Raw genomic sequence first — 134,450 nt, 5'->3', positions numbered from 1 at the left:
CAAGGAGACGAGTGAGAGAGGCCACAAGGTAAAGGTGCATCTAAATACTGTCTTAGAGATGGTGAATATTTATGCAGTCACTTATTTCCCTTTTTATAGGCACTCTGCCTATAAAGTCAAATGATGTTAAATTTTTTCTAAAATTAGCATGACTTCCTTGTAATGGTCAAGTCTACCTCAGTACCTAATAACTTGCATAGCAATTACACAAGCAGAAAAAATGCAGAGATAGTGAGTGACATTAAGTTTATGTAGCACTGTTTATTATAACTAGGACTTACTGTAAACTACCGGTATTTAAAAAGATGATATAGCTTACTTCAAAGTGTTAACAAAACTAGAGATATGCAGAGAAACTCCAGAAAATTGTGTGCAATTTAGCAGTTTATTAGGCAGTTGTGTATACAAATGATTTCAACACTGTCCATTCAGATTTACACTGGTCAATCTTGTAGGGTCCCTTTACACACCAAACAAAAATAGAGTAATATTTCTTTAAAGCAGTTCAGACAGACTGACTCACAGTCCACTAGGACAGTACTAGACAGTACTCCATAAGCTGTCAAAAAGGTCACGGTTCACACATTCATCTTTACTACAAAACCCATCATGTAACCCATGAAAAGTTATGTAAACAGTACTTGCAACTGCCCTTTAAAACTAAAAGTATTTAGTTTTAACGCCATCTTTCCATGACCATAGCATGTTGTACTATGATCACTAGAATTCAAAAGCTCTAGATTATGTCAGTCCAAATCCTGCCAAGAAAAACTAGGTGATCACAAATATTGTCACTCTGTTGTGTTGTATTTTATCTCTGAAACGTAAAATTTTTTATACAAGATATTTTTAAAGCTGTAGAGAGCTAAACACTGGAAACCGAGACCTCAGCAACTGCAACCTTAAACTAAAATGAATTAGTTTCTCCGAGAACAAGAACAAGCGACACTCCTTTAAACCTGGCTGCAATGACCGTTGATGACTGAAAACAAGAACCCTACGTTTTTTTGTTTATTTCTATTACCTTGGTTAAAAGACGATAGCAGTTGCTGAGGTCGAAAATTTTGGCAAAATATAATCTTCAAACTTTGCAATCTTATTTTAATGCCAACACTTTAAATAATGTTCGAATTCCTCACAAATTAGAATTAGGAATATGCAACACTGACAAAACAATGTGAGCTTTCAACCCTAAAATTGCAAAAGGTCCCAATAACTGACCAGAACTGAACCAAAAATTTAACGGACATTAAAACTGATTAACAGTACTGAATGATAAGGCAGCCAAACAACAGACACCACTTAAAACTTTAAGACTGGACACTAAACAGAGGGAGACGCATCATACGTGACTGAAGACAGACTTGGTGAGCTTAAAAGCATCAGATTCTTTTGGACTACTTTAAAAAAAAAAAATCAAATAAACCAGCACCACATTTATAATCTTAACACATGTATTTTGTTTTTCTCTTATTTTTCAGAATAGTGATTTTCCACTGTTTCGAGCTCACAAGTCTGCACAGCTTTTAAAGGATAACCTTTAAGGGAATGTGTGTCTTAAGATAAAAGTATAACGTTTTGGATGCATTCACCTGCCAAGTGACATTGTCCATGCACTGGATGTGATTGCTGCTACTTATTTTTGAATCAGGCCCTGTGAGGCCTTTACACTTGTGATGAATTGGCATTTACAAATTGAAAAGTAGGCATAAGGCATTTCACTCAGATATCACACTCAAATCCTAATTATTTACCTAAAATTAACAAGAGATTGAGAAAAGCAACAAAATAAGTCAAAATCAACTCATCGTTTTAATATGTGACACTGAAAATGATATATCTAGATTTTGACTGTCGTGGCAAAAATACCTCTTAAATGGTAAAAGCAGGTTATATTTATCTGGAAAGACAATCAAGTATCAGAGTAGTTGTGATTGAAGGAGAAAAAAATAACAGTGATATTGATTTAAAAACCAGACAGTAAAAATGGAAAATATATATACCATCCAGCAATAGATCGTAATGCAACAAAGAAAACAAACAATTCCATTTCCAAGAGAACCAACACTGCGTCCACTTAACGCACTGATAAATATATTCACGTCTTTATATATAAAAATGTAGGGGACAAACAAATTTTTACAAGGACATGAAAATTTAGTCTGACGACTCAGATTCACAACAAAATGAAAACAAAAATCTGATGAAGCATTCTTTTGTCCCTGACACAAGACAGAAACAACAAGGGTCATTGCACTTCTTTCAGAGTCAAATGAATGTTATGGGTATGAAAACCCTAGAGGGTGCAGTGCTCTGATACATCTGCACCACTTCTCTGATCCCCACTGAGAGAAATACAAGGGCAGCAGGAAATTAAAGATACCTGTGCAAAAGTGCTTCCTGCATCCTATGCGACTGCCATCCCTCAACTAACCCTCGGCATGTGGCTGCCCTCTCTGCAGGCAGAAACTTGATCTTGTTCTGGAAAGCAGAGCTCATTGGCTACAGTACAGGAAATTCAGTGTAATCACTTGTGGTTATATTATGTATAGTTGGGATGTGGACTCTTCTTTAAAACTGATCAGAAATTCTAAAACCCCCTTTTTAAACGTTGTTCTGTCCTTGCTTCTAAGTAGCTTGGTCACTCATCTTTCCCAGTGAACCCTTACATTCCCTGCCAGCTCAGTAACATATCTTCCGCTTAGGGAACTCTAACCTGCATCAGTGCCATGGAACAATCACTTCATCCTCAGCCGGGATGAACTGAGCCATGAATCGGTTGCATGCTTATTGCTATAAAGACACTCGGAGAGGAAAAAAAGGCTAGCGATTGTTTTGCAAGCTATCGTGCAAGTAGTTTAATAAGATTTGCACACATCTCAAAGAACTCGATGGTGTGGCTTCCCGGTCGAGGGACAGACGCGTTATCTCCCCCTCCCGTAGAGTCGATGGATGAGGTCAGCGATGAAGCTAAGGAGCCCTCTGCAGCCTTGGTGGGGTGCACAGTGCTTGACGTAGCAGGAGCGTCTGCACCATCTACATCGTTCTTTATAGTGGTGCGGTAGTTGCCCACAGACCCGGAGCGGAGAGGGGTAGCAGTTCCAGATTTTGTCTCCAACATATCATCTGAATCACAGAAAGACATATTTTCTTTTACTTTAGACACACAAACAAAACTGTATGCAACTTCAGCCCAGAATCAAGGAATCTGCAGGTTTTTAAATATTTTGGAAAGACTTAAAATCCTTGTATTCACTGATAAAGAAGTGGTACTGGTGACAGCTACATTTGGAATCATGCCATTTCTGTTTTCAGACTGAAACCTTGTTTTACTTAGTTGTCTGGAACAGTCTTTGCAAATGATAACCTCTCGTTCTGAACTCAAAGTTACTTCACTGTTGACAAATATTTTGCACATGCACACACACCAATCAGCACAGGGGCTGGAAGAAATCAATTCATGCTGTCTGACACACTAATGTACTGCCTGCACCATCGATGGAGCTGTTAGTTACTCAGCCTGTCCTGGTTTCCCAAAAGAAAAGTTTTAAGACAGTGGATTTCACTAAGAGGAAGCCTGGCCTGACGTATCTGCTAAGTGTGCTAAAGTAAAGTAATGTAGCCTGCTTTGGGAATGGCTCAGAAACACGCTCACCCGAAGTGAATGTCAGCCACTAACTGCTAAACGGCACGGACTATATCAACAGGATCTATCATCTGTTTCATTTAAAACACCAGTGTTACAGTTTAACATGTGACCATGTTACCTGGTGACTATGTCGAATGTGTCTGGGATAATAACGGAGTTCAAAAACTTGAAAAACCCCTTTGTTTATTTTTTCAATACATTCATATCTTCTAAGCACATTTTTGAGACGGTGGAAATGTTCAGTATTTCAACAGTGTTGTAATTACGAACACCGCTGACACTTTGAGCTGAAAAGTCATCAATTAACACAGTCACTTGTTAAAACATAACACCTGCTCTCTTGCAGCATTGTCAAAAGTAAAGAATTTGGATTTATGATTGTTTTTTCTGCTGATGAGCTTCTGAAAAATACTATTCCTGTTTAAGCCCACGTCTTTTATCCATACAAAAATATTTTTCAATTTGAGCATAAATTACTGTCTTTTTTATTGTTGTAATGAGCTGCTAAAAACACTACGAATACACACTGCTCTCTGATGTTATGTGATGTCTTAGTTTGCATGACATCTAATTTTCGTCTGGGTTCTTGATGTCTTATTATACTGTTGAATTATTATCTTGATTATTATTTTGGCTAGGTTCTTCTTTGTCTTTGTGTTTGTCTTCTGTTCATTGCTTTGTTCTTCTGTCTGCTTCTGCACATGTCAAAGCACTTTGCAAATCCTTGCTTTTAAAAGTGCCTAACAAATGAAGTTATAAGCATTATTATTGTAAAACAAAAGCATTATCTTCAGCACATTTCATTAAGCTTTTTAATGTTTATAATTTACAGTGTCTAAGTGCACAGCAGACTGGAGCAGATACTGAAATAAGCACCTCTTTATGAGAAACGGGCAATAGGTTGTGAATCAGGAATCAGTTAAAATAATTTCTGAATCAAATTGTGACCCCAAGAATCTAACTCTGTAGGGCACCATATATACACCCTGTTGTGTTGGCATATGTTCCTCTGTCCTGTCATGATGGCAGTAGCGTTGTGCTCTCTGGTTATTATCACAGCATGCAGGTAATCACATTCTTGCATGTCATGGACAGTTATTCTACTGTGCGTCAACTTGTTGGAGTAAATTAAAGCGCATACTGTGACCTACAATCATGACAAGTCCAGCCGGACATGTCAAGGACAACAAACACTGATGTTTGTTAAAGGCTTTACATCAAGGAGAGGATGTCTTTACCAGACGTCATGAGCTAAAATCCTGATTTGCACATCACAATGACACAGAATTAAATACTACACTAGACTATTCGCTCCTTTTCAAGCATGAACTGTCTGATAATAAAAAGACGTTGCTGTTATATTGCCACTATTGTAATTTCGAAACTGATAGAGGTCTGCTGTAGCAGCGGAGGAAGTTCAATCCTCGTGCTGTGATAGATAAGAACAGCACTGCAACTCATTTGATGCGAGCCAAGTTTGAACACACAAAAATTTTGTTTGATGAAAACGGACAAGTCTAGATAGACAGTGTGTCAACTATCCTTCCTCATTTTGATCTGTTACACATGAACAGAGTGACAGTCAAAATGTAGTCAGGTACCCTTTACACAGCATGCCTCAGCAGCCTACAACAACACTCTTATCTCTCAGTTTCCCTTTGAGGTACTACTGCACACCTACGCAGGCTGTGCAAAAGCCTGAGCTCTAAACCCCGAGTCAATCATTTATGAAGTCGGCACTGACGCAGATCACTACAGGACGGAATCCAGGTAAACACTAACAAGACACAAGGAGCTAGACTCCGGTCTGGGAACAGTCTGGAGGACTAATAGAACAGTAAAGACCAGGTGAACCACTTTGACTTTTAAATCAACCTTTTATATAAGTAGCTTTTTAAAAAGCTCCCCTGCTGATCCACTTTTTGATGATTTTTAGGAATATGTTGAGTAAATCACAAATTATACTGTCTTTTGCATGCAAATTTAATAAATAGAAATGATAATAGATACATGAAAGTGTAGCTGAACTATCTTACCATCTATGCTACGGAAGTCTAGGAGGTAGGTTCTACTGTCCACCTGGTAGAGTTGAAGGCTCATTTTGGTTTGCATGCCAGTAATCGGATTCTTCCTTCTCACACGTAGATAATATGGATTCACAACCTGAAAAAGTATCAAAGGGTAAAAAGGCAATGACTGTCAAGGATTAAGATTTGACAAATATATTTTTTGTTCCATTTTTACACGACTCCCTCTTACCTTCCATTCATAGTCCAGCTGTTTCATGGCACGGCACACTTCTGACATGATGTCATTTGGTCTACTCTGACTGCGGATACCAAGGTGCCACTTGGCCCTCCTGACACCCTGGTGCTTGGACTTCTGGGGGTTCAATTCATCCAGAGTGTGACGAGGCCTTGGCAGAGTCTCCGCCACAAGGAAGGGGACACGTTCTGGGTGGGGCTTAACGACGCCAGTCACAGCAGCACCAGACGTGGTCAGGTGCTGGTCATCGAGGAAAGAGTCGGGGGGGCTGGACGCCAGGTAGAAATCCTTGGCTTCACTCATGATGCGACGATTGTCGATGATGAGGTGGTAGGCGACCGCTAGTGGGTCCTGATGGTTGCGACTGTAAATGCAGGCCAGGACTTCCTCTTCTGTGCACTCAAACTTCTCACAAACCTCCTTAAGGGCTTCGTCATCGATCATGTTGTTGCTGTAGGAGGGGTCTTCAGGGAACAAGTACTTGGGTAAGTCCTCTTTAAACCAATCGTCCTCTCTGTGGGAGAAGATGTTATTTTTGTTGTTAAAAAAAAAACAATGACTCTGAATGCAACATATTCATTCGTTTTTAAAATAGGGCCATCAAAGTAGCACATTCATGTTGACATTTTATCACAGAAAAAAGTATCAGAAAGGTCGACGCAACTCTCTACAACCGTTAGCAACAGCAGAGACATGCTTAGCTATGCTCTAGTGATGTTGAAAACAATCAATCCTGCATTGATGCACAGGCAGCATATAATTGATGAAGGTGGACACTGCAAGTGTATCTTCCCCCCTGCAGCTGGACCAACTGTAAAAACTCTAATAAATGCCTGTTTCCCTTCCTGCTTTCAATACATGTCAGTGGTAGTCTGTTTTAAAAGGTGATGCTTTTCCTGTTACTGCACTAGTCTCATCTATTCCTGTGTTAAAACGATGCTGGCGCGTCAACCTGGAAATACTCAGGGGCTTGCAGAGTGCAGCCTGCTAACAGAAACACAGAGAAAGTTAGGGAGCATTACAGAAGGAGACAGCGAAGACAGACATTTTCATCGAGGATTGATGGACTCTTTTATGTTGGCTCTGTTTGTTGTCCCCACTGACAGTTTGAAACTAGCATGTCTCATATGCTACAGTACCGTTGCGATGTGGTCATGACTTACATTACCACAAGACAAAAAACACATCTGTTGAGAGAACAAACCACATGATGGCATGGAAAATGAATGAACCAAGAGTCCAAAATGATGGATTTTACAAGCATCCTCACTCAATCAAACACTGCCAAACAAAATGCTAACAATGTTCCCTTAAACTCACGGTAGTTTTGAGTTTATAAAAAATCCTTTTTGTAATTGAATAAAATAATGACACATTTTAGTTCAGAGTAAAAATCCTAACAGGATGATCTTAAGTTAATTTCTCTCATTAAATAAGATCTGTCAGAGTGAGGGAAGGATAGAGAGAGGGACACAAAGAGGTTTAATTTCAACATGAAACTGTTTAAAATTTATATTTTATGCAAACATTTCACTAGAAATAAGAGAAGAAAACTATTTCAGTATTTATTTTCATTTAACATCCATCCATTATCTATGCCGCTTATCCCGTTTGGGGTTGTAGGGGGCTGGAAATTATCCCTGTGGTCATTGGACTGGTTGTCAACCACAGGGCTGACATGTAGAGACAAACAACCAAGCACGCTCACACCAGGCCTGTGCTCAAAAAAATCAAAATGGCCATATATCGTCATCAGTGCAGATTTCACAGAATCCATAAAGCTGTAGATGCTGTGACGGCAGTTATAAATATATACCCCACATGGTGCAGTTAACAATAAAACCAGCAGATGACAGCCGGTACAAAACTGCATGATGCAGCACACGCCTCACTCAACCAAAACAAGCAGGTACTCACACCGATAACATGGATCAGAGTGTTTATCTAATGTCTGCAGGTTAGAACCAAAGATACTGGATTATTTTGGGTTTCCTCAAAGAGCAAGGAGTCAGGAATTGGACATAAGTCATACAAGCTGTAAGAAGGTAAAACACTGCAGCAACACCAATCTTCACTGACACACCACACCAGGGTAAACAGCAGTTAGCAACAACAGCTAAGCTCACTGGGCTAAACTGTGTCATTCCAGCCAGCTCTGAATGACGCTGTCAACTCAAAGTTTCCCTCAGCTTCTTATCAGGAGGATCAAAACCAACACTTTATGCTTTATTTGTAAAGATGTGAGTTAAACAGCGGCGCCAATAACAACAGGTTAAGGTGGATGCTTAGGAATGTGACTGACATTGTTTAATCCTCACACATGCATTCATTACAGAAGCAGCGGTGCCATTTTATGCAGAAGTGAAGCAGCAGAAAAGTCAGTCTTACAAACTCAAGAGGGCATAGAGTAAAGTGAAACCAGAATGTTATATGAAAAGTACGAATAGCAACAGCAAGAGAGACAACAGAAAGGGTCATTTTAAGTTTACAAAATTAAATATGAATTAATTCGTGTTAATTAATCGCATCCATCCGGAGTTATATGTAAAAATGGACAATGCACTGGATAAATTGTGATGCATCCTGATAGTGAATACTAAATACAATTGGCCTGATAATTCATATCAAATCGTGAGACAAGTCAAGATGCAAAGCTCTAGTTTTCAGGCACCCAAACCGCTGTTTTTGCGTGAGCAAACAAAGGCAACAAAAGGTTTCTGGATGAAGTTGTTGCTGTGTAAAAATGGCATCATTTCAAAAATAGCATCCACTCTTTAATCCAAACAAACAAAAAAAAAGTCTTGACTTCTTTTAACAATTAAAATTGATCTCATCAGGCTCACCGGATCTCTTTGATGGTGGCTCTCTTCATAGGGTCCACTTGCAGCATGTGTTTAAGGAGGCTAATTACAGATGGATTCAGATACTGTGGTGTGAAAAAGATTCCATCACAGATCTTCTTGAAGAGCGTTGGCACATGATCGTCATCAAAGGGAAGTGTCCCGCACAACAAGGCATAAAGGATGACCCCACTGCTCCAGATATCCACCTCTGGGCCAGCATATAACCTGCAGGAGTGTAAAAAGAAACAATACAGTAAGCATAAAAGCAACATTTTACTGCATTATGTTTATGCAGCAACAACTTGAAAGAATACTGTGTGTCTATATGAACTTTCATGATATGATGGCAAAACACATCACCTTCCTGAGATGACCTCAGGAGCAGCATAGTTAGGAGAACCACAGCTTGTCCGCAGAAACTCTCCATCTGACATCATGTTTGATAAACCTGCACAGAATTTAGAGTCATAATGTAGTACCAACATGTACTTCAAATGCAGATGGATTCAAACCTGCAAATTCAGATTTATTTTTGGCCCCTCACAAACTGAGCCATACACCCTGTAAGACAGTCAACCTTGAATTCTCCACATCTTTACAGGTGAAATGATGAGCTATGTGCCTACTCATAAACACATTTCTCCATTACCCTAAGAGTGATCAGTTTTGTTGTCTCGTGTAAAGAGTCGACAGAATATAGCAGTGTCATCTGTTTCACACTTGTGTTTGGGGCTGAGACACACTTACCAAAGTCTGCGATTTTGGCGTTCATGTGTGCATCAAGCAGCACATTTTCAGGCTTGAGGTCTCGGTGCACCACCATGTGTCTGTGGCAGTAGTCTACTGCAGAAATAATCTGCTGGAACAGCCGCCGACTCTCCTTCTCATCCAACTGTCAAAGCACAAATCATCTATTAGGTGTGATCTTCTCTGTGACTTAGTTAGCACATCACAGCTGACTAAGCAGTGCTTTGTGTGGTGTTTTGAAATCTTCTGCAGCCGCTTTAAGTGTTTGGTTCACAGGTTATTGTGCATATTCTGCACTAAAGGCTGTAATAACACTAAGAACATAAAGCACTTCTATGGTCCTGTCTCTGTCTTTAAATGCAGTACACAACAGTTAACAGCTAATGCACTCAGGAAGAAATGTGGTATCTTATTGCATCATTCTAAGTATCAAAGTGTGTTACCTTTCCATTTTTGCAGATGTAGTCAAAGAGCTCTCCTCCTGAGACATACTCCATCACCATGAAGATATCTGTAGGGGTGCTAATAACCTGATACCTGCAGACATTAAAACAGAGTTTCATTTATTTGTAGTGGCTCTCAAATGGTGGGTTAGGACCCCAAAGTCATGAAGCTTTTTCCAGTGAGTGCAGGTATGTGCCAGTAAAGTGCAGTATAAAGTCTATGGACAGTAGCCCTAAATGGATGGAGAGTAAATTTACGCATTTAGGTTTCCCATGATGATGACAAAATGTCAGTATTTCAATCAAGATTTCTATTATCTCCTTTTACTTTTTGATAATAACGCTTGTTTTCCTGAGATTATGAGGAAGTTTCTCGAGAAGTTACCAATTCCCATGCTGTTTCAAAAAAATGGAGAAAAATTAGATGTATGCATGTATGTCCTTCTGTAATGATGTGCTTTTGTTTAGTCCTTCTCTTTTGTTTGACTGTGGTTTGTTCCAGTCCAAAAAAAAGCATTTTTTAAATTAGAGATACAGTGCATCATATTTAGTCAAGTACCTTTTAGCAGAACAAACTTGGTGAAAATAAAACATAACATTTAAAAGTAGGCCTATCTAAATGAGTGTTTAATCACCTGAATACATGAAAATGTGTATATCTTCATCAGCTGAGAATAAGCCTTTTATTCATATGTACTCATTGAATGAGCTCATTTCACCATAACCCAAAACAGGACACATTTCTGTGATATACGGTCCTGCAGTGAGAGAAGTGGCCTCATTTCAGCCTAATACTGTCTCGATTTTTATTCATAAAGGGGCTAGGAAAATGTGTATTTACAGACACAGAGTGATGACATCAGCTATGTTCACACTGCATTTATAAGTGACCTGAATCTGATTTTTTGCTCACATGTGACTCTGATCTGTTTTTTATTCTGACAGTGTGAACAGCACAAGTCATATTGAACTTGATCTTTTTGAATGATTCAGGCCACTATCATATGTGGTTCTACATCAGATACGTATCTGATCTTTTAGAAGTCAACTGCAGTGTGAACAGCCAAACAAAAAAAAAAGTTCCCAAGAAAAGATCAGAATTGTGCATAAAGGCCTGCAGTGTGAACCTGGCCATAGTGTCACACACCTGCCTGCTGCACTCTGAACCACAGACAGAGTGGCAGAATCACTTCGAGTTCTGTGCGTGTTTTATGTAAATTGTGCATGTAATTCAATGATTATGCCAACTGAAAATTTTAATAATGACTGAAGTTATCTTGTCAGGTGAAGCCCATGTAGAGAGATGGAGATGCTTAGTAATAACTTAGTCAAACATTGAGAGAACCGAATATTGACTGTAACAATTAAAAAAACAGGACCAGATCTGCCTTTGCCAAATTCTCTGTGTTACATGGGCATGCAGTGAAAACTGTGATGTTGACTGCAGTGTTTCTGCCTCTCAACTGCTCGACTCTAAGAATGTGGTCTCTTGAGATCATCAGGAAAGTTTGCAAACTTTGTGCAGACTGTCCAATTGCCTGTTCCTTGCACCCTGGTGGTTTTGCTTACCCTGAAGCAGTTCCATATGGGCCAGCTAGAGCTCCTAATAAGGACAGACGCTTGAGTCTTAGTTTCATTTTCAGCCATGAATACCTGCCCTGTCATATCAGAAGGAGGAGCAGTGAAGGTAACAATCTAAGGTTGACCAGTTGCAAACCCCTACTAGCTGAGAATAATTAATTTTTCACAGACAAATTTAGCTCCTATAAGCCTTGAATTTCTGATGTATTATTATTATTATTATTATTACAGCGGCCTAGTTCAGACTGCTGCAACTGTGGGTGGTGACGTTCTAAAACCATCCCATCACGGATCTTTGGTCTGGACTGGGCTAAAGATGCCGCTTATATTCCCACACAGAGTACCTTTAAATAAATTCAAGCAGTTGTAAGTTTTAAAAAATTTGGGTTGCAATTTCTCTTAAGGAGTGGTGGGTCTTGATACCCAACCACAGGAGAACCACTGGTTTAAGGTGCCAACAATTAACAGTTATTACAATGTCAGATGGTGTTATGAGCTAAAAATTCTAAATGAGATTGCTTACATGGAAAAATAAAATATGACAAGTAACAAAAAATGTTTTTTTTTTCCATTGACAAGACAAGATCAAAATCCAGGCCCATGTAGGTGTGCATGTGCTTTAATTTAAAGTTTAATTAACGGCAGTGCAACAGTAACACAAAAGTATAACATACTCTCTTTGTTTGCATTAGTGTTAAGGATTTAGCCCTTCAATAAAAGTCATACTGTCACAAACCAGCTTTTGGCTGTCAGATATGCCGTCCCTCATTCCCGACCTCAATCATTAGTCAGGCATAAATGTATGTTCATAAATTAAATTTAGAGCAGTGTCCAAGCAACTCTGGCTGAAAGGAGGGTCACAGAGCAAGGTTGGTGTTTGTGTGCACCACTGCACCACTCTGATAAAACCATTAACCTGACTTCAACTGCACTTAGTGCATTTAAAAGCCATCAGTGCAATCGCAAAAATCGATACTGGTCCTTGAGATTTCCTGCCTTGCCTATTGTGCCAGGTAGATTCTCAAAGTTTTAAAAGTTTTCATGCAAGTTTCATTATTATCATTTAATGTTATTTCATCTGTTAAGTTAGCTCACATTACCCTAGATGCTTCTACCCATCATATATGGCATGAATAGAAACCCTACACTATAATGAACTCCATCTACTGATAATGAATAATCAACTCTAACGTGCTCCAGACAAAATTAAACAAACTAAAGTTGTGAAAGCACCTTAACTAGAGGGCGTTATTTTTCAAACATCAAGCCTCAAGTCCCTTAGCAACAATAGTATATTTGTTTCCCACAAATACCACAATTTAGCTCATCTATGATACAGCAAATATGTGGTTAGATCCATGCTGTGCAGAGACACTAAGAATTACAGAGCTCCAAATGAGTGGAGGAGATTTGTATTTTTTTGCAGTAGAAAAAACTAAATGTGTTAATGGTTGCAGCCTTGACTATGAGTCTAAGGCTTGAGGAAAAATTCCTGCACCTTAACACTTTATTACATTAAAATAGCTGTAGCACTGGCTGTGCTTGCACTTAAGCCACATATCTCACTGAAATTCTGCCATGTAACCCTTTAAGCTCTAAATCCACACATCTCAAAATATTAAAATGAGTAAAGCCCAGTGTCAATGTTTGTCTAATTCTAATCCATAAGCTTTCATCCATGTATCCTTATATCTCACGTCTGCAGGTTAATGCAGTGGTGATTATGTTACACTTTTAAGGGAAAACAATCTTCAAGTTTAGCAGACGAGAGTTGCTGAGTAACTGCATATCCCAGTCACTATGGCTACAAACTGTGCTAATGTGTCCATTTGTCTTCACAGAAGTTATTCAGACTAAACAGGCAATGCTATTCGCTCTGCTGCAGTGTTTGTCCACCCTGTCAAAGATTGGATCTGTCTCTCTTACACACACAAAACAGAGTTTACATTCTTGTGCATGCATGACATCTAGCTGGTATTTCAGGCAATTAGCCACACCTCCTGGGCAGTAATGACCCTCAAACTGTGGCCTTCGCTGCAGCCTGTGGATCTCACCAAGCAGGAAGTAGTCTGGCAATTTGCTAACTTTATTTTTAGGTTACTGACTCTTTCAGACACAGTGGAGCAACTCAGCTTTTTGTGTGGTGGAATAAAGGTTTTACTTAGCTGCATCTACAATGACTGCTAAAAACACCCATACAACAGAGCAACAAGAGTGTGCAGAGACGACCTCTGGTTAGTATCAAAGTCAGCCCAGACATAAAAAGTTAAACAATGACTCATTCAAAGCGGTGTGACTGTCTGCATATCATTCGGCAGGAGGGATAATATGGGACAAAAACAAAAATATGCATCAGAGTAGATGACTCTAGACTGTTAAATTCCAAATTAATGAGCTCTGGGAATACACTTTGGGTGAATTACTAAGATGGAACAGTGCGGTATCATAAGAGACCAGGATAAAAAGACCTTTTCCCTTCATAACAAGAGGTCAACAGAAGGGATAACCATAACAGGCAATAAAGCAGAATGAGGCGAGGATTGTAGGGAGAGGACAGACTGGGTCAGACTGATATTGTCCTAGATGGATGTATTCTAAAACACACCATTAAAAGCCTGGAAATAGCTCAGTGGGTGGCATTAATGTGGCGGCAGGAGGATTACGGAACAGCGAGCAGGGTGTAATCTAGGACTTACAGTTTAATTATGTGAGGATGCCTGAAAAGCTTGAGGTTCTGGATCTCCCGCCGGATCTTTCCCACCACATCCAAACTGCGAATCTTCTGTCTGTTCAGGATCTTCACCGCAACTTGGTGCTTGGTCAGCTCATGCTGGCCTACTGTGGGGAGAAAAAAAGAGAATGCATTTGAGTCATACAAAGAATATATAAAAATAGGATAATCAAGACAAAAATGATACGATGCGATTTCAACTTTGAGGATCCAAGAGAAAGAAAAACATATTTCTGGCTCTTTGGGGTAAAGGAAACCTCCTGTCAACTCCATAGTATAAAAATATCAGCTGTTGAAGCTGATATAAAAATGCTGGCAGTTTCTTATTTACATTCCATCAGCTGATGCAGAGTATCTTTCACCTTTATTAAACTGTACGCTTCTCTACCTGATGAAAGTAAGTCCTTTCTATTTAACTTTCTTTTATCTAAGATCCAGCCCCCACCAACTCATAAGAGAGAAGCCAGTTGTACCAGCTCTGTTTAAATTCCGTCTTAAGTTTGGGTGGGGGTGGACTGGTCGCCAGTCAACTGCAGGGCTAACATATAAGGACAAACAACCAGGCACGCTCACATTCACACCTATGGCCAATTTTTAAGTTGCCAATCAACATAATGAGCATGTTTTTGGTGGTGGGAGGAAGCCGGAGTACCTGGAGAGAACCCACACATGCACAGGGAGAACATGCAAACTCTGCCCAGAAAGGCCCAGACCGGGAAGTGAACCAGGAACCTTCTTGCTGTGAAGCAACAGCGCTAACCCCTGCACCGCCGTGCAGCCCAAATCACAATGTTGTCTAGTACAATCACAGTTGTACATTACTAATCTTACCAAATGGAGGGTAATGTCCAAACTAACCCGAATATTCGTTCATAAATCATGCACCAATTGTGAAGATCAGAGTCAATACTGGTGTTTTTATGGGTATTTTTAGATTCATTTTGGGCCTTTTGCCTTTATTTGGACAGGACAGCTGAAGACAGACATGAAATATGAGGAGAGAGAGTGGGGGAAGACATGCACCAAACAGCACCTAGACCGGAAATTGATCCCGTGACCAGTGTGTCTACAGAACTACAACTTCTGTATGGGTGCCCACTCTACTCACTGAGCCAAACTAGTGCCCAATACCGATGTTTAAAATAACAATTTAGCCATGATTATCATCTCATTTATTTCATACATGATGGAAAAAATATAAATAAAAGGGAGAAAATGGTTTAACTTGGAAGGTATTAGAAAATATGACATGTGAACCTGCTGACTGACTTATTTAGAAACTGGAGAATGAAATGTACTTTTCAATGTTGTGAGAGGATAAGAGTTTTTAACAGTCTATTTCAAGTAGGGTTGCACAGATTGTGAAATCAGGGCCAGTACTGAGAAAGATGTTTAATACATCATTTTAGCTGATTGCCCATACTGATGCAGATGTTTTTTCATTACTTTTATGGCTGCAAGACTCCCAAAATACTGGAATTGTCTCTCATATCTGACTACAAAAACAGACCACTCTGTCCAAAGGGTCACTTCTTCAGCCAGATAAAGTACCTCTTCGCTTGATCAGCCATAAATCATGCTTGCTAGGGTATTAAACAAGAGATAAAAATTGGCTGCTGGTATCTGTTCATGCCACATTATTTGCTGATGTGCCTAAGTCTGTCAACAGAGCCGATATCACAGATACAAGTGATGAGCTGATGATATTTCCCTAATACTAAGGACATGAAAATACTGATTATAGCAGTTTCAGTAAATCTGGGGGAAAATTCATGGTTACAGAAAACTTGAAACCTATTAAGCTGTTAAATCTGATCTTGAAGAGACTTTAACTTCTGTTGTTTAGTCAGTATCTTTTAAGGGTGGCCCACTGGCCAAAAATGTGAGATGTGTCAAAAACAAAACATCAAATCTTTTGATTTTAATGGAAATAATAACATATGACTTGTGTTGCAGAGGCTTCACATGGCAGTGATATACAACTGCAGGGCGCCTGGAGAAAAGTAAGCAAACATATCAGAACACAGATACCAAACAGAGAAAAACTATAATATCCAAATGCACAGTGGGAACACAGCACCCTTGCATGTGAAAGCTAGTCAATAGTTGCTATTGATTTACCAGGTGTGCTTGTAGTCAAGTATTAACCAAGTCTCCAGTAACGAGACCATAACAATCAAAGCGCTCAAACTCCAGCAAACTGCACATCTCTTCCTTCCTGGAACATGTAAAAATGAGTGTGGAGAGATGACTCACTGGGAATTAACTATAAACAAAGCTGGTGGTTGTTTTTGGAGAGGGGCTGGGTTGGTTCAGGTCATTTGGTTATATTTGGGTGTAATCATGTGTTCCTGGGGACACAAAACGACTACAAGATAAAACAGAAAACAGTCTGCAGACTAGGCTTTGGACTGTAAACAAACATGCGTATCGGGGGCATATCTCGACAGAAATGTATGCAAATAAAGAAAGACATTTTCTGAAGTCATCTAGGTGCTGATACCTGCAGGTACAAGATGATGTGTGTATTGACACACTTATCGTTCCGCCCTCTGGACTGACCACAGGGCGTAGATGGGGCTGGATTTGCCCCTCTGTCTCCACTGGTGCACACATTTTTATAGCGCTTATTATTCAGTGTGGAGGAAAATGCAACTCGTGAATAGAGGGTCATGACAAAGTTAAATGCCAAGCTGTGTAACTTTCTTCTATTATTTGTTAGAAGATGGAAATAAGATACGACGCGAACGAGGGTCACTAAATGCCCCCCAGCGAGAAGGCTATACTTCCCGGTGTGCCTCTTGACAGGCGACTTGTGGCTCTCGAGCTAGCTCGTGCGCTAACTGATATACAAGTGGCTACATAGAAGCTAATTCTATAAAACTTGAAATATCTACCTGTTAGCGTCAACTGCAGCTGACGTTGGCCACATCCCTGCTACGTTATCTCCGTCACTAACAAGTTGAAACAACTAGCAGAACAACAAGTGTGTTACCTTCCTGGTGTTGCGACCATTGAGTATGGTTGCGACAAGTTAGCTTCCATAGCAGGCTAAATTAGCAGCTAGGCTAAAGGCTTCCACTGGTACCGTCTCTCAGATAGCAGGATGCACAAGCGTCAAGACAGCCCGACATACCTTTAACCTTTCCGAATGTCCCCACTCCGAGCGTGTCTCCTAGAATGTAATGTCCAATTTTAACTCTTCCTTCATGTTTCTGTTTATCCGTCGCCATCTTCCCGCAGTGGCCTTGCTGCGGGGTTAGCTAGCTGCGGGCAGAGATGGTCTGAACTCCGCTGTGTACGTCTCCACTCTAGCGGCTCTCTTCAGCGCGGAGGGTGGGAGGCGCCCCGGCTCGTGCGCGATTCGTCAAAAGCGTAAAACGACGTATCATGCTGCGTTCACTTGCTCCTCGTTAACAATTAAATCAGGTGCGCCTATCAACTTATCCAAAATATCGGCCTCCATCTAAAAATGCGTTACCAAACAAAGTGATCCGTGGTTTCTTTACAAATATATTCTTTGCATTTTAACAGGAATACTTTCACTTTTACCTTTAGGCCAGCTACTTTGAAGACGCTACATATTAACTTCCTACACTATCATCTGCCTGCAAAGCTGAAAGAATTGCATTGCAGAATTTTCATTGGTATGTCGTTCAGACAATTGTACTTTGATAATAATAATAATAATGATAATAACAATTATAATAGTAGTAATCATGCTTATATCATGATTATTATCATAATAATCATAATAATAAACTACTAGTATTAATCTTTCTGTCTCTACAGCAATATCCTATGGTGTAATACAGAGCAAGAAGGAAGCATTCAGACCCCCACCACTTTTTAAATGTTGCAATAGTCGAAAAAAAACAACTTTTTTATTCCCATTAACCTAAATGTTTTACCACACCACGTTTACATAAGTGTTTAGACCCTTTAGAAAAACTCTTGAAATTTAGCTCAGGTTCCTCCCATTTCTCTGCATCTCTGCTGAGATGTTTCTACACCTTGATTGGGGTCCATCTGTGGTAAATTAAATCGATTGGATATGATTTGGAAAGGTACACACCTCTCTATAGAAGGCCTCACAGTTGACAGTGCATATCAGAGCAAAAACCAAGCCATGAGCCCAGAGACAGGATTGTTGACAGGCACAGATCTGGGGAAGGCCATCCATCCATCCATCCATCCATCCATCTTCTTCCGCTTATCCGAGATCGGGTCATGGGGGCAGCAGCCTAAGCAGGGAAGCCCAGACTTCCCTCTCCCCGGCCACCTCATCCAGCTCTTCTCAGAGGATCCCGAGGCGTTCCCAGGCCAGCCGAGCGACATAGTCTCTCCAGCGTGTCCTGGGTCTTCCCGGGGCCTCCTCCCAGTGGGACTCGCCCGGAACACCTCACCAGGGAGGCATCCAGACTAGATGCCCGAGCCACCTCATCTGGCTCCTCTCAACGCGGAGAAGCAGCGGCTCTTCTCCGAGTCTCTCCCAGATGACCGAGCTTCTCACCCTGTCTCTAAGGGAGAGGCCAGACACCCTACGGAGGTAACTCATTTCAGCTGCCTGTATCCGCGATCTCTTTCTTTCGGTCACTACCCACCGCTCGTGACCATAGGTGAGGGTGGGAACGTAGATCAACCGGTAAATCGAGAGCTTCGCCTTTCGACTCAGCTCTTTCTTCACCATGACAGACTGATGCAGAGACCGCATAACTGCTGACGCTGCACCAATCCACCTGTCGATCTCCCGCTCCATTCTTCCCTCACTCGTGAACAAGACCCCGAGATACTTGAACTCCTCCACTTGGGGCAGGATCTCATTCCCAACCTGGATAGGGCATTCCACCCTTTTCCGACTGAGGACCATGGTCTCAGATTTGGAGGTGCTGATTCTCATCCCAGCCGCTTCACATTCGGTTGCAAACCTGCAAAAACCTAAAAAAAATCATGCACTGAACGTTCCCAAGAGCTAAGAGGCTTTTATAATTTTCAAGTGGAAGACATTTGGCCCAACCAGGTCTCTTTCAAGAGCTGGTAGCCTGGCCAAACTGAGCAATCAGGGGAGAAGGGCCTTAGTAAGAAAGGTGACAAAGAACCTGATGGTCAGTCTGACTGAGCTCCAGGTGGAGATGGGACAAAGTTCCAGAAGGACAACCATTACTGCAGCCCTGCACAGATAAATACCCACCAATGGTAGCTTTAGCCTAATCCTCTCTGCAGGCAGTTTGGGGGCTTAATGGATATATCTTCTTGAACTAAGTTGACTTTTTCACGAGGCAGGATCGAATCCTGCCATAATCAGATTTATCTTAATGAGCTCCCTATTTTATTGCAAAAAACAAACAAAAAAAACCAACACTTTTAATGCTTGCACACTTATGGGATGAATTAATAAAAGAGAAACACAGCCTTATATGACTTTTATTGTAGAAATTTGATATGAAACAGGGAGATGCTGCGCCAGTGCCCCTCTATTGAACGGCTGCTGTTATCTTAGTATGCCACCAGATGGCACTGTTTTCCCTCAGAGTGAAACTCCAAAGCTTCACCCATCACTTTTATCCAGGGAACCGGAAATTAACATGGAAATCTTAAGAAGAAGACCAACATTTACTCATCATCACTAGAAAACTTTGGAAAAATGTATGGCTGTACTGAATTTTCCCATAGGACTTCCATACATCTTTCTTACATTTTTTACTTATGGGTCCCATTCGAGTCCTATTCTTGGATCCTGACCCACTAATTAAAAACCACCGTGGTCTTGTGGATGCTCAATGACATGCAAAATTTTGACATCACATTTTGAATGTATTATATTTAAAGACAAGTTTCCAGAGACTTCTTTAAATCTCTGTAAACCATCATCACTGACATGGACAACCACAGGGAAACACTGACACCTGGTGGAGAAAAACAGACATAAAGGCAGACCTAACCTAGAAATGATTTTCAGCATCGGGATTCATGTTTGAAAACTAAAAATAATCTAAAGTATAAAAGAAATATAAGTCTTAAAAAGAGAATGACATAAAAAGGATGCCAAAGAGTTGAATTTTTTGTGATTTTATAAAGTTTGTAAAATGAGGCAACCCGTTCTGACTTAACAGGGCCCAAAACTAGTAAAACAGATAGTTGAAATTAGGATGGGTGTACTTTTACATAACTCAGACAGAGCCACTTTACTTTTAACAAAAAATATGGACACAAGAAACACAATTCTAATCACTACTGTTGTTATATCAGATCTGCTGCTCAGTGACTTTTACAAATTTCTCTAGACACCTCATGAGTTTTTTTCTCATTTATTTCATGATTTGAGAAAATTAATAATAATAATAATAATTATAATAATAATGTTATTTATATAGCACCTTTCAAAACACTGTTTCAAGGTGCTTTACATCATAAAATCAAATAAAATGCACACCAATTAAAAAAACAACATAAGGTAAAATTAAATAAAGAACATTAAAAACATTGAAGCACAGAGCACAATTTAAGCAGTGTGAAATTAAATCTGTCAGGTTATACAGACAAAAAGAAAATAAACAGGAGACTATTAATTGTTGACAGAGTCTAAACAGATAATCAAACAATAAAACTATTAGCACAATACATGGTATTGTAAAAACAGATTTACTATAAAATAGCCTGTTTGTAAAAGTAGGTTTTAATAAGTGATTTAAAAGAGAGCAAGGAATTAGCCAGCCTCAGTTCCTCAGCTAGGGAGTTCCATAGTTGTGGAGCTCTTACAGAAAATGCTCTGTCACCCTTAGTGACAAGGCGAGTTGGTGGAACACAAAGGAGGCTGAGGAACAAAGACAGCGGCTGGACTCGTAGGATGTTAGTAAGTCTGTGATGTATGTTGGGTCGAGTCCGTGTAATGCTTTAAAAGTAATAAGTAAAAGTTTAAAATCAATCCTATACTTGACTGGTAGCCAGTGGAGAGAAGCAAGAATGGGGGTGATGTGGTCTTGTCTCTTAGAGTTTGTTAAGAGTCTGGCTGCTGAGTTTTGAATGAGCTGGAGACCAGAAATAGATTTTTGGGAGATTCCAGAATAAAGTGAGTTGCAGTAGTCAAGACGTGAAGAAATGAAAGCATGGATAAATTTTTCAAGGTCTGGTTAGGGGAGAAAGGGAGAATACATTACATTAAATGCAGTATAACAGCTCTGAAAAACAAAGGGCCGGTCCATTCTTTGGTCTCCCTCAGAAATCCCTTCACAAACTTTATTAAGTCCAAATATCTGCAGCGCATATCATTTCCAAAACACCGCCCAGTGATCACACCACCCCTGTTCTTCAGCAGCTCCTCTGGCTCCAGGTCGGCTACCACAATGACTTTCAGATTCTGTCCTCACCTTCAAGACCATACATAGCATTGCCCCCCCCCCCCCCCCCATAACTTTCTGGCCTCCTACACATCCCCCTCAGGTCCACGTCCTCTCTCCAGCTCACTGTCCCACCCATCTCTTCAAACTGGTATGTATCTTTGCCTTGTACAGTGACCTTGACCTCGGAAAGCACCTATAAATAAAATGTGTTATTATTACTATAGAGGGCGCCCCTACTCCCAAAGTCCAATTACCAAATCACGCAGGAAGCTAGCATTGACTACAAACAACCCTCTATCTGAACCCTCTATCTATCTAGTGCAGGGTTGTCCAAACTATGGCCTTGGGGCCTAATGTGGTGTAATTTTGATTGGCCCGCAGCAAATTATAGAAATAAAATGGCCCACATTTGAACATGAAGCGTGTGCTTACTGTACTGTACTTCACAGTTTCAGAAGAAGACGGTGCTACCATGATAATTCTGTAAACAAACATTTTGACGAGAAGAAATTATTGATGTGTTTTTGTAGCTAAATTGAGACACCACTCAACATGGTTAACATATTGGCAACCAAAATAATAACAATATCTTATTTTCTAACTCCCTGATTGGTTACGGCAGCAAATAGCAGGACCAATAATATATCAGAGGCGGAGCCAGTGGTAATTAAGACCAAACAGGGCCCCTAGAAATCTGATTGGCCTCCCTAAAATCCTGGAAATTATTGTCTATTTGCCTTGTCAGCCATTAAGTCAAGCTTATAGCGTTAGTTCAGGCAGGCCACGGAGTCAAGTACTGCCATAATCACGCCAGCCCTCATCGGCTGACGGCCTGCTGATTTGCTGTAGGGATGCTATTGGCTAATTGCTCTCATGCTGCCTTTGTAAACTGCTCTTACCTGGCCAAACTCTGTTGTTCTCTCTAGAAGCTGTTCTCGCAACTCTCCTCCATCCCAGCTCCTCCTTTATTCTACGTCTGACTTGATCAGTGTCCCTCCGTTGTCTCTGATGCCTGCTCAGCTCTAAGTTTTTGCTGCTTCCTGGATAAACTAGCCATGTAGGCATATTTAATCACTGCATATTTTAACCAACATTATTCTGGTTTCACAAACTTTCAGATATCTCATCTTGTTGATATTAAAGTGGCCCAAACATCCCTGTATAATTCAGTATGTGGCCTACAATGTGAAAAGTTTGGACACCCCTGATCTAGCATGTGGCCAGCCGAGAAGGTAGCTTACCCTCTCTCTGACTTAACTGGACGTTTAAAAAATTGCACACTGCAAAGAAGAGAGGTGTAATGGTTCACAGAGATCACAGTTCGGTTTGTTTCTCAGTTTTTAGGCTCACAGTGCGGTCTGATTTCAGAGATTGCACTGTGCACTAAAGCAGGAAAAAGTCAGGGATCATGGATGGTTTTTGCTATTGGGCAAAGGAATGCAATTACAGTTCCCGGAGTCTCGGCTACAGGTAGTTGACAGTTGCTGGAGAACATTACAGTCTATAGCTTAGATATCGATTACTCACATCCAAAGTGATTGCTGCCTGTATGATCTATCAACTGTCACTGTAATCTAGCCTTAAACCCAGCCTAAGCCATTATGAATCTTCCTGGATCTCCAGATTAGCCACTCCAGGTCTCCCGGGAACCCAAAACAACTGAAATGTGTTGTTGCCTTTTTTCTTTGCTTAGACAGAATCATCATTGACATACATTAAACCATGACATCTGAGTTGTAACCCTTTTAATTCAATTAAAAGTAACTGTTAGAGTAAAACTTCCCAGAGCATAATAACTCACACAGTACACCTTACTCTTTAAGTCGGGCTATATGTTGTGCTGCATACACGGAGTATTTTACTTGTAGATCTTAGTGATGAGTACAGTGCACATATACTGGATCTAACTCATCTGACAGTCACTCTTTAATGGAGATTTAACCAGATCTGGGAAAAATTCTTTCCAATGTAGAAACAGCTTCATGAGCCGTCTGACTTGCTTTGGGTCTTTGGACAAGTTGCTGAACAGATGGCAGCGACCGCCACACATGTGAACAATCTTGAGGAGAGGAGGACGTACTTCAATAAACTGGTTCAGATTTCCTTTGAGGTCCTCTCCGTGTGTCAGCAGGATGATTGCGTTTACCCTGATCGTCCAGCCCAGCATGGTCTCGAGCCTCTCTAGGATTTCCACCTCTTCATCAGTGAACCTGCCGAGCTGTAACACCAGTAACACCAGGCAGTGCCCTGGCTGGCAGTACTTCTTACACTCTGCGATTTGAGCCTCACAGTTTTGGAGCCTGTCGTGGAAGAAGTCGGGAGTGTCGATCACTCTCACCTGTGCTCCAAACAGCCCGATTATTCTGGAATCACATCTGGTGGTGACCGGCAGGGAGTTTGACTCTGATCTAAAAGGCCGTCTTGATTCTAACTGGGAGGTCGCTGCAGCCAGGATGGTGTTTGCAGATGCACTCTTTCCAGTCCCACTCAGTCCCAGCAGCACAATGTTCAGCAGATTATCAGGAGCTTCATGGCCACCATGTACTGGAGGATACAGTTTTTCAGAACTGTTAATATATTAAAACATTTTTCTAATGTAATTTTTCTAAGGATTTTCATGGTCTTATCTGGAAACATACCAGTTTGGGGCCCTGGTGTGGCTTTTTCAGGAACAGGAAGTGGAAGGCTTGACAAACTCTTGGGATAATCTTCTGTGAGGATGTAACATTCCATTATTTAGACATAAAACTCTTTATGTAAAGATTTACTGGAAGCCATATTTAGGTTTTCTGCAGTTTACCATGTTGAATTCAAACTCAACGACCATCTATTCAGTCTTCTATACATCCATCCATCTACCTGGCCTTTACAACCATACTTCCATCTCCCCATCTCTCCATCCAGCTTGTATTTTTAACATACAGGGCTTGACAAATTTATTAGACCAACACCCAAAGCAAGGTTTATGCCACGGCTGCCCTAAATTAACAGCATTGGTAATTGCCAAAATCATTTTTGATGTTTCTACAATCATTAATACACTAATATGTAGAAGCTCTTTAACCAAAATGATACTTTTAATGCTAGAATATAATTATTGTTGTTATCCATGAATTTTCAAATTTATTGATTTACAAAAAACTGAAAAAATAGTAAAGCACATTATTATTTCTTGATCGATATTTCAAATTATAGTTATTTACTTGCATTCCTGAACAGAAAAATGAGTTTTAGTGGTTGAATGTTATGCTTGATTCATTTCTGACTTCTCAGAGAAGCCCAGTGAGCCGGCTCAAATTTGGGTATAAAAAGGTGAATTCAGTTTGAAATTCCTTATTCCTGTTCAAAATGGTAAAACGTGGAGAGTTCACTGAAAATGAAAGAGTCCGCATTAAAGCACTTCATGATGCTGGATGGTCTTTGAGACAAATCGGGAAAGACATAAAGTGTTCTCACAGTGTGGTCAAGTATGCTTTGGAGTCAATTGCTGAGACTGGTACTTACAAAATGCACCAAGGAAGATGCAGGAAACCAAAGTTAACTGAAGCAGATGTCAGACACCTCAAGATCTGAAGTACTAGAGACAGAAGGAAGACCACTGCTGATCTTCAGGCAGAGATGAATGATTCTAGATCAGAGTCTGACTGACGGAACAAGGTTGAAAGGGAAGAATAGCTGCTAAGAAGCCATTATTGAGGCCTGCAAACATCCAGAAATGCCTCAGATTTGCCGGGGAGCACAAACACTGGACTGTTGATGACTGGAAGAAGGTAATCTGGATGGACCAGTCCAAGTTTGAACTCCTGGGTCAGCATGGTCATGTTTATGTCTGCAGAAAAGCTGGAGAACGTTTTGATGCCAGATGCACCCACAGTGAAACACGGTGGAGATTCCAGTATGGTATGGGGTTCCATTTGTGGATACAGCATGGGCAAATGAGTAAAAATCGACTGTATCATGAACAAGAACGTCTACCACAACATCTTAGTGCATCATGGAATCCCTTCAGGACTGAATCTGATTGGTTGTGGGTTCATGTACCAACAAGACAATGACCCCAAGCATACTTCAAAGCTGCGCAGAGACTATTTGACCAAGAAAAAGGAATCTGGAGTACTGGAACTGATGGACTGGCCAAGTCAAAGTCCGGATTTGAATCCTATTGAACAAATTTGGGATTTAGTAGATTCAAAGATTGATGGCACCAAAGTTTCATCTAAAGCAAGTCTGTGGGAACAACTAGAAACTATTTGGAACTCAGTAACAAAAGAGACTGTGGAAAAGTCCATAAAAACAAGGGCAGCAAGAATGACAGCTGTTACCAAGGCCAAAGGAGGCCATACAAAATATGAAGTTTTTTGGTTATTATGTGTGAAAAAGTTGTTTCAGTTAGGTATTTGCCAAATAAATAACAATAGTATTTTTTGTTTTAAACAAGTTTTTGAAAGATTTCTAAAATATTTATGTTTTCTCATTTTTATGACAGGTGGTCTAATAAATTTGTTAAGCACTGTACTTGCCTTCTTTCTGGTGGTGTAGATGCTCACTGGTTCTGAAAGAGTCATATCACAGTTAGTGTAGCTCTTTAAATGCACTTTCTTACTCTTTGGATAAAATGCTCATTAAATACAGGCAACACTGTTTTCCTGTTCATTCAGAGGTCTAAAATGGTGAATGAATGTAAAGTTTTTACCTAGCATTCTCCAGAGCTGTTCTTCTTCTATTCACAACATCTTTGCTGTGGTTCTTGTAGTCATACACGAATAAACGACACCCAGTGCACCATTTCTTGCAGTCAGTGGCCAGATTTCCAGTAAGGACTGCCGTTGTGATGCCTGATCCTTCCAGGCGACTAAATGAACTTTGGGTTTTCAATTCTAGAAACATGAGAACTAGGTTTGATATGATGCCTTCTCCAAAGGTATCCTGAAGTTTTCTGACTTGTGCCAACACATTCTCCTCTTGGGTTTCCTCTGTGTCTACAGCCAGGATGAAGAGATGAGGGCCGGGAAGAGACAACGCCATGAAGTCAATAATCTGCTGGTCTGGGTGCTGACAGTCTTCATCGAAGAAGTTATGGGTGTTGATGACTCTGAATGAGTTGTTCTCTCGCATGACGACACCCTCTGACTTTATAACATTATTATATTCTCCATCAAGGAGAAGGCCCTCAATGGCTTTCTGCAGTCCCTTTCCAAACAGAGCAATGTTAAACTTCCCTTCATATGCTGCAAAGAAAGAAAGAAAGAAAGAAAGAAACAAAAAAAAAAAACAGAAATTAATGGTCAGTAACATCATGACAATAATAATAATAATAATAATAATAAGTATTTATCTCTGCCTGAAGATCAGCAGTGATCTTCCTTCTGTCTCTAGTACTTCAAACCTTGAGGTGTCTGACATCTGCTTCAGTTAACTTTGGTTTCCTGCCTCTTCCTTGGCGCATTTTTAAGTACCAGTCTCAGCAATTGACTCCAAAGCATACTTGACCACAATGTGAGAACACTTTATATCTTTCCCGATTTGTCTCAAAGACCATCCAGCATCTTGAAGTGCTTTAATGCGGACTCTTTCATTTTCAGTGAACTCTCCACGTTTTACCATTTTGAACAGGAATGAGGAATTTCAAACTGAATTCAACCAAATTTGAGCTGGCTCACTGGGCTTCTCTGAGAAGTCAGAAATGAATCAAGCATAACATTCAACCACTAAAACTCATTTTTCTGTTCAGGAATGCAAGTAAATAAGTATCATTTGACATATTAATCAAGAAATAATAATGTGCTTTACTATTTTTTCAGTTTTTTGTAAATCAGTGAATTTGAAAATTCATGGATAACAACAATAATCATATTTTAGCATTAAAAATATCATTTTGGTTAAAGAGCTTCTACATATTAGTGTATTAATGATTGCAGAAACATCAAAAATGATGTTGGTAATTACCAATGCTGTTAATTTAGGGCAGCTGTGACATAAACCTTGCTTTGGTTAGGGTTAGGGTGGTCTAATAAATTTGTTAAGCACTATATGTTGTCAACATAATTGTGAAAAAACACTACAAGTCCAAGATATCACTCAAGGGAGCATCTTTCTTGCTGCCAATTGCTCTTGTTGCTCGGCAACAACAACAAGACAGGAAAGACCTTGAATATTTCAGCAAGAAAATGCTGAACCACATACCTCAGGATGCACAATACTACATTTTTCCAAACCAAGTACAAATTCAAGTAATTACATCGTGGTACTCACCTACCAAGAACAAATATGAGTACTTACTTGTACCATAACTGTTCTTTAAATTTTTTTGAAAGTTCATTTCATTTTTATCAGATATTCTCCATCCCTCATTTTGACAATTTATCAATGTATAGATGCAGTCTGTTCTATTTTTGTCATCCTAATTTATGTTAAATATCATCAAACTGCAGAAATGGTTCCAACTTTTCACAATGAAACATAGCATTGTCCCTTCTTTTTTGAGAAGTGTTGGTAGAGAGGTACTTGCAGGCGCAAAATAATTTAATCTATGGCACCAAATGGCAAGAGCCAGCTCCACAGACTGTAGGAAGAATTGGACAAACCCCATGTGATGTCAGTCGTCTGCTTACAATGGACGGACTCAAATGGCTCTTGAAGCCAATCCGTGGAGGCTTCCATATTGAAATTGCGGTCTCAACCGAACTTTGGTTCAACCTAATGGCCTGCCCACTAAGCACGACTTCCTGTCAGCCTGCTAGCTAGCATTCTGGTTGACAGAAATGGGGCCTCTGCCTGCCGAGCCGTCAATCAAATGCGATGTGCCAATCAGCATTCATCTTAAATATAATCCAAACGTTCATGGTACAAAAAAATTCATCCCTATACAGCGGGAGCACAATAAGACACTAGCTAATGAGACACATTTGGTGTTTTTTGTTTTGAAGATTTATTTTTGGGCATTTTTGTACCTTTATTAGATAGAGGAGGACAGTGGATAGAGTCGGAAACAGGGTCAAGAGTGGGGAGAGACATGCGGTGAAGGGCCTCAGGCCGGATTCAAACCCAGGCTGCCCATGCACGTGGGGAGCGCCTTTAACCACTCGGCCACCTGCTCCCCATGTTTGGTGTTTTGAACCAGGCTGTAAACCAGTTTATTTCTAGTGTCACCTGTTTAACAGGTGTCCAGACGGGACTTCGGGTGTTCCTGCAGCCAGCCTCAAGCGGAAACTCGCGGCATTGCAATTTTTTGCACTTCCGCATTGGCCTCGTTTTTCAGGACCGGAGGTTGCCGCTTGGCCAGCTCTGACTGGATTTTTATGCCCACACAATAACCTTTTGGAAGCAGGAAGTAGCATGTATTTATTCTGGCTCCTTGTTTATCAAATTTCTATCTATAGATGTCTCGATTTCAAAGAATGATAGAAACATGCTTGTGAAAGAATGCTGCACAGCCGCTTTGGTTAAATACTTAAAGGGATACTTCAACATTTTGGCAAATTCGCCCATTGCCATAATTCCTATAGTCTTAGTAATATTTTGTTTCCTTTAGTTGTCGGTGCAAGCTGTTTCTAGATCTGGGGGGACTGATATACCAGCTGCACAGCTAACGCTATGTTAGCAGATGGAATTTTTGCTTTCCCTCATCAAACTCATCAAATACACAATCCAACAACTCCAAAACGCTCTCGTGGACAAGTTGTGACCTGCACATTCACCACACTATAAAATAATAATGTATAATTATGTAACATTACAACAAATGAAGCAAATACTTGGAACTATTTCTTGAGTAAACGACTGGGCGGAGTGACACAGTGCAGCAGCCATGTCTGGAGTGAAGTTCCGGCTTTGCATTTAGCTTTAAAACATCTCCGTTTTGTAATGTTCCATATTTATTTCATAGCCCTCAATTTTTAGAAAGCATAGAGAAAGTTTTGTGTGCAGAGGAAAAGTTTTGTATGCAGAGACAACTTTGTATGCACAATGAGAAAGTTATGAGCATGTACAGAGAAAGCTAAACTAAGAAAGGTTTGCTTGCAAACAGAAAATTATGTACGCACTCAGAGAAAGTCCTATGCAGAGAAGGTTTCGAACGCACACAATGTTTTTAACATGTGCAGATAAAGTTTCGTATTCACGAAATTTTGAGCATGCACAGAAAGTTTTAAATGCACACAAAGAAAGTTTTGAGGGTAATGGAGAAAAATGACATTTTTAGAAGCAACCTAAAAAATAGAAGACTGGTTGGAACAGGAGTGCAGTAAATTTGAGTCAGCAGTTATCAATTTAAGAGCAAGAAGAGAGCACAATATAAAAATCATAACACAAAGAGGCAGTATTGAGAAGAACAAAATATTTTATATAGCTTATATACAAAATATATGACGTACATATGACTATTTCAATTTAATATAACTCTGATTTGTTCCCTAATTGGAATCATAGCCCTCTTTTCAAAACTTAGCAGATAAAGCAGCTTCAATATGATTTAATTCAATAAATTCCAATAAAAAGTGCTTTCAGAAAACATTTTTATGTTAAAGATTGGATTGATTTCTAACTAGAGCAGTTTTAAAAGAATTAAAGAGTTTTTGCATCTCTTGTTGCTCCAAAGTTAGTCTCATTTCTAAGATCAAAAGAGTGTCACTTACGAGGTGGAGCCTTCCTGTGAGCCATTGTGTAGAGGACAGACAGCAGATAGGTCTCACTGGAGTCTCTGGATGATCCGTGAAGTCCAGCACTGAATCACTCTGATATGAAGCCAGTAGTCCAACCCTATGGGAGGAGTCTAGAGACCAATAAAAGATGTAAGCTCTTTTTTTTCCTTATTTCACAACAAGGCTGAATCAGAGAGAGAGATGGGTAGCGTACTGGAAGCGATGGGCATCAGATCTGCAATCCCTAAAGGTGAAGTTTGAACTATTTCTCTGCATGTACTCCTTTCAATCAGCTTTGATTTTAGCAGCTATATTAGATTTTGTATAAAGTTTCACATGAAAATGCTTTTTACTTTTATTCATGTCAGTCTTTTATGGGCCTTTTGTTTATTAGGTAAGACAGCCAAAGAGAGAGAGAAAATATGGGGTTGATAAAGTCCATGGGAAAATATCTATTAAATGTGCCCAGACTGGGGATAAATCCTTCAACCAGTGTGTTGAGGGCTAGAGTCAGCATGAGCACTGGCTCTACCCAATGAGCTCAACTAGCACTAATATTTTAGTTATTTTTAACCTTTACTACTGTAGTTTTGATATAGTCCATAAAAATTCAGAACTTTTCTTTCAATTTTAAGCAGGGGTGGACTGGGACAAAAATTCAGCCCTGGCATTTTCTGTCCAGACCAGCCCACTACATAATCAGTGGACACCATGTAGAAGTCCACAAATCTCGTTGCGTCTTCTCTCATGCAAACTACAAAGGAGAGTCACATTTCTTGATAGCAGTTAACAAATAAAGCACGTAACTATGATCTCAAAGACTAAAATTGACAGCTATAGCAATCAATCAATCAATCTTTATTCATTATAGTGTCAAATCACAACAGAAGTCAGTTGACCTATGGCTAAGTCCCGCCCTCAAGCGCGATGAGCCAATCACAGTGCTTATACCACTCCAATACACTCGGACATAGGCTGCCTGGATGTCCGTTGAAATGAATGGGAGAAGGTCCGTTTTTGTCCGGTTTTAAGAGTTTTTTGTTTGTTTGTTTGTTTGTTTGTTTTTTTGAGATTTTAAGTTTAAAAATGGTCAAACGGGGTTCATGGGGTACATGCGACTCCAACACAAGGTATCCTGAGAGGCTGGGTGACTGAGTATATTTTTTACCCTTTCCTAAGCCACATCTAAACAGAGAGAAGTGTCTTCTTTGGATAAAAGTTTTGCAGTAGACCACAACATCAACTTAACATGGATAAAATTAACATCTGTTCTAAGGTAAGCCAACATCGTATTTGAGGCAACATATTGCCACTTTGCTGAAAAGAAATATAAAGTTATATTTAGTATCTGTAACGTTAGCTAAAGTTAGCCTAACGTAAGATCCTAGCTGCGTTGTTCGTTGTGTCACGTTGTTTGTTGGGAGTTCATTGGCATTTTTTGTTCTAGTTTTTGTGCTTTGGTGATCGTACATCATGGTTAGTTGTTGTCCAAAGGGCTCTAGTTAAATTAACGTTAACTTCTGGAGCTTAGCCTCATTAACTTATCTGTAATAGCCGAGATAACAAAGGTTGGCAGACATTATGCTGAATGATTCAGTGTAAATACTGTAGCACTTAACTACCGGAGAGACAGTCTTGGTAAAGATGGTAAAAAGGCTGTTATATTTTTGTCATATTATGAGCCAAAAACCTTAACTTCAGTGGCTCTTTGATGCTGATACTCTATCTTGTGGTCTGAAATTGTGATGGCAACGAGATGCGGTTTATCACGTTTGATGGGACCTGTAAATTTTGGCTTGTAACTGAAGCTTTTTATCGACCTTCTCGACAATAAAATGATTAATATATCCCTCCAATGCATAGTTCAGACCCTTTTGGTGGCTTCTAGATGATATGTGATCTTTCTGTCTCCAAAAATCTTCAGTGGCCTACAGTGAAACGTCTCCTACTGTGACACCTGCAATAGCGTCTGTCAGTGAATGTTCGTTGTTTGTCCGAGTGAGTGGAGGGGGCGTGGCTTAGCCATAGGTCAATTATGTCTGTGAGCACTGTTCCAAGACCAAAAATGCCGATCTCTCATGTCATTGGACAGTGTGTGTCCAGGTTAGGAATACATTTTCAGTTATAAACAATTTGTTTTATTATTATGAGAGTAATTTTCACCATATTTTGACAAGGCCTGGAGTCAAATACATGTAGGATTGATAAACTATGTCCTGTTCAAACGTTAGTGATCAAGACCATAATTGCGCATATTGTTGTCATAAAATTAAATTGTATGTGAATAGATGTAGCTGATATTAGTTTGGGAAGGGCTGGACTCAATGAGAGTCTGTGCAGCTGCGCATGATGGTTAAAGTCTTCATCTTCAACAAAAGAATCAATATTAAATTAGACAAAAAATCCTTCTCCTTCAGTCTTAAAAACATCCAGTCTGTATCAGCCTTTTTTTGGGCAGCATGTTTGCAGAGTTGAGGTGATGAAGTTGCGCTGATGCAGCTTTGCTGTGCGTCATTTTACAATGTTTCTCCCTGCTCTAAAGAGAGTTCAATATACCTAACTCATTTAATTGCATATTACGACCTTTCTTTGCTCTAATTATAGAAAGATCATGATAAATGAGTGAAAATTTGTATTTTAAACACCTAAGAGGGTAAAAATTAAAAAGTAGTATATTTTCTAAAATCCCCATCTTTTTCCCTGGCCAGATGACACCTGCTGGCGGGCTGGAAGAGGCCTGCGGGCCACCATTTGGGGATCGCTTGCTTAATGCTTGATCCTTTTTCAGAAATCCGCCTGTCAGTCATTATTAATGAATTTGATGCATGATTAAGACATACTCTTAAATTCGATCTTGATTAAAAGGGCTGTTTACCATGTCAACTTTCCACTTCAGGCTCTTTCGGAGTTCAGTATTTCCTACTAGAAACCACCCCAATATACTGGTTTCCTGACTGTGACCCCACCAATCACAACACAGCATTTTAGCATCAAACCCAGTGATGACAACATGCCAGCCTTAGAAATATATAGCCAAAATATTGCAGTTGCCCCCTAGTAGCAGCTGCAGTTTGGGAGGTTGGCATTAATCTCACAGCCAAAGGCAATAAATAATTCACATTTTTGAAGGAAAAAATAATTGAACAATTACATGTTAATTGGGCCAAAATATTAACTTAAATTTAGTTTAAGTTTAAGTTTAAGTTTAGCCCCATCAGTTTTTTCCATCTAAATTATCTATTGCCTTTGGCAGATAGGAAACCAGTCTATTGTGGTGGTTTCTCTTGTAGGAAATACTGAACTCCGGAAGTGCCTGAAGTGGAAAGTTGACATGGAAAACAGCACCTTTATTCAAGAACAAATTCAAGAGTATGTCTTTATCATGCATCAAATTCACTAATAATGACTGACAGGTAGATTTCTGTAAAAAGGATCAGACATTAAGCTAACATTCAAATCCTATTGGGATTTTTTTTAAATAAAACTCCCAAAATATCACAACATATTTTCATCTGCACATTTTCTGATTTTAAAAATTTTCTTGGGGGTGGGTGGTGATCTCTGTGTTTTGGGATTGATTTGGCAAAAATCAGGGTAATTTGCCTCAAGGCTGGTTTCATTTTGTAATCTTAACATATTTTCAGATTACCGCGTTTTGTTCAATGTCTTCCTTTTGAAATCCAAACACCATATTGTACTCAAAACTTGAACTAAATAGTAGGTTTTTTGGTAAAATCTCTTGTTTGCAGGACCCCCAATAAGAATTGTGATAATTGGGAAAACTGGAGTTGGGAAGAGCACCGTCGGTAACACCATCCTGGGCAAAAACTTCTTCAAGTCTTCGTCGAGTGCCGCGTCCGTGACGGAAACCTGCGAGAAAGAACGGGCCAAGGGTCGCAGAATGATTCATGTCGTTGATACATCTGGGATTCTGGATACGAAAAAAGATGCAGCGACCATTAGGAACGAAATCGCCAAATGCATTCAGGTGTCCTCCCCTGGTCCTCATGCCTTCCTGTTGGTCATCCAGATCGGCAGGTTCACCAAAGAAGAAGAAAACTGAGTGCAAGCGTTGGAGAAAATCTTTGGACCTGAAGCATCAAAGTACATGATCGTTCTGTTCACACGTGGCGACGAGCTGAAGGGCAGAACCATCCGTGACTACATCCAGGCCGGCCACCCAAAACTTCGAGAGGTGATTAACAGGTGCGGGAACAGGTACCATGTCTTCAACAACAAGAAAAAGAGAAACATGACCCAGGTGGTGCAGCTGATCAAGAAGATCGACGAGATGGTGGCGGCAAATGGAGGACTGCACTTCACTGAAGAGATGTACGAGGAGGTGTCGCAGACCATGCCTGAGCAGGAGGAAAGACGGCACGCTACAGGAGAGAATGACAGAGTCTGGGGGGAGCTGCCACCAGTAAACTACTCCTTCATGTCTGAGCTGCTTCAGAGGGTTATACTGTTTCAGATGATGCTGGCTGCTGCAGGACAAGGGGAAGTAAACAACCTGATCCAATCCATGATGACCACCGATACAAACATGAGGGTGGTTAACTGACAGAAACAGCTTTAATGGTAAAAAGATCAGCTGAATAGTTTTAAAATCTGTGTGAATTAATCTTTTCCAGTTGTGATTAACGAAAAAGTGATAGCATTTCTGATCAGACAATAACACCATGTATCAGTCATTGGTGTCATGGAAATTCAAGATATAAGCAACTTAAATGAAAGAGTAAAAAAGGAGGATTAGGACCATTAAAAAATCTTTTGAGATCGAGCTTTTTAAAAATATAATAACGTTAGAATTCTTAAATCACAGTAAGGATTCTGAGACTAGTGAGAATTCTTACTTTTTCCACAAGATAATTTTTTTTTTCAGTGAACGATCTGACATTAACCTAACGACTCTATCTTTGATCTCAAAAATTTGACTTGCAAGGGTATTTTAGTTAACTAAAACTACATTAAAACTTAGCCTTGCCAAGAAAGTGAAAATGGAATAAAGATAAAAAGTAATGAAAAATCCCAAACTATTATAACCTTGCTGACTTAAATCTCAGAATTCCAACTATATTATATAAGAATTTCGATTTAAACCTCAACATTTCTGACTTTGATTCTAACTTTAATCTGAGAATTTTGACTTCATTGTCAGCAGTCTGACTTTAATCTGTGGCTCATTGTAATCTCACAATTCTGACTGTAATTACTGACTGACTTCAATCTAAGAATATCAGACTTTGATCTCTGAATTCTGACGCAAATCTCTGACTGGCTCTAATCCCAGAATTCCAAATTTCATCTGAGAATTCTGAGATTAATCTCAGAATCTCAGAATTCTGATTTTAATCTAATAATCCTGGCTGTAATCTCAGAATTCCAATTTAAATTTCAGGATTCTGAATTTAATCTTAGAATTCTAACTTAATTCACATAATTCTGATTTGAATCAAAGGATTCTTTCTTTAATCTTAAAATTCTGACTTTAGTTACTATGTATTATGAGAGTAATTTTCACCATATTTTGACAAGGCCTGGAGTCAAATACATGTAGGATTGATAAACTATGTCCTGTTCAAACGTTAGTGATCAAGACCATAATTGTGCATATTGTTGTCATAAAATTAAATTGTATGTGAATAGATGTAGCTGATATTAGTTTGGGAAGGGCTGGACTCAATGAGAGTCTGTGCAGCTGCGCAGGATGGTTTAAGTCTTCATCTTCAACAAAAGAATCAATATTATATTAGACAAAAAATCCTTCTCCTTCAGTCTTAAAAACATCCAGTCTGTATCAGCCTTTTTTTGGGCAGCATGTTTGCAGAGTTGAGGTGATGAAGTTGCGCTGATGCAGCTTTGCTGTGCGTCATTTTACAATGTTTCTCCCTGCTCTAAAGAGAGTTCAATATACCTAACTCATTTAATTGCATATTACGACCTTTCTTTGCTCTAATCATAGAAAGATCATGATAAATGAGTGAAAATTTGTATTTTAAACACCTAAGAGGGTAAAAATTAAAAAGTAATATATTTTCTAAAATCCCCATCTTTTTCCCTGGCCAGATGACACCTGCTGGCGGGCTGGAAGAGGCCTGCGGGCCACCATTTGGGGATCGCTTGCTTAATGCTTGATCCTTTTTCAGAAATCTACCTGTCAGTCATTATTAATGAATTTGATGCATGATTAAGACATACTCTTAAATTCGATCTTGATTAAAAGGGCTGTTTACCATGTCAACTTTCCACTTCAGGAAATTCTTACATCCGACTTTAATCTCAGAATTCTGACATTAATTTCAAAGTCAAATTTAAATATCAGTATTGGGAAAAGAAGAAGTTGCATTAAAAATGACAATGGTCCTGTTTCTCTTTGGTAGAACTGATTTAGGATTTGCTGCTTTTTCTGTTTTCAAGAAAGCTTGTGAACTTAGTTTCTCATTTTTTTTCAATTATAAAATGGTGGCAGGTTCTTCTTTTAGAATTTTGTTAGACTGTTGAAATTAAAACTTAAAATTAAGACAAACCTTCAATCCCTTAATTTAGATGCCTGTTGAACTGCTCGTTAACACAAGTATCTCATCATGACATGTCAAAAGTCCCTTAAATTAATACTTTACCATCCTCATTCTCAGTTTGAAGTTCAGCAAATCATCTTGCCCATATTTCCATCCCTGCTTGCTTTGGTTTCTGCCCTGTGATGGCCAGATAAGACTTAACAGTTTGTTTAATCATTTGCAGTGGAACCATATCAGACCTTGCAACAACAACAACAAAAAAAGTCCTGTGTTAGTCAGTATGCTGGCAAGATTTCAAGTGACCAATCATTGTATGCTACTAGTGGTCTTGTGTTCTGAAAGGAAGAAAACAAGAAGAAACAACTGTGGATCTGCAGTAGAAACAGGTTACCTCTGTTTTAACTTTTTAAAGGTAAAGTCCACACATATTTGTATTGTCGTGTTTTAGTACAAGCTGCCACATTGTATTTTTAGGCCCACCTTGCTTTTGTAAAACAACAAATAAAAATGATATTTATCATTAATATCAATGATAATTATAAAAACAATATTAATAATAATAATAAACTCAAAAAGGTGATAGGCCTGAACAGGTCACCAACCCCTCTCATACAACCCTTTGGTTTACTGGTGTTGAATTACATTTTTTCTTTTTTTTTTGTTTTGGTTGATCTTCAGGGTGCTATTTCATCTGCTGAGGCACTAACCTGGCACGCCAGATGGATGTGTTTCACACATCCATCTGGTAAACCTCTCATACACAGCATTTGGGAAAGGGCAGAGCCTTTGAAAAAAAACCTCAGAGGGTGATTGGATGAAAGTTCTGTCACATCTTTTCGGGCCAATCAGAGCAACAAAACACATGACATAGCCGCTACCGAGGAGTAAACTCCATAGAGAACTGCATAATACAAACCATTGCAACTGACTTTAGTCGTTTTTGAACAGAGAACAACTCACTGCTGTTTTGTTCTTTGTTCTTCTTTAAGAAGAAATGCTGCCAGGTTCTGATAAAACTGGCGCTTTAGCAGCATCCACGCTAATCTCTTCGGCCATATCTGCACCAGCCTCTAGTTGCTGCTTGCTTACGTCACAACTCTGACACGCCTGAAACTACTGCCCCTCGACGCTGATTGGTCCTGTTATTTTCTAACCGGGCCTGTTTAGACAGGAGCTTTGCAAGATGGATTCACCAGTGAGAAACATGGAAACGGGCGTATACATCTGCCTTGCAAGGTTAATGAGGCACTTCTAAGTTATCAAAAGGTGTGCTGTCAAAAAAACACATTGTACAATGAGCTCATAGGTGTGGGTTTGCAAAAAAATGTAAGTGTCCCTATGCGGAGGATTGAAGATATGGTCACCCTAGGTATGACTGTGATAACATTGGTGTGTGCACGATGTTGACGTCAGTTTAGAGAATCAGATTAGATGGAAGATGTTAGATAAATTCTGACATGCCAGTTTCTTGGAAACCTCCTGACACATTATACCACACTCTGAGAGCATTTGCTGTTCCCATCATTCATCTTGCAGCATGACGCTTGACAATGGGCTTACTTGGGCTAAAATCTGACTGTAGAAGCTGGCCTTTAATAGGCAGGTAAACAGGCATTCTTAATAAAGTGGTTGATGTGTGTAAATGTATACCCTGTATGTGAATCAATCAACCTGAATAGATGATTTCTGGAGTTCTTTGTCAGTGTAGTAATGCATGAAAGACAATTGACTTGTAAAATGTGCTAAATGTCCTAAACGTGATATTTGGAATGCAGAATGTGTTTTCAGTTTCATACTGAATGTTTTGTCTGTGCTTGAGCCATCATGTGGATTAGATTATATTTATAATAAAATAGTAAAGTTGGCAATGACACCTTGGATCAGCTCCATTAAAAACCTGTGATTAAGACTTTTGTGATTAAAAACTGTTATGTGGTAAAATTATTATGTGACGTATGCAATCAACAAAAAGAAGGAAAATGAACCAGCATTAATTAATGTTGGAATAGTACTTCTTTAACAACAACAAATAAAAAAGTTAAGTTTCATGATGTTTGCAGTTTTATTTCTCTTCCTCTTTATTTCTCTTTTGCTGCACCAGGCATGAAAATGGCAACTGGCACCTATGCTGGGTGCCACAATGTTTAGGACTGGACTTGCCGTGGGACCATTAGGGTCTGCATGATGATAAGTAAGTATCAGTGGTGACAAGACTAGGTAAAAACATAGTATATGGCTGACCGCAACTATCTGGGATGCCTATTGAAATGCCTGACTGAAATGTGTGTTCTGGCGGAGTGAATTTGTCATGATTGTTAGTTGTTTATTATTTTTAGCCAAAGGTATAGTAAGTGGTTACTGAAATGTTAAAAGCTACAGATTGTCCTCTCTCTCTGTCTCCTTCCTGTGTGTGAAGAGATGAACCCTGCATCATCCCCCCTCCCCTCCTGCTTTTTTTCTACCTTATCTGATTGGTTAATCACAGACACAAATTGACTCAGCAGACACTCTCTTTATTCTTTGCTATTACTGCATGAATGGAAGTCAACACTAAAGGAAAAGAGCAAAAACCTCTCCTATGCACAAGACAAGCTGTCAGCATGGCTCTCTGTTCTGGTTTTAACAAGAACAGCGGTCCAGGTGGGAGTAAACAGCAGCTGTCCTACTGCGATGTCCAAGCTAACAGCTAACGGGGGACTTAACGGTACAAGCCCACCGTCATGATCGGAAAGCCATGCCAAAACAGGCTAGGAGTGGAAAGAGAAATATTCTTTTTTTCTGTCACAGAAAGCTTTCAGTGTTGGTCTCTGCGCTTGTTTGGATTTAGACATGTTGTCTGGTTCAGACAAAAGCGCCGATGTGGCTCAGTCCCAGTTAATGGAGTCATTAGCTGGGACACAAAAACTCATTTGCTGTACACAACAACTTACCCTTTCCCCATAACTATCACATATGCCAAAGCAGGGCGACAGAAGAGCGACAACATTGTTTTTTCTTTTGCAGAAAGCTTTCCGTGTTGCTCTCAGCGCTAACTGTGATGAAGAAATGTGTTGGTCTGGCTAAGGCCGAGCTAACATTCAGTTAGCAGTCGTAAATACAAGTACAACAAGTAACCCTTCCCCCCTTTAACTATCACACTCACGCTGAAGCAGGTAGGCAGAAGAGCAAAAACACCCTTTCTGTTACAGAGAGCTTTTAGTGTTGCGGTCTTCACATACATAAGCATTCACACAAGAAGATACCTTTTCCCATCAACTATCACATAATCATGCCAAAGCAGGTCAACAGAGGAGTGAAAACATCTTTCCCAACATGAAAAGCTTAATGGGTTGTTTTTATTCTTAGTCATACATAAATGTGGCCAAGCTCTGGTGAAACAGAGGGTAAAGCTATATCTGAGTATTTACAGCAGTGGAGGCAGCCATTAGAGAGCTTTCAGCACAAGTAAACCCCACCCATCGAGCAACTCAGTATGTATGGCTCTAGTTAACACAGTGGAGGCAGCCATGACTGACAGCATTCAGTACAAGCAAATGCAACTCTGTATTCTATGGCTTATAAATTAGTGTCACGCACTCAGACAGTTACTTACTTATTTAGACACAGACATTGCTATTTGTAGGGGTGAAGTTTGGCTAAAAAAATGTCTGACCAAATTTGAGAATCAATAAAGGGAGGCTAGAATTGATGCAACCTGGCCAGATTTTGGTGGAACCATTCATAGTGCTCAAAGGATCAGACAAGGAAACATGACAGCAGTCAAGTCTGAGGTGAAACAAAATCAGGAATTCGAATCTCTGCAGAAAGCTGCCAAAGAACCTGTCAGACCAGTGGTTTACTGAAACAGAAGGGTTTTTTTTCTAAGAGGAAAATAATTTGTGTCATTAAGGCCCCATTTATATGACGTTTTCGAGTGAAAACGCAAAAGTTTTGTAGCGTTTTGGCTGTCCGTTTACACGGCAATGGCATTTTGGTGCCCAAAAACGGAACTTTTTGGAAACGGGCCCCAGAGTGGAAGTTTTTCAAAACGCCCCCATCTCCATCTCCGTGCAAAGAGGGAAACTGGCACTTTCTGAAAACGGACATGCACACTGTGGCTGCAGTAAATATCCATGCGCGAGTAGGCTTATAACACATGCGCAGTCTTGTGTGAATGGAGATCATTTTGAAAACATTGCCATCTGAATTTGGAAGGTTTGGGAAATGGAAATGGAAAACGAAGCAAAAAGTTGTCGTATAAATGAGGCCTAAATGTTAGTTCCCAGTAGTGGGTCGCAGGTGGCCGAGTGGTTTAAGGCGTGCCCTCATGTACGTGGACGGCCGAGGGTTTGAATCCGGCCTCAGGCCCTTCACTGCATGTCTCTCCACCACTCTTATCCTTGTTTCCGACTCTTTCCACTGTCCTCCTCTATCCAGTAGCGGGTCCTACAATCAGAGATCAGTGATGAAAAGAGGAAACATGCAGAACAGCTCAAAACAATTTCTTAGCAAACATCAGCCAACAGAGACCCAGGACAGTGTATGTCATACACTGGCCCTTTACATAACATGGTTGGTTATGGCTTCTATAACTAATCTGCCTTCAATATTTAGTGCACGGAGACAGACTGACGGAGTTTTGTCATCGATCGTTATAAGAAGTAGCAAAAGAGGCCGTAAAGGAGGAGGATGGTGGAAATGTTTGGGGCCTGAAAGTGGGACAGCATTGTTTGTGCAAGTCAGAGTGTATGCAGAGGTCCTGTTGATTGTTAACACATGCTTGTCTGCAGCCCTAATTCCAAAAAGTTGGGACACTGTATAAAATATAAGTAAAAACAGAATACAGTGGTTGTCAGATCTATTAAACCTATATTTTATTCACAATAGAACATAAACAACATACCAGATGTTGAAACTGAGACATTTTACCATTTCATGAAAATCTTAGCTCATTTTGTATTTGATGGCAGCAACACGTCTCAAAAAAGGAGGGACGAGGACATGTTTACCATTGTGTAGCATTGCCTCTTCTTTTATTAAGCCTGTTAATGTCCATAGAGTGAGGAGACCAGCTGCTCGAGTTTTTGGGGAGGAATGTTGTCAACACTCCTGAGTCTTCATTGCTGGATTTTTGGTTTATGATGCCCCAGATTTTTCCTGTTTGTGAAAGGTCTGGACTGCAGCCAGGCCACTTCAAGACCCCGGACTCCTCTGTGAAGCCATGCTGTTGTGATGGATGCAGTATGTGTAGGAATATCTTGCTGAAATAGTCAAGGCTTTCCCTGAAAGGGATGCTGTCTAGATTGAAGCATGTGTTGCTGTAAAACCTCTCTCTACTTTTCAGCATTGATAGTTCCTTTCCAGATGTGTAAGCTGCCCTTGCCAAAGGCACAAATGCAACCCCATACCATCAGAGATGCAGGCTTTATAACTGAGCCAGGAGAATAACCTGGATGGTCCCTCTCCTCTTTAGTCCACAGGACACGGCATGCATGGTTTCCAAAAGGAATTTAGAATTTTTGCTCATTTGGCCACAGAACAGTTTTCCAGTTTGCCTCAGTGCATATTAAAATGGCAGTGTTTCTGGATTCTGTCTGCATATGGATTGTTCTTTGTATTTAACAACTCCAACTTGCATTTGTTAATGACACGGCCCACTATGTTGACAGACAATGATTTCTGGAAGTTTTCCTGGGCCCATACAGAAAGGTGCCTGTTTTTACTGCAATGCCACCTGAGGGCCCCAAGCTCATACACATCCAGTATTGACCAATTGAATCTGTTGATGACATTGTGGACTGGTGATGGTAGGATATTCAAAGTCTTTACAGTTTCTATACATTTTTCTGAAATTGTTCCACAACTTTCAGACAGTTTTCTGCAGATTTGTGAACCTCTGCCCATCTTTACTTCTGAGGGACTCTGCCTCTCTAAAATGCTCATTTTGCAATCAGTCATGTAACTGACCTGTTGCTGCTGCAAAATTCTGTTCTGCTGTTTTCAGTTAGTACCACTTTGTTGCCCGGGTCCCTTCTTTTTTGAGATGCCATTAAATTCAAAATTGGCTAGTATTTTTCAAGACATGATAAAATGTCCCCGTTTCAACATCTGATATGCTATAGAAAGTATGGGTTTGCAAATCATTGCATTCTGTTTTTATTTGTAAAATACCACAATCAAAATAAATCAATCACATGAATAATAAAATAAAAGCTGCAGGAGCAGAAGCAAGAACTGTGACCTTGTGATAAGTAATTAAGTTGCATTCTTGAACCTGTGTGTTCCCACAGGAGACTGAAGCTGAGCTGATGAACAGATAAACAGATTAACTGATGAGTCGCAGGTACTTTTGCTGCATTGATGTTTGTCTGCTGTTTGTCTGGTGTGAGGGCCAAGTTATGTGAAGCATCCAACCAATCAACCGATGTTTTTTTTCTCTGTATGAACACTAATTCATGTTGGTAGTATTTGTTTGAAACCTCAGAATAAAAAGGTCTGCAGAAAACCAGCCAACACAAGTTATATGCTATACTAAGTCTTTAAGGTTTTTGATGTCTTAACACGACCATCACTGCTGCAGGCAGTGTTGCAGGCAGGCTGTAGTCGAGTCTGCAGTGCAATAATAATTAGACATAAAGACAGGAACTTTCCTTGCACCATTCAGATTTACTTGTTGACATATTACAGGTATACTGTCATTACAATTTTGAGTGTACATGTGCCTGTAGCATGATGCCGACCGTAACGGATATGACGTGGACAGAATGTAAAGCTCTATTTCTGCCTCATTACATCTGCAAACATTACTCTAATGTTAGTGCCCCCCCGCCCAGCCAAAATGTATTTATTGAATTGTTTAACAAATATCCATGCATTTTAGTCTCTGTTTTTACTATAATTTTCCTCTAATTTACAGTTTCTTCACCTTCATTTTCTGTCCTCTGATCCTCTTTACAAATCAATTTTCCCTGCTTTCTTCTTTTCAAACCACTTTATGTTGTTGCTCCCGTCCATGCTTACTCCTCCATCATCCTCGTCTTGCTCTCTGTCCCTGCTTTCTTCTCTATCATCCTCAGCTTGCTCTTTGTCCCCGCTTTCTTCTCCTCAATCATCCTCATCTTGCTCTCTGCCAAACTGGCAATCAGGGGAGAAGGGCCTTAGTAGGAGAGGTGGCAAAGAACCTGATGGTGACTCTGGCTGAGCTCCAGAGATCCTGTGTGGAGATAGGACAAAGGTCCAGAGGGAAAACCATCACTGCAGCCCTGTGCTGATGAACGCTCCCCGATGGTTGCCTTAGCCTAACCGCTTTGGTCCTTCCTATTCATTTACAAAGGGGAGTAAGGGGAGTTTGCCTCATAACTAGGGAACTGATAGTCTCAGAGACCTGCAACCAAGAGCTACCTTCCATAAATTTGGGGCACTGAAAATTTTAGTTTTAGTTCAATATCTTTACAATTTAAGGTTCCCAAGATACAGCCAAAAACTGCCTTGACCAATCACCATTTGACCATTTCCCGATGCCATAAAGACTCGCCAGTGGTACCCTTAGAAAACATGTGCTCATAAATAAGGAGACAGAGCTTGGTTCAAAGTCTCTTTGACCTTCTTTTCAAGAGATATTCATGTTTAAAATGATCGCCCCCCTGAGTGAAGAGAGGCATCTGGCTGCAGCCATTGAGCAAACCTCTACGCTGGGGTGTTCGGCTGGAGACCTCTATGGTAGGGAAAAACCTCTGCGCTGGGGCGTGATGTACATTGCCCAAGCCATGGACCTCTACGCTGGGACGTGACGTATATTACCCGTGATGAAATTTCAGCTCTATCTGCTTGCCGACAGGCTGACCCTAAATCTAACCAGTCAGGTTTTAATGCCTAAACCTAACCAGTCGGATTTTAATGCCTAAATCTAACCAGTTGGATTTAAAGGCCTAAACCTAACCAGTCGGATTTTAATGCCTAAATCTAACCAGTTGGATTTGAAGGCCTAAACCTAACCAGTCGGATTTTGATGCCTAAATCTAACCAGTTGGATTTATAGGCCTAAACCTAACCAGTCGGATTTTAATGCCTAAATCTAACCAGTTGGATTTAAAGGCCTAAACCAAACCAGTCGCCCCAGTGTATGGGTCGGTGTCTGCACGGCCCAGTGTAGGGGTCGGGGTGTGCTGCTGCATGCCCAAATATAGCACCGTACCCAGTGTACGGGGCTATGCTACTGTGTCATAAGCATAGCGGTGTAGTCATGCTAACAACAGCTTGGTCATGCTAACAACAGCTAACATGCTGCACACCCCAGCGTAGGCTTGGGCAATGTATGTCACGCCCCAGCGAAGAGGTTTCACCCCACCGTAGAGGTCTCCAGCCGAACGCCCCAGTGTAGAGGTTTGCTCAAGGGCTGCAGCCAGACCCTCTTGTGAGTGAAAGCCATTTTCATCCCATAACCTAATCTTAACCCTAACCTTAATGTCCTTAACAGTCACATATATTGCAAACTACACCTTTTCAGGCTTTTCTAACTAAAATATGTGCCCTTGGCCTATTCTCAACCCCAGCCATGAATGAGAGAAGTCATTCCCTTGTCATTTGGGGAGTTAGCCCTGCCCCCAGGTCAAGTTGGCCCTACCCTCTTGGAAGAAAGTTCCACCCTCCTCTCTTGAAGATCAAGGGAACCACATCCTTTAAGCTAATCCATTTCCTGAGAGGGGTGCGGTCAAGGGCAGAGTCAGACAGCTCATTAACATTTACAGCCACAGAAACAGCTTGTTCCGAGCAGGGCTGAAACAGTGGATTTTTTAGACATGCAAAAATCCCAAACTGGAATGTTTTTCAGCAACAAACTTCACAGGCATGTTTTGGGGACCTCTGAGACCAATATAAACTTGTCCTAAAGGGGTAAAATATGTGAAAATTGAATATTTTATATATATATATATCTTATATTTTATCATATTTTAGGAAAACCTTTGTTGTCCAGTAGCAGTGCAAATGACAACAAAACTCTGAAGCTCGTGTCAGTCTATTTGACCGCTGTTGTTTGCTTCTTTGTTTTGGAGCGTGTATCAAATGCTGTCCCGAAGCTTCGAATTTCACCAGTGCTTCATAGAAAAACATTTTTTGCTCTGACAGCTTCAAAGTTTTGGAAAGGAAATTGATTTTTAAGTAAAGCAAAAATAACAGTGGGCAGCATTTGACCATTTTAATCTGATTTTATTATTAAGGTCAGAGATTTTTTTTTCCATGGTCAGAGAAATCATCACCCAGAAAATGAAAAATTTTTTAGATAAAAATGTGTAAAGAAACAAAATTTTGAGGAACAAAAAGCACAAGCCTCTGTTTACAAGCATGTCCCTTTTGCATCCCAGTTATTCTGAAATGACTTGTGAATTAAAGAACCACTATTATCCCACAAATGCCAGCCATAGAAGAATATACGTCTGTTGGCACAAACCAATTTGTGGTGATTAAATACAACAAATTTCACAATGTAGCAGGTAATTCTGTGGCTTAATGGAAATGTCCTCTTAGACAAAATTGACTTTTTAAAATTTTTTTTTTTTTACTCGGCAGGATTGAACCCAGTTGTAAATAACATAAATTTGTTTTGTTATTCTTAATTTAATTGCAACAAAAATAGCTCTTTTTATGCTTGCATATATATAGGATGAATTCAAAGAAGGGACACACAGCCTTAAATGACTTTTATTGTAGAAATTTGAGATTGAAACAGTGAGATGCTGTGCCCATGCCCCTTTATTGAACGGCTGCTGTTATCTTAGTATGCCACCAGATGGCACTGTTTTCCCTCAGAATGAAACCCCAAAGGTTCACCCATCACTATTATCCAGGGAACCGGATATTAACAACATGGATCTTAAGACGAAGGCCAACATTTACTCATCACCACTAGAAAACTTTGAAAAAAGTATGACTGTACTGAATTTTCCCATAGGACTTCCATACATCAGACTTTTTCTTACAATTTTTACTAATGGGTCACATTCAAGTCCTCTTTTTGCGTCCTGATCCACTAATTGAAAACCACCGCAGTCTTGTGGATGCTCAATGACATGAGAATTTTGGTATCACATTTTGATTGTATTATATTTAAAGACAAGTTTCCAGAGACTTCTCTACATCTCTGTAAACCATCATCACTGACATAGACAACCACAGGGAAACACTGACACCTGGTGGAGATAAACAGACATAAAGGCAGACCTAACCTAGAAATGATTTTCAGCATCGGGATTCATGTTTGAAAACTAAAAATAATCTAAAGTATAAAAGAAAAAATAAATCTTAAAAAGAAAATGGCCTAAAGAGGATGCCAAAGAGTTGATTGTTTATGATTTTATAAAGTTCCTAAAATGGGCAAACCCATTCTGACTTAACAGGGCCCAAAACTAGTAAAACAGATAGTTGAAATTAGGATGGGTGTACTTTTACATAACTCAGACAGAGCCACTTTACTTTTAACAAAAATTATTGACACAAGAAACACAATTCTAATCACTGCTGTTGTTATATCAGATCTGCTGCTCAGTGACTTTCACAAATTTCTCTGGACACCACACAAGTTTGTTTTGTTTTCCATTTATTTCATGATTTGAGAATATTACATTAATTGCAGTATAACAGCTCTGAAAAAAGAAGGGCCAGTCCATTCTTTAGTCTCCCTCAGAAATCCCCTCACAATCTTCAATTAGTCCAAAAATCTGCAGCACATATCATTTCCAGAACACCGTCCAGTTATCACACCACTCCTGTTCTTCAGCAGCTCCTCTGGCTCCAGGTCGGCTACCACATTGACTTTCAGATTCTGTCCTCACCTTCAAGACCATACATAGCACCATGAAATCATCATGGAACATTACGAGACAGAGATGTTAGAAAGTTAAATGCAAAGCCAGAACTTCACTCCAAACATGGCTGCTGCACTGTGTCACTCCGCCCAGTGGTTTACTCAAGAAATAGTTCCGAGTATTTGCTTCATGTGTCGTAATGTTACATAATTACACATAACTATTTCACAGCGTGATAAATGTGTCGATCACAACTTGTCCACGAGAGAGTTTTGGAGTTGTTGGATTGTGTATTTGATGAGGGAAAGCAAAAAACACCATCTGCTTCCATAGCGTTAGCTGAGCAGCTGGTATATCGGTCCCCCCAGATCTAGAAACAGCTTGCACTGACAACTAAAGGAAACAAACCTATTACTAAGACTATAGGAATTATGGCTATGGGCGAATTTGCCAAAATGTTGAAGTATCCCTTTAACTGGAAGTTTAACAAATTGCACACTGCAAAGAAGAGAGATGTAATGGTCCACAGAGATCACAGGCTCACAGTGCGGTCTGATTTCACAGACCGCACTGTGCACTAAAGCAGCAAAAAGTCAGGGATCATGGATGGTTTTTGCTATTGGGGAAATGAATGCAATTACAGTTCCTGGAGTCTCGGCTACAAGTAGTTGACAGTTGTTGGAGAACATTACAGTCTATAGCTTAGATATCGATTACTCACATCCAAAGTGATTGCTGCCTGTATGATCTATAACTTGTCACTGTAATCTAGCCTTAAACCCAACCTGACCCATTGTGAATCTTCCTGGATCTCCAGATTAGCCACTCCAGGTCTCCCAAAACAAAACTGCAATGTGTTTTTGCCTTTTTTCTCTGCTTAGACAGAATCACCATTGACATACATTAAACCATGACATCTGAGTTGTAACCCTTTTGATTCAATTAAAAGTAACTGTTAGAGTAAAACTTCCCAGAGCATAATAACTCACACAGTACACCTTACTCTTTAAGTCGGGCTATATGTTGTGTTGCATACACGGAGTATTTTACTTGTAGATCTTAGTGATGAGTACAGTGCACATATACTGGATCTAACTCATCTGACAGTCACTCTCTAATGGAGGTTTAACCAGATCTGGGAAAAATTCTTTCCAATGTAGAAACAGCTTCATGAGCCGTCTGACTTGCTTTGGGTCTTTGGACAAGTTGCTGAACAGATGGCAGCGACCACCACACATGTGAACAATCCTGAGGAGAGGAGGACGTACTTTAATAAACTGGTTCAGATTTCCTTTGAGGTCCTCTCCGTGTGTCAGCAGGACGATTGCGTTTACCCTGATCGTCCAGCCCAGCATGGTCTCGAGCCTCTCTAGGATTTCCACCTCTTCATCAGTGAACCTGCCGAGCTGTAACACCAGTAACACCAGGCAGCGCCCTGGCTGGCAGTACTTCTTACACTCCGCGATTTGAGCCTCACGGTTTTGGAGCCCGTCATGGAAGAAGTCGGGAGTGTCGATCACTCTCACCTGTGCTCCAAACAGCCCGATTATTCTGGAATCACATCTGGTGGTGACCGGCAGGGAGTTTGACTCTGATCTAAAAGGCCGTCTTGATTCTAACTGGGAGGTCGCTGCAGCCAGGATGGTGTTTGCAGATGCACTCTTTCCAGTCCCACTCAGTCCCAGCAGCACAATGTTCAGCAGATTATCAGGAGCTACATGGCCACCATTTACTGGAGGATACAGTTTTCAGAACTGTTAATATTTCAAAAAATCTTTTAATATAATTTCTCTAAGGATTTTTCATGGTCTTATCTGGAAACATACCAGTATGGGGCCCTGGTGTGGCTTTTTCAGGAACAGGAAGTGGAAGGCTTGACAAACTCTTGGGATAATCTACTGTGAGGATACAACATTCCGTTACATAAACATAAAATTCTTTATGTAAAAATTCAAACTCAAAGACCTTGAGAAAATTTAGAATTATAGGCATCATTGGTCTCTGACCCCGTTTCCAGAATTCAGACACCAGGTTGGTTGATCTTTAGAAGCACACACTAAACATTAGCAATACATCTTTCCATCCATCCATCTGTCCATCCATCCATGCACCCCTCCACATCCATCCATCAACCTGGTCTTTCCATCCATCCATTCATCCATCCATCTGTTTTATCATCCATCCATGCACCCGTCCATTCATCCATCTCCCTATCCATCTATCCATACACCTGTCAGTCTTTTCATCCATCCATTTGCCCATCCAATCATCCACCCATCCATCCATCCATCCATCCATCCATCCATCCATCAACCTGGCCTTTCCATCCATCTCCCCATCCATCTATCATCCATCCATTCATCCATCTCCCCATCCATCATCCATCCATCCATCCATCCATCCATCTCCCCATCCATCCATCCATCCATCCATCCATCAATATATGCATCTCTCCATCCAACCATCCATCCATCCATCTCCCCATCCATCCATCCATCCATCCATCCATCCATCAATATATGCATCTCTCCATCCAACCATCCATCTATCCATCTCCCCATCCATCCATCCATCCATCCATTAGTCTAAGACTTGCCTTCTTTCTGGTGGTGTAGATGCTCACTGGTTCTGAAAGAGTCATATCACATTTAGTGTAGCTCTTTAAATGCACTTTCTTACTCTCAAGATAAAAATCTTGTTAAATACAGGCAACCCTGAGATGGGGGGAACCTTCTGCAATGGTCTAAAATGGTGGATGAATGTAAAGTTTTTACCTAGCATTCTCCAGAGCTGTTCTTCTTCTTTTCACAACATCTTGGCTGTAGTTCTTGTAGTCATACACGAATGAACGACACCCAGTGCACCACTTCTTGCAGTCAGTGGCCAGATTTCCAGTAAGGACTGCCGTTGTGATGCCTGATCCTTTCAGGCGACTAAATGAACTTTGGGTTTTCAATTCTAGAAACATGAGAACTAGGTTTGATATGATGCCTTCTCCAAAGGTATCCTGAAGTTTTCTGACTTGTGCCAACACATTCTCCTCTTGGGTTTCCTCTGCGTCTACAGCCAGGATGAAGAGATGAGGGCCGGGAAGAGACAATGCCATGAAGTCAATAATCTGCTGGTCTGGGTGCTGACAGTCTTCATCGAAGAAGTTATGGGTGTTGATGACTCTGAATGAGTTGTTCTCTCGCATGACAACACCCTCTGACCTTATAACATTATTAACGTCTCCATCGAGGAGAATGCCTTCAATGGCTTTCTGCAGTCCCTTTCCGAGCAGAGCGATGGTAAACTTCCTATCATATGCTGCAAAAAACAGAAAAAAATGATCAATAACATTATGATGTGAGTAAGTTCCTGCTTGTATGGTTCAGAATTTATGGTGACATAAGTAAAAATCAGCGGCAGCTTCAGCAGGCTTCTTTCATGTTAGCTGTTAACCGCTAAGCTATTGCTATGATGTCTAGCACTGAGGTTTGTCATGTTGTCCAAGTGTTTCACTCTGGCGTGGCATATCTTACAAATGATTTGACTTCTGTAGAAGTCTGTACTGTCTTTAATGTTTTGGAAGCCAAAACAAGTCCACGTATCCTTTACAAATGCAGCAGAAGCTGCACTGCAGCGGTAGGCAACCGGCTTGCTCAGTCATGTGTGATCTCGTTGTCTAAGCAGAGGAGAAGAGGGAAGCTTGCTGCTGGCTGGCGGTGCCTGCTGCCAACTAGTGGTCACCCAGGGTGTGAAATTACACCACAAACTATCACACCAACAAAGTTAATTATTCATTAAAATAGTATCAATACTACATTTTAAAATATCGATACAGTATTGGGCTGCAAATTATCGCAATATCAGTGTATTGATATTTTCTAACATCCCCACTTTAGTTAGAGAGCACATTGGTACAATGCTTGATGAGCTTTCTTGAGATGTTGCATTGACAAGGGATAAAGGCAAGGCCCATTGACACTGACCTTTGACACAAGACCTCCAAAATCTAAACAATGGACATCGGTGCAAAGGCGGAGAAAATCCTTAAAGTGTTAAAGCCTGGAGGGACGCACGTACGTACGTATGTACGAAGGAACAACAACCCTAAAACATCTTTGGCCTCAGCTAGCAGAGTCATAAGTTACTACATCCATCTCTAAATGCCGCTACTTTAATATTAGGGTCAACATTTGGATTTATGGCCCTTTTGTACAGTTGCTATTGGTTTAATGGTCAGGTGTCTGAATACTTTTGTCCATATAGTGGTGGTTTCATACTACCATTTCACATTCAGCTAGCTTGTTGTAAGTTTAACTTTAATATTTGAAAGGCTATCTCCTCATGTCTAATAATCAAATCTGCTAAGGAGAAATAAACGTGAATTTTACACGCAGAGCTGCACTGTTTAGCTCTACTGTATGTTGTGTTTTTGCCCACACAACAACCTTTCATTAGCAGGAAGAAGCACATATTTTTGTCTCTAAATTCCTTGCTGTCCTGCCAACATTCCCGGATTCTTCAGTGAGACACTTTCCGAGAACGACAGAAACATGCCTATGAAAGAATGCCACCCTACTGCTTTGGGTGAATACTTTTCTTAGGTAAACTAATCTGCTTCGAAAAACAACTCTACCTCTGTAAACGGATGATTTAGCATGACTGTTTGTACCACACATAGACACAACTTCAAGTTTATTACAGGATATTTAATTTGAAAGTTAGATATTGTATTGTGCAATAAAACTTAAGATTGCATGAGGCATATTTTCACCACAACTCTGAGTTTGTTCACAATTCAAAAGTTTCCAAGCCATTAGTAAGTATTATACTGCCATCTATCTTGAGCACCAATACTGCCAAGACAAACTTTGTCATTCCCTCTATGTTTGTCTGCACATAATATACATTTTTAGATATTTTTAGGTAAGAAAAAGGTATGAACATATTAGAGAACATTTTAAAGCTGGTTCAGCCTCAGGACCCACCACCTTCTAAATAAAAACAGGACCTACATTTTGGAGAAATATCAACCTTTTAGATTTACTCCTTGAAACACGGTGCAGTTTGGACCTTAAATGGGGCGAAACTTGACTGAAATAAAGTTTTTTAATCTCAAGTAAAGGAGATATAAGTTGATATCTTAAGAAGCCAACTGAAAATACACTCAATATCAAAGACAGAGTTAAATAGAAAGGAGACATCTCCGATAAGGGCTTCCGTACGCCAGTTCTTGCCACTATTGTTTCATTGATGCACAAAAAAAATGCCCCCCTTAGCCACTTTTGGGTCCTCATCCACCAGTTGAAAACCAGTTTCTAGTGATTTCTCACATAATTTATATGCATTGTCTTATGCTGTAAATGTGCTTCATATCAGATCATATATGCATGTTGAAACTGATCAAATGCATTCAAATGCATTCTTCATTTGCATTCTCTTTTTTTAGCAAAACAGTCATGAACTCATGGTTTCATACAGATGAACAAGACACTGGACTATGGTGTTTTTATGATGAAGTTATTATGGATTGATATTAATTATGGCTGTCAGCATTAATGCATTTTTTTGCAATAGTGCTACAGGATTTAGTAAAAGTGTGCAATTGCAGTTATAGTGGACATTATTGTGATTATGGTATAATCCATAAATGCTATCATGAGTCTACTGCTTGGTAATCAAAGAAAATTCTAAGAATATCTACCGTTTTGAAGTGTGTATTTCTCAACTCAAAACATACAAATTTTAGGCTGCATAGCAAAATACACAACATGAGATTTTTTCAGTGCTGCTTTCAGAATGACCTAATAATGATTTTTTTTAGTATTAATAAAAGAGGTTTTCTACAAAGTGCAATAGTGTCACTGCTGTAAACTTAAAAGGCCTTTCTGCAGGCAGTTTTGTAAACCTTCCAAGTAAATCTGAGTACAAAAATAAGTGCAGCCTTGAATGCAATTATGTAATTGCACACCCTGATATTGCAATTACATTTTTTGTGAGGCGCTAAATTCCGATTAAATAGGTCCACCACTGCTCCTTAATGACTCACTTCAACTTAAACAAAAACATAACATAATAACAGAATAATGAATAAGCTGCTGCATCAGCAGTTTCAGAATAAGAGACTGGGATAACAAAGCATCACTCACGAGGTGGAGCCTTCCCTTGATTCATTCTGGAGAGCACAGACAGCAGGTAGGTCTCTCTGGAGTCTCTGGATGATCTGTGGAGTCTGAGACACTGAATCACTGATTTAAATTCATTGGGCCCACCCTTTGGGAGGAGTCTAGAGATCAATAACAGATGTAAGCTCTGTTTTTCTTCAGTTAGTGGGACTACTGCAGAGAGAGATGGGCACCGTGCTGGCAAAGATGGGCATCAGATCAGCGATCCCTAAAGGTGAACTGCTTCTCTTTATCTCCTCCTTTAGGCCGACTTTATCAGCTTTGTTAGATTTAGTCTTTACATGGATGTGCTCATTATTTTTAGTCACATTTTAGTAATTTTTTTACCTTTATTATATAAGTTTGAGCTATTTGAGGATAATTCAGAAACCTTTATGTCAGATTTTAGTTGATAAAAATTACTATATTATAGTCATTACCCCGTAGAGGGCAATGTAAAAACATCAAACGTGATGAATGTTGAGTGAACAAATTATGAATAGGTGGCCTTTTGATATAACATGTTATTCTAATTTCCTTAAAATATGTAAAGTATTTACCAAGTGAACACAGATTTAAGTTGAGCCAACAGTTGGTAAAACTTTTTTATCACATCAGCTGATTTTCCCTCAATACATTTTTCTGAAATTAATAATATTCTTGAGACCAGATGGGAAGACGTGAGGGGCATGATGTGGCCCCAAGTCTGCCAGTTGATGATCACTCATTTATACTCTATATTGCCAAAAGTATTCGTTCACCTGCCTTGACTTGCATATGAACTTATGTGACATCCCATTCTTAATCCATATGGTTTAATATGATGTTGGTCCACCCTTTGCAGCTATAACAGCTTCAACTCTTCTGGGAAGTCTTTCCACAAGGTTTAGGAGTGTGTTTATGGGAATTTTTCACCATTCTTCCAGAAGTGCATTTGTGTGATTTGTGTTGGAACAGGAAGGGGCCATCCCCAAACTGTTCCCACAAAGTTGGGAGCATGGAATTGTCCACAATCTCTTGGTATGCTGAAGCATCCAGAGTTCCTTTTACTGGAACTAAGGGGCCAAGCCCAGCTCCTGAAAAACAAGCCCACACCATAATTCCCCCTCCACCAAACTTTACACTTGGCACAATGCAGTCAGACAAGTATTGCTCTCCTGGCAACCGCCAAACCCAGACTCGTCCATCAGATTGCCAGATGGAGAAGCATGATGCGTCACTCCAGAGAACTCGTCTCCACTGCTCTAGAGTCCAGTGGTGGCGTGCTTTGCACCACTGTATTCCACGCTTTGCATTGCACTTGGTGATGTATGGCTTGGATGCAGCTGCTCGGCCATGGAAACCCATTCCATGAAGCTCTCTACGCACTGTTCTTGAGCTAATCTGAAGGCTACATGAAGTTTGGAGGTCTGTAGCATTTGAATCTGCAGAAAGTTGGTGACCTCTGTGCATTATGCGCCTCAGCATCCGCTGACCCCGCTCCGTTATTTTACGTGGCCGACCACTTCGTGGCTGAGTTGCTGTTGTTCCCAATCGCTTCCACTTTGTTATAACACCACTGACAGTTGAGTGTGAAATATTTAGGAGTGAGGAAATTTCACCACTGGACTTGTTGCACAGGTGGCATCCTATCACAGTACCACGCTGGAATTCACTGAGCTCCTGAGAGCAACCCATTCTTTCACAAATGTTTGTAGAAACAGTCTGCATGCCCAGGTGCTTGATTTTATACACCTGTGGAAATGGAAGTGATTGGAACACCTGATTTCAATTATTTGGATGGGTGAGTGGATACTTTTGGCAATATAGTGTATGTTCAAGGCTGTGATAATACCCTTCAAGGAAATGTATTTTGCATGTAGTTTATAAAATTACCTTCCCTTTTTTGTGATTTTGACATTACAGACATTTGGTTGTTTTGTGCTTAAACAGGAAGTAATGGAGCAATGGTTTCTACTGGTGTAGCAATTAGCTTGGATGTAGCTGTGGTAAAGTGACAGTTTTATCAGACTGCGCCATGTTTCTTCATAAAATAAACAGAAAAGACAGCTTCTCATGATGGAAAATGTGTTTTTGCACTTCTGCCAACCCGATCGTTACAGGTGGGGTTTAGTTGTGCTGTAAGCTAGAATACAGAATGGTTGCAGCTGTTGCAGTTAGCTCAGATGTAGGAGTAGAAAAGTGATGGTTTGATCAGATTTCAACCACATTTTTTCATAAGACAAGAGTACAGAGCCACACCAAAAGCTTCTCTTGACAAAGAAGATGTTTTGGCACTCTCCCAACTGGCCTTGGCATGAGTTTGCATTCATAAACCGTGGCAACGCCTAACTGTAGAGCTCAGCCACATTTTGTTGTGCTGCTTTGATTGGTCATTAATGTGACAGAACATTTATTCAGTCACCTCCTGAGAATTTTTGAAAAGTCCTGTCCTTCCCAAGCACTTTATATGGGAGGTCTTCCCGATGAATGTGAAATATATCCATGCAACTGAGATATGAAACAGCCTGTCTGGCATGTCAGACTTGCAACTTTCTGCATCTTTCGGATTACTTTCAGCTGCGTCAGGCTAAACTATGCTCACGTTTTGTTTTGAAAAATGAACTAATCAGTTCAAAGTTTGCCAAAAAATTTGAATGAACATGCCTGTTTTGTGCAATCATGCACAGCAATCGATGAAAATATTAATTTTAAGTTGGAATTCTTTTGTTTGCAGGACCCCCAGTAAGAATCGTGATGATTGGAAAAACTGGAGTTGGGAAGAGCGCCGTCGGTAACACCATCCTAGGCAAAAACTTTTTTGAGTCTTCGTCGAGTGCCGTGTCTGTGACGGAAACCTGCGAGAAAGAACGGGCCAAGGGTCGCAGACAGATCCATGTTGTTGATACACCTGGGATTCTGGATACAGTTAAAGATGCAGAGAGCATAAAGAACGAGATCATCAAGTGCATTCAGGTGTCCTCCCCTGGTCCTCACGCCTTCCTGTTGGTCATCCAGATCGGCAGGTTCACCAAAGAAGAAGAAAACTGCGTGCAAGCGTTGGAGAAAATCTTTGGACCTGAAGCGTCAAAGTACATGATCGTTCTGTTCACACGTGGCGACGAGCTGAAGGGCAGAACCATCCGTGATTACGTCCAGGCCGGCCACCCAAAACTACGAGAGGTGATTAACAGGTGCGGGAACAGGTACCATGCCTTCAACAACAAGAAAAAGAGGGACATAACCCAGGTGGTGCAGCTGATCAAGAAGATCGACGAGATGGTGGCGGCAAATGGAGGACTGCACTTCACTGAAGAGATGTACAAGGAGGTGTCGCAGACCATGCCTGAGCAGGAGGAAAGACGGCACGCCACGAAAGAAAAAGACAAAGTCCAGGAGGAGCTGCCACCAGTAAACTACTCCTTCATGTCTGAGCTGCTTCAGAGGGTTATACTGTTTCAGATGATGCTGGCTGCTGCAGGACAAGGGGAAGTCAACAACCTGAACCAATCCATGACGACCACTGATACAAACGTGAGGGTGGTTAACTGACAGAAACAGTGACAGTATTTCTGATCAAAGAATAACACCAGCAATTGGTCATTTGTGTCATGGAAATTCAACAAATGAGCAATAGTTTTTATAACAATGTTAACTGTTCAACTCATTTGCTGCTTTTGAAAATAAGGCCTAAAACCTAGAGAACACTTTATTAGGTATACCTGCTCTACTAATAAAGACAAATATCTAATCATGGCACGTAAAATCCCTGATGCTCAATTTGAACGTTAGCACATCATCTTCACTATTCCTTCATGTCTAAATAATCTGGTTGCTTGCCTGGACCGACACTTCGCGCCACTCCGTTTCAGATATGCTGCAGGTCTATTTTCAGTGCCCGCCGCTGCCAAACCTCGTAAATTCACGGTCGTTCAGAAAGCACCAACCACGGATGTCACAAGCGTAGAACATCTGGTTCTTTCAAAATAAAACACAATGCACTGACTCTCGATTGTAAATCATCACTATATCAACATTACGTCTCATCCTGCAGCAAGAGCAAAGGGTCACGGGGAGGTCGGTGGGTCACAGAGCTACAACAGTGCCATTGACAAGGAAGAGTTAACTTTTGGGGATATTTAGCCAAAGAATTTTGCATAAAATCACAGATCCTTAAAGCAAACATTAACCTTTAACTTCCTAATGTACTCACCCAATGGTGAATGCAATAATATCATGGACTAATACCGGGAAGGGTGATAAATGAACCCCAAAAGAAAAAATAGTCTGCTGTTGACGTACTATTCTTGCGTGAACTTGCAGTTCTCCTGTGATCTCTTCCTGCTGAACAGGACTGTGCACCGCGGCGCTACGCTCTAGATTCGCATCCAGTGGGCGAGGTCGCCCTTCAGTCGGGGCAAACCCACGGCGCACACACTGTATATGGAAATCGGAGGTTAGGCCGACCACACACTACAGGATTTTAGGCCCCATTTGCCTCTCCTGACAATCATGGGGGCGTATCCCGAGAGGAGCCTCGTCAAACGACTGTTTGCCTGAATAATCTTCGTGTGTGGTGTTAACACTGTTGTTTTACTGCTCCAAATCGCATTGTAGCCTCCTAAATCCTGAATCGTAAATTTCAAACATGTTTGATATTTACAATTCTAAGTTGTAGTGCATCTGACAAAGTACCCACAACAACCAATAAGAGCGAGCAGACGGGGTAGTGTCACAGCCGGATCATACGTTCTTTCACCGCTCACAACCATAAACACAGCTTTAACTTAATTCCAGCCTGGATTTCATCCTGAGTCTTTCCCATGTTTTATGATTTTTGCTTCATCTCTAACACATGCCAAGGCAGCCTGTTGTGGAGGGACAGCAAGAGGATATCGACAGACATCCGTGTTTTTTTTTTTTTTTTTTTTTTTTCTGAAGTTACGTGATCACCGAGGTTGTTGGCAGGTCGGCAGGTGTGTGGTCTCCAGTGATCTGACAGTCTGGCTCAGTCGTCTAGTGTGTGCGTTCAGAGGATTGTCCTTTTATCTGTGGTCTCCCACGGTTTTAAAATCGTTTCAGATTTAAAAATCGTCTAGTGTGTTGCCGGCCTTAAGTGCCCTCTCAATAGACATTTGCCAGAGTGCCCTCTTACATGCCCACAAGTTATAGTTTTAGCTGCCAGTCTTGCCCAATCAGGGTCATGGGTTGTCCTGGGTACATCATTTAGTTCGTCATCTGGCTAAATTCATGTGGTGTGATCTGGCCTTTAATGAGCAGTTGAACTGGTGTGCCTAATAAAGTGGTCAGTGAGCCTAATATTTGCCTTATATGTACTTGACTGGACCTGAATGGTTGATTTCTGTTAGTCTTTGTCATTGAAAAATCATATGATAGAAAATTTAAGGTAAATGTTTGGCTTTATTGTCGTCCTGTAAGTAATGTTATAAATCCAGGAGACTTTGTCTGTTATGGTTACATACAGAGTTTTGTTTATGCTCGAGCCATTATATGGATTGAATAACTTTTTTAATGAAGGTTTAAACTTGGCAATGACAGCTATGATTGGCACCATTAATAAACCTGTAATTATAAAGTAGATGAAGGGTTGTTGTGTACTTCTGTGGTTAAAATAATATGTGAAGTATGTAATCAACAAAAGAATCTGAGCAACGTGAAACAGCGTTAGATAACGTTGCGATTATATCTCTTATAAAACAACTAATAAAAAGCTAAGTTGCAAAGTGTTTGCAGTTTTATTTCACTGGATATTTGAGTTCATGATTTACAGTAGTATTTTTACTTCAAGATACTTTCTCTGGTGAATCTGTGATCTAGTTTCATACAGAGTGTTTGTTAGTGCTCTAGCCATCATGAGGACAGAATGCTTTAACGAATCAAGGTATAAAATTTGGCAGAGACAGTTTAAACAATCCTGTGATTGAAAAGAAGCTATTGAATGAGTGCTATGTAATCATGTGGGTAAAATATTATGTGAAGTATGTGATCAGCAAAAGGCAAGAAAGCAACAGTAGGACATGAAACAGCAATATGTAACTTTGGAATTATACTGCCTATCAAACAAGAAAGCCAAGCTGTGAGGTGTTTGCAGTTTTATTTTACTAGGTATTTAAGCATCAGCTGAGGGTAAGTCACATAAAACTGGTGCAGATAGTCAGCAACAAATCTGACAGTTCACCAAGAAAAAAATAAGTAACTAAGTAATGGTAAACCAGGGAGCAAACTGCTAGCTAACTGCTACTCAACTAAGAAATGAATGAGAAGTTGACGGCTATTTGACAAGACATAAAAAAGTCACCACCTGCTAGTTAACTAAGGAAGGAATGAGTATCAAACTTCTACTTAATCTGAGTGATTTATGACATTTAACCTATGATAAACCTGGTATATTTACTTTGTAATAATTTGAGTAACTAGCACACAGTTCACTGCAGTAAAACTGTCATTCTTCCCCGATAACTGAGTAACCAACAACTAATAAAGATACACCGAAATTGGTATAACTACTAGGTAAAAATGAGACATTAACAGCCAGTTAATCTACACTATAATTAGTATAATTACGAAGAAACAAAGAAACTTACAGCTATAACAGCTGTAGTGACGGACTAACTGAAATGCAAAACAGTCTAGATCCTCTTATGAACAGGGCGATGGGTTTGCAGAGCAAGACAGTGTAGTATTACCAGTATCTGGGAATGCAGATGAAAGTCTTTCGGTCCTTCTGGTCTTACTATGCTCTTGTGAGGCCTTGGAGGATACCTGGAGTGATGGGGCATGGGCATAGACCTGGCGCAGGCCTGGAAGATGGTCCTCAGGAGGCCAGAGCTAGTAAAGGACCAAGGTTGATGCAGCAAAGAGCTGAACTGCCATATGGTCCCATACCTGACCTGTACTTACAGCTAATAAGGATGCACCTGAACTGGTATAACAACTGGGGGGGTGCATGCTCATTTGCATTTTACTCAAAAGCAACACTGGGCATGAAATTTGCAAATTGCACCTTCCCTGGCTGCCAAGATAGATTAGACATTAGAGAATAGATTAGATAAGTTTAGACAAAAACATTAGAATTTCATCTTGACCTGAACAGAGAGACGGTGGAAGGAGGCTAGAACTGACGCAAGGTGACCAGACTTTGGGGAAGCCACTTAAAGAGCTCAGCTGATCAGACAAGCAAACATTACAAGAGCTGAGTCTGGGGTGAAACAGAAGTTAGAATTCCAGCCTGTGCAAAAACTGGAACGCTTTACTGGCACTGACATGGAGGAACAGAACACATCAGAGGGAGAAACCTCCGGAAAGTTGTTGAAGAACTTGTCAGACGGGTGGTTTACTGTAACAGAAGCAGGCGTTTTTTTGCCAAGAGGAAATATTTTGAGTTTTTGAATGACAGTTCCCAGCAGTAGGTCCTGTCAAAGAATCAGAGATAATTCAAGATGAGAGCTTAGAGAAAAAGGATGGAATGACTTAGAAATATTTCCCAGCAGACATCGGCATTCAAGGAGAGGAACTCAGACAATAGAAAGCCAACAGAGACCCACGCTCAGCTTCTTGTGATACTTGCAGGTCAGGAGACATGCCATACATTGTCTCAAAAAGTGGAAAATACAGCTTAAATTTGCAAATGAAGTGAAAAGTATGGACAAAGAAGTGGCAAAAAGAGCAGAAATTGGTTAAAAGTGGCAACAAAGTGGCAAAAGGAATTGCTAAAAAGGTGAAAGACCTAAAAATTGGCGAAAAAATACTTTAAAAAAGTGGCAAAAATGTGCTATAAGTAGCAAAAATTGTTTAATTGTGGCATAAAAGTGGCAAAAGCAGAAAAAATTGATTAAATTCAATTTAACAATAGTAAAAATATTGCTCATAAATGTAGGCATTATGGTTAAAAAATAAATTAAAATACATAGATATTTGTAAAAAATGATGCCACATTTATTGCTTGGCTAGCCAGTTAAGGGGGGCCCTGTGCAATATGCTTTCTGGGGGCCCGTAATCCCTAGCTATGCCCCTGGCTGAAGTGACAGAGTTTTGCCATTGATACTCAGAGGTGGTAATGGGGGAAGACAGTGGCGTTGTGATGGCAGGGCTGGCAAAATGGGACAGGATGTATATGTGCATTTCTGAATGCATGCAAACATCCTGTTGCTTGTGAACACCTCATGCCTCACCCGCTTATGTAACTCAACGATGACATATAAAACCAGTTTGAACCCAATATTGTGCCACTGCTGATGCAACGTGCAGCACAAAAGTGTAACGATGATGGAACAGTTTTGGTTCTTTTGTTATAAAGGTTTAATTTGAATACATACAATAAACAATATAATAAACACTGAAAAACATCTACTTTTAGCACTGGTTCTGGTCAGCACCACGGGCTCTCTTAGGAGCAAATTCTTCAGGCAACTGCTGAGCAGCAAAGTTTACACGATATGTAATAAAGAAATGCTTGATAGTGAACAAACACCCAGGTCAGCCCCTACAGAAGTGCAAGCACCTCACCATAACTCTTAGTCCTGATCCTAACCCTACAAAGAGATGCATCACATGACAGAACACATTTCATTCTCAGTCCTCTGTCTAATAAACAACCCTGCCACAGGTTAGCTGTGATTTTGTTAAGGTAAAATAGTTCCACGTTCCCTTTGAATCCATCTTATTCATGTGATACTGACTTTTTATACACTAATATTAATAATAATGAAAGCACGCAAGCCATAAAAAGATCAGATACCCCATTAAGATCAGACTCCATAAGGAAACCCTTACGAGTAAAATGTTTGTACCAGCCGACGCCAACATCTTCAAGGTGGAGTGGGAGACTTCTACCCTAGTTTCCTGAAAAAAAGCTTTTATATTTGGATGATATGTGGGGCCCCATTCCAGAGAGGACTTTCTGACCACCTTGAACAATCACAACCTGTTTTATAAATCAAAATCCACCACTAACCTCATATCTGAGGATGTCTTTGATACTACAACATACAAAGGTGACAACTCTCATAAAACAAAAAAATCAGATGTAAAAGTGCTCTTTAAGGCAGGGGTTCTCAACATTGGGGTCGGGACCCCATTTGGGGTCGCAAGACACTGAGAGGGGGTCTGCAGATGCCTTAAAAAAACTAAGAACATTTTTTAAATTACACTGTTACCACTTTACACCAATTTTGCCTGATTTCAACCCGTTTTCATCACTTTTTATCACCAATTTGAGCAATTTATACACACTTTTTGCAACTTAAAACCCATTTTTGTCAATTTTAAACCCTTTTCACCACTTTTTTTCTGCCTGTTCTTGCCACTTCTAAATCAAATCTTGCAACTCTCTGCCTGTTGTTGGCTCTGTGTACACATTATTGCCACTGTTAATCCGTTTTATCATGTTTCTGACTTTTTCTGCCTTTACTAGCCTTTTTTGCCTGTTTATAACAACTTTCATCCCATTTCACCAGATTTCCACCTACTTTTGCTACTTTAATGCAATTTTAGCCACTTTTGAATCCCCTTTTACACTTAATATGCCGATATTTGCAACTTCAACTAATTTTCTCGTGTTCTTTTTGTTATTTTGCCACTTTTATATAATTTTTGGCATTTTTAACCCATTTCTGCTACTTTTGAAATCCAATTTCAACACCCTTCCCACTATTTCTTTCCATTATAAACCAAATTTAGCTATTTTTAATGTATTTTAATTCTGTTTTTAACAACAGGATTTACCATTTCAAAAGAGGGCTACTTACTAGACAAATGAATTAAAATGTGTTTCTTTGATAAGAGTGATTATTGTTCAAGTTAAATATAAAATACCTCAGCTTAACTTCACAATGGACCGTGATTTTACTGGCCCCCAGTTTGGCTGGGCCCCAGAAAACTCTCCCATTTTCCCCCCTAATGGCCGGCCTTGTCTCCACATGACTATTCTTGAATGTTCATTGCTATGCTTAAGCATCTTCAGGTACAGTGGGGGTCTCTGGCACCTTTTTTGGGGGGGTTGCGGGCTGAAAAGGTTGAGAACACCTGCTTTAAGGGACTGACACTTGTGCTTTGCTTTGTAAAATGAACCATCATCCTAAAGACACATGCAGATTCTCAGGTTCCACAGGATATGTAGTCACAGCAGGAATTGTAAGGAAACCACTAAAACACTGTTGAAGACATGAGCCACTAGAGGGTTTAGTCATTCTTTAAAGGGAACCATGCATGATCAGACCAGTTCATCTTGTTGAATAGGTATTTGTTTCTCTCATCTGTATATTGAACTAAAAAACTCACTAGATATCTGCATTTTGAGAAAATTTGAGCTTAGGCCACCATGTTTTGGTCCGCCCTGGTACTGTGACGTTACGTAGTTGCAGGGCAGTAATGGTGTTTTTCAGACTGTCAGTATGTTTTTCTGCTTGCAGCTGTTGCTGCCATAACAGCGTTCATACCAGACACAGGTTTGCTGCGTGTTGGCTTTGTCTCCATGCTGTCAAAGCTCTGTCATTCCTCCTAATAATCTCCCTACAAGTGACTGGATTCAGCATATAATGGAAGCGTGCCGGTAGCTTTTCAAAATAAAAGCAGTGTGTACATACAAAGGGAGTTTCTCCAAAGAAATTCTAAGGTGGGCTTTTACTTTGAAAAGTAAAGGTAAAGTCTATAACCTTGCAAAGCAGATGGATACGCCCGTTTCCTTGTTTTTCACTGGCAAATCCATCTTGCAAAGCTCCCATCTGAAACGTTTGGGCCCGGTTACAAAGTGACAAGACCAATCAGCGACGAGGGGCAATACTTTCAGGCGCAACAAAGTTGTGACGTAAACAAGCAGCAGCAAGAGCTGGTGCAGTTAAGCAGGAAGAGATTAGCGTGGATGCTGCTAAAGCACCAGTTTTATCAGAACTTGACAACATTTCTTCGTTAAAAGAAGAACAAAGATCAGCAGTGAGTTGTTTTCTTTTCAAAAATGACAAAAGTCGAGTACTTACATGTCTATAGTCGCCATGTTCATGTTATTCCTCAGTAGCTGCGCACACACAGCTTGATAGCAGCTACGTCCCGTGTTTTGTTGCTCTGATTGGCCCATAGAAATGTGACAGACAGAACGTTCATCCAATCACTCTTCAAGTTTTTTTCAAAGCCCCTGCCTTTTCTCAGATGTTTCCTATCGAAGCTTTCCCAGATGGATGTGTGAAACAAACGCTATAATTCCACCATAATTGCACCGGCCTCTTGCTGCTGCTCGTTTACGTTGTGACTCTGCCATGCCTGAAAGTACTGCCCCTCGCTGTATGGACCAAGGCAAGCTGGAAAACTGTTCTGTGGTCAAATGAGCCAAAATTCTATAAATGGCCTGTTAAGATGTTTTTGATTGAAATAGCTTTAAATTCAGCAAATATGAGCTCCTAATGCTGAAAATTCAACAAATAACCATTTTCAGTTCTTTATAACCAATAAAATGTTTTAAAACTCTGTCGTGCTTAATAATGTGGAACAGTGCATTTTGAGGTTTTTTTTGTTTTTTTTTAAATGGTTATCATTATGAAGTTTGTTCAAAAACATTTGGAGTATGCTCTAACAGCTGATGACTTGAAAATACTCTGACTGTCATTTGCATTAATATTTAGGACAATAAGAGAAAAATGTCATTTGCTTAATAATGTGGAAAGCGGTGTATAGTATGACATTTTTCTGAAAATTTTCCACAACTTTTAGACTGTTTTCTGCAGATCGGTGAACCTTTGCCCATCTTTACTAAAAATGCTCATTTAGCAATTGGTCATGCTACTGACCTGTTGCTAATTAACCTAATTAGCTGTAAAACGCTGCTCCGCTGTTTTCAATCAGTACCACTTACTTTTCCAGTCTTTTGTTGTCCCGTCCCTTCTTTTCCGAGATGCCATCAAATTTAAAACTGGCTATTATTTTTCATGACATGGTAAAGTGTCTCAGTTTCAACATCTGGTGTGCTATATCAGAGGTTCTCTACCTTTTCAGCCTCCCAAAATAAAGGTTCAGAGACCGAGGGGTCCTGCTATATCAAAGGTGGCTGAACACAGCCATGCACATTCAAGAATAGTCATGTATATGGCATTTCATATTTTACCTGAATCATAACCACTCTTATCAAAGAAACAAATATATTTTTAATTAATTTTTGCAGTAAGTAGCCCTCTTACAAATGTTTATCCGTTTGTTTAAAACAGAATTAAAATACATTAAAAACAGCTAAAATGGATTGGTAATGGCAAAAAAATGCAGGTATATTATTACAATTTTGAGCAATGTTGGTGCACATTGCATATTTTCCCTAAATTGTGCAGGCCTGCCTACTTCCCTTAAAGGCACCAAATGCTCCTCAGCAGAGGCAGATTTGTCACAATGCCCTTGGTTTTGCATATTTTCATGACTATAAAAAGAAGCCTGAATGACTCAATCTAGTTAAGATACTAAGGTTAATACTGTCACACATTTATATGCAAGGTTAAATTAAAATAGGCTAAAAATGTTTGAATTGAATGGACGGAAAATGTCTGAAAATGATCAGTGTTAACAGGTGCTATTCACATATTGTACGTTAGTTAATAATGCAATAGTGTCATGCTCTCATCTGCAACGTACAGCACTTGTGCCTACATGATGCCGACCGTCACGGATATGACATGTGGACAGAATGTACAGCTCTATTTTGGCCTCCAACACATGCTGTCATTACATCTGCAAACATTACTCTAATGTCGGTGCGGTAAACTGGGTCATGGCTCAGGATATCCACTGTATATGTGAGGATATGGGTCAAACATCCGTACATACTGTTCAGAGTCTCTTAAAGTTTGAACTTCTCTCCTTGCATCCTCTCCTCCCCTCTGTGAGGACAGAGGGCACATATGGACAATCTGCTGAAGAGGTGGTAGATATATCAGTATTTAAACTGTGCTTTTACTGTACCCAGCCAAAGAATGATGTAGCATTGTTTTACAAATGTCCATGCACTTAAATGTATGTTTTAACTAAACTGTCCGTATAATTCCCACTTTCTTAACCTTCATTTTCTATCCTCTGATCCTTTAACAAATCTATGAAAATCAATTTTCCCCTGCTTTTTTCTATTCAAACCTCTTTATGTTCTTGCCCACACCCCTGCTTACTCCTCCATCATCCTCATCTTGTTCTCTGCCCCTGATTTCCTCTCTATCATCCTCGTCTTGCTCTTTCTCCCTGCTTTCTTTTCCTCCATCATCCTCATCTTTCTCTCTGTCCAAGAGAAAGCCTATGAATGGATTCTCGGAAGACAGAAAAAAGGTAAACGGAGAAAATGATAGCATCGCAAAATACAGATTCATTGTGGTTGAGGGGATTTTAAACTATTCCTGCACTTTGAGATATTCCTGTTTGAGGTTATGTTTCTTTATTTTTGGACAGTGAATTCCAAAAATACCATTGTCATGACTGATCTGCATTCTGAACGTGAGAAACACAGGATCACACTTCACCAATAATTCCAGCAGAGACGGGAGGTCAAGGGTCAGATGTGAGCCAAAAGAGGAACAAATGTTTATTTTTAACGTCCTCCGCAGAAACAGACTGCCTTTATGTCTAAAGCTTTGCAGCCCATAAAGCTGATAATACAGTGAATCCAAGTGAAAGTAAAGGAAGTGATAAAGTGCATGTTCTTGGTTGATGTCAGCATGTCTGTGTTTGAAGAGAACATTCCCAGCATGCTGCTCTGATCGACATTTATGACGGGAGATGTGAACTTCTCGCTGTGATCCAGATATAAATGCGCCATAAAACTTAAACCAGGTAGATCAGGTTCAGGCTTCAGGAGCAGCAGCAGGCATCCAGTAGGTGTCTGACTTTGATGAGGGAGTTCATTCACAACTTCATTATGTAATATTTGAGAACTGACAGCGGTGTCTGAAAACAAAGACATTAACTTCAATTACAGTTAATCAGTTTATTCTGTTGTAAATGTTGATGCTAACCTGTGTTATAAACAGCAAAAGCATCAGCTTGAGCGGTTACTCCAGAATTGGGTTATTCAGACATAAAGCTAAACACGCAATGAAAATTTTAAATCCTATCATGGGAAAAGGGGATCACTGGATGGCAGTGAGTCATTTTGTACATGCACTCCTGCATATTTCTTCATGCATAACAGTCTTAAAGAGTGTATTTGGAAAAAAAAAAAGCAATGAAAAGAACAAAACATTACAGTCCTGGGCCTGAATCCTTGTTCATTCAACATCCAGTTCTGATTGGCCAGTGTGAACGTACTGCCTGAGGCTGCTCACAGAGGTGGTCTCAGGCATGATTTATGTAGACTCTGGCGTTATACTAAGGAGATGTAAATGGGACCGTGTCCCAGAACGGGACATAGAGTTGCAACAGCATTATTTGACGTCAACAGAACTTCTTTTACCGGTTCAATTGAGTGGTGCAGTCGGCAGACTCAAACAGTTTTGGAAGCCAATCTGTAGCAGCTTCCATATTGAAATCGCTGTCTCAACCCAACTTTGGATCAACCGAACGGCCCACCCACAAAGCTCAACTTCAGCTAGCTAGCTAGCATTCTGGTTGACGGAAACGTAGCTTCTTCCAATCAGTGCACAGTGAGGTTTTTCCTAAATATAATCGAAACGACTGTGGTACAAAAATCCCCGTGGAGTGAGAATACATGAAGACATGAGCTGTAAACCAGTTTATTTCTTGTGTAAAAAATGGTGAAAGTGAAAACCTAACGTCCTGCTAGATTGAACTACAACACGGTGAACTGAACTTAACATCAGCACCTGCAGATACAAGTGGGCGGCAGGCTCAGCCGCCACGCTTGGGGTGATGACGTGGTCCCGACAAACGCTGTAGTCCTCAGTCAAAAATCCCATAGACTGTCAGACGAGGGAATCGGAAGTACTAAAATCCTAACTCACATCTGTGTTTTAGGACTCATTCCTGCATCACTCTGTAGTTTGTCTACGCCAACAGCCTCCAACCACTGGGTCAGGAACTGGTACTGGTCCATGGGTCATCTGGTACTGAGCAGCACAGAAAGAGTAAATATCTTATTTTATTCCCATTTTACTGAATATGACAGTCTGAAAGATGGTTTTCTTGGAAAAATTCCCAGATCCGTCATGTTCCTTTTGACCTTTTGATACATGCAAGATGCTTATCTCGGTCCCACGGCACTCAAAAATCCAGCCCACCAGCTAAAAGGAGTAAAAACTAGTCGATTGAGAACTTCTTTGCAAAGGGAAAACTCTCAATGAGGAAAAAAAAGACGATACCAGGAGTCGTGCCTAAAATGTGGGTTTGTTGTTGCAGGTGTTTCTCGCACACACTGATTCAGCTTTATGTTGAGTTGGATATACGTAAAGCTAAAGTGCTCAGTTGCACTTTGTTTTAATACCATTTGTGTCATTTGATGTTCCCTCACATTTACGGTGAGTACGCTGTCTTTCATGAAACTGATCCATGCTGCAAAAATGGTTTCATGCCACACTGCTGCAACACTTAAATAATCGAATCCTTATTTGATTCATTAATCATCACCATGCAGGGAAGAACTTTTTCACATTGACAACAGAGAACTAAAACTTGTTTTTAAATACAAAATAGATGAATTTAAACATGTGGGTAGAATCTGAATGATCAAAATCCATCAATTAATCCTTTAAAAAATCATCATATGATAGCACTCGGTTATTACGATGCAGTTCCAGGAGTGCATCATGAACTGAACATCCAGGAACGTGTCCTACATGTCTAAGTTACACTGAGCATCTGTGCCCGTAGCTACCAAAACATACATTCAATATAGGAGCCAGCAGGAGTCCTAATATAGGAGTGGGCTGGGGGTCGTCTGTGTGTGTTGGAGGGTGGTATATTTTTAGTCAGCCCAGCCCCTCAGACGTCTATCAGCAGGTTAATGGCTCCTTGACTGAGGATATATAGGAGCAGAGCAGCCTGCAGCCTCAAACGCAGATCATCAACACTTACAGGTACATCTTCTTCTCTTCTGCTCAACTCAGAATGCAATGAAGGCCCAACTGGACTGAAATTCACAGGCTTTTAATCTTGTTTCTCTATTTTTGTAGGGAGTTTGAAGAAACTTGAAGATGTCTAATGAGAGGAATGTGGAGGCCGTCGGCTGCGACGCCTCCATCATGAGGAACGTCTGGGAGATCAGAGAGAGAGAGTATGAGCAGAAGCTACACCAGGAGGAGGAGCGGCTGTTGAAGAGCGCTCTGCCCTCGTAAGGAATCAAACTTTTAGTCTTTAGATGTGTGCACAGGCTCCCTGCAAGTCCAAGGCCATCTGTAGATATAACCCTTTCTCTTTAGGAGATCTAAATTTCCACTTTGCCTTTTTAAAAGACTTCCTTTTGCATTTAGGTTTGACTTGAAAGCTCATGAAGCAGCAGCCTAAAGCAGAAGAACAGTAACAGATCGTGGCAAGTAGTAGGATTCCCTCATTTTAGCAATAGTCACTCAATATTTAACAAGAGAAGCAAATATAAAGCTTTAATCAGCATTTATCACAGAAACAACATAGAAGTCAAATCATCTCAAGCTTCTTTATCAATGCAATGAACAGAAAGAAAGGTCATTATTTCTACTATCACCTACATTTCTGTTCTTATTTTTACCAATGTATTTTAAATGCATATAAAAGAGTTTATCGCAAACAATCACATCTCTAATTTCTTGCAAAAAATGCAACTTGCACCAGTGTAAATATTCCTAGTTTCAATTCTCCTCATCCAGCAGTTGTTCTTAAGAAGAAATGTGTTCTCAAAACCCACGTACGCCGTTTTAAAAAGATTCTGACATCCACCAGTTTCCTTATCTGTGAATTATTCTTAGGTAAAAACAGGGGAGAACACTTTAACGCATATTTGAGTCCAGATATGTCAAGATGAAATAGTTTCATTTGCACTTAAAAACAATAAAATATGCCAGACTAAAACAGACACAATAGCATACGATTTTAAATGATATATTTACTGCATTTTTATCAATTTACCCTTTTATGTTATTATAAAATGCCAAAGAACATGACTTAAATATTAAATATTTCAGTTTAACCGTACAACGTATCGTACTTACTACAAAATGCTAAATTATGTTCATAAACTTTACATACTGGTAGATTTTTTTCCTTAAATACCCAATTATAACAATATTTTAATCAAATCACATTGTTTTTGAAAATGAAGCCCCCACCACCTCCGTACAGCACTAATTCAAATACATTTTAGCTGATGATAGGACTTATCTAAAATATATGATTGTATTTGTTGCTTGAAACTAGTCTGCAGGTTCAAAATTTAATAATATAGAGCCATACTATGTAGGCATTGTGCACACGTGCACAAGGTAACACATTTTCACACAGGGGATTTAAAGTGACTAAATACCTTTAATGCATAAAACAACATAATGGAAAAGGGGGCGACATTAAAGGAGGGAACTGGGTTCTGATGAATACTGACAGAGTTTTACGTACAGTAGGAGACTGCTCAGGATCATGAAATGAAAAAGAGTCTTTGGTCTAGATCAGCGGTTCCTAAAATTCTTAGTTTGTGACCCCTAAAATACCAGTGCCAGAGTCTGGGGGACTCCAAGTCCATGTTGTCCCAGCATGGTTGACCACAGTCGAGCACGTTCAAGCATAGCCGTGTGCAGACTTACATTTGATGGATATTTTAAACAAGACTTTGATTTCAACGTAAATCTCTGCTGACTATGCCTTTAATTGAAATGGACTAATTTGATGCATATATTTTTAGAATAATGGGTAAAATATGCAATCTGTAATCATGTAAAAATGTTCTTTGTTTTTTGGAAGGCATATCACAGCTCCCCTCTTAGTGTCTCGTGTGTGGACACCACTTTAGGAACCACTGGTCTAGATAGGGAGAGGGGTCTATTAAAGCACCTTAATCAAGAGAAAAATATGGTCTGGCCTTAATTTACAGGAAGCATTTGAAAGTTGTGTGCCTGTATTACTGCAAAGGGAGCTTCCAGAAAAACATTGCAGGTATTTGATTAGAAAAAAAAAGCATGAAACAGCGTTTCATAGATTATCAGATCAATTTCTGTGAATAAGGATGAACTGAGACACAGGAAAAATCCCCCTGCAATAATGCAATTTAATTAAAACTACCTGGTAACTTGAAAATTACACTTTCACACCTCTGTAAGGACATTTAATCCAAAAATGAACTGAAAGAGTGTTGTAATGAATATCATGGATTCCAGCTAAGTGTACCTAATAAACAGGCCACAGTGTATTTTAATATGCAGACATTCTGATGATGAAGATCAGGTGCTCTTTACCTTCAGGTTTGTCCATTAGAAATACAAAACAGAGGTTGAGGAAATTACATGATACAGTTAGATACTGTTTTATACTCCCAATGCAGGAATACTTCTAGGACTCTAAGTGCTGCATATTTTTTTCTGTCTAAAGTAGGATCAATAAAAAAAAACATGCAAATCAAACACAATTCAGATTTAACATAAAAGCATGTGTCAAGACAAGGAAAATACCATATAGCATGTTACCCATATAGCACAGATCCACATATAAACACGTTAAAGTAACCTTGATACTATGACCCAATACATACAGCTGCAGGTTGTAAGCAAAGCAGAGCAACCAGCAAAACCAGCATTTATCAAAAAGACACAGTTCTTGCAGGCGGTTGGACAGAGAGGGTAATGAGAGAATCTGAAGTTACTCTAAAGTGCGGTAGTCTTTGTAGAAAAAGGTTACTTTCAGCCAAAATATGACCCAATACATGAATGTATCTTCCACTTTGAATTTCAAGTATTGCTCATCAATAATAATCTAGAGAGTTGAAAATTAAAGAAAAGAAATTTGAAGGTGCAAAAGGTGAGGAGTTAACACCAGGGCTCAGACAGTAGCTACATGCACTTAAATGGATCATATGTCTTCAGCCTTAAGTAGGAGGCGAGTGAATGGCTGAACATAGTGTTACAAATAGGGATTTAACGGTTCGACACTAAACACTGTCAGGGAGAGAAGCTCAGGGTAGAACTACTGTGAACCAGACAGCAGATAGGTGGGGTTTATGGGGTTTTGCACATAAACAACAATCCTTAATCTTTAGCATAAAACATTTTTTTTCAGATTTAAATTCAAGCTTTTTAAAAGTTCATTAAATGTGTTTATGGTTTTCATTGCACTTTAACACTTAGCTTTAAATGTCCTATAGTCAAATGTTTAATGTAGAAATGTTTTTACTTCTGATTAAATGCTGAGGAAAGAAACATGTCATCTGCATATAACCAAATGCTTCATATGGTGCAATGCCGTCTTTTGATCCACCATAATAACCACTCCTGTTTCCTGCATAAAATCTCAGATTTGGTTGAAATGCTGTCAGTCATTGTTTTAATTGGGCCATCAGTGAGTTTCACCATACGTAACATTATCTCATCCTGCACTTGGCGTCCCCACAGACCCAAATATAAACAGAGAAGTTAAATATATCCCTGTACTCACATGTTTGGACTTCCTCTGTGTGTATAAATACACCACACATGCTGTAACCCAGCAACAAGCTCCACTGATGTTGCTGTAATGTACAGCTGTTACATAAGAGGGCGATGCTAGACCGCCGCTTTGGTGTGGCATCACAAACACCAAGTACTGCAATGAGAAATCTACACTAGTGCTGCTGATGCTTGTGGCAGGTGGTTCTGACATGTGCTGTCAGTATCAACACATTATCACAGGCATTTAAGGCATTTCTTTTATTGCATGCTATTTTGCCTTTTTAGCTACACTGTAGTAAAGCTGCTGTGGGGTGGCAGAGCCATATACTTCTCATTGTAGCATCTTCCTGTTCTCACAGTGATGTAAAATAAGTCCACCTCTGTTCTTGTGAATGTCTCATTTCCTTTTTTAAAAACTCAGCTCAGTGGACATGCCAAAAGTCATCTGCACCTTGTGATATCAAACATTTCTCTTTTACTGTTCCCCTTAGCTGTGTTCATTTCCTTTACTCTCCTTAGCACGATTTTTTTCTACTTAGTCAAGCATATCTGTAAACCTTTATTTACCATAAGTTTCTACTTTTCCTTCAAAATAAAAGCAGTTTAAAAATGCAAATAGGAAGTTAAGTGAGCTAGGCTAAGCTTTAATCTTGATGTTGAAGCTACACCATAGCTACACTGTAGGTCTGCATAGCTTGAACCTTACCCAGAGGCCTGCACTAGTACCTGAACTGCAACTCCTCAAAAATGTAACTTACTATCAAAACAACTACGAGCAATGTGATTGGTCTGCTGGTTGGCACTGGTGCATGCCAGTTTCTGAGTCATTTCTACAGCAGTGGTTCTCAACTGGTGGGTCAGGACCCAAAATTGGGTTGCAAAGCTCTTTACAGTGGGTCTCTTAAAATGTGTCAAGAAAAAAGAGGGGGGCCAAATAGTGTATAAAGTACAGAAGCCATGAACAGACATAGATTAATACTTTCTGTTCTGCTCAGTTTTCCTGATAAGTGAATTTCAATCATTTTTCTCAAGATTATACCTTTTTATCTCCTTTCTTATTGTTATGCGGCACTTTTTTTCATGTAAGGTTCAAACTACATCATTTTTCATTGAATACATTTGTGTGGTTGAACTGTGGGTCCCTGTTTCTCATAAGGACTAAAAAACTAGACTAAAACTAGACTAAAATGTCTAGAGTTTTTGTCAACCAAAACTAAAATGGGTAGAAATGACTAAAATGTGACTAAAACTAAAAGACATTTTGTCTTAAGACCTAGACTTAAATTAAAAATAGCTGCAAAAATTAACACTGAATACAGATTCCTTTAGGGAGTATATGAATGGGCCTGTTCTATACAATGGAGGTAGACTTTTGACAGCAATGCATTTCTTCTTTTCCAGGCCACTCCTGGGTGGACCCAGCCCCTTAGATACAATTTGGTCAGATCCAAGTAAAACAGTTGGAAACCACTGCTCTACAGGGAGATGAGTAGCTGCAGACAGTAATGCAACTTATCAGATTAACTTGCCGACATCCGAAAATGTCATAATCAACCAAAATGCATTTCCTCATCCATCACTCTTTGTGCCTCTACTGATTCAGCCACCATTCTTTCAATCTCCTTCTGGACTTCTTCACTTTTCTTTGTGAAAACTGCAGTACAATCATCTGCTGCTCAATAATCCTCAGTGGAGACTTCTAAATAATATACTTGGATTCAGTTTTATGGTTTCCTGTACACAAACAAAAGTAATCACTGATATAAAAATCGCACTGCCAAGTGGCGTTTGAATGAAGTTTTGTAGAAGGATGCAAACTCATGAATGCACAAGTACAGAGCTCAGAAAAGCCTAGTACAATATGATGTAGCTACAATATAAAACCAGGCGTAAGAGTACAAATTACAACGTAAAAGCTTAACAAAGAGCAGCTGAGATCTGAAGATAATCTCTTAACCCTACTGTGTTATATCCATAGAAAATGCAACCAACTGTGAACTGAAAAGTGTTAACACTTTAACATTAACTGGGAATTGATGGCATTGAGTCATTTTGTACATGCACTCCTGCATATTTCTTAATGTGTAACAATATTAGTGTGTTTGACAGAATAAGCACTTTGAGGCTGTCTCAAGTTATGGTTCCGAATCACACTGATATAGCAGTGCAGCACTCATTTAACTAATCTATAAGTCAACATCATAATACTCGTCTCTTTGACTTTATTTGATTCTCGAATCAACACAGTGGGGAATTCGACAGCCATACCTTAATGTAGATGTTGAGACTACAGTCCCCATCCCACCGGTCACAAGTTCAACTCCAGATACTGTTTAGCACATATTATCCCCACGTTCTCTGCCCTCTCCAAATAGAGGCAAAGCTCTGATAGAAATCCTCCAAAGAAATACACATTGATGTTTTACTTGTGAGTCTCTGAGGTGTTATAACCTTTTTCTTGTTCATTTTTCCACAGGATCAACAAAGACTGGGCAGGTAGATTGGCTGCAAGACAAGGAAACTACAAAAGGCCTGAGAGGAAGAAGGAACCTGTTGAGAATAAGGTAGATGAGGGCAACATCTGGAAGTCCAAGTCCAAACCCCAGGCTCCACCTCCTATGCCCCGTGGCATTGGCTCAGGTCCACTCGGCCGACCAGGAGGTCCAAGCAGAGGCCCAACTTCAACCACCACCTCTAAGGATAAGAAGATGCCGGACAAGAACCTAATGAAGCTGCAGTTAATCATGTTCATCAACCAAAATCTCCCCTCTAATATGGTGTGGGGAAAGTCATGGAAGTACAACAAGTCCTTGCCAATGCCAGCGGAGGGAGATGAAGCCAAGTCAGACTGGGGCCAGTGCTGGATGTTCGCCACCCAGCAACCTTACACCGAAGCAGGTAAGCCTTGGAAAAATGGGCCAAACTTGATGGATCCTAACAGCCTTCATCTGTGGGAGAAACTGGAGACCAGGATGGTGGAATCACAAGAACTTGACCTGCATCTTCCTGCTGAAGAGTGGGAGGTCTCCTGGAGAAAACCTGGCAAAACCAAGAAAGATGCATCGTCTGAAAATGGAGAAAATTCAGCCAGATATAGATGGTTCAGTGAACTGGAGGAGACTCATCAGTACAATGAGGAGTTGTGCTCATCAGAGTGGAATGAGTCATGGCAATCTACCAAGCCAGGCAGTGAGGATCATTTCACTGCTCAGAATGATGGTTTGATGAGTAAGTCTGACATGCAGGATAACAACAACGAAAAGAACTCAATGGAAGACTGGAAATTTGCCAACCACGTCAGTCGCAACAACATCAAGATGCCCAAAGTTCAGAAATCTCTTGGTACAGCGTGGGTTGATTCTTGGAGAGCAGCAATGAATGTCTTCAACAATCAAAAGGATTCAAATGTGAAGCAAAATGATAGCCATGATGACTACCATCAACGTGGAGAGTTGAATCACCACAAAGTCATCCTTGCACCTTATGATCCTAAGTTCAAATATCAGAAAAGGCAGCTTTGGGATGAATTTCAGGCTCTTGCTGAGTGGACCAAGTCATGGGAGGTGACAAAGAACAACTCAAAACCGTGTGAAGAAATAGAAAAAGTCCTGAAGCTCTCACAGGAGGCTATTTTGAAAGCTCCGAAGGTAGAGAGTAAAGCAATGGGGCATTCTCCAGTTTCAGAGAACACAGACCCACGTTACGAACAACTGAGACACAGCGTGATGTATCAACCAAAGAGAGAATTCACCCAATCTCAGCTGCTTCGTATGAAACACCTGGAAAAAGCCCTACCCACCTCAGAATGGAAAGAGTCCTGGAAGACGATGAAGCACAGAATGAGGATGGAGAGAAGAAGATACCGCCCTGAGCCTTCCCGTCCTTTCAGAAGACCCGAGAGGGGAGGCGAGAGGAAGCCTGATGCCTCAGAGTGGAAAAACTCTTGGAAATACAGCTGCCAGCCCCTGCGTCAGGAACCTGAAGCTTGGCAGCAGGGCTGGACCACCATGCCTCAAATCAGAGTAGATCGTGCAAGAGAGTGGAACCACTTTGCCCCTGTAGAACTCCCGAAGAACGGCCCAACTTCTGAGCGAAGCTGGGAACAGTCTTGGAGGTTCTCAAGGCACCAGCGTCAGTCAGATACCTGCCAGGCCAGGGCACAGACAAGCCAAGGAAGATCAAGTGGAACCTCCCACCATCCTGATAATTCATGGCCACAGAGGAGGTACACAAGGTCAGTTTCTGATTGGCAGGAAGCCTGGATGGTCTCAGAAACTCAGTTTTGCCATGACAGACCCTCTTTGACCCAGTGGAGAGATGCCTGGCAGTGGTCTGTCTTCCACACTGATCGTTGGACTGAGCAGATGCCCAGAGAGAACCACCTGAATGTGCAAATGGAGATCCAACCACAGAGAGAATGGATGCCCATGCAGAGAGCCCAAGCAAAAATGAGCCGGTCCTTTGACAACAAGATGTTCAGGGAACGTTACCCCGAGAAAGAGTGGAATGCTTCATGGAAGTCTGGGCCACTTCTGAGCAACACATCAAGTATTTATGGATCTTCAGGGACAACAGGAAAACCAGTGCAACCAAGCAACAATATTCAAAAGCAACACGGCACCACTAATGGCCATGGGTCAAAGTGGGGAAGGTGTTTCAGGATCGCCAACCCAATGCCCCAAGTAGACCAACCCTGGTTGGAGTCCATGCCCAACCCTTCTTACTACACAATCATGTGGTTTAAGGAAATGAGCACTCAAAACAGAAACATCCCAAAGTTAATCTACAACCCTGCAAACTTCACACACTGGGTACCTTCCCATAGGTTCCTCCAGGGCGCCAGAGCTCAGAACAAAGACAAACCCAAGTCCAAGGAACCAGCTGACCCTATGGTGATTGTAACAAAGATGATCAACACAAGGAAGAATTTGTACTCCAACATCGAGAAGGAGAAACAAGACGCCAAGAAGTGGGCAGGATGCCACCTGCTGGGCAAAACCCAACCACGTCCAAAGAAAGGGCCCACTTCAGGGAAGACGATTGCCATTGTCGACAACGGCAGTGACAAGTTCTTTGAAGAGTGGGCCGAGTCTTGGAAGGTCCTGGTAAAGCCTGGCAGCTTGAACAAACCAGTAATCTCCATCAAAGGTTGGGGCGAATCTTGGAAGATCCTCATTCCACCATACCCACCGACAAACGGACACAAGGCCAGATAGACCTGCTTTGTTGAATGTGTTTTTTTTCCACAGTATTTTGATTAAAAGGTTTTAAATTGACACATTTTTCTGTGTTTATTTTTGCACTTAAACACAAAGAACACAAATCTGAAATGATGAGAAAATTGAAACACTTAAAGATGTATTTTAAGACTCACACTCAATAGCAGCTGAGCCTTTAAAATATTGGTTCTAAATACTTATTTCCATCTCTCTTTAAAGCATATACAATAATTAAAACATATTGGTGCTGGGTGGAAAATTCAGTTTTCTGATCCCACGTAGCATCTACTATATGATGTGGCTGGGCCAAATTTGAACGCTCTTCACAAGTTAATAGAGGGAGAATCACAAAAGTGGGACTTTTAACAAGTTTATTTTAAAAGCCATCACACTGTCACAATAAGATCTGCAACCAGGACAGCATCAGTGCAACTTACTTCAACTTGTGCATTCATTAAAATCAATTTGCCTGTCATGCACAAGTGTCTAAAATTTTCCATCAGTGTTTGTCTGGGCTGAGATCTGGTAACTGAAAAGGCCACAGGGTTTATGCATCATTTTCATACCCATTTAAAATTCCCTTGTAACTAAACTCAACACATATTTTATCATTTTTTTCTTGGATGGTTGGTTCTGCATCTTAATCTCTTACCTTTTTCATGGGCTTTATTCAGCAGACAATCAGCAACAAAGACTGCTTATATGAAGTCCATTTGAAGACTTAAAAGAGGAGGACTTCCCCGGTTTGTTTGTGATAAGATTGTTGGTTCTTCATGCAGGCTGCAGCTGGAGCTTTTGTTGATAACTCACAGTCTGATTATTCTGTTTACACTGTAAAAGAGGTTAATGTAAGACATGGCAGAAAAAGAGAGAATACATTTAGAGAGGCTGTGAGGGATTGGTTATACAGATAGACTGGAGCATTATGGAAAGGGGCAAAGAAATGTCGTAAAGACCATGCAGAAAAGAAAAAGCAACAGAGAATCAGTTAAACTAGTTATAAAGTAGTAAAATCATAAAGGAAAATATACTTATCATAAATTTCCCTCCCAGGTTTTTAGGCGTTGGGATCAATAAAGTTGTTTAAATTGGACTGAACTGAATTTGATGACCACTAGATGGTGCTGCTGAGAGACTGCATATACTGTGCATGACTATCCAAGCAAATACATTTAAAATAGTTTAAGCAATCAAGAACACAATTATATCACAATTATATTCAGGTCTTAAACAATGAATAATGATTTGTATAGAGCTCACAAGGTATAAGCATCCTGTAACATTTACTGTCTAAACTGGTCTAGCCTCAGGACCAAGCTCCGCCTCCAAAGGTCCTAAAATATTCAACACTCAGTTTATGCAAAAAAAAAAAAAAAAAAAAAAAAAAAAAGTTACACTCAGGGGGTTTTCCGACCAAAAAAGGCAGCACACATAAAAAAAACAATAAAATAAAAAGATTCATATTTTCCCAACTTCTTTTACATAATTTTTAAATCAAATTCAGACTTGGTCTTACATACAAAAGATAGATTAATTTTTAGAAATACAACCCTTTCAATGCCACTTTCAGTGGTAAACCTTTATGTTTGTAATATGAAAACCAAACAAAAAAGAATAAAGTCATTTTCTGTTGCCACATGAAAATTGGATTTCCTTGTTAGGGATTATCACAGCCTTGAATTTGTTGAAATAAAGCTGCAACTTTGAGCTTTATGTTTTTTTTTTTTTTAATTGTTATATTTTAATAAATTGTAACACTGATAATGTAATTGGCCAAAAGTGGATGCTTTGCATGAATAGAAATAAAAATAATTTACATTTCCAAAAGAATAAAAAACTTTTTTTGCATTATTATTTTATAGAAATATAAATATTTTTCTCAGGCTACATGAAATTCGGATTTTCTTAAGGTGGGTTATATTTTTAACATTGACCAACAACTTTTTTTTTTTCTTGATTTTTAATTTTTTGATAAATTGTTGCAATAGTGCCCCTATAGAAAACAAACAAAAAAAGCATGTCATTTCCCCTTATGCCAGATATTGGAAAATGGCTGAAATTTTATGATTAATAGAAAAAATAGAAAATTTGAATCAGTGACTCCAGAATGAAAGTGTAATATTAAAAATTGTGGTTTTACTGGGTTGCAATGGAGCATTCTTAGTCACTAACTGCCTGAGTGGTTACATAAAGTCTGTAGAGATTATTTTTGACCCATTAAAGGTTCTGGTGTTGAAGTTTCAAAATTCTACTGAACAAAAATTTAGAGGATTATGATGTTAAAAATAGCTCGTAACAGTCCTTATGTCTGTGGTTTCACATGTTAATAAAATCATTTAGGATTTGTAAGTTGTCTCGTGTGTGCCGAACCTTACAGAACAAACGTGACAGGTCGGTGTCTGATGAATGAGGTTCAGGTGAGGAGGTGAGTGTGGAAACTTCATCTGTCGTCAGGACTGATTTAGAGCAGGGAATATGTGGGTAAGTTTTGTTTCTATCAGGATATCATAAATGGGTAAAAACATCTTGCATTGTAGATTGATGAAATGTGTTTATCGCATTAGCGTCCAATAAAAGTCTCATAATTTGTCCTTGAGCATAAACGTTGTCGTTGTTGACATCCTGTAGCAGTGAAGCCTGTTTGCTCTGCAGCTCAAATTGAGCCGCTGCAGTTCTTCTGGCATCAGCAGCAGGACGAGCGGAGGATCCCGTTACAGGTGAAGGGTCTCCTGCTGCTGCCTGACCTCACAGAAAAATGACCCCTGAAAAATGACCCCGCACCAACACTCAGCTCTCCTGCTTTAGTGGGTGTTAAAAATGCTGCACCGACACAAATAAATGTTTGTTCACGCCAGGAGTAGGGCTAAATCTGTCGGCTTTTCAAAAACAGAGTTATGTAAGACGACATTTTAGAATGCTTCAGCTTAGGGAGTGAAACTGAAACAGTATCTGGTTAGAAAAAGGCGCTTCAAACTTTTTAAAAGTAGAGCTCTGGTCTAAGAAGATTTCCCTCATTGTCTTTTTTCTTGCTTACATTTAAACCTCACTGATTGGCTAGTTGAGACTTACACTATAACAGAAAGCAGAAGCTTCCAATCCCAGATCATTTATCTGCTGATTCTGCATGTTCTGTCTGCATATTTAGGCCCGTGTCTGTTCAGGATATCTGATTAAGCCAATCATTGTAAACCACGAGTTATATAATAGAAAACAATCTTATCTCTCTGGTCTTTTTTCTGTCATTTGTCCTGCATGGCTGCATCTGGGGATTTCCAAAACCAGTGATCCTGCTTAGTCATGCTGCAGTTCAGGAAGCCCTGAGGCTTTATTTATCATGTCTGATGTGAGGAAATACTTGTTTACCAGCACCGCCATTGGTCCTCAGCTGGACGCCAGTGGTCATAAATAAATATCAGGAGCAGGTGATGAGTTATACTTAAGAATGTCAGAAAAATAGAGGCTTTGAAATATCAACTGCAGTCATTACTTTAAAAATAATTACGTTCTATTGTAATTTGGCGCTGTCTTTTATGACTTTGTCCATGCTACCAGGAGTCTGGTGACACCCTAGAGTCTTAGTCAAGTTTTACCAAAGGTTGGCAACTTCCTGTGGCCTTTTGCTTGAAGGTTCTCCACTGCAGACATTATAAGTCTGCAGTAGGGGAGAACAGGGTTGGTTGTCACACAGGTTGGTTGTCACACTCATTATATCTCGCCACCACAGGGTGCTCTGTCCCAAAATTTGATATGAAAATGTCCAGAATTAGGATCAGAGCTCACATGCATATTATTCTCTGGAGTAGGACAGCTGAACTTGAGGCAAGAGGACTTTTTGTGTTTTTCATGTCATATTGTAAATATTCAGCTCCTCAGTATCTTTCTTCTAGGCTCGTAAACAACAGCTTTATAACAAAACAGCTGTTACCCTTAAAAAGTGTGAAGGGAAAGCTATAGTTTAGATTGTTGTTTGCGAGCTAACTAGTTGTTGGACAGCTGTTAGCCTTGATGTAAGCAAAAAATACCCAGTTTGGGTTGGTTGTCACATTCTCTTCTGGGTTGGTTGTCACAGAAGAGGTGTGGGAGATGTGTTCGATGTGCAACCAGTGGGCACACAGCTGGTGTGCATGGACCCTCGTTTGCCATCACTGTAACTCAGATAGTGAATGTGTGTAGCCTTGTTGAGAAGGCTGTTATTGTTAGGCCTATTTGTTTTGTTCCTGTTTTTTGTTAAGATGCGTTAAATTATGTTATTGGTCAACTTGTCAATGCAATTCAAGTTTTTGATTTAATTCTGCCTTCTTTTTAAGATTTTTTTTCCCCATAAAATAACATTGTGGCAAACTCCATAGTGTGTGACAACCAACCCTGCTCTCCCCCAAATATGGGTTATACATCTAGATTAAGACATGTATTTTAAAAAGTAAATAAGGGATCTTGAATTTCAAAACGTCCTGGGGAAAAAATCCTGGCCCTAACAGTAATGTAAAGCCCCTCAAAAAGCTCCTAAATATATTCATATCAAGCTAATTACAGTTAGGCAGCTCCCTTTAAACAACTGAAACAATGAATTGGTGGTTTACTGTGTTGGAAAATGACACGCATTAGATAAAAATGTAAGGTTTGCAGCAGAGGAGCAGATATTGCAGCAAAAGTGAACATTTTTTTTCTAAGTTCCACCACTATTATGTAATTATTATCTTTGAGTAATGATGCTCTTCTATGAGCAGATGAAGCCCATTGGTGCTAGGAGTCTCACAAATAGTGAAATGGGGATCACCTGGGTGCAGTGAATGTCTCCTAGATGCCAGTGTTTGAAAGGTCTAACCAGTGGCCGGACCTTTCAAACACATTTCCAAGATACTGAACATCCCCCAGAGTTCAGTTAAATCCATCATGAAGAAATGAACGTGGCACATGTGTAAATCTGCCTAGATCAGACTGTTCTCACACACTGAGTGAGCGTGCAAGGAGCCTGGTGAGAGAGACCACCAAGACACCTATAACTACTCTGAAGGAGCTCCAAGCTTCAACAGCTGAGATGGGAGAGACTCTGCAGACAACTGTTGGCCGGGTTCTTCACCAGTCAAAGCTTTATGGGAGAGTGGCAAAGAGAAAGACACTGTTGAAGAAAACTCAGATTCAATCTGGACTAGAGTTCAACAAAAGGCATGTGGGAGACTCCATGGTCAAGTGGAAGAAAGTTCTTTGGTCTGATTTGACCAAGATGGAGCCTTTTGGCCATCAGACAGGACGCTAAACACTGCCATCATCACAAAGCATCCCCACTATGAAGCATGGTGGTGGCATCATCATGATGTGGGGAGGCTTCTTGGCAGCCGACCCTGGAAGGCTTGTGAAGGTGGAAGGTTAAATGAATGCTGCAAAATATGGGAAAATCCTGGAGGGCAACCTTATTCTGTCTGCAAGAGAACCATACTTGGGAGAAAATTTATTTTAAAGCCGGACAATGAGCCGAAGCGTACAGAGAGAGATTGTGCAACCTGGCAGAGCTTGAGCAAAGAAAAATTGAGTACAATTGCAGTGTCCAGATGTGCAAAATGCCTGTGAGCGAAAGTGAGGTTGTAAGCCAGCTGTGAACATAGTCACAGCAATTCATGTTGCAATCAACAATAGGATGAGTAGAAAAAAACTTCATTCTTTTCACACTTTTGCCAAAAACCAACACTATCATCTGAGTTACCACTCTTAAACACTTGTTCTTTTTCTAAACTGATGACTCAACTATCAGTGATTTATAACCCTCCAAGCTCTTGGGTGCAGCCTCACATACCTGCTGCTGAAAAATGTCCACAGCCTGCCAACACGTCGTATATGTATCAGTTACCGGTTTGTGGTTAAACACTCACATTGCTTTTAGCTGCTTGTTGAAGCAGCAACAACCTGGTCAAATAGTTCATATAAACATAGAAGTTACCACTGAAGAAGATGTTGGTTTTCTCTCACAGTATGGAAGTAAAAAGAGACGAGTATTCGCCAAAGTCCGTTCTGTGCTGGTGTGACGTTGCACGTGTAATCCGTGGATTGCAGGAACCCTGAAACACAACACCAAGAGCTGCTCGCCAATCTTCACAATGCTCGGCAGCTCGCCAGCAGGGGGAGGTGCCTGGATCCTGGTGTGTGTTTTAACACATGGTGCTGGTTTCTGATTGGCTCAGACATGCTAATACCGGCCTCATTTGTTTAAATGTTGCACCTGTTGAATAAAGATAGATTTCACATAAGTGTTTTATTTAATTAAAGTGTCTCCTCTGAATCTCCAGACCGCCGGCTGCTGCTCCCCTCGTTGCCTCAGTTGACACTAAATTTAGAGCCGCAGCTCTGGATCCGTTAACGTATGATGTAAAAATAGCAAAGAGGGAAGCCTGCTCGCCACGGAGCAGACATACAGGACAGAGTGTGTAAGCTGATAAAAATTTAACTGCACAAACAAACTCAAGACAGACAGAAAGACAAGCAGAGGGAGAGACTGAGGGTTTAAATCTGGTATAAAGACCGGAGAGAGAGAGAGCGGTCTAAAGACAGGAGAAAACGTGGACAGACGGTGTGGTTCACCTTCATGATTACTGGATGTAAACAGACAGACAGGCAGTCTGTGAGAGAGACAGGAAGACACAAGGTAAGACCTGATACATTCACCTGTTTCAAAACTTATACTTACAATTTTAACTCTTAGATTCCAAACAGCTCTGCTGTTTGAATGATTACTTTCTAACTGTAAAGGAGCTCTGTTAGCAGTTGTTATGCTAAGCTAAGGCTATGCTAAACATCCTGGGGGTCTGCGATAACATGCAAGGTCAGGGTTACGTGACCGGCAAAGTCAGCTCAAGAGAAAGTGAAGAAAATGTCACTGATTTCATTTATTTTAATATTGACTGGTGTGTTGGTTAGCACTGTTTCAGGCCTAAAGTTGCTTTAGCAGAATATGATGAATGACCTCAAGTGACGTCACTTGAGTCAGTGTAGATTGAAGCTCCGGCTACAAGTTAGTGTTATAGTGCTGCGGAGAAATACGCTTTTTGTGAGATGAGGATACATGAGGGTTGGCTAGCTGAATCTTTAACCTCTTTAGTACTGCCTGTTCAAGACGGGAATGTTATAAGTTGAACTGTGAATAATACAGAGGAAGAGCCAAAGAGAAAGGGCCCGTATCTGAATTATACTCTTAGGCGTTTTAGACTGGCAGGGCTCCGTGATGGTTCCCATTCCTAAACCTAATTTTGAACCAGCCAGCGCAGTCAAACCAAAAAAAATTAGTTCTGAACCTGAAAAGTTGGTTGTCAGCTGGATTCATAAATGGTGTTTTTTCTCTTGGGAACCGTGACATCAGAAGCGATAGCAAATGCCGGGTTCACCTGAACGCCAGACCAAATACTTTATAAACTCAAGAAACTGAAGAAGAAACAGGGTGACAGCAAGAAGGACTTGGGCAAAAGTGGAGCTGGAGGTGATGATACAAGTCCATCATGTCCATCATGTTCTGAGACTCCAGAGCCAGAACTAACCTCGCAAAGCAAATGGATACGCCCATTTCCTTGTTTCTCACTGGCGAATCCATCTTGCAAAGCTCCCATCTGAACCGCTTGGGCCCGGTGAGAAAGTGACAGGACCAACCAATGACTAAGGGCAGTACTTTCAGGCGTGGCGGAGTCGTGACGTAAACAGGGCGTATCCATCTGCTTTCCAAGTTTAGGAGATTCCAGTTCTAGTAGGATTTTAGTTTAGCATCTGATGTTTCTAGAGTTTAAAAAAATGTATATCCCTGGAGCAGAGAATATTCCAGCTTGTTTGAAGCCTTTTGTGCTCATGCTTCAGAGGGAGATGTCAGTGTCTTTTATCGTCACCATGGGGGTTTTCATGGGGGATTTCTAAATATCATCTTACAGAGGGAAGCCTGAGCTCAATTCCTAATTTTGATCCATCGTCATATCGAGATCAGCTCATTTATCATCTCAGACACTGCTAAGTCCTGCAGAGGATCCTGCAGACAGATGGGGATTAAAATGTGTGAGCTTTATGTTACACACACTTGTCTGTAATGTAGTGATTGTACGATGGCTCTGTGGCGTAGTGGCCCTTCACAGACCCAGGATGATGCTTTTATAGCACATTTAACAAGGATGTTTTCCTGTAAATGAAACCTGATTCCACTGATTTCACTTTATATCTAAAAACAGAAACATGAAAACATATTGGCAGGTAATCCAACATGAAGAATAACAAGAAAACTTCCCTTTAAGATGAAGTTTATTGTTTTATTTGCACAGTAGTGCAGTTGTAAGGTTTTTTGCTGAATTCAAAGATTTGTCTACATCTGAGGTTTCTGCAAAAGGAAAACTATCTAAATAATTTGTTGACATGATCAACATCTCTTTTTTGGGTCTTTCTTGTGTCTTTATTTTAAGAGCACAGAAGTTAGAGTCTGAAACTGAGTGGAGAGAGAGAGAGTGGTAAATGACATGAGGGAAAGAAGCCACAGGGCCAAACTGAATCCGAGCATATCGCACCAAGGACAGCAGCCCCTGCACATGGGGCGTCCAGACACAGGCAACCACTGCCCCAAAAACTTATTTTTGACATAAAAATGAGAGAAAAAGTTTTTATTTTGGCAACATTAATATTGAATTTCAATTGAATAATATTGAATTTCATTTTTATTCTTATCTTTATTCTTATCTTATCTTATCTTATCTTTTATCCTATCTTTCTTATTTATTCTTATTATTTATTATCATTTGTAACCTTGCAAAGCAGATGGATTCGGCGTGGCAGGGTCGTGACGTATGCAGGCAGCGAGAAGAGGCCAGTGCAAGTATGGCGGAAGACGCTAAAGCATCAGTTTTATCAGAGCATGACGACATTTCTTCGTTAAAAGAAGAACAAAGAACAGCATTGAGTTGTTTTTGTTGTGTACTGACATGTCTTCAGTCACCATGATTCGTGTTATGCAGCTATCAATGGAGTTTACTCGTCAATAGCAGCACACCTCAGTTTGGGGCCTCGGTTTTGTTGCTCTGATTGGCCCGTAAAGATGTGACAGACAGAACGTTCATCCAATCACCCTCTGAGTTCTTTTTTTCAAAGGCTCTGCACTTTCCCAAATGCTGTCTATCGAAGGTTTTACTACACATCCATCTGGTGTGTCAGGTTGTGTCATTTGGTGATAAATCCGAATTCTTGTCGTCCAAAATATATAAAAATAACCCGTTTCTGCATCATTTAAGGCCCAGTAAGGCCGTCTTGCTGTTATTTCTGCTACGCATGCCGATGAGTTGTGTGTAATTCTAGTGATGCCTGTTGACTTTAGATGAGTCAAAATTTAACAAGACGTCAGGCTGCACTAAAACTGGGCATATCCAGTAATTTATGTTTCTTATGCAGGCAGGTTGAAAAATCAGATACACCTTATGTCTTACTGAGGTATTGGATAAATTCCATGTTTAGGCATTTCAATGATGGCTGAGAGCTCTGAGAGCTGAGTATTTAGTGAAGATAAATCCTACAAGCCTAAAGGCCTAAGTGTGTCATTCAATCTTCGACCATTCATGAGTCAGGCTGGAGTACAGGTTAGTCTGACGACTCTGTTTTTAGATGTTCACATTTACTGCAGCAGCAGAACATGTTTGTGTTTGGTGTCAGGCTCTGACCTGATCTCTCCTCACAGATTGATTTTACAGCCCCATTTTCAAAGAAGTTGGGACATGATGTAAAATGTCAATAAAAACAAATTGCAATGATTTCAAATCTCAGAAATGCATACTTAATATATAACATATCCGATGTTGAAACTGAGACATTTTACCAGTTCATGATAAAATATTGGGTCATTGGATTTAATGGCAGCAACACCTCTCAAAAAAGTAGGGACAGGGTAAATTACATTAACAGCTGGAGGAGCATTTTGCGACTAATGAGGTTAATTGGTGATAGTTCAGTGACATGACTGGGTATAAAAGGAGCATTATAAAGAGGCAGAGTCGCTCAGAAGTAAAGATGGGCAGAGGTTCACCAATCTGTAAGGCAAAGCAAGTTTATCTGTATAGCACATTTCAGCAACAAGGCAATTCAAAGTGCTTCACACAGGACATTAAAATACAGTGACAAAGGGAAAAAGAAACACAGTGGAAATATTTTAAAAGAAAAATGTAAAAAGGGATAAAAACAGCAAATAACCCCCCCAAAAGATAAAAACAAAGATATTAAAGTAAAAGTAAAAGTGATAAAGTGTTTACAATTGCGAAGATGTTTATTTATTTGTTTGTTAAATGTGGATCCCCATTAGCTGTACCCTGGAGCACAGCTAGTCCCCCTGGGGTCCATGCTAAATAGAAACATATTTACAGGCATATCAAATATACATTAAAAAAAAAAACAAAACACCACAGTCCGTGCAAACCAGAATTAAAGTCATACCTCACACAAATCAAGAAGCTTGAAATATTAATTTCTGTCAAAAATAAATGTCAGCCATAAAACATTGGTACAAAGATTAGGATAAGAAAACTTCAAACACTTACTGTGTGCATAAAGCTAGGTTAAATCTCCCAATATCAACAGTCCTTAATATCATCAAAATATTCAGAGAACCTGGAGAAATTTCTGTGAGCAGGATGCAAGGCTGAAGGTCAGTATTGGATGCTGGTGATCTCTGGGCCTTCAGGAGCCACTGCATTAAAAACAGGCATGACTCTGTCCTGGAAATCACTGCATGGGCTCAGAAACACTTCCAGAAATCATCGTCTGTCAACACAGTTGGCCGTACCATCCACAAATGACAGTTAAAGCTGGATCATGGAGAGAAGAAGTCATATGTGAACAGGATGCAGAGACACTGCTGTCCTTTCTGGGCCAAAGCTCATTTAAAATGGATTGATACAAATTGGAAAACTGTTCTGTGGTCAGATGAATTAAAATTAGTGCTTATGGTGTGGGCAGCTTACACATCTGGAACAGAACTATCAATGCTGAAAAGTAGAGAGAGGTTTTAGAACATAAGTCCCCCTCTAGATGACGTCTCTTTCAGGGAAGGCCTTGACTATTACAGAAAGACAATGCTAGACCACATACCACATCCAACACAACAGCATGGCTTCACGGGAGAAGAGTCCAAGGCCTGAACTAGCCTACCTGCAGTCCACACCTTTCAACAATTGAAAACAAAGAAGAAATGGTGAAATGTCTCAGTTTCAACATCTGATATGTTGTTTGTGATATTGTGAATCAAATTTGGGTTTGTGAGATTTCATAATTTGACATTGCATTTTGTTTTTATTGACATTTTGCACAGTGTGCACACTTTTTTGGAATTGGTTTTGTAGCTTTAGAGGACACATTTGTTAGTGTTTCTATTGATCGTGCCCTTTTTGCATTTCTTTCTCTTTCAGGTGACAGGATGTTGTCGAAAAAGCAGGAGGGCCGGGTGTTCAGTAACCGTACGCTGAGGGACCAATGGGAGAAGATCGCTCAGACCGTGGAAAGCCAGAACAAACAGGAAAAAGAATGGAAGAAGAAGAGTGACAACAAAATGTGAGAATCCGATCAGAGATTGTTTAGTCTGAGATCAGAGATTGTTTAGTCGGCATCTTAAATGGTTTTGCACTTCTTCTGGGTTCGACTAAACGTGTTGCAGTCTTGTAGTTCAGCGCCCTCTCCTGACGATTTAAGATGACTATGTCTGTGTTTATCTACAGAGCATGCTCAAAGTGGAATTATCACTGGCAGCTTGTTGCTGGTGGAGACTTCAAGAAGGTCACCAGCGGCCAGAATGAAGAGGACGACAAGCCAAAAGTCAAATTTAAAATTGTCCCTCCTCCTAAACCCAAACTAGAGCCTCCTCCTCCACCTCCCCCAAAGAAAGAACCTCCTCCTCCCCCTCCTAAACGGCCAAAACGGAAAGTGGAGGTGGATGTGTTTCGGATCTGCTGGAAAGATTCCTGGATGAGTATGAAGCCTCCAAAATATCTTTACCTAAAGCCCAGAGAGGTAAAGACCAGAATCCCAAGATTCACGACCATAGAGATTTGTAACAACAGAAAGCACAAACCAAAAGAGGATCAGTCAGAGGAGGAAACGATGACTGATGACGAGAGATGGAGTCACTCCTGGAAGCAGGTACTCTAACTAACACAAGGTGAATGGTTTGCATTTGTGTCTCAATGCCGTGGTCATGCTGTGGGGAGATGATTTGTGAGTTTTGCCTTGGTGTTGCACGGGACACTCTCCATTTTTGGTTTGGGGGATAGGCTCCGAAGATCCTTCCTCAGGAAATGTTCAGGTCTAATAGCTGTGTTACGGCTGCATCATGGCTTCTAATATCAGTGTGCATGTTATTGCGGTAGGTTGCTCAGGTAGGGAGTGAGCTTTTGCCCCAATTGAAGTTAATGCCCATGTTCTTGTTAACAAGTGAAGGTAGAATGGACCCTGAGATTTGCATGCAGACTGGTGCAGCATCAGTTGTGTTACAGGTGCTGTACCATACCGTCATGGTGAAGAGGGAGCTGAGCTGGAAGGCAAAGCTTTTGATTTACCGGTAAATCTATGTTACAGCCCTCAACTATGATCATGAGCTCTGGGTAAGGGACGAAAGAATGAGATCACGGGTTCAAGCAGTCAAAATGAGATTACTCAGGAGGGTGTCTGGTGTCTTACAGATAGGGTTAAGAGGAAGTAGAGGGATCTCAAAGTAGAGCTTCTGCTTCTTTGCTTCTAAAGGAGCCAGTTGAGTTGTTCAGGCATCTGATCAAGATGCTTCCTGGTTGCCTCCCTGTGGAGGTCTTCCAGGCATGCCCAACTGGGAGGAGACCGCAAGGCAGACCTAGGACTCGCTGGAGGGATTACATGTCCCATCTGGCCAGGAAATGCCTCAGAATCCCTCAGGAGGAACTGGAAAACATTGCTGGGAAGGGGGGGTCTGGGCTGACTTGCTTTGCCTGATGCCACCGCGACCTGACCTGGGATAAGTGGAAGACGATGGATGGATGGATGGATGGATGGATGTTATTAAACTGCACAACAGTGCTTTGGTGCAGGTGTCAGCACTGTTGCCTCGCAGCAAGAAGGCTCCAGCTTGAATCCTGGTCAAGGCCTTTCTGTGTGAAGTTTGCATGTTCTCCCTGTTCATGTGTGGCTTAGCTCCATGGACCAAAAACATGCTTGTTGCGGTAACTGATGACTCTATATTTCCCATAGATATGAGTGTGAGTGTGCCTGCTTGTTTTTGACGCTATGTTAACCCTGCTATTTACTGGCAACCAGTCCAGGGTGTATCCTGCCTCTAGCATGATGACAGCTGGGATAGGCTCCAGCCACCATGACCAATGAAGGGATAAGTGGTGTAGACAATGGATGAATGCTATGAAATCAGGGCTTGCAGACTTCCTGTGGGAGCGCTATGTCTCAAACTATAGCAAATCTAGAGAATAGAGGGCTCTTCTATGAATACTGCATGCAGTGGACATCTCACCTTGTCTTGGCAGATATCAATGTACTCATAGGTAGACTTTGTTTGTAATCTGTTTCTAGACTACCCTGATAAAGACCATGAGCTGAAGCACATCGGTCCAGTAAAATCGTTCTCTTCAACTGGTGCTGAATCTCTTTGTTTTCACATCAGTAAAATATGTTGCAAAGAAGAAAATGAGTGTGATGGAGCTTCAGGTTTGTTCTTTTCAAAGTAAAAGCCTGTTTTTGCATTTACATAAAGAAAATCTTCTTGTAAGAGCCTGACGCTGTTTAGGAGCAGAGCCATAAATGACTGTCATCTGCATATAGATAATAATTAGCACTGGCATCTTAGACAAAAACAAACTTAAAAAGTTTGGTTCCATATGTGATGTATTTACAATAAGGTTATGAAAATGAGAGGGTGGGTAAGAGATAGCATTAATGTACAGGAGAAAAACAGGAAGGACTTTTTGTTACACAACGTTTAGGCTAAAATTTCCGGTTAAATTTGTGGATCAGGCTGAAAAGGGAGAATTGTAACTGTACATAATCTCAGTGTTCTCTATGTACTGAGGTATTGTTGGTTAAGGCATGACCTCCTGACACCTGTAAACCATCTTTCCTAACTGTCCTTGTCCAGGTGAAGAGTCCGGCCCAGTTTGAATCCTGTGAGGAGAAACCGTTCCAGTGGGAGGATTTATACAACAAAAAAATTCTCAATGAAGTGAGGATAGGAACCTACAGTCTTCCTCTCTGGGCAGGAACCTGGAAGATTATGAACTTTCCCTTCAGACAGTACAAACCTGAGTGGGATGTCATCTGGCCGGATTACGAGCAAGAAGTCAGCGACAAGACTGAAGAGTTAGAGCGACTTGAGGAAGAGGTGAGGTCCACATTGGTTCGATGGTAGATTTCTCCTCTGGTGTTACTTTTTACCATTGTTAGGCATTTTAAGAGACGGACAAAAAGGACATGAACTTTAATGATTTTTTTTTTCATATGTGTTTGTTTTTATTGTCAAACAGGAGGAGATAGAAGACTGGGAGGATTCATGGAAGCTTTCTGAGGCAGAAATTGAAACAGAATACCTCTCGGAGGAAGAGGAGACAGAGTATGATGAAGATGAATATGACGAAGACGAATATGATGGATATGAGTATGAATCAGAAGACCTTGAAGATGAGGAGACATTGTCAGAAAGCTCTAAGACATCAGCAGCAATCATAGCCAGGATACACCCTGTCTTCATGCCTGGGTGGGGTGACTCCTGGATGATCTCTGCAGCGCCCCCTGTGGAGACAGAGGAGAAACGGAATAGCTGGAACTCCAAAAGCTGGGGATATGGACAACAGTTCAGGTGGGTTATTTATAAGGGCTTTTGGGCCAGCTAAATCTGTGCAATTCACTCAAAATGGGCACTGTCTAATTCATGAAACCCATGGAAAAGGTAACAAGCTTCCCTGACAGCCATGCAGAACAAACAGCTTCTCTAACTGGTGCTATTTCTGCATATTAGGTTTACCTATTCATAGTCTTTTAGGGAAAAAAGTGGTCCAAAGTCACACCTGAATGAGAGGACACTTCAAAGTGCACAAGTCTGAACATATCTGCTTTAAAGAATAAAATGTTAGGAGAAAGTTACCATGAAAAGCTGATGAATTGATCGGATTTCATGACGGTCATCGGCCAGATCTGTCTGCAAAGCTCCAATCTGGAATGTGAACCTGACCAATCAGCATTATTTTAGAAGAACGGGGCGGTAGCTATGGTTGGGGCATGGTTATACTGCAAGATGGTCTTCCACTGGTGAAGAGATTTCTTGGATGTAGCTATAGAATTGCTGCAGATTTAGTCAGAACTGGACCACATTACTCTTTGCAAGAAGAGAAAAGAAGCAGACTGAATGCTTTCTTTGGTGGAAACAATTTTGCTCTTCTACCCAGCAATTTTGACATGAAGTTGCAACAGGATAGGAAAGAAAGAAGTTGTCTAACCTAGCTGTAAAGCTCTAGTTTATTTATGATAGCATATTAAACACAAAGTCACACTTAAGTGAAAGAAATTTGTGGCATTTTAAATCACAATATTCAGAACAGATCTGCTTAAATAAAGAAACCGTAATGGAAAAAAAAGATTGAAATCTCAGTTACAGTCCATGTTTCCCATGGGCATGACATTAATTAATACCTACACTCTGTTGTATTCTCAGGTGGTGTGGGGCGACTCTGGCATCTCATCATCAGCATGGCGCCATGCTCTTGAAGAAACGCAAAAACACAAACCTCCTTCTCACATCACCGCTGGACGAGGAGATCGAAGAGATGACGGAGTGGACAGACGCCTGGAAGACCGTGAAGAGATGGATGCCTCCAAAGGATGTCCAGCCTGTTGAGATGGAGGGGGAAGAAGAGGAGGAGGAAGAGGAAGAAGAGGAGGAGGAGGAGGAGGAGGAGGAGGAGGAGGAAATTGAAGAAGACAAAAAGACTGGCACAGAGAGAGGTGAAGAAATCCAAAAGGTGATGGAAAAAAAAGAAATTATCAATAAGGAGGATGATGAAGAAATTAAGGAAGAGGAAGATGAAGGAGTGGAAGATGAAGAAGAGGACAAAGATGTCGACTGCCAGGAGGAGGACAAAGAAATACAAAAGGAAGATGACAATGATTCAGGACATAAAGAGGAGGAAGAGGAGGAGGAAGAGGACAAAGACATCGAGAGCAAGGAGGAAGAAGAGGAAGGCATGGACAGCAAGGATGAAGACAATGAAGAACAACAGGATGGTGATGATTCAGGACTTCAAGAGGAGGAAGAGGAGGAGGAAGATGAAGTTAAAGATGTCAACAGCAAGAAAGATGAGGAAGAAGAGGAAGATAAAAAATTGGATGAGGTGGAAAGTGAAGATGAGGAAGAGGAGTTTAAAGAAGCACTGGAAGAGACTGAGGAGGAAGAAGAGGAGAAAAACAAACGAGAAAACAAGGAGGAAGACAAAAACATGAAACAAAATGATGATGATGAGGAGGAAGATGGGGAAGAGGATGATGAAGAGTTTGTAGATGTGGAGGAGGAAAACAATGATCAAGAAAAGGATAAAGATTTAAATAAAGATGAAGCTGAAGAAGAGGTAGAGGAGGAAAAAGAGAGAGAAGATGACGAAGATGAAGAGGAGGATGGACTAGAGGAGAAAGAGAAAGGCAAGATGGATGAGGAAGAAAAGGAAAAGGTGGCACAGGACGAAGAAGAAGAGGAAGAGGAAGAAGATCAAAATAAGGGTAACAATGAAAAAGAAGATGATGAAGAAGAAGAGGAAGAGATTGAAGTCAAGGAGACTGAGGACAAAGCAGACAAACAGTCAAAAACTGAAGACAAGGAGGAGGATGAAAAAGATGCCGAGGAGGGTAAAGAGGAGGACGAAGAAGAATATGAGGAAAAGAAAGAAGTGGGCAACAAAGACGAGAAGGAGGAGGAGGAGGAGGAGGAAGAGGATGATGAGAAGGACTCAAAAGAGGACAACAAACAGGAGGAGGAAGACATAGATGAAGAGGAGGTCAGCAACAAAGAAGAGTGTGTGAACATCCAAACTGAGGAAGAAACTCCTGAAAAAGCAGATGAGGAAGACGAGGACAAAAAAGTGAAAAAGAAACGAACCAATCGTAAACCCACCGCCCCGCTCCATCTGCAGTTCCACAAACTCCACGCCTCCTTCTCTTCCTGGAAGCAGTCCTGGATGGTGGCCGTCGCTCACAGATCGGGAGACGTGGCCGAGGAAGATGAGGAGGAAGGAGAGGAGATCGACGAGCTGCGCGTTTGGAAGGAGTCGTGGAGGATTTGTCGGAAGAAGAAGCCGGCCGAAGATAAAATAGTTTGTTTCTCCATGAAGAATCGGAATCAGAGAATCCTGAGACTGATACGTGAAGAAGAGGAAGAGGAGGAGGAGTGGAGGAAGGAGTGGAGTCGGAGCTGGAGGATGAACAATAAAGATATGGAAGAGGAAGAAGAAGACGAGGAAGAGGGAGATGAAGAGGAGGAGGAGGAGGAGGAGGAGGAGGAAGAAGAAGAGGAGGAGGAGGATGATGATGATGAATGATCTGGAACACTGAAACTCTCTTAAATATTCGACTCCAGGAAAGTGGACAAAGATCTGGTTTCACACTGACAGGACTGAAAAAGTCTGAACCAGAGATTTGCATCATACCATGATGCTGTCCTTTCCTGTGAAGAGATCAGTCCTGACTCTAATTGCTAATTTAGACTTTGTGCACAGATAAAGTGTACATTTTTCTAATGACAAAGCGTTTCAGGACACAAACTTTCTCCTCCAAAGTGAGCACCATCAAATAAAAAAATCAGAGCTACAGATTTATCCTATTACAGTAGAAAGTTTTGTGATTTGCCAGAGATCTGCAATACAAGGCCTCAAACTGTTGCCTTCCTGCAGAATAGCTTGCAAAGCTGCTAAAACCCAGCTTACTGAGCCTGGACAGTCTTTTGACCAATCAAGTTTACTGTTGATTTTTCACACAGTTGCTTTCAGCTTCAGGTGCCGATGTAGGGAACCTCTCTCTGGAGGTTGTTTTATGCTGCCATTGATACAAATAGTAAGGTGCTGTATCATCACAAATGATAGCCAACCCTAAATGTTAACTTTTGCCTCTCAAACTCTACTCACATTTGCAGAAAACTTCTGAAAAAACACCAAATTTACTTTGGTTTAGCTGCATGTGCAATCACAAACAGCAGAGCTTTTCAATCTGGCATTACCCTGAATGTTCCCACCTTGCACCCTCGTACTTTCCCACCATTGACTCAAATGCAAATCCCAGGAAAACTTCCCCTTATGAGGGTAAAGCATGAGCAAGGAAGTCGGGAAATTTTCTGGGTAGGATAGCCTGATATTTGCAGAAAATGTCTAGGCTGCAGGTGTGGGAGGGGCTTCACTCTGCCCAAAGACTGCAACTAAAAAATAAGGTCATGGTTTTGTGTCCAGCTGCTTTATTTTTTGCAACATTGAATGAACTGAATTGTTGAGAAGTGAGTTCAACATGAAGGCACTGATACTTTGCACCAATGCATGTATTGATAAAGAGATATCTAAAGGCTAAAGTGAATAGCTTTGACTGTAGGATCTTGGTTGAGGATACAGTCGCACTAGGCAGTCGGTACTGTGCCTGAGCATGTTTGACTAGTGAGAACTCCATCCTGCACTCAAGCACGGTGCACTTCCTTGGCCCTGGCACAAGGAGGGATGTGCAACATAGACATGATGTAAAATCCAGGGTAGAGTGTTAGGATGCACCCAGACTAAGGTCACTTGCCTCTTACCGTGCCTGCACTCATACTCCAGCCCAGCTGGGCCATGATGCAAATACATGCAATCACTAGGTCGCTGAATGCGGTTTTCAGAAAGCATGGTGTTACAGAGTCTGCACAATGCAAAAATGCATGATAATGACTTCATTTTACAGCTCATTTTGAGTTGTTTTGATGAGGTGCAGCCCTCTAACTCTCCTGCGTTGTTTAACATTAGTATCATTAGGAACGGTTGTAGTGATTATGCATCATGACCACTTTGAGCTAGTTGCTTGAGGTGTGCATGAGCAATTGTGCAAAGCCAAAGCCTACATCTTACGTCTGTTCCAGGGTCAGGGAATTATACCATGCTTTGGACTCAAGGATGCTTAGGTAGAGCACAAGCTGTATCTGACCATGAATGACAAAGTAAGCTACTGTCATTTTGTCTGTCTGTCTCTCCAATGTGCCGACTATGAGACCACACCTCTTGTAAAAACCAAGCGTATTGCATTGGTTCAGGCAGGCCACGGAGTCAGGCTCTGCCATAAGTGAGATCAGCTGATCTCATGCAAGCCCTAATCAGCTGATGCCCAGCTAATTTGCTCTTAGCACGCTACTGGCTAATCGCTCTCATGCTGCTGTATTCAAACTGCTCTCACTCTGCGAGCTGCTCTTGCAGCTCTCCTCCACCCCAGCTCCTCCTCCATTCTGCTTCTTATCTCTTCTACTCGCTCTGCTCTGGGGATTTTTGCTGCGTCTCTCCCTGCCTCAGGCTTTCCTTAAGAGCAGGAATGTTTTCTGCTTCATGCTTTCCATGAAGGCTTGTTGAAGGTCAAGGGGAACCCAGAACAGCCACCCCACCAAATATAAATTACAGCAGTAAGTGCTAATTAATAACTGCTGGATATTTTCTAAATCATGTGTGTTTCTTGACAGAGTGGTCCTGAGTGAGTGTGTGAGTGCAGACTAGCAGGGTACTTGGGAGACGAGCATCCCTTAGCACAGTCATGGCCGCTGTGAGAGAATAAGGAGGTGGACTTGTCCATTCTCTTTATATCTGTGTAGCTGATTCCTCTACCTGTGTCCAAATGTTAATCTAGGCTCCTTCAGAGCTTCAAACATCAGTTTAAATGAAGATGATTTAGCCTGAGATTTTTGCTTAATTTAAAACAGAACAACTTTGGACTTTTAAGATGACTAAAAGCTTTAAATTCAAATGCTAACATGATGGAGACAGTCCGGGAATATGAAGCACATATGAGAAATGATGGATGTGATGGAAATATTTAAACATGTGAAGACTGTAATGTGAGAAAACATCATGTACTGTGACTGTAAAGTGAGAACAATGCAGAGATCAGTCTTAACAGTAGCCTCTAATAAGGTCTGTGTTTACTGTGGTCTATCCTCTCTGCAATGTAGATGTATAAATCTGATGTATTTTGACTCCTTAATAAAGTTTTCAGTCATATGAGTGCTTCTATTCTTCTGTGTGACTCAGTTTTTTAATTTTTTTATGTTATGGACACTTGAGGGTTACAGTGTAGGGCAACGCCTTCTTTCAACTTGTGACTGCAAGGAGGTGTATTTGTTTACAGATGGGCTGAAACCTGACAGATACTACCTGTTGCCAGTGCGTAGAGGCTAATTTTGTCTAATATGGAAGTTTGGACGATGAATTTAGAGATTTAACTGGACAAAACAGGGATGATATTTCAGAGCAACAAATGTATGAAGATGCCAGCCTTCCAGAAAGTTGATCTATCTATCTAAAAAGAACAGAATATCATGAAAACGTCCTTTTTTTGCTGTGATTTAATACTAAAACTTTGGATGTAGAACATATATTCTATTTTTTGAGTTGCACCATAGTTGAAGCATGTAGGAGCTGGTGTAATAAAAGCACTGACTCCTGGTGTGAACTTTGTCTCCCTCTTCTGGCCTCAAGCTTTAACACACCTGCATACAATCTGCTCATCACTGTTAAAGCCTACTCACCTGAATGTGATCAGTAATCCTGCTGCAGGAAACGTCACTCTTTATTAAAGCCAACAAAAAAATACATCTTTACTTATCTGTTTACAAAAACCAGCCATTTCCAATCCTGAAACCTTTCAACCTTGATGAAAATTCACCTTCTCAATCCTATATTTCTGTGTAATTCTCACATGAAACATATTTCAGCCTCAGCTTACAGCCTTGTTTGTTTGTGAACTCCACTTCAGTTTACTTTAATCACCTGACTTTCGCAGTTTGGCAAAAAAAAAATGTCTTTGCATTTTTGTTTTAAGCCAAAAACAACTACAAAATAAAAATGAAAGAAGTAGGTCATCACTTTGTGGTGCTCTAACTTCATTAGACTTACAAACCCATATTTCTTGAATCAGTGTGACTGCGCTTTAGCCACTAGAGGGAGACAGAGAGCCAATAAAGCTCAGCCTGCAGCTCTGTTGTGAGCACATCCCTTTTCAATGAAGTTTTCCAGCACAGCAACACAGTATTTAATTTGTAAAAGTCTGAGATTTTCTTCTTGCATTTTGAATCTTTTTTAGACTTTTCACCACCCCATCAGGATTCAAGGAAACTTTATTGTGATGATGACTGGAAAGTATTCTTATTATTACTTGAAGCTAAGGAACAGCCACGCTTGAGAGCGGTGGTTCTCAATGTGGGAGTCGGGACCCTGAAGTCATGAGACACTGAGAGGGGGTCATCTGATGCCCAGATGCTATATCTGTGTGTGTGTGTGTTTTATAGCATTGGTGCTAGCCTCTGGCTAACAGTTTCCTCATTTTAGAGCTGAAAAGTGTGTCAACTGTTTTTGGTCTCTAATGTTAAAAGTACTTATTTGTGAAACTTTTTAAAAACTTTTCCTGACATATTTTGTTGTTTTAATTGTCAGTTTTCATCAGTTTTTCACAGCTTGCACCCATTTATTCCCACTTTTTTTTAAATCAATTTCTGCAACATTGTACCTATTTTGCCACATTTTAACCCCATTTCTTCACAATTTTGGCCACTTTTAGAACATTTTTGCCACTTTAAACCGATTTCTGTCACATTCTGCATATTTTCTGCCCCAGGTTAATCTTTTTTTTTTTTTTTTTTTGCCAATTTAACAGAATTTTCCATTTTTTTAAATCCCATTCCAGCACTTTTTCAACCCATTTTGCCACTTTAGACCAACTTCTATCACTTTTAATCCCATTGCACCACCATTTCCACCTGTTAACTCCCTCTTTTCGCTACTTGAATCAATTTTTGCCTCTTTATCCCCATTTCTGCTACTTTTAAAATTCAATTTCACCACTTTTTGTGCCAACTTCCTAACCCGTTTTAATTCTGTTTTTAAGAAATGGGATTTATATTTTTAAGATGGCTATATACTATGGGACAAAGAATGAAAAAAAAATGTTGCTTTGACAGAAGTGATTATTATTTAGGTAAAATAAAATAAAATGAAAAAAAAAAAAAGTAAAATACAATAAAATAAAATAAAACATAACAAAACAAAATAAAATAAGATAAAATAAAATAAAACAAAACAAATTAAAATAAAATAAAGTAAAATAAAATAAAACAAAAATAAAATAAAACAAAATAAAATAAGATAAATTAAATTAAAATAAAATAAAATAAAATAAAATAAAATAAAATAAAATAAAACAAACTAAACCAAACTAAACTAAACTAAACTAAAATAAACTAAACTAAAACTGAACTGAACTAAACTAAACTAAACTAAAAATAAAATAAAATAAAATAAAATACATTAAAATAAAATAAATAAAATAAAATAAAATAAAATAAAACAAAACAAAACAAAACAAAATAAAATAAAATAAAATAAAATAAAATAAAACAAAACAAAACAAAACAAAACAAAACAAAACAAAACAAAACAAAACAAAATCAAATATCACAGCCTCACTTTAAAGTACATCTTGATTTTTCTGTTTCCATGGGCACCCAGTGGTTTCACCCCAGAAAGCTCTCCACTTCATACCCCTTATGGACGGCCTTGTCTGCTCATGACTTTTCTTGAATGTCCATGGCTGTCTTCTACTGCCCCCAGGTACACTGAGGGTCCCTGGTCTCTGGCACCTTTATTTTGGGGTCAAAACATTGAAAACCCTTGATCTAGAAGTACAGATAAGATAGTCAAGTTAGGTCATTCCTCTTATAATAAAGTCAAACATCTCAAAACTAAATCTGAAAAAGGAGCCTGTGTAGCCTTGTTTAAAGTGCTTGTTGCAGAGATTCTTGTTGGGTTAGCCACCGCTTGAGGGGAGCAGCTGAAACAGTTAAAACTATTATTCTGAAGATGTTCTCTCATCGTTCCTGAGAAAACCCCTTTAATAGAAAAAAACGTTTTATGGAAACTCTGAGCTGAAGGTTGCTGCTGTGAGAGATTAAATGTCTTCTTTATAACTTTAAGTGCTTCATCCTGTAATAATAAAGTCTCTTCCTCTCCCCCTGGAGTCCTCGGAGCTCTGACGTCTTTCTCATGCAGATTCGCTGCTGTGTTCACCTCAGGCTCTCCCTCCTGCTGCTGACTCTCCTGCTGTGTATTAGCATGAGATCAGACTGCATTGTGATACTGCACAGATCACAAAATACCCATTTCCACCTCTGATTGTCTCTGCAGTCAAGCAGAGGCAGATTAACCAGAGCTGGGTGGAGGAGGGAGTCAGAGGGGGTTAGTCCTGGTTTAACTCCAAGAAAACAAGGCAAAAGACAAAGGATGCCTGTTTATTTACATTCTTTATAAACTCGTGCACTTTTACTGAATCTATTGGGGCTTATAGGTCTATTAAAATGTTAATAATGAACCCTCTACATGTCTACAAATAGTAATGAAAAATAAAGGTAAGAGATCTTACTGGTCCAGGAGCAACATTTATGAGTATTAGTGCCTGATCTGTGACATTAAACCTGATTTTTGTTTGCAGATGCTGAGGTTAGAAGGTTCATGCTAGAGGAAGTGAGAAATATTAGCATGGGTTATATCAAAATACTCTGCAGGTCAGAGGGAGGGACCTGCTGTTTCCTAAAGGTGGGCTTCCTGTAAAAACAGACTCATTAACATGTGAAGGCTGGGCTGGATGGGCGAGTGAGGTCATATACATGTGTATGAGGGGAGAGAGAGGGAGGGAGGGGGTGAGAAAGAGGGAGAGAGAGGGGAAACAGACTCTTCTCTATGCAGACAAAACACAAATTATAGAAGAGTCTAGAAACGAAATAATAAGAACTTCCTGCTCAGGATTATTCACTGATAAATCTAAAATAAAAAAGCTTTTTCTACCTCGACTTTCTCTGGTATCAGTCATTTTAGTTTCTACACCCATATCCGTCACAGTTCGTCTTTTACTCTCAGTCTTTGCACTGCAAATATTCAGAGCATTCATTTTCACCAAGTCTGCACAGTGAGTTACACCAACACACAAAATAAATTTGAGTAAAAGATTTGCATCTTTGCATCATTTGCATTTATGCTATAGTTTAAATTTTTCTTTCAAATAAATCAATGCACAACAGATTAAGTAGTATAAAACCCAAACAGATGACATTTTGTGCATGTCTACACCGCAGGTTAATGAGGAATTGTACAGTAAAAACACGATACATAAACTGAAACAACATAAATATACAGTAGCCCTAAAAGACAACTGAATTAAATACCTAATGCAAAAAAAAGTTTTTTCTAAAACACAAAGAATATGTTATGACATAAGGAAAATTTCATTAAACACATTTTCTAAAATGTTAAGATTTTAAAAAATATACTTTTGGCATTTCCACCTCAAAATATTTTGTATATTTTTAGTTTTGCAAAACATTTTTGTATTTATAAAAATATTTCTGAATTATTGATGTGATGAAATGATTAACTGAATGTTTTAGATTTTACCAATTCTTTACAGTTTTTTAAATTTCTCTGGACGTTTTTATTTTTATAAAACATTGTTTGTGACATTTCTTTTTACTTTTGCATGGCATAAAATCTTTTATTTAATATTCATGTTTTTATATTTTTGCCCTTCCTAAAATGTTTCAGTGTTTCAAAAAACACTGAACAACACTGAACTACATTTTAGTTTCACAGAAATGCCTGGTTTTGCATAAAATTTTACATAAAGTTTTTTATCCCACAAAATATTTTCAGAAATATTTGTGTCTTGAAATGATTTGCTGAACGTTTTACATTTTAAAAATACTTTACATCTTCTTGATTTCTCTGAATTTTTTATTTTTATATGATATTGTTTGTTGAATTATTTTATGCTTTTACATGGCATAAAATCTTTCATTCAACATTTTTGCCCTTCCCAAAATGTTTCAGTGTTTCAAAAAACATCTTTGCATTAAGAAATATTCCAGTAGGTTTTGTTGCACTGCATCTATTCATCTGATAAATATTTAGCATGTAAAATAAGGTTAATAAATTTTCCCTTTTGTTGTTTATTTTTGTGTAAAGTTTAATTTGTTAATGTCTCGAAATGTTTTTTTTTTTTTTTTACATTTTTGCATTCATTTAAAATCTTTTTCTGGTTTGTAATTTTCTACAACATTTTTGTCATTTTGGGAAATATTTATGTGTTTGGCATTTTTTCATATATTTTGCAAATTTTTTGTCTCACAGAAATGCCAGGATTTCCAAAAAAATTTTACAAAAAGTTTTTTCATCCCACAAAATATTTCCAGAAATATTTCTGTTTCTTGAAATGGTTTGCTGAATGTTTCTGCACTCTACAAATGTTTTATCAATTCTTTGATTTTTCAAAGTACGTTTGATTTTTACAAACTATTGTTGTATTTCATATAAAGTAACATCTCCCAATATTAATGAGTTTTCAATCAATACTTTTGCATGACATATTTGCTTTATTTATTTATTTATTTTTGCCATTCCCAAAATGTTTTGTTATTCTTTTTTTTTTTTTTTAAAAACCTAGCATTTAAAAAATGTCCCAGTACCTTTTGAATTTTTTTGTTGCATTTCCTGAAATACTTTTGTGGCGCTCTTGTAAAATATTCTCTGTTTTAAGTATAATAATTTTTAGCAGTGAAATTTTTACTGATAGTATTTGACTCTCAGGACCACCGTACAATGAGAAATGTAACAGAAAGGAACCATAAAAAGCTGCAGAAGTGTGTTTGGTGTTTCAGGAGAAGTTGCTATCATCCTTTAAATATAATCCATGCCGTTAAACAACAACAGGTCATCTATAGAATACACATCAGCCATGGAGCTGGTCCTGCTGTAAGGTGACAGTCAGAGTCATTTCCAGCTGCACAGTCAGACAAACTTAACCGCCGAGTTTCCATCAGTGTGGATTCAATAAAGGAAAAGTCAGACGGAAACAGAGAGCAATTCGGAGTGGGCGTGGCTTCGGGAGAACCTCCCCCTGCACGAGCTTCACCTGGAGAACAGAAACTGAGTCAGAGGATTCTCACACTGCAGAGAACTCACGACTGGAGGGTTTACGCTACATACAGGCTTTGTTTTAGTCTGGATTTCCTCCTACAGTGAGGATTCAGGATCTGTTCGGGACTTTTTTATTACACTAACTTTGTCTCCACGAAGAAAACTGAGAGGAATCCCGATTTTTCACCGTTTTGGAAATACCCCCCCCCCCTTTTATCATGAATTGAAGACTCCGGAGCTGTATTTACTTTATCCTGACTTTTCCACTCGGAGTTTACACCTTGGTATTTACAGAAGTGTTGCGGATTATTTTATACTTTTTCCTTCAGAATGAGGTGGACGAAGCTGCTCAGGTGAGTCTGGGGTGCCATGATCAGATTCATCAGTGGAAAAAATGGTCAAACACTGAGTGTTTTTATTTGTTTGTGTGTCTCCAGGATGGTCCTGTTTGCAGTGATGTGTCTCCAAAGTGCTGCTGCTCTTCCTGCTGCAGGTTCGTTCATCACAGCTCTCTGCTTCGACCTCTACATGCTAAAACATTCAGGCTAGCCCAAGGGGTAGACTTTTGTATGCTATATTTCATAGAAAGAACAGGTGGCTAGCCAAGGGATTGCAGATGTGAATAAGCTCTGAGATAACTCTGGTACCAAGCATCAGTGGCAGCATTTATGGTCGATGCTCCCTTTACAAATACAACCATAAAATGTTCTAATTTGACCCATGTTAGACTCGAACCTTAACTTTCCACCATGCATCTAGCACATTACATGTGCAACCTTTCATGTTTGATAAATTTAATCTTATATTTCACCTCATTGATCCTTCTGATACATTTGACAGCTGTTCAGCATCTGGTTCAAGAGTTTAAAAGATATAACTAATGCAAAAAAGTTTCCTCTAAAACACAAAAAATACTTTATGAGACAAGGAAAATTTCATTAAACACATTTTCAGTCATTTTAAGATTTTTTTGAAAAATATTTTTGGCATTCATCCCTCAAAATATTCACATAGTTTTAGTTTTGCAAAACATTTTTGCATTTCAAAAATATTCCTGAAATATTAACGTAATGAAATTATTAACTGAATGTTTGGATTTTTATAAAATATTATCTGAGAAATTTCTTTATACTTTGGCATAGCATAAAATACTTCATTTAATATTTTTATATAGCCTAAAATGTTTTCAAAAAACATTCTTGCATTTAAAATAAATATTCCTTTTGGTTTTGGAGGCTTTATTTTGCACATCACATATTAATCTAATGAAATTCTGCTTTGAAAATATTTGTGATAAATTCTGCCATTTTGTTATTTATTTCTGTGTAAAGTTAATTTCTTTAAATGCTGTGAAATGTTTGGTTTTGTTGACATTTTTGCATTAATTTTAGACTTGTCTTCTGTTTTGTCATTTTCTTAGATTTTTTTTTGGCATTTCATGAAATATTTATGTGTCAAGCATTTTTTTTATATTCTGAATTTTTTTAGGTTCACAAAATGCCTGCAAAACATTTCACAAAATGTTTTTGCATCCCACAAAGTAATTGCAGAAATATATCTGTGATTCTTGAAATGATTTGCTGAATGTTTTAATGCATTTTTTTTATTTCTCAAAGCATATTTGGATTTTTACAAAATATTTTTGGATTTCATGTAAAGTAATACCTCACAATATGAATGCATTTTTGTACTTTCTGTTTTTGACCTTGCTATTTTAAATTCAAACTTGAGCTCATAAAACTTTTGTGAGTTTGTTATGCCTGATTTGTGGAACTCTGCAATTTAAAGAAATTCACTGGCTTTATAGAAATTATTGGGTAAAACTTTGCACCACTAAGGAGTTCTACAGAATGCAAATGAGGGAAAAAAAAGTACGGATAAAATTTGACTGTTTCTTTTTATTTTCCAGACTGTGAGGGAGTTGAATGCAACAGAAGCGAGCTCTCCTCCTCTTCATCACCCACTCCTTCTTCTTCTTCTGTGGTGGTGAAGGCCCAGCAACCCTCCCAGGACTTCCTGGGTCAGTTTGCCCAGATGAACTCACAAAACAGTGGTGACCGCAAACACCGGGACGCCAGCGCTGTGCTGCCCTTCATTGGCCTCACTGGAAGTAAGTTCAGAGCATCTCACTGAGGGGACAGAGGGTGGAGAATTCTGTTAATTTGACCGGAAGCGTTTGAGAATATTTGTAAACCACCAAAAGATAAAGCACAACCTGAAACTGGGGGAAAATGTTGGTGTTACTATGGCTCCTACACAGAGGATGAGCAAAAACACCTCAGATTTAAATATGAAGGTATGAGGAATGAAAATGCAAATGTTGCATGTGGCAATAATCAGGAACCAGAGACAGTGTTTAAATGAAAATGTAGGTAGAATCTAGATAAATAAAAAAATATGTCAAATACGTAGGAAATTGGAGAAACTGGTGGTAACTGTTATTTATTATTGAGCTCTTATTGGTCACCATGCTTTTTAATTGCTATTGTAGAGCGTCTAATGTCAAATAACAGACAGACACAGAGAAAGACCAAATGTTTCTCCACAGTAGTTTTAATTTAAAGATTCCTGGGATGTTTTCGGTGCATCATCAGTCAGTTTTGGTGTTTCTCTGTTACTTTCACATGTTTGTTCAGACTCTCTGCGTTTGTCTGTCGATGTGAAGCAGAGGGTGACAGGAATGTGCCGCCAGATGGAGACTCTGCTTTATCTCACTGATACAGTCCAGATACAAAGAGAGAGAGAGGCTCAAGCTGAGGTCTGAGGGCCCCGCAATGGACCCATGCAAACTTTAAACCAGTGTCACTTAACTCTGCTCAACCAAAGAGCCAAAGTGTTGAATAATATCTTTGTAAGAGCCTCAATCTAAGTGGTGAAAAAGTGGCAAAAACGGCTTGATGTAACATGACCAAAATGGGCATAAAGCAGTCCCGAGAGGCAGATAGGGTAAAAAAGTAACAAACAAGTGGTATTTCATGGCAAAAGATAGCTTGAATGGGCCAAAAATGGTGAAAAGCTGCAAAAATGGGATAAAAGTGGCAAAAAGTGTACTAAAGATGTGGCAAAAATGGGCAACAATATAGGGAAAAAAGTGGTATTTAATGGCAAAGAGAGCTTAATTGGGTGAAAAGTGGCAAAAAAAGGTGAAAAGGGAAAAAATAGGATCAATGGGACAATTAAGTTGCCAAATAATGCCAGAATGGCAAAATAGGGTTAAAAATAGAAACAAGGGTAAAAAGAATAAGAAACAAGTGGTATTTAATGGAAAAATGTAGCTTAAAAGAAATAAAATTGTGAAAAGTGACAAAAATCAGAAAAACGTGGCTAAAAGAAGCAGCAAAAATGGGCAAAAAAAGAGGAAAAAAGTGGTATTTAATAGCAAAGATAGCTTAAATGGGCAAAAATGGTTAAAAGGTGCAAACATGGGATAAAAGTGGTAAAATGGGAAAAAAATGTCATAAAGAAGTGGCAAAAATGGACAAAGATATAGAAAAATAATGGTATTTAATGGCAAAGGCAGCTTAATTGGGTGAAAAGTGGCAAAAAATTGTGAAAAGTGCAAAAATTGGATGAATGGGACAATGAAGTTTGACAAATAAAGCCTTCTGTATGTCTCGATAACAAACTGATTAATGTCATTAATTTCTGAGTTTTCAAAGTTTACATTTTTTAAGGTTTTCTGGGGGAATAATATTTCAAATTAAGACATAAAAGAGCCACACAATGAGTATCACTGCTTTAAACTGTATGCTCCATGAACCCCTTTGTCCTGGTTGCTCTAAAAAGCGTTATTGTGCATAAAACTTGGTGAATTTAAGGTATTTCTGATCTTTAATATATTGGTGGACACAGGATGTTGGTATGACTGCCATATCAACCTAGTTATTCTACTTTTTATTGCTCTGGAATCCCTAATATCTCATCAAGCTTGGAGAAATGACAGATTCAGACATAAGAGGTGTTTTTAGGTGCAGGTCTGACGTCTCTCCTCTCCTGTAGGTTCTGAGCAGAGTCGGAGTTGCTGTAAGAATGGAGGAACCTGCATCCTCGGCAGCTTCTGTGCCTGTCCTCCACACTTTACAGGAAGGAGCTGCGAGTACGACCAGCGGCTCAGGTAAACCACGCCACAGCTGTGCATGTCCACTTCCAAACATCACACATCATCTGCGGATGTTCACTCTAAACATACGAATCCTTTTCTCTGCAGGAACTGTGGTCAGGTTCCTCACGGAGAGTGGGTTCAGAAAGGATGCTCGTACTGCCGCTGTGGTTACGGCGTCCTGCACTGCTTCCCTAATGTCTTCCATAAAAACTGTGGTAAGATTTACACACACTAAGCATCTTTAAAATATCTGCTGAATCAGGGTATCATTCTCTAAACACCTCAGGAGATTAGTTCAACCTTAGCTAGAGTTTAGGAGTAAAAAGTTCATTTTACAAGGATGTGAGAATAAATTTTACAGACTGACTCAGAGTGTGTGGGTCCATTCCTGTGAGATTTACAGGTACTGGTAGTTTTCAGTGCTCTGCTTTTCTACCCGTGCTTCACCCTGCAGAGGTGTAGACGAGGCGTTGACGCCCGACACTCAGACTTTTGGTCCAAAAACTGTCGTTCACACATTTCCCTCTTTAAGAGCAAACAACCATCAGACACTCCCAGGTTACTCCCTCCGAGTGTAAACGACTGCCCGAGTCTGACGCCCATCTGCTCATTAGCAGCTCAAAGCTTTTATTCCCAAATGTTGAATAAGACCAGCAACTCCTTCAGCAGTGTCAAAATCTCCTTTTAGACTGTCTTAACCTCTGTTATGTTACAGTCATCCGTCCACTCTTTTATTCAGATAAAGCAAGACTTCTAAATAAACAGTCCACATAGTAGACAAGGGTAACACTTCTTTGCATTCTGCTTCAGTTTGATTATGCAAATATTTCCACTGTCAAAGGTTTGAAAAAGGTACCAAAATAACTAATTTGTTCAATCCTATAATTTGGGAATGTTCTGTTGGAGTGAGAGAAACCCTAGACCTAGACCAATGGTCCTCAAACAGTGTGCCTTGAGCCAAGTCTATGTACAACCATAAGCAATGACTACAACTAAACAATAACTTAAGTTCAGTCAGGACAGCTTTGTCAAGAAACACCCATGATGTGTAGTTATGAATAGTTTTTATTAGCAGTTATGACACTGATAAAGTCAGAGGCAGAATAAAGGAGGAGCTGGGGTGGAGGAGGGCTATAAAAAAAAGGCTTGCAGAGGGAGCAGCAAAGCGCAGCCAGGCAAGAGCAGTTTAAATATGGCAACATGAGCATGATAGTGTACTTCGAATGAATTAGCTGATGAGGGCTTGTGTCACACTAGCTGATCTCAAATATATCACAGCGCTTGACTGAGCTAACGCTATAGACTTGATTACTGTAACATGTAAGAGGCTGTTTTGTATAAATACGGTTTTGGTGTGCCTTGAAATTTTGGCTTGATCTTAGGTGGGCCTTGGGTAAAAAAGACTGAAAACCACTGAGTTAGACTAAGTGGAATTTGGCTGATGGAGTTGGGGGCAAGATCAGAGTTTTCTGTGCCAAACTGTCAGTCTGGTGCCAAAACAGATGCTCGGTGAAAACTTATCAAAAGCATCCTCTGGAGAAGCTAAGCAGAGTGCTAATGCATGCAGGGTTTAGAGAAAAGGAGCACATAAGCTGTCTAAAAAAGATGGTAAGATAAAGTTTTCTTCACCTTAGAAATGTTGTGTTTTTATGTGTGCAGCATGTTCAAATCTAATGCTGTCATTCTCTTAAAGCACTCTTAACAAAACAAACACAGTGATTTGGAAAAAATATATAATTTAGAATCAGATTTTGGCAAATTCATGATGTTAAAGTGAGATGGGTGCATCATTAGTAGGCCAATAAGAAGTCAGGAGCCTGCAATACTTTAGAAAAACACGGCCTTCCCTCCCTAATGTTCAGTAGTTCTATAGTTTTAGTTAGATTTCAGTTGCTTTTTATTTCTTCTACTTGTTTGTTAGTTTAGTGTAGTTTTTATTTTGCAAAAAATGCTTCATTTTAGTTTAGTTTTTATTAGTTTTGACTGCTGGTTTATTAGTTTAGTTTAGTTTTTATTTTGCAAAAAGGCTTCATTTCAGTTTAGTTTTTATTTTGCAAAATGCTTCGTTTTAGTTTAGTTTTTATTTTGCAAAAATGCTTTGTTTTAGTTTAGTTTTTATTAGTTTTAATTTTATAAAATAGATGTCAGGGCTGAGTGAACATCATACATTTTTAAAAACATATTAAAACAGGCTACTCTTCACTTACCATTTTATTTACTCAATGATGATGTTTGAATACAACTCCAGACATATAACTACCACTATGTGAAGTCTTAACCAATCAGATCAGGCAATTTTACGCTCCTCAGACTTGTGTGTAGGTGCCAGTCAGTATGGTTGTGTCAAAGACTAAAACTAAGAATATTTCGTGACCATTTTTATTTTATTTTATTTTATTTTAGTTAGTTTTGTAAGAGCACATTACAGTTTTAGTAAGTTTTAGTTTTTTGGTAAAGCTTAGTTTTTATTTAGTTTCCGTTAACTAAAATGATTTTTTAATTTTAGTTTTAGCTATTTAGTTAGTTTTAGTTAACTATAATAACCTTGCTCTACTGTATCTAACTTTATATCACAATAAATAATGAAATTAAAAAGTGTGAAAGTACAAATGCACCTATATTCCACAGTGAAGGCCGTTTTTAACACGTTTTGTGTCTTTCTTCTTCCAGACGACTCTGAGGAGGTGCGCTGGTATCAATCATCAGCTGTGAGGACTCAGACCAGCTGCTTCCTTTATCTAACGCTGCTTCTTCCTCTTCTCCTCCTCTGATGGTTTATTGTTTTTATTGACTAGCACAAAAACTGGGGACTAAGCAATATTTCACAAGATGCTACTTCAGAAGCACAGACCCCTCTCCAAACAGAGGAACATATTTATTCTATTTAGTCAGAACGCTGCCAGCCAGGAGAGAGACTTTGACTCCCTGGAGTGGGAAAGTTAATGGCTTAAAATCCACACATTTTTGGGATTTTAAACTCTGCAGACTGACTCTCTCTCTCTCTCCACTCCCAGTTTCAGAGCTGAAAGCACCACAAGGTCCAAACATAGACATAATAAACCCGGGTGTTTATGTTTTCCAGCTCGGCTCGCCCACACTCTTTGTGTCTCTACCTCCTCGACTTTATCCTTCCAGTGGAAGGCCGTCTGCGTCTCATTAAAATCCAATTTTATGTGAAGGAAACTGTACATAAGATTTCTATAAAGTATGTTTTTTGCTGTCTTTGAATCTGTCCTTGGATTTTTCTTTGTAAAAGAAGATGCAGGATTTTTTTCCTTTTGCACAAACTTTGAGCTGCTGTGACGTTTTGTCCATTAAATTCAAACATGAAATGAAAATTTCTCTTTTGCATATTTTTATGTTTGTGTTGTGGCAAAAATACATATTTACATGATTTGGACTGACATCTCTTTAAATTTTGAGTCCTCAAACAAACATGTTTGTTGCATCATTAGGATTTATTTGACTGTTAATATTAGAAACTAAGTTTTTCTGCCCCTTAGCGCTCTCTGCCTTCGTGTTATCAGTCGTCCTCTTCATTAGGAGCCATGCTGTCTCTTATCTGTGGCTTTATTGAAGAGGTTTGGATTGATACTGAGCTGCTCTCTTATCTTAAACAAACACATCAGCTGTGCTGCAGTCTGTCAGCCTGACAGCCACAGCTCTCAAATGAACTGGTGCAGTAGAAATACTAGAAGAAATTAGCTTATATCATAGTTTTTGTCCTGAGAGTGCCTTACTTTAATCCCACACTAATCAGACTCTCCTTGGTTATAAAGCTAATCTAGTTTGTGCTAAAAGTCAGCACTCTGACTAGACAGGAACATAAAACCTAACTGGAAAAGTGATTTGTGTCTGCAGGTTCCTGAATGTGTTTGTTGATCTCCTGAATGAGATGTTAAAAGGTTTGGAGGAGATTTAAGGAGTCAGAAGGGTTCCTGGAGGCTGAACAGCAGAGGAGCAGCAGGAGACGAGAGCAGGTTTAAAGGATTAAAGCGGTGGGAATAAGAGGGGAAATGTTCACACACTATCCTGTGTTTCCAGGATTTTTTCTAACGCTTCACTGCTCAACAATAAAACTAACCAATGCAACCACAGAGACAAGAAAATAGGCATTCAGACCTATTACTAATGTATAGTTGAAGCTTCTAAATTTCTTCTGTGCACCCTGGAGGACTTTTGTGCATCTTTGTTTATTGCAATGTGCCGTTAAAATGGAGAAGAAATCACATGTATAAAGCTGTAAAAATGTGGTTTTAGTTATGCACAGAAATTCACATTCAAGAATGATTGAACTAAAACGTTGGGTCTTTTTATACAAGGTGAACTGCAGGTGTGCTTGCAGAGTCTCCCTGCAAACAAACAAACAAACAAACAAACAAAAAAGAGACCTGAATACACTTTGCAGCAGAATTCAAATGTACCTGTCTCAGGAAGACAATATGCTTATATGTGATTTGATTTAGGGTCTAGTCCTGCAGAGGGCAGGACGTCTGCTGGTCACTTTCTGAAGCACAACCTCCCCTCACATACTGCATGGAAGAGTGGGTTTACAGCAGGGGGCGCTGAAGGTCAGTCATAGTGACTTCATGATTATGGACCCCCTTCTGCCTATATGCCCTCTAAAAGAGGTCAGAGGTTATGAGCTGGGTGCTGTAAGGCTAAATAAGGTCAAAGCTGGACACTAAAAATGAGTCCAGAATAGCAGTCACAGCTTGGAAGTTTGACAGTGATGAATTCTAAGGAAAAAAAGCACTGATGATGAAGATTAATAAAGGTCAAAATAATAAGTAAGGCAGACAATATGATAAAAAAGTCCAACTTATTGGTTTAAAAAGTCAAAACACTAAATTAAATTCAAAATAATGTTTTAAAAAGGCAAATATAAGAGATAGAAATCAAAATCTTGGCTTTTAAAGGTCAAAATATGAGATTAAATATGAAATCATGAAACTTAATCACAAAAGTATGAGATAAAAAGTCCAACTGATCAGTTCAAAAGATCAAAAACAAAATAAAAGGCAAATTTCTATTTTTTAAATAGCAAATATAAGTGATAGAGATAAAAAAATGGGCTTTAAAGATGAAAATATGAGATAAAGGGAAAAATATTGAGTTGAAAGGGCAAAAATAAGAGATAAAATTAGAAAACACAAGTTTCAAAAGTCAAAATTTGAAACAAGATTCAAAACCACGAGTTTAAAAGGTCATAATATGAAATTAACATTCAAAATCATAAGTTTTAAAAGTCAAAATATGAGATAAAATTTAAATTTTTTAAACTTCATCATAAAAATATGAGGGAAAAAGTCCAACTGATTAGTTCAAAAGGGGAAAACATGAAATTACAGGCAAATCTATATTTCATAAAGGCAAATATATGAGATAGAAACCAAAATCTAGGCTTTTAAAGCTTAAAATATATGAGATAAAATTCAAAATCTTGAGTTTTAAAAGTCAAAATATGAGATGAAATAGGAAAATTAGAGTTTTAAAAGTCAAAAATATGAGACAAAATTCAAAATCTTGAGTTATAAAAGTCAAAATATGAGATAAAATAGGAAAACTAAAGTTTTAAAGGTAAAAAATATGATAAAATTTAAAATCCTAAATTTAAGTCTTAATAGGATGCAAAATTCAAAATATGAAATTAAAACACAATTTAATTTATATTCCTGACTTTTAGTTTATCATTTTTACCCTTTATTTTTCTATTTTTATGACTTAATGAGGACATTTTAAATCATCAAGGAGAGTTTACATTTTTACTCTGGAGGAAATCTGCAGCCCTCAACCGGTTGGTAACATGATCTTATCGGCCAGATATAACTGTACCACGGGCCGGGTTTGGCCCCAGGGCCATGAGTTTGACACCCCTGGACTATTTTTCTAGGAATTTATTTTCCTTAAGCCGGTCATACTGTGTGAAATTTCAGGCCCATTCTGACAACACTCTTTCAAAAAGGCCATAAAACGACCTGCATGGAGAAACATCTCCCTGTCTGAATAGTTGATGCTGTTATTTTATTGTTGTCAAAGCACTTTGTAAACCTGTTTTTAAAGGTGCTATACAAATAAAGTTTATTATTATTATTATTACTTTTACACAGATAAAGTTAAAAGACAGATCCAGCTGCATGCTCCTTCAGTAACATCCTGTTCTATCCACACTCATCCACTCATCCACACACGTTTCTGTCAGCTGTTTTAATCCCTCCATGAAAGTTTGCATCAACGTGCTGATCAGCTGTTTGGATGGATTTAAACCTCTTCTTCTTACGGTCCGAGTGTCTCTGTGTGACATGATCTCACGGTTTTGTCGTGCTTTCCATCTGACTCGCCTGTTGAGGGATTTTGTCAGCGGCCGTAAGAAGACGAACGTTAAAATGTAATTCAGTGTGACACATTAATACACGCTGGCCCACCTGATATAAACGACCTCAATAAACAGGTTCACCCTTTGGCTCGGTTTGAAACACGGACGTTAAAGGATCAGATCAGGAGACGACTGACAGCAGAGATGGTCTGCACTGATAAAGAGACAGTTCGGCTAATTTTCATTAAAATTTGAACATGATAGAAGTGTGTGCCAAAGACTTCTGACTCCTGATCAGAGAGAAAAACACGAGCACATCAGTGGAGACATTCTGGGACAAACTGAAGGGAACCCACGCTTTTTAGAAGGAGTGATTATATGTGATGAAACTTGGATCTTTAAATACGATCCTGAGACACAACGACAGCAAGACACCATCATCACCAAGGAGGAAGAGAGCTCCACAAAGACAGTCCAGATCCAAGGCCATGCTGGTTTTCTTTGACATTAAGGGGATCACTTTGGAATGAAAATGAATCAACACTTTTATGAACAGGTTCTGTTAGAACTGGCCCATCAGTCTGAGGTCTGCAGATTTCCTCAAGTATAAAAATATAAACTTATCCTTGATGATTTAAGAAATCCTTGTTAAGTCATAAAATCTGAAAAAATAAGGAGTAAAAATATTTAGATAAGAAGTCAGGGATGTGGGAAACAAAAAAATAATTTGTGTTTTAATTTCATATTTTCAATTTGCAATCTCACAATTAGGACTCAAACTTAGAATTCTGACTTAATTTAATTCAGATTTTCACCTTTTCAACCACTTATTTTGTATTTCATCTCATATTTTCAACTCCAAACTGTGACTTCATAATCCCATAGTTTGACCTTTTAAACTCACAATTTAAAATTCTGAATCATATTTTGACCATTTAAACCAGGGGTGTCAAATTCAATCACAGCAGAGGCCAGATTCTGGATTCAGGACTAACCTGAGGGCCTAACAGGGTCGCCTTTTAACCATAAACTGTCAACCTCATTTCACCAGTGATAAAATATATTTAAAAAAACTTGATGATAAACAGATTTTGACATTTAAAAAGTTAAAAAGATAAGTTTAAAAGCTCACAATCTGAGAAAAGTACATTTATTAGTCCAAAAGGTCAAAACATGAAATTGAGAAATAATGTTTTTTTTAATGGCAAACATACTAGAAAGAAAGTCAAAATCATGAGTTTAAAAGGTCAAAATATGAAATAAAATTTGTCATCATGAAATTCAAATGTCAAAATTTTAAATTATGAATTTAAAAGGTCAAACTATGGGTTTATGAAGTCACAGTTTGGAGTTGAAAATATGAGGTAAAATACAAAATAAGTGGTTAAAAAGGTCAAAATATGAATAAAAAAAACAGAATTATGAATCTCAAAGCTCTAAATATTATATGAGAAGTTAAAATTATGAGTTGAAATGCTCCAAGTATGAAATAAAAACTCAATGAGATTAATACACAAATTTCTTTTCCCACATTCCTGACTTCTTATCTAAATATTTTTCTCCTTACTTTTTCAGATTTTATGACTTAACAACGATTAAATTATCAAGGATAAGTTTATATTCTTGTACTTGAGGAAATCTGCAGACCTCATACTGATGGGCCAGTTAGAACAGAAATATGACATCATCTTGTGGGCCGGATTTGGCCCCCGGGCCAAAGTGTGACACCCCTGAAACTCATGATTTTGACTTTCTTATATTATGTTTGCCTCTAAAAAACATTATTTTTCAATTTCATGTTTTGACCTTTTTAAACTAATAAATTTACTTTTCTCAGATTGTGAGCCTTTGAACTTATCTTTTTAACTTTTTAAATGTCAAAATCATTTATCATCAGTGCTAAGTTTTTTTTTTCATATTCTATTTCTGGTGAAATGAGGTTGACAGTTTCTGGGTAAAAAGGTGACCCTGTTAGGCCCTCAGGCTAGACCTGAATCCAGAATTAGGCTCCTGCTGTGATTGAGTTTGACACCCCTGAATGGAGAGAAAAAGTCTGAAGAAAGAGAGCCCAACTGTGGGGAAACGGTTTCATTCTTCATGAAGACAATGCTCCAGCTCACATTTTACTCTCAGTAAAACAGTTTCTGCACCAAAATCAAATCCCAGTGATGATCACCCTCCCTGTTCACCTGATCTAGCACCGCAGGACTTTTTTCCTTTTTCCTTAAGCTCAAATCTGAGTTTAAAGGAACGCATTTAGAGTCTGTGTCAGACAGGGGGACCCACAGAGGTTCAGAGACAGAGGACCAACTGCACTGCTCTGATCGCAAGCGGCAACCTCCAGTCCTGAAAAATGAAGCCAATGTGGAAGTGCAAAAAATTGCAATACTGCAAGTGTCCACCTGAGGCTGGCTGCAGGAAGTCCCATCTGAACACCTGTTAGAAAGCCGGATTTTACACTAGAAATAAACCGGTTTGCATCCTGGTTCAAAAAACCAAACGTCAACAAGAATGCCAGCTAGCCAGCTGACAGGAAGTTGAGCTCAGTGGGCGGGCCGTTAAGTTGACCCAAATTCAGTTGGAACAGCGATTTCAATATGGAGCCCACCGCGGATTGGCTTCAAAAGCTGTTTGAGTCCACCTATTGTAACGAAACAGCTGACGTCACACAGGCTTTGTCCGATTCTTTCTACAGTCTATGTCTGATCATCACTCATGTAATTCATTTACATGCAAAGCAAGCCTAAGAATCTTAAAGAACTCCTCTGTGTGATTACTATGAAGACTCTTCGTCTTCATCTCCAGCGTTTGATTCTACAGGGAATCAAACACCGGATGGATGTGAGCATCATGTCATTGCTATGATGTTAGATAACGCTGCTGTACGAGCCCATCAGCTCCACAGGGAATACACACATGCAGTGTTTGTTTCTACTGTGATGATTAACCTGCAGCTTAACTCCAACAGCTGTGCTGTTAATGAGAGAGAGAGAGAGAGGGTGGGGGCGTCCTTCAGCCTGTGTATGATCCTTCCTTTCCTCCAACACACCCACAGGAGTGTTTCTTAAATTACGCTGATGACTGCAGGCCGCATGTCTTCTTATCTTTGCTACAGACTAATAATTATTAGAGGAGAATAATCCAGCTTCACGGACACTGTGCTTTTATGAGAAATATCTGGAAGACTGATGCAAAGGCTGCAGATTGTATTCCTCTGTTCATGAAGTAACTCTCTGTTATCATTACCTAAATCATGTAGAGATGATTGCTAAAGGGCAGAAATGGACAGCAAGGCTCTGTCCCATTTTAACTTTTACCTTTATCCTTATTCAAGGCGCCTTTGACCTTGAAACAGAGTTACAAAGGGAGGTCGAGTAAAACCCTCCCCTTTAAGAGCCTGATGCAGTACACCATAGGTACTCATAGATGGTTATGTAAATCCATTCATCATTTCTACTGCAAGCTATTGTTTTGGTTGAACTCTAAAGGACCATAATGCATTGCAAAAGCATTAGCTGATATATTAGGTGGTTATACTTTCTCTAATTTAATTTATAAAGGCACTGCTGACATTTGCACACTTCTTCTCCATGCCATGTACTCTGAGTACTTCACTCTACCCCTCCATTCCAGCAGGAATCAGGACACCCCTACTCCTGGGCATGATGGAGTAGCCTGATGTTGCTTCTGCGACAAAGCTACACCGTTGGTCCATGTAGCCTTGAACTGACAGAGGCCTCCACATGTAACCAACGTCTACCTGTTAATAGGGCTGAAGGATTTGCAAAAATAATCTAATTGCGATTTTTTTCCCCAATACTGCAATTATGATTCAACATGTGACTGTTCTTGGGTTAATCTTAGGTATTTTTTTTGACAAATTCAAACAACAAAAAAATCCACAATTAAGACCATGTGCATTGAAAACAATGAATCTTTTTCAGAAGCAATTAACCCATAGCAGCATGAATCTGAATAGGGGGGTGCAACAAGCTTTAAGCTGTAAAGGAGGCGGCTGGGGTGGAGGAGATGAAGCTGGCTACCAGCTAAGGTTTGACGTCCATGAAGTAAAGTAGCCTTCATTAACCTTGCAAAGCAGATGGATACGCCTGTTTCTGTGTTCCTCACTGGCGAATCAATCTTGCAAAGCTCCCGTCTGAACTATTTGGGCCCGGTTAGAGAGTGACAGGACCAATCAGCGATGAGGGGCAGTACTTTCAGACATGGCAGAGTCGTGACATAAACAAGCAGCAGCGACAAGAGACCGGTGCAATTATGGAGAAAGAGATTAGCGTGGATGCTGCTAAAGCGCCAGTTTTATCCGAATTTGACAACAGTTCTTCGTTTAAAGAACAAAGAACGACAGTGAGTTTTTTCTTTTCAAAAATGACAAAAGTTCAGTACCTACATGTCTATAGTTGCCATGTTTTGCGTTATTCCTCCGTAGCCTCGCATGCACAGCTCGATAGCTGCTACGTCACGTGTTTTGCTGCTCTGATTGGCCTGTAGAGATGTGACAGACAGAACATTCATCCAGTCACACTCCGAGTTTTTTTCAAAGCCTCTGCCTTTTCTCAAACGTTTCCTATTGAAGCTTTCCCAGATGGATGTGTGAAACACATCCATCTGGTGTGTCAGGTTAAGACTTCATCAGTTTTAGATAGAAGGAGCTAACTATTTTTGCACGTATTGTAAATGTGATGTGATTTGCTTTGTTTGAGGACATTATCATTTTTATGTCACTCATTTTGATTAAGAAAAACATACATAAAACACAAAAAGGAGGATTTTTGTTAACTATTATATGAAAAATGACACTTGCGGAATGTGCATAAAATCTCTGCCAAAAAAAAAAAAAAAATTATTAAACTGGTGTTTTGACACATTTTAAAGTTAAAGAAATATTGCAACTTATGCGATATATAAATTGCAGCAGGCCATATTGCAATTTCATCTAATTTGCAATTAATTGCCCAGCCCTACCTGTTAAAAATATAGCTACATGTTGAACCAAAGCAGATTGTAAGCCCTGTGATTGGTCAGCTGGGTTGCACTGGTGACTGCCTGTCTTTGATGTTGACAGGCAACTTCAGGGAGATAAATGGCTGCAGGCGATTCAACTTAAATCTACTAACAGACATCTCTTTCGGTGCAAAGTCTGTTGGCTTAACAGAATGGTACATTCGCAGTATAATCAGCTCCACCTCCAACATAACACCAGTTTCAATTGCCATGGTTCCTGTACAGAAACAAGCAGGAAACGTGGCGACCAGGCGTGTTTAGACATTAGAATTTAATTGCATTGCAGAGCAACATTTTAGAAGCATTTGGGCAAGATACTGCAGAACATCATCGACATACCAGTGCGCAAGTAAAGTGCTCACAACAGAGTCGGCCACTATGGTGTAGACTTGACACAGAGGTATAAACCAGGCTTAAGTGCTGCATACAAACCGAGCGTAAATCTTAAAAGGATTTAGAAAAGTCAATGACATGCAGCATACATGAACTCTCCGCTGTATCATGGACCACCTCCTCATTAAAATGATCTCTTAGATCTGTCAAATGAGGAGCTGTTGGCAGTAACGACCATGCCTCTACATCATGTGCACCATTCCTAGGAAGAGAATATCCAGTCATGACTTGTGTTTATTTGATGTGATTTACCAGCCTCCATCCCTCATCAGGCAAATCCATCTAAAAGAGCTCCAATCCACAATGTTTGTGCTGAACCGAAGTCTGTTGGGACCAAAGTTTGAGGAGAACGAGGCGAATGCTATGGGTGGGGTTTAGTTGGACTCAAAGCAGTTTGCAGTGGTGGCCTCCAGTGGGGTGATTAGCTTGGCTATAGCTTTAGCATAACATCAATTTTACCAGAACCTGACCCTGTTCTGCATGAAATAAAGAATTAAAACTTCACTAAAAGCTTTACATGATAGAAAAGGTGTTTTCACTCCTCTCTTGCTCTGCTTCGGCGTGGGTTTGTGATCGTTAAAGGTGGGGTTCGCCAGTGTATCCAATGGCTGCTGCTGTAGTAGAGCTTGGATGTAGCTGCGGGAAAGCAGCATTTTAATCAGAACTAGACCACATTTCCTTATGAAGACGAGAACAGAGCCACACTGAAAGCTTGTCTAGAGAGAGAAGATGTTTTCGCCCATCTTCAGACTGGCTATGGCATCAGTTTCACTCAACAAGAAGCTCCACCATTAACATTCATGGGCGTACAATGTCATTTTGTCTTGTCACTCTGATTGGCCCTTCATGAATGGGACAGAATGTTCCTCCAATCACCTCCTGAGAATTATTTGAAAAGTTTTGCCCTTCCCAAACCCTTACCATGGGAGCATACCCAGATAATTGTGAAATATGTCCATGCAGTGGAGATACAGTATATAACAGTCTATCTGGCTTGTCAGGGTATCACCCAGTGAGCAGAGAGTACTGAAATAACTTTAGTCCTTTCAGTTTAATGTGAGCAGAACTAGTGGGAATTAAAAACTGCTGCTGCTGTATCGTGTTGTAGCTTCTCTGTTCCTCATTCAGTAGATGACACACTGAACTGTGACACAAACACACACTGGGAGTGTAAAGACGACTAAGCTGTAGTTAAGATCCTGGTGCCTTTTGGTTAAGCCATGACATCTGCATCTTTATGAGTGATTCTCTCTGTTCATGTATATCATAAAACACACGCTGACCATCAAAACAGACGTTAAACTCTCCTCACATTCCCTGACCTTCCTGACCTCCTGGTCAAAACACATACGATTTAAACTCAACCACCAGGGGGCTCTCAACCAAAACAATATAAAGGATAATTACAGGATAAATCATCACTGCTACTTAACCACATTATAGTGCTGCTGTTCACTGACTTCCTAAGCCTCATAGAGATGTGCTGCTCAGCTCTGACCACCTTTTCACAGTACACCGCTGAAGACTATCGTCTCCTGATTATGGCTCATAGGAGCCTGGATGCAGGGGTGTAGCTAAGGATTCAGGGCCCCTAGAAAGAAAATTACAAAGGGCCCCATAACCGGCTTGCCAACAACAAATGTTGCGTCATTTTTACAGATATCACTGCATTTTAATGTATTTTTGAACTATAATTTCCCCATTTATGAGCATTATTTTGTACTAAATTTACTTGCATTATTGTGCAGTGCTGGACCACACCATCTAGACATTTTTAAGGGAGGAGCAGGTGTCTCCAGTATTGTATGTTACTCTATTTCAGTCAAACTCAACGCGTGGCTCTTTAACCACATGTGGCTCTTTAGTGATTTATTTTTGGCTCTTTTATGTCTTAATTTGAAATATTACTCCCCCAGAAAACCCTAAAGAAATGGAAACTTTGACCTCAGGATTTATCCGTTGCAAGTCACACTAATCAGTTTGTTTCCCACACTTATACAGTTGTCAACTTTTAAATTTGTATGTACATTTTCATTGCCCTTATTTGCATTTTTTTTGCTACTTTTAATCAATTTTTTACTGCTTTAAGCCTACTTTTATTACTTCTTTTGTCCAGTTTTTGAATCTTTTATCCTGCTTTTTACTTTTTGCAATTTTCCCCCATTTTTGCCACTTTTAAACCATTTAATTAAGCTGCCTTTTGCCATTAAATGCAACTTTTTTTCCCCCAAATTCTTGCCACTCTTTGCTGTTTTTTGCCCATTCTCCCACCTTTGGCTGCCTTTTGCCCATTTAGGCCACCTTCCACTCAGTTTTTGTCATGTTTTAACCACTTTTTGACTATTTTTGCCACCTGAAACACATTTCTTGTCACTTCTCACCCACATTTTGCCACTTTCTCTCCTTTTTGCCACTTTTTCTCCCTCATTTTTGTCACTTTTCACCCAGTGTTTTGCTTTGTATGCCGATTTTGCCCCTTTTCACCCATTTTTGCTGCCTTTGACAATTTTGTCCCCTTTAACTTATTTTTTATTGCTACTTCAACCCATTTTTGCCACTTTTCCCCACTTAGATTGTGGCTTTTGCAAAGGTATTTTTCAACAATTTGGCTCTGGTTGAGCAGGGTTGGTTAACGCTGCTCTATTTGACACAAATTTCAGTCTCTTGACCAATTCATTTAGTCACTTTTGATTCAATAATGACACTAAATGCTAAGAAAAGTAAATAAAATAACACTTTTCATTGCAGGCTTCTCAAGGGCCCCTTCCTACTGTGGGCTGGAGTAATAAATACCCCTTTTCCCTCCTGTGCTACACCCCTGCCTGGATGTCATGCTTTGGCATGCAGGGCAGGTAGGAACAACATCATGCCAGCATCAAAAGACCTTAAAATTCATGTTCTGCATTTTCACGTGGAAACTGTGAGTAAAAGATCATATTAAACAGCCCTTTACCAAGCCAAAGCTGACACTAAGGAGCAAAAAAGAGCAAAAGAGCACTCAAGGTGTGAGTATAAAGAAATAAAAACTTGACATGAAACGAAGGAATGCAGGAAAAATGACTGACAGGAGAGAGGAGACATTATGAGAGTTTAAGGAAAGAGGAGAGGTAGAATAAGGGGGATAACAGAAGCAGGAGGGGGAGGAGTTAAAGAGGACATAAAGGAGAGAGGAATAGAAATAAAGGTTGGGACTGGAGGACACAAGGGGCACAAAGACATGCAAAAAAATCACAGAGAGAAGGAGAGAAGTAGCAAAACAGAAGAACAAAGCCAGAGAGAATTATGAGGAAACACTGAACGTGAAACTGGAGACTGAGAGAAGAAGAAAAGCGAATTAGCAAAGGAAGAATACATCTGATCCAAAAGTAAGTTCATGAAGATTTTTGTGGATTCTTCTGGCGGACTTTTCTGCATGCAAATTTTTATTTTTTTGTCCTTAGATGATGAACGCAGCTCGCATTCATGACAAACACAAGCTGATGTCGTTCTGGGAGCAGAGGATCATTCAGCACACGGAGTCCATGGGCGAGGAGGAGAACCGCATGAGGAGCAGCTCTCTGTCACGGTCAGCAGAATTTTCAATCAGTGGAGGTCTTCCTCCATCAGAGATGGTTCATATTTAATAAGGAAATCTGCAGCTCTGCAGGGCAGGAATCTGTGACGGTGTCTCAGAGGAAACCAGCTGTGTTTGCTCTAAGTCTTTTTATTTCAAACCCACTCTATCACCAGACATAAACCTCAAGCTTTTTGTGCAGATTGTAGAGCTGTTTATGACTGAAAACAGCTAAATCCATGAGCCCTGAATGTGAACTATTTTCAGACCACTTAGAAGATACACCTGCTTGTCTTTTTAATGAACATAATCTTTACACCTCCTAACTACACTCATTAAAAGTTTAGGAGCAGCTTCTGCAGAGACTTTTTTAATTAGAGCTGAAAGTTACATTTGCTGTAACACTCCTCATGCTACGCAGAAAAAGCTTTACTTTAAAGTTATAATAGGTTAAAAAGCATAACTTAAGATGTTGGGGCAAAAGGTCATGACTGCACAGCTGAGAACAGGACTCTTTTAAATTGGTATATTTAAATATTTCAAGAGATTATAGGAGTTTGACTAATCAAGAGACAGTAAACAGTCTTCATTATTCTACTTATTATGGTGGAGTATAGAGCTGCTAAACCAACCACTGCTAAACTACTAAAAAAGTTCCATATACAGCTGTAAATCCATGCAAATGGGGATTTAGTAGTACTGTTAATGGGTTAGGGTTCAAATCTTGACATTTGTGTACAGTAGAGAGTACAGCGGTGGTTATGGGAATTTGTACGATAGGGGTGTAAAAGTATGTGTATTGGTACCGTACTGATTCAGTACAGGCCTCTCAGGACGGTACTGAATGGATACATGTGGAACGAAGCTCACATACAGACAGAAAACCAGAGAACGACTCACTGTCACACTGTCCTGGCAGCCGCACAACCACAGCAAATGACGGCAACAGCCTGAATATTCCCAGATAAAAGTGTCCTTTTTAGGAACACTTTGTTCCCCAGTAAAATACAACGGTGGACAAACACAACAACAGTAGCGCTGACATTATTCAGCACGTCATCCAGCGGACCAACCAAAGCATTTGAAAAAGCTCCACTCAAGCAACAAGAGGAGGAACAACAAGAAGTCTCACCAGCCAGTTATGAATTTCCTATTATTTAAGACCATTTTTATTATAACACTGGTGCTCTGGCTCTGTGAATCAAATTAATTCTGCCTTCAACGGTCAGCCTCAGAGGAGGGGGAGAGGAGACTCCATCACAGGTAAAGTTATCCTCAGATTTCACATAGCTCTAACCTCTTTATCTGCCTAGATGAGCTGTTAAAAGTCCTCCCAAACTTTGCAGTAAGTCCCACTGATTAAAAAAGTAATCCAGTGCTGAAGTCTGTATTGAAATCAGCAGAGTAGACGCTAATTAGCATACTTAACAAGCTAACACACTGCGTTCAAGTTGGCTGGGAAATTTTAGTGTTTAAAGAATGGGTTTAATATGTCAATATATCAATTAAAAAAACCTAGTAATTCAAAAACGTATTTATTAATATTTTTTATCACAGAAGAACTTTTGGAAGGAGGTTGCAGCATTATTAATAATTTAAATGTACTTCATTCAGCCTATTCATTTTAATACAATTTAATTTAAAAATTTTTTAAAAATTATTTTATTTGCTTCAATTACCATGCTGAAAACGCACCGAACCGTGACTTCAAAAGCGAGGTACATACTGAACCAAAATTTTTCTGTACCGTTACACCCATAATGTGCAACCATAATTACTAAAACTATCATTCACTTAAGTTACTTCAGGATCTAAACTTGCAAAGCAGATGGATACGCCTGTTTCCTTGTTTTTCACTGGTGAATCCACCTCGTTAAGCTCCCATCTGAAACATTTGGGCCCGGTTAGAAAGTGACAGGACCAATCAGTGATGAGGGGCAGTACTTTCAGGCATGGCAGAGTCACGACGTAAACAAGCAGCAGCAAGAGGCCGGAGCAATTATGGCGGAAGGGCTAAGCCTGGATGCTGCTGAAGCGCCAGTTTGATCAGAACTTGACAACAATTCTTCGTTGAAATAACAAAGAACAGCAGTGAGTTGTTTTCTTTTCAAAAATGACTAAAGTCGTGTACTGACATGTCTATAGTCACCATGTTTCGTGTTATTCCCCGTAGCTGTGCACGTGCAGCTCCATAGCTGCTACGTCACGTGTTTTGTTGCTCTTACTGGCCCGTTGAGCTAACTCAGACAGAACGTTCATCAATCACACTCTGAGTTTTTTCAAAACCTCTGCCTTTTCTCAAAAGTTTCCTATTGAAGCTTTCCCAGATGGATGTGTGAAACAAATCCATCAGGTAAGTCAGGACCACTTTGTCAGGAAACACCTATGATGTGTGGTTATAAATATTTTTACATACAGATACGCTGATGGACAGCCCTAAAACACTCCTACCCTGGTTATCACTGATGCTGAGGCATAACACCTATGTCTACTTAATAATGTGCAAAAACCTAAAAATGTTGAGCAGTGGAGTTTCCTTGTGCATTAAAGAACCATGTTTTCCCTCTCAGATTGACATCATAGATTTATTCTGTATTCTGCCTTCCTATCTTGATGTAAAATTTAACATTCAAACCCAGACCTCCGTGTTTTTCACCACTGCAGAGTTTTCTCTCATCGATCCCTTCTTACTCTGTATTTTTGCATTTCTTGGAAATTATCACCCGTAAAATTCTGCCTGACATACTTGACATTTTTAGGAAAGTTGGATCTCTTATAGAATTTTAAAAAGTTCTCAGGGTTTGAACAAAGTTTCTACAAACAGGATGACTTCATTAGGAGAGATGAAACTCAGAGTCAGCGAGGAAAGAAAAGAGCATCAGAAATAAACTTTATCACCGACCCCGGCCTGTCTCGGCTGTATAACTTGATTAGTTTGGAAAAAGGGGTGGTGATGTTTGCTGCTCGTCTGTCTGTCAGCGCGCGCAGCCTGAGAATGTTGATTAGCGGCAGCTCGACTTCACATGTGGATCCTGGAGATCAGCGTGAATATCTGCGGACAGACGAGCAGATTAAACACACATGACAGAGCGCGCTGACAGACGAACTCACTAACACAGACACAACAATATTAATTCCATCACACCCGCACAAACGCACACACATTGTTCCTCATGTTCTCTAACACAATTATTAGCCCTGACAGCCCTGACTGCAGATCAACTTTCACTGCATGTCTGCACGATTAAGTTAAGCCCAGGAGTTACAGTGTCAGGCTAAATACTGGCCTCAGGATGTTCTGATGGGACGTCCGCTCAGCTCTGCCTCCCAGGCTCTAAACACAGTAGAGACAGAGGGGAAAATTAAAGGACTTTTTCTTTAAAGTAATTAAATAAAAACTTAAACATAAACCACCAGCTTACTAGATGCTCAAAAAAGTGGATTTGTTTCACACATCCATCTGGAAAATCTTCAATACGATGCATTTGGGAAAGGGCAGAGGATTTGAAAAAAAAAAAATCGGAGAGTGATTGGATGAATGTTCTGTCCGTCACATCTCTACGGGCCAATCAGAGCAACAAAACATGTGACGTAGCCACAACCGAGGTAAGCGTGCGCAGCTACCGAGGAATAACGCGAAACATGGCGACTGTAAACATGTCAGTACACGACTTTTGTCGTTTTTGAAAAGAAAACAACTCACTGCTGTTCTTTGTTCTTTTAGCAGAGAAATATGTCATCAAGTTCTGATAAAACTGGCGCTTTAGCAGCATCCATGCTAAGCTCTTCCGCCATAACTGCACCGGCCTCTTGCTGCTGCTTGTTTATGTCACGACTCTGCCGCACCTGAAAGTACTGCCCCTCGTCGCTGATTGGTCTTGTCAGTTTCTAATCGGGCCCAAACGGCTCAGATGGGAGCTTTGCAAGATGGATCCGCCAGTGAGAAACAAGGAAACAGGCTTATCCATCTGCTTTGCAAGGTCAGGCCATGGGATGTTTAGTCAGTATTCAGTCTCTTGGTGCTAGACTGGAGTTAAACTTCTCAAATTCCACTTCACCATCTTACCTAAAGAGCCTGAAGGTTTCTCAGTCTGACCAGCTGCTAATTTATCTTCCTGCTACTTCACCACCCCCCTCCGTCTCTTCCTTTCCTCCCCCTCTCTCCTCCCCGTCTCTCTGCAGGCTGAGGGAGCAGTGGCTGGTCAGGTTGGATCAAAGGAACCAGCAGCAGCAGAGTTTCTTCGAGGAGAGAATCAGACGAGCTCAGAAAACTCAGCAGAGCCTCAGGAGGCTCGATTCATCCTGAAAACTGCAGATAACTCCTCGGCCAATCAGATCACAGGAGGACAGCTGCTCCGTGGAGTCATGCATATGTAATGTTGAAACTCGGAAATATTTATCATAGTAAAATTTCAAATGTAAAACTTTATATGGGATTAAAACCACTTCTCACAGCTATCATAGACGGCATGTTTATGAACAATAATAACAATAATGAACAATAAACAATCTTTTATCTTCCAAGGAAGCAAAACTGCAGAAATGTCTGGTTACTGTCATGTTGCACTTCATTCCTATCTGGTGCTTTTTGTTTTTTGTTTGCATTCACATGGGAGTCAGATGGAGGAAAATGAAGCTCTAAATGAACCTGCAGATATCTTCAAGACTGTCTCTACATACTTTTGGCATTATCTCTACACTCTAGAGCAGTGACACTCAACGCGTGGCTCTAGAGCCGTATGAGGCTCTTTTGTGATGATTTGTGGCTCTTTCATGTCTTCATTTTAAATATTCTTCCCTCAAGAAACCTTAAAAAGGTCAACTTCAACCTCAGAAATTATCCATAGCAAGTAACATTAAGCAGTTTGTCTCCCACTCTTGAACAGTTGTCAACCTTTATTTTTTTTTATTTCCATTGCCCTTACTAGCAATTTTCCCCCAATTTTGCCACTTTTGACCCCTTTAGTCTCTTTTCACTCATTTTTTGCCATATTTTATCGTTTTGACCAATTTTGCCACCTGTAACTAATTTTTTAATCAATTTTGCCACTTTTTACGTCCCATTTTTGCCAATTTTCACCCATTTTCTGCCACTTTGCCAGTTTTTAACCAAATTTACCACTTGTAACTCACTTTTTGTTAACAATTTTTGCCATTTTTCACTAGTTTTTACCTTATCATGTTTTTTGCTCTTTTAAATTTTTTTTCCCATTTTTGCCACTTTTGCCCATTTTAGTTACTCTTTTTTGCTAAAATTTACTGTTTTTTGACCATTTATGCCACCTGTTCCTTTTTTTTTTATCAATTTCTGCGACTTTTTCACCCCACGTTTGCCAGCTTTCAACATTTTTATCACTTCTTTGCTGCTTTTTGACCATTTCACCACTTCAACTTAATTTTACTGCCACTTTAACCCATTTTCGCCACTTTTCACCACTTAGTTTGTGGCTCTTGCAAAAATATATATTTTTTAAATTTGGCTCTTTGGTTGAGCAGGGTTGAGTAACACTGCTCTACAGAGAGGATTTTTTCCCCCAGGAGTTGACCAATTTGCCTGGCATGGAGGTCTTCAGCATCACAAATGACCTAGTCCTGCAGACCTCCTTAAACATAGCGAGCCAGATAAAGGCGTACAAAAGTCTTGAGGCTTCAACAGGAATGAGAGACAGACGGGAAAGGAGCTGTAGGCCAGACTTGAGCCCGGGCTGCCTGTGAGTATGGGGCATAACCTAACCACCAGTCCATCTGTGCCCCATGAGAGTATTATTAAAAAGACTCGGGATTTAAAAAAAGGCATGTAAGTGATGGAGAATGAGTGGAGCTTGATGCTCAGCTTAGGGCCAGACCCTAAGAGAGCTGCCTCTGATCAAAACCACTCAAAATAAACCACAAAGTGATTGAGGTTATTGCCATGTTGTCTGTGTATATCTGTATGTATACTACCTGTGTCATATGAGGTGATGACGAATCTGCAGGTCGGCAGAGGATTGGAAAGGTGGGAGTGTTTCAGCATGGTACGAGGCGTCCGACTGTAGTAAGAGCGCCCTCAGTCATAATGCTGTTGAAAGCCTGTAACTCCAGTGAAAAATGGAGAAGTGCCTGTCTTGATTTATCTCTATAGTAACTTAAATTCAGTCCACATGCACAGCCTGTTGCTCTTCATTTCCATTATTGGTGGATCTATGTTTGGCACAGAGCCACACTGTGCACCAGGAAGCTCTCTGCAGCAGCAGCAGCAGCCTTTTCTGTTTGTTTGGAGGAACAGTGTGGGCTGCAGGGATGTGACGCTCCGTTCCTCCTGAGAACGGCCCACACACCCAAAATCTTCTGCTCGGCAACCATCCAGGAACCAGAACCCGCTAAACCCAGCCGCGCTCACAGAAACAGCCTTCTGTGGATTTATTTCATGAGTCACATCAGCTCAATCAGTCAGCAGTCTCATGGTGGTTTCATTCATTTTCACTCATGATAATGAGTCACACTTAAAATGATCCGCTATGACCAGACACTGTCAAAATCACTTTAAAAAACTAGATTTCACTGATTTATGTCTGTTTGATGATTCAAAGACCTGGAAAACAACAACAAGAAGCTGAGAGAATGAAACTCATAAAAGCTATCCTTTAAATATTCTCCTCTTTTGCCTGCTATTCAAATTATTTCTTCTATTTTTTTCATGTGTCCTAAATCTTTGCTTTTAAAGTGGTGGGTCAGGACCCAAGAGTAGGTTATTTTCAGTGGGTCTGCCTGGAGAAGAAAAACTGTGGTAAAAAATTGATAATTTACTTTTATTTTAAAGGGCATTTACTCGTGTCTTTGGTCCCTCACATTTTCGTCCATCTGAAGTCCAAACTATCCCATTTAAATTTTTGCTAAGGGCTGAGAAATAAAGACTTGGGTGGCAATTTGGATCATATTTCAATGTTATTTTTTTCTGTAGTATGGATAACAAGAATCCCCTCTTGGACATCCATAGTGTCCCTAAGCTACTCCTGTGTTGGCTTGGCTGTGTGCCTATAGAGTCAGGTGAACCTTCAGCTCAGTCTGAGGTCCTGGGTGCTGCTGAACAGGTTTTCATTCAGGATATCTCCGTACTTTGCTCCATCCAGCTTTCCCTTAACCCTGACCAGCCTCCTAAAGTCCCTGCTGCTGCAAAAACACCCCCACAGCATGATGCTGCCACCACCATGGACAGGTGATGAGTGGTGCCTGATTTCCTCTAGACATAACATTTAGAACTGAGGCCAGACAGTTCAATCTTTGTTTCATCAAGCAAACTCAGGGTGGGCTTTCATGTGTTTTACACTGAGAAGAGGCTTCTGTCTTGTCACTCTGCCATAAAGCCTAGACCGGGAAAAGGTTTAACATTAAACCAACAGTACCAGTCAAAAAGCTGTCAAAACTATGAAAGAACACATGTGGAATCATGTAATAGTGTTAGACGAACCGGAATATGTTTTCTATTTTAGATTCTTCAAACTTTTGACCGTAACTGTAAGAAGTTAAGTTTTAATTTTGTAGAATTGTAAATAAAAAGACAATTATTTGTTACCAGACTGCAAAACGCTATCAGTCTGATTTAGTTACAACTGAGGAATAAATTAACCGTTAACACCCAATGTGACATATACGTCACTTTTCATATCATTGACACTTGGGGGTGGTATGTTGGAAAAAATGTCTGAAATGTGTTCTGTGTGTTCTGTTTGGTCTGTTTGATGTCCCCCATAATTTTCCTTTGAGGAAAAATGGGTCTGGGATCTTATGGGTTAATATAGCAGCGACACGGAGAAAACTACGAAGAAGATGTTTAGTCCAAGAGTACGGAGCCCGGGAGGTGACATGAACGTGTTTATTTTTTTAAAAAACATACATCGTTTAGTATCTCACATGTGCGTTTTATTTGTATTTCGTGCGCACGATTTCGCACGCGCGAGATACTAAAACGCATGCGCGATTTAGTATCTCGTACGTGCATTTTATTATCTCGCCAGTGTGCAAGATACTAGCAATGGCACGCGAGATACGAATAAAAGGCACGTGCGAGATACTAAATCACACGTGCGTATTAAAAAAAACACATTCATTTCATCTCCTGGGCTCCATACAAGTGACATCCGGAAGACGAGATATGGAGGCGATTTTCCGACTTCCGGTGCGAAGTGGAGGGCCTCGACTGCATCCAGGTTCTGTTGAACTTAACGGCGAACGCGCATCCCAGAAGTGTGAGCGTGCACCTCCGGCCAGGCCTCGGCAGCTCGTGAAAAAGTCCTCTTAAACCTTCGCGTTTTCTCCTTCCATGAAGTGGATTACACAGAATCTCACCCGGTCCCCGAAGGAGGTCTACAACGACTCTTCATGACGGCGTTTCTCCGTGGATCCCAGGTAACGCCGGTTAGCCGGTGCGGGCTATGATATGGAGTGAGACAGGAGGTGCCACTCTGTTGGAAAAACGCTTGCAGATATTGACTGCCTTAAGTTGTAAATAAGGGATCTGAGATAGTGACTCTGGGGTTTTGGGGACTGTTTGGATTTGGTGTTGTTTTGAAAGGTGGACTTTGGAGATAATTGGAACTGCTTTTATGTTGTGTGGTTTGTTATGCTTGCCTTGTTTTTGTTGTGTTGGTTTGGGTAAACCAGTGCACCATAAAACACTTTGTGGCTGACAGTTGGGTTAACAAAAATTATTATTTTGTCAGAGTACACTCTGACTGACACCCTGACTGCATCTGCTACAAGTGTAATTGACATTTTAAGTGTTTTAGTTACTTTCCTGTACTTCTAATGGCTCTGAAATACACCTAAATTGAAATTATTGAGAGTGTTGCTGAATATTTACTCTGGTTCTTCTGTTGTCTGGTTTACTGGCAGAAGTTTCGAACTTCTTTTGGTCAGCTTTGCTAACAAGTTAGAGAACTGTAAACTGGCTGCAGGCCTGCAAACTTTCTTTCAGAGATCACTCTGGTCACTCCATCAATCAGTGCAGTTGCAGGTGTGCATGTGTCTGATTGGCCTGATTGAGACCAGGTGTGGTGAGCGAGTTTAGAGCTTTCAGTGCTGACTCATTATCTGACCATCAGAGCTCCTGAGAGCTGCTCTGTGCTTTCTTGTGTGGTTTATTACTGTGAGATTCTGCTTCATCGTGCAGTTTCCCAGATTTCCTGCCTGCTCATTGGTAGATTGCTGATGCTGGTTCTTTCTCAGCCTCTTTGGTTCTTTTTAACACCAGTCTGATGACCTTTGTGATCATTAAAGGAGAGTTTTCTCAGCCTCCCCAACAGTTTTAGTTTTAATTTAGTTTTAGATTGCAGTCAGCAGCATGGCAGCAGTGGTTTAGTTTCCCTTTTCTCAGGGCTGTTTGAAAAGAGAGTCTATTACCTTTCCCCCCCCCTTTCTCTTTGACCATTCATGATTTTAGCTATCTTCCCTCTGGGATTTCTCAAAGCAACCCTTTGCATGCAATTTATGTCTCAATACCTCCGCCCCGAAAGGACTTTATGCTTTAATTTTGGTATAAATACGATGCATGCCATCCCACATGCTTATGATGAAAGTCAACAGCAATGCAAGTTGGATTCTTTATTTTTTAGATGTTGTTTCACTTGCTATATTCTTTAAATGAGAGCCTTAGAACTGATGTGTGAAGTTCTTCATGTCCCACTGTCCTCACCTTCCCATCAGCCCTCACAGCATTTTCAATCTGGACTCAGTTGTGGTCTCTAAGGTTCAGGTTCAGGGGCGGAGCTAGACATGTTTAAAATCCAAGGGCTAGGCCCAAACAAAGGATGGCTGAATGGTGGGCACTTCCCTAGCTTTTGTTTGCGTGTCGGACAGTTTAATGCACTATTTCTGCACACTTTTGAATAAAAAAATAAAAATTCAAAATGCCAACAAATCTACCCAGCATTTAGGCAAAATAATGTTGCTCAACCTTAAAAAAACTTGGTTCATAGCATCTATTATCATTCTAAAATCATGATACACCATCCTAGAGTCCAATAATTTTCACTTCTGCCTCCTTAAAAAATGTCTAAAGTTTATATTTTTAGTAACATTGCATAGGTAGGATAGAAATTGGGTGAAAAGATTTACAACTGAAGCTCTGCATTTTCAAACAAAGTACACAAAAAGCAACAATCGGGGTTAGCGATATTCATTTATTTACAAAAATGCTAAAAAAAATTGTATTTTTAGAACAATTTTTGATTTTTTTTTTTACAATGCATTGAGTGTATAGACACAAAAGAGTATTAGGGCCATTAAAAAATTGGCATGCATTTTTTTTCAACTCTAAGAAAAAGTCCAAATTCAGCGAAAGTCATTTTTCTTAGAATTAAAAAAAATGCATACCAAATTTTTTTTTTTTTTTTTTTTTTTTTTTTTGTTAAATGTCCCTTATCCTTCTTTGTACATACACTCTTAAAAGTAAAAAAAAAAAAAAAAAAACAGATCAGATATTTTTTAA

At 39.8% G+C, this 134,450-nt stretch overlaps 4 protein-coding genes and 1 pseudogene across 4 annotated transcripts; 4 read left to right on the top strand and 1 right to left on the bottom strand.

Moving 5' to 3' along the window:
- Positions 1-1,793: 1,793 nt before the first annotated feature.
- On the bottom strand, positions 1,794-17,583 carry prkaa1 (protein kinase, AMP-activated, alpha 1 catalytic subunit). The gene is made up of 9 exons (XM_041810974.1): positions 17,396-17,583; positions 14,225-14,366; positions 9,948-10,041; positions 9,505-9,649; positions 9,118-9,205; positions 8,758-8,982; positions 5,909-6,428; positions 5,686-5,812; positions 1,794-3,126 (listed from the first exon to the last, which is right to left on the bottom strand). The coding sequence occupies exons 1-9, from the start codon at positions 17,490-17,492 to the stop codon at positions 2,843-2,845; spliced, it is 1,722 nt and encodes a 573-aa protein (XP_041666908.1). The 5' UTR covers positions 17,493-17,583; the 3' UTR covers positions 1,794-2,842.
- A 12,877-nt stretch (positions 17,584-30,460) lies between these two features.
- LOC121524819 lies at positions 30,461-34,802 on the top strand (annotated as a pseudogene).
- Positions 34,803-53,899: 19,097 nt separating this feature from the next.
- LOC121524818 (GTPase IMAP family member 7-like) lies at positions 53,900-57,223 on the top strand. Its single transcript, XM_041810332.1, has 2 exons — positions 53,900-53,927; positions 56,409-57,223. Exons 1-2 carry the CDS (start codon positions 53,900-53,902, stop codon positions 57,221-57,223), a joined length of 843 nt encoding a protein of 280 aa, XP_041666266.1.
- A 27,474-nt stretch (positions 57,224-84,697) lies between these two features.
- Positions 84,698-98,653, top strand: LOC121524739 (glutamic acid-rich protein-like). The gene is made up of 6 exons (XM_041810226.1): positions 84,698-85,059; positions 89,825-89,966; positions 90,131-90,551; positions 92,524-92,766; positions 92,909-93,240; positions 94,093-98,653. Exons 2-6 carry the CDS (start codon positions 89,833-89,835, stop codon positions 95,963-95,965), a joined length of 3,003 nt encoding a protein of 1,000 aa, XP_041666160.1. The 5' UTR covers positions 84,698-85,059; positions 89,825-89,832; the 3' UTR covers positions 95,966-98,653.
- Positions 98,654-104,602: 5,949 nt separating this feature from the next.
- On the top strand, positions 104,603-112,028 carry tdgf1 (teratocarcinoma-derived growth factor 1). Its single transcript, XM_041811298.1, has 6 exons — positions 104,603-104,952; positions 105,037-105,092; positions 106,509-106,709; positions 108,599-108,713; positions 108,807-108,916; positions 111,372-112,028. The coding sequence occupies exons 1-6, from the start codon at positions 104,930-104,932 to the stop codon at positions 111,470-111,472; spliced, it is 606 nt and encodes a 201-aa protein (XP_041667232.1). The 5' UTR covers positions 104,603-104,929; the 3' UTR covers positions 111,473-112,028.
- The last annotated feature ends 22,422 nt before the right edge of the window (positions 112,029-134,450 follow it).

This window comes from Cheilinus undulatus, linkage group 17 (assembly GCF_018320785.1).
Source record: "Cheilinus undulatus linkage group 17, ASM1832078v1, whole genome shotgun sequence".
In the NCBI taxonomy this organism is placed as follows: Eukaryota; Metazoa; Chordata; class Actinopteri; order Labriformes; family Labridae; genus Cheilinus; species Cheilinus undulatus.
This window is presented reverse-complemented; position numbering and strand designations above follow the sequence as displayed.

Bases quoted from the DNA above. Each gene is read 5' to 3' on its own strand.
- tdgf1 (XM_041811298.1), top strand. From the start codon at position 104,930: ATGAGGTGGACGAAGCTGCTCAG. The intron at 105,093-106,508 runs GTTCGTTCATCA...TTTATTTTCCAG, and splicing joins TGCTGCTCTTCCTGCTGCAG to ACTGTGAGGGAGTTGAATGC. The intron at 108,714-108,806 runs GTAAACCACGCC...TTTTCTCTGCAG, and splicing joins GAGTACGACCAGCGGCTCAG to GAACTGTGGTCAGGTTCCTC.
- LOC121524739 (XM_041810226.1), top strand. From the start codon at position 89,833: ATGTTGTCGAAAAAGCAGGAGGGCCGGGTGTTCAGTAACCGTACGCTG. The intron at 89,967-90,130 runs GTGAGAATCCGA...GTTTATCTACAG, and splicing joins AAGAAGAGTGACAACAAAAT to AGCATGCTCAAAGTGGAATT. The intron at 90,552-92,523 runs GTACTCTAACTA...GTCCTTGTCCAG, and splicing joins GGAGTCACTCCTGGAAGCAG to GTGAAGAGTCCGGCCCAGTT.
- prkaa1 (XM_041810974.1), bottom strand. From the start codon at position 17,492: ATGGCGACGGATAAACAGAAACATGAAGGAAGAGTTAAAATTGGACAT. The intron at 9,206-9,504 runs GTAAGTGTGTCT...AATTCTGTGCAG, and splicing joins CGCCAAAATCGCAGACTTTG to GTTTATCAAACATGATGTCA. The intron at 8,983-9,117 runs GTGATGTGTTTT...ACACTCCTGCAG, and splicing joins CCTGAGGTCATCTCAGGAAG to GTTATATGCTGGCCCAGAGG.
- LOC121524818 (XM_041810332.1), top strand. From the start codon at position 53,900: ATGGGCATCAGATCAGCGATCCCTAAAG. The intron at 53,928-56,408 runs GTGAACTGCTTC...TTTTGTTTGCAG, and splicing joins CAGATCAGCGATCCCTAAAG to GACCCCCAGTAAGAATCGTG.